Raw genomic sequence first — 135840 nt, forward strand, 5'->3', positions numbered from 1 at the left:
AGTAGTAGCCTAATGCAATGCACTGTTATCAGCTGAATGTCTTCTTGTCTAGACTGAAGCCAAGAGCCATTGCTCCTGCAAACATCTCCTCATGAATAACCAAGCTCTCATAGTCAATGTGACATAAAGAAAGCAGAGAGCAGCACTCGGCTCAGTATGGGTGTTCATCACCGAAATATTGTCACAGAGCGGCTGGTGGGAGGCATTAGGCTGATCTCTCAGCCTTATATGTTATAACACTGCTGTGCCAACCGATTTAGGGGAGCCCTGCTAACTGTTGGCTCCCCCATAAAGTCCAATCATAGGCCTATACTACTATGAAAGATCCAGCACCTCAGGGTCTATGCAGCCAGACAGTGATAAAAGAGCACAGGCAGCAGCATACACCTGCGGGCCAGAAAACCTGGCCAGCACTTTATAGACACATGAATATTTGATGCCTTCTAAAACTGGCCTTCCTGCATTACCTGCCAGTCCAAAATGTGCCTCTGTGTATATATGTACTGTATGTGTGTGCAGGAGAGAGCGATGGAGAGAGAGAGAGAGAGAGAGAGAGAGAGAGACCATCGGAAAACGCTCTGACCCAAAAACTTGTCTGCCGCCTTTCTAGGTCACAAGCTTGACAAGCTGGATGCTGACTCTGTAGATGCAATTTTAAATTGTGAATTCTTACTGGTTAACAAGGCACCCTGTTAACTACAACAAAGATAAATGAATGTACTGTATATGCATGCACAAACTCAGGTCACCGCAGATGTTTTGATGTATTCCTTTATTTCATACAGGGGTGATGTGCCTGAAGTCCTTGCCAGCTCCCTAATAAGAACAGAAGAAAACAAGAGGAGACGTGAAATGGTGGTAGGTTAGGAGGTGAGATCTTACTTCAAAGCTTCCTGGCAACCAACAGCCTTTTCAGCTTTTAGAGAGTGTGGCATGTTTATTACAAGCTATCAACATGGTTTTACCTCGCAGCATCTGAGTACTCATGATTCGGATGATTCACTCTGGTCAGAGAGACTTTCCAGTCCTTTGAGAGCATAGGCACAGGACTACATAAACATTCAATTACAGGACAGAAAAAAAACATTACTTTTTTCCTCTCTGGTTAATACCATAATGACTTATTCTTTGTTGTCGAACACTCAAGAGCTATATGAGAAGACACAACCTTTCCTTTTCATCTCTATTCTTTTATTCCCTTAACCTACCTCTTGGGTTATTTTCCTTTCTCTGCAGTGTAGACTATAAGTCACATTACCAAGGTTGTTGTTACACTGGTTAGACATATGGCGAATATATAGACATAGTGCGTTCGCCCCATGTTGGCTGAGTCCTGCAGTGGCGCGGGTTTGAATCCGACCTGCTGCCCTTTGCTGCGTGTCCTCCGCCCCCCATCTCTCTCCCCCTTTCATGTCTATGCACTGTCTCTACTACTAATACAGGGAAAAGCCCAAAAAAATCATCTTAAAAAAGAAAAAAAAGACTTATGGCAAACTCTAAAATGTGTCGTACTTCCATCTCCATCCTCCGTGGGTATGGGTACATACGTGTACTCTCCACTGTTGAGAACATTCTCTGCGACAGAGTGACTCATCATGCTACATCCATTGCTTATTGGACATCTCTCCTTATTACACTTTGGGGCTAGGTTTTATTGAAAAACATCCCTCATTCGTGGTTTATGTACGGAGTTATATCAGGATGCAGGCAGCATTTTTACACGCTGATCAACATAAGGGGGTATAAAGTTTGATACTGTTGTATAATGTTACTATGTGATAGCATACTCCTTTGCTGAACACAGATGTGTAGGCCTGTGTCAAAAAGGTGACGTGATAGAACATGGAAAATGAAATTCTAGTACTTTTTTTTTTTTTTTTTTTGGCATGAGGTGGAAAGCAACCCATTATAATTTTTATTCTTGGAGTTCTATTATCAGTCCCTAAAAATGTGAGCTAGAATTGCCAACTTTGTCAGTCGATCCAACTACTTCCAAGAGGGGAGAGAGACATATTGCACCACTCAGAAGGGTTGGCATCCTCCGTCTTCGACAGCGTGGCATTCCCCCATTAAAGGAATTAGTAAAGAATTTGTCATTCTGCACTTGGTGTTTTGTGTTGTTGGCAACTGCAGATTACTGCAAAAACTGATGATGAAATTACTTCATAGAGCAGCACAATCCAAGTGTTTTAAAAGCCAAGCAAATGCTACTGAGTTCAAGAGTCAGTCAAGTTTGCATGTTTAAACTCGTAGTAAGGGATGTAAATCCTTGAAAAAGGCTCTATGCACATAGAAAGCATAGTAAATATTGGTATGAAGGGCAACTGTTTGGCTTCACAAAATGTAAATTATGCTCCACAAACTAGTAACTAGGGCAAAGTAAGAAAAGAACGAAATTCTGCTAAACCAAGTTTACTTCTTCTACGTAACCTTTCTTTAACTTTTCTGATCTTTTTGTTGTTATACTGTATAGTTTTACCCCTTCAGGCCTCTGAAAACGATTCAAAAGAAACATTGTTTTCAAGAGAGGTAAAATCACTCCTCAGATGAACTGCTCCCAACTCATAAGTCTGTAACGAGCAGTCAAAAGTAGACATTGCTTTACATTACGGGAACACAACTTAAAAGGTTGGGAATCCCTGCTCTAAAAGAATAACGCTGAACCACTGAAGTAATTTTGAAGGAGGCTGACATTGAGCTGCGCCAGCTAATTTCAGCTCGAGTTTTATATACCATTTATTTTGGCATCTGGCTCTGTTGTAATCAATGTCTGTGAGTGGAATGTCTAAACCACCCAAAGCAAGTAATAGAGAGAGACCAATAGTCCATTTCACTGGAATTGCACTACTTCACAATGACTTAAGTTCAAGTTTTTTTCCTGTGAACTGTTGATATTAACAACAAATTCATATTCTTAGGTGAATTATTACTTAAGGATCCTGGTTGACACAATGTAAATAAAGTGTTCAGCAGTACGGTTAAGATATTGGATCAATAGTGTACAATAATTAAATCTATAATTAACACACACAGGTCAAAACTGGTTTTGATTTTGCTTACAAATACCCATAATTTCTTTTGACACATAATACTCTTTCCTTGCATTAGACGTCTGCTATCCAAATAAAAGCTGTGACATGTTCTGCTAAAATATAATGCTCCTTCCTTTTGTCTGACCAAAACTTTGATAGCCTGTAATAAGACAAGGTGGGTTCATTTAAGAAGAGAAAGAGCTTCAGTGGGCTCGACCAAACTGAGATTAAAATGTCAGCTGTCAGTGTTCAAACAGAGCTCTCGTAAATTGTGAAGCGAGCCGTGGCCACATTTTACTCTGGGTCCGACACTCAAGTTGATTGATTGGCAGCAGAAAGACAAAAAAAAAAAACTAGAGGTCTTGACATTTAAGTCATCCTGATTGGTTCCTACTCATTGTACAATGGACCATACTATTAGTTGGTTGTCAGCTGTTATTGAAAAAAGAGAATGTATCATTGAGGTGTTTTCTATATACTATTGCCAGTCATAGATGTATTTGACTTACTGTATATTTTCAAAATGTTCTGTATAATCTAAGTACATGAAACAAAAACTGTGTGTGAGGATCCAGGAAAATGTGCATCTTCATCATGGACTTCTTTTATGTGTTAAATAAAGTGTGTCAAAATGTGGATATAAAGAGATGATGCTAACATTTTAAAAATTCTGTTTATAGAATTGTGATTTTATTATTATTATTATTACTTTAGTAAAACACTAAAACTAATGTATTAATGTACCATACACTATCAGCACTTCTTTAGTACTGATCAGTTTGCTGATCTGTCCTGGTGAACAAAGCCAATTTTGTCAAAACCATAGCGGATGCTACGGTATACGGTATATGTCCCATGTTGTTTATTGCATGGACATCAACAGCTTGCCACACATTACAAAAGTGTTGCATTGCTTGGTTTCATAACAACCTACCATTTGCTGCACAACATACAGTATTAATTACCTCTAGTGGCTGAAGATAGTGACAACATGCAGAGATGTGGATTTCAGCATTCTCACTTACCTAGTTCCAGTCTAAGCTGCTAAAGCAACTATAGGAGAGTGAGATACACCTATGCTGAGTCACCAAGGACAGAAACATGAAAGTCACATTCAAAATCTTTCAATTGAATTTTGTTTTGGCGGTGCTGTTTTCCCCCGCTATAACTAAGCCCTGGTTCAGTGGTGCTGAGACTGCATTGTTGACAGTTGTTGTACATTTGTTCAAGCATGTGTGTGGTCAGTTGTACATAATAGAATAACGTGATAATTCATAATATTTCAGGGCATAGAATATCTTAGCCACTCTGAAATAAACTTTTAGATCAAATGTATTATTGTGAACACATCCACAAGCTATCCAGCTGAATATTAAGTCATTCAAATTAGCCCCACTTCTACCAATTACAAGTGATGCACACATTGATTGAATCAACAATTATTTTCCAATAATAGCCTATAATGTGCATGATTCTGAAATGGGACATTCTGCATAATGAGTACTTTTACTGTGGGTACTTTAAGTATATCTTGATACTAATACTTGTGTACTTTCACTTAAGTAAAACTTTGCACAACAGAGTAGTCCTACATTGTGGTGTTGCTACATTTACTTGTATAAAAGATGTTGAGTACGTCTTCCACCACTGCCTGTCATTGTCCCCTATGTTTGTACACTCACGATCTTGCTCTGGGTCTTAAAGCATACAGTAATACAGCTTGACTAATCCGATCATCATCATCACACTTATCAGTGCTAATGCCATCAATGAAATTAGTAATTAATGTCAGCAATTAGTTCTGCCTTTGAACATGACATACAGTGATAAAATATTAAACTCCGACAAGAATAGGAATATTCATGCTGCTCTTTTTGTCTGTTCGGGGGCCTACTGTGGGTTTATGTGATTTGTAAATCTGTCACAGTGTCATCCATTTGCTCTATTGTAATGCAAGTTCTTGGATAGCTATTGCAGGGTCGGCTTTACTTCTGGGTGGATAAATTGCTTGTCTTAGAGGGAATGAGAGAAAATGAATCAGAGCTGAAATATCTACTGTAACTTTCAGAGTGTATGCGTGTTCATCTGCATGTGTATGCAGATAAGCCTATAATGTTTATATATTCACACATATTGTGTTCCATGCAGCTATTTACAGGCTACATATAAACTGTATGCACACATACAGAGTGTGACTGTAAGCTATACTCTAACCTCTCTGCTTATACACTAGTTTTATAGTATCAAATGCTGCCACTTCATTGATCAGCCAAGAGTTGCTTGGAATGATCTTGTCATTGATCAGTCTCTTAAACACCTAAAGCAAAAAATCATTGGGATTTTAGAGTGGATCCAAAATACTTTCTTAACAAGGGAAAAAGAAAATATATTGATTTACCCCTGAGATGTACTTTCTTGTTGGGTACATTTTTATTTTATTGATTTACCCAGGATTGCACTTTGTTGTTGAGTACACAGCCTCCTATTTGCTGGTGATTACTTACAGTAACTCCCTCAGCTGCTACTTTCTATGGGACTTGGCCCAACCATCTGTCTTATATACAGTTAATAACCATGTTCAGTAAACACCGAAACCACACTATTGATGCTTTAGGACAACTAGGAAACACTTTATTGGCACATTATTTGTCCTTAAATGTTGCTCATTTTACAAATGTGACAAATGCAATGCATGACATGCACCCTGCATTAGCAAACTGCTTATCAGCTGCTTCATGCTTCACCATTATTGGCTCATTCACCAGTTGCTTTGCTACCAGCTGACTGGTAATGTCCAATAATAGTCATGCAGGTGTACAGCGGAGCCATTACAACCTGACTCTTTTTACTCTTATTCAGCTGCACATAAGTGCCTCTGGCTGAACTAATAGTGTTTTGATCCCTTTAAAGCCTCTACACAGTCATTGTCCACCCACACAGGTGTTTTCACTTATACTGTGATGTGATTGACATCTCATTGAACAACCCTCCTCTGTCTCCTAGCAACCCTGTCCCCTAGAAAGTATCTATAGACACATTGTTTTTACAATCACATTGTGATTATGTTCAAAGGCAACGATTGTTGTTTGGCTGAACAGCTACATTTATGTTCACATTACTTCTAGCAGAAAGGTTGCTCCTACAATGTACCTTTTTATACTTCAATTGTATGCAAAATGTTGACTGAATGTATCATTAAAATGTTCACTGACAATGTATTTCATTTTTTTGTCTGACAATATATGCTCTTACATTACAATATAACAATAACATATTTTTATGGTACTGTTCAGGAACTTACAGCACTTGGAAAAGTTGCCAAAATTGACTTAAAGCACTAAACACTATATGTTTACTTTATTAGCTATTAACCGAAACCACCATCATCATTATCACTACCATCTTTCCACTTCATCAAAGTGCTTTTGTTGAGTAAACCTAACCACGGCACTCAGGTCGCCAGTCCTGCGTCCTTTGCTTTGTGCACCCACCAGATGTGTGTGCGGTACATAAATGTAGCACTTCCTACACTACAGAAAAACAGCACCAGGGAACATAATCCAGCAATTACATTTTGCAATACATGTGTTTAAGAAACCAAAAATTTTAAGTATAACATAATTTATAGGATTAGGACAGGGTTGCCCCCACTCTCTTTTCTTTTTTTGTTTCATCTGCAAGGGCGATACAACTAACACCATTACCATTAGTATTAATCGGTACAGTATATGGAGTTTAGTGATGTCATGTACCGCCACCTTACATCAATCTAAGCAGAGATCTAATCAAAATGCAATCATTTAATTCAGAGACATATGTAAATAGTTGCAGAATATACTAACTACATGACATGTCCATAGGTTGTCTTGGTTTATATGATTTTCTAGTCACTTTTTTCTATCATGAATGCATAATTTCTGCCTTAAATCAGTGCAGAAACAAAATCGAAATTTCCATTAATGAGAAGAGATTGTCGTATGTCTCAGAGCCCGGAGAGAGGAAAAAAAAAAAATTAAGGGATAGGAAAGAGAAGGGCATATATTAAGAACACTAAAGTGAAGTGCTTTGAAAAATGGTTATAATTGGTACAGCTGGGCCATTGTCTCCGTTTCTTACATTTTGTTGTTCACTGCCAAATGTGTTAGTGTGAGAGCTGTTGATGGAGAGAGAGAAAAAAGATATGATTCTCTAATTAAAAGTACTAAATCCTATCTCACTTTAGTGATACTGTACAACTCTTTGTTAAAGGTCACTGATGACTATTACCTTCAGACCGTCACCAGAGCCTAGTTGCTCCTTAAAGTGGCTATAGTATATGGAACTTTCAGTTTGTGTTGACTCTAGCGGCTGCTTTGGACAAAAGCAGTAGTGTTTTTACCACACCTGCTGTCGTAAAGCTCTTTTGTGTATGGTGCTTTATTGCCCACTGTATTACCGTTGTTAGCGTATTGTTGCATTTCAAGTGTTATATACAGTAACGTAGCCTATTTTGGATGTCTTGTGAGATAAACCGGGTAACACTGTCACTGTGTCACGAGCCAAAGCAATAAGAAGTTGTTGTAGCAACCGACTTAAGAACAACTCAGATTAATATATTATATATATATGTATTTCATGAAACTCACGGACGCCCTACACAAGTAAGGTTACAGCTGGACAAGGGAAAGGAAAATAGTAAGCCAACACAAACACGGAGTAAAAGGGAAACCTCCGTGCTAAATGGAAGGGGATGTAATTATATGTGGGCTACTGACAACCACATCGCGATTTGTAAAGTCATTTTATGAATAAAATAGACATATTACATACCTGAGGGCCAATTTGGGGTGGGTTTTATGGGGTGGGGTGGGAATTATTTACAATCCGGTAATTGCCTCCATCTGTTCTTAGCCTTCCCGAAGTTGACTCACGTTATCGCCGTTGTCTTTCACTTTCCCTTTCTCTTTTCGCTTTTAGTTGTTCTTCGTTTAATTTCCTTCTTTTCTGTGATGGCTCTCCCCCAGTATCAGCCATAACTATAACAGATAACTTTTAAAATACAATTAGGCCTATATAAAGAAATCTCCTGCTTTTTTTTATCTCGCTCAAAAGGCTGGATACTAACACAGGCTTTTTTTCCCGGTGTAACTAAGAAATCTGTGACCCATCAGAATGTGTTACTGTAGCGCTGTCTACCTGCCGCAAATCATTCTGTGACTGCGCGGGAAAAATCAAACCCGGGCAGAGGCCTTGCTAAAAACTATATAAAAATGGCGTTATTTTCACTGTTAGTCTTGTTTGCTGTTACAGGTCATTTAAGACCATTGTATGAAAAACATTAAAAAGTTACATATAGTCACTTTAAGTTCTGAGAATGTGTCTGTATGCAGCAATGTCTAACACTTTCTGCACTGGAACTGAATTTATCAAGAAGACAAAGAACGCTAACACATGTTTTTACAGGAATAAATAGTGCTGTGCTTAGCTTTACAGCTTTCTACGGTCTCAAGACACGTAGACAACCCCTCTCTTATACTTCTCTCTCATTTACCATGAACTCCTCCATTAAGAATGGGATCCCTGAGTATGTGTAGTTAAAGAGAAAGAGAAGCAGGATCAGTATCAAACACAGACAGCTATCCTGCCTGTGCATCTTCTCTACTCTGAGCAAAGTACGCTCTCTCCTTTCATGCCAAACTGCTCCAAGTAATTCCATTTATACGACTCTAAGAGAAACAAGCCAGGGTCTACTGTGCTCCTTGTTATTCATGAGAACCCAACCTGCCATCTGTTATCACTACGAAGTCTGTCAAAAACCAACTTTGATATATTGCTCTCCCTGCTGCATGGTGTCAAGCACTTCTGTTTTAAAGATGCAGTCATTGCAGATAGGATTACATGCCATTTATGCCTTTTAAAGTGATGTACTGTATGTCCTACATGCTCATACAAGCCCCTTCAATTACACATATCTTTGATCTGAATTGCTTTAAAGGATGCATGACATCCGACAGTATAAGCGCAACTAACCCAAACGCAAGATGGGTTTTAATAATTTCATTATATTATAAGCGCTTTGATGTCAGAAATGACTTGCACTGATATACTGTAGATTCCTTCCTTCAAAGGTAAAAGTTTCGAAGAAGACATTTGTGCATCCACGTCATACGATCCTGTAAGTTTTCACAATTTCTCGCCAGAGAGTGGCTCATTAGAATCACGGGTACGAGCATTTGAGATATGTTCAAAATCATTAAAGCAACTGTGCTCACATGTGAGGTTATCATAGCTAAGACGGCTTTAGAATTTTGCACATTAAAGAGTGCTTTGGTTAAGTCCTTGTCCAATATCTTAACATTTTGCATAACTACATATGCAAATTGTATGGTAATAGACCTAATATAGAATAGAACACACAGAAGTTAAAATAAAGTGGCTCAATGTTGTAGCAGTTATGTATTATTCATCACTGAAAAAATAAATACTTTATGGAAATATGAAGGGCATTAGATGCAGTGATATGGTGGCATGATGATAATAGTTTAAAGTTTAGTATACCTTTGTAAAATCCCAGTTTCCCCAGCCTCAGTCATGCTACATGGCACACTTCCATTGTGTAATGTGTATCTCGGTGGTTTGCAAAGGTCATTCTCATGGTTCATTGCTGAAGCTATCTTTGAGACGACACGTTTTCCAGCCCAGTCTGCCCGGCCACTGACAGTGAAACCCAAACTTTTCTTCTTCTGACAGTCAGTAACACCATCAGCTAGTTACCCTCTCTCTTTCTCTCTCTCTACAAAAATGTACAACCATTTTAAAATCAGGTGAGAAAACATTAAGAACTAATTAGGACATTGTACCAAAAATGCAACAATGGTGTGTTGTTTTTCCGGTGAAAATAAAACAAGCCTTATTTAAATGTTCATATAGAACATACATTTCCACTGATTGCTATCCTATGTTTTTCCTTCTCAGAAACTAAATGGCCCTGATCCACACAGAGCTCTTATCTTGCCTACCTCCTAATAAGGTATGGCTGACACAGTAGGTCTTTTTAACAGCAATATTGGCATTTTCAAGCCCAGGTGTCTGGTGGCTCTGTTGTATTTTGGTGTCCCAGTAAGCCATAACAGTGAGCCAGCTTTGAGCTATTAAACTAAAGCAGCTACACACACCTGCGCTTTCCCCACTGTCATGTCAAAATGTATTTAATGAAAATGGCCTGTTACCCCGAAATCAATATTCTAACAATGCAAATGCTCTTTGAACACAGTCTGTCTTTCTTCCCTTTTTCATCAGGAAGTTGATTCCCATGCAGCAACTTGGGGTGTGTTATTGAAGAATAACACAGGACACTTCTCTCTCTCAAGTCATCCCTCCATTGTTTTTCTTCATGCTCTATATCATCGCTTGCCATCACAAATTTATCTCACCAATAACCCTTCATCCTATAGAAGTGGCCTGACAAGAGCACAGCAGAGTTTCTAATGTGCATGAGCAGCTCTGTGGAGCAGACAGAAGACACATGCCTTCCTCCGAGAAGAATAAAGGAGAGCAATAATGGAACCCTGGTGCTGCTTGGCACGGTCCTGTAGTGAATCCCTTCAAAGGTGTTAGGTAACTGTCCCTAATAGGGGTGCACATTAACCTAGGCCAGCAATTGTCTAGGAATCCACGACTGCCAAGGGAAGCTGCCGTGGCAGTGCCAGTGTAACAGGCTAAGCTTTCTTCACCCTCCTGTCCATTTTGGCACCAGCTTCTTCCAGATGACAGCTGGAAAGTCATTAGCAAACTACCACATTGCTCAAAACACAGAGGGACCTCTCTCACTTGGTGTGTAAAGATGCAACTGCTCGATGTCGGAAGGAGTTTCAGGGGACAAATACTTGCCTCTAAACAATATGTAAAATTAGCTATTTCTTCAGGTCCAGTCTAAGCCTTCTAATCTTAACCCTCTGGGATACTAATCAATTTAAATGCTGATGCAACATTTGCTAGTTATTTCAAAGGTTTGTTACAGGTGAAATACTATTTGTGGGCATGTGCAACAAAGCCAAAATCTTAAAGACATTTTAATTAGTAAGAATTGTAAGCATTATTTTTTGGTCATATAAATCTTCCAGTCAAAAAAAAAAACCTAATCAAACAGTCCCCCAGATATACACTGAGGTTTGTGTGTTTACTGCCAAGCTGTAGTCTAATCCAAGGTTTCTGGCACTGCCATTGAGTTTCATAAAAATGTATCAAGGAACAAGAAGTCAGCAATTAAGCACTCTTTATCCACAATACAAGTGTGGACATAAAACAACACATATTACAAGGGCACAAAAACTAAATGTTGCCATATACATACACGGACATCCTGTAGGCTACTTTCACACAAATATTACTGTCAATCATGCTACAAGATTTGTGGAGTTTCAAGTGAGTCAGACTCATGACCATTATGGATATTTAAATGCATTGCGTTGCTGTAGGAATATCTCTAATTAAAATGTAACAGATTTTACAAGCAGAAAAGAACAGCAGGCCTACAGAAGAACAAGTGTCACCTAGATTTGATGCATGACCAATTCACAGCAGATATGTTGACAAAAAAAAAAAAAACACGTGTAGCTAATTTATAATATAATGGCTGTATTCTGTCTGGATAGTTTCAGGTCCTCGGTACTGTGTATGTTGGCTCACAGGTATGACTACTCTTACCTGGGCACCTAAACGCACAGCCATTATTAACGTTATCAATTACACCTGCGCTTTTCCTGCAACAAGTCAAAATGGCTACCGGGAAACGGTTTAGTTATGTATGTGGCGCAGTCACATGCTCGGCAACCAACTGTAGAAATGAAGGTATGATGTTATACTTTTGGTGAAGAATGTAGAAAGTGGAAGGACGTCGCAGAAATACTGGCGTAGGAAGGAAGCAATAACGTAAGCAGTAACGTTAAGCTAACAGGACTCAGGAGTGAGGTTAGCCTTCGTAAATGAGTAGCAAGGTATAACTGACTTGTTGGCTTCAGCATTTAGCCAATATTTTTCACACAATAAAATTACGAGTACAATGTCCATCCCCGCAGTTCAGTTTATACTTTTAACTGGATAAGTTACCTACTGTTCTTTAGCTAAATAAAGATTTCCACAACCACGCAGTTGTATTGAAGTTTAACCTAACGTTAGCATGCAGTGGAAGAAAACTAGTGACTGTGAAAAGTAATCTTACAGTACCATTATGTAGGCCTATGTATGGCCTTACTGCATATTCTGTAGATCTATCAGCCACCTACCCAGCCACTCTCTATTTAAAAACGCAACAACATTCTAGCAAGGTATCCATCAATAACAATGTCCAACAAGAGATTACTTGGCCAGGGGCTTTCTGTCTTTCATAACTCCAGAGACATGGTCGTTGAACAACTGCAACCAGAAATGTGTGTGTATAGGAGGAGAAAATTAATATTGTATTTCCCGCTAGGATATAAAAATGTCAGCCAAGCCAAAGCTTGGTTAATACACCTCATGTAGTAAAAAAGAATACCACTCCTGTTAACAAAATGTCAAACATGTAAGTTTTGGTGCAAAGCGCTTTGGCAAAAGTAATTAAAAACCAGATGGCTACTAGCCTACTATATATATATATATATATATATATATATATATATATATATATATATATATATATATATATATATATATATATATATATATATATATAAAGATTCAGAGCTATGAACTCAACTTTTTCTTGTCTTTTTGTATTTGCAAATGTTCCATTGTTTTATTCTGTTACATTATTTGACTTTACCTTTGCCTAACTATGGAACCTTGCACACTTGATTATGTATCTTTTAAGGCATACTGTCAATGCCTTCCCTGCTCTACCTGTAAAGCACTTTGGGTCAACTGTTCGTTTAAATGTGCTATACAAATAAAATGACTTGACTTGTATGCCATTATTTGCCTTCACATTGAATCATTCTTGACATAATAATTAAAACTGTTTGCCTCTGTGACCCTTCTCCTGGGGCTTAAAACAAAACCGCTTCAAACTTCAATGCTATTTGAGGGGCACCTCAATGCACAACTCCCCTAAACTGTAGTTAAGTAAAATATCCACCAGAGAGCAGCAAATATCACTTTCAATCATCATCATGCCCTGTGCATCATAAATTTACAAGGAGGTTGGTAAGAGAGGAGAACTTGGGTTGGCTTTGAGTGACTTAAAGTAACCACATTTTCTGGCAATATATAATTATTGCATTACACAAAAATACAATATTCTACATTTTGCTCAATATATCATTGCTGTTACTTGAACTTAAGTATATTGGCTACAGTGGTGCAAAACCTAAGTGATGAAAAAACTGTTTCTGATCATTAAAAATGTATGCTCTCTAACGAAGAACAACAAAGATTCTGTAACAAACCAGTTAAATTTTCTGAAAACTTCTGTAGCAATGATGCATTTTTTGTTTGTGCTTTTAGCTGTACCACTTGCATCCTGGAAGAAAACGGTCATCAGAACAGCAGCATTGTGAGTATCTTTTTCTGTTATGCGACAACCCGTCTGCTCCCTCACTCCACTACAGCGCTGCGTTCACTTCCACATTAGCACATTGTCATTCTTTAATATCTCCCTTTAGTGGGTCTCTTTGTAGTGATGACATTTGTAACATACAAGAAGTGAAGCGTCTGGTCCTCAGCAAGGGATCAGTCAGAAACAGGATGTTTTCCCAAAGCTCATGAATGGTGGAGGTACATTTCAGACCGTTGGCCATTAGGAATGTCTTTCATATGTGTGAATGAACACCAAAGACAGGTGATACAGTATCAGATCGTGCGAGTTGTATCAAGGCTTGAAAGTGAATGTGGATGCAACGCCATGAAGCTGTGATTTGGATGGAAATAGCTTTTTAGCAACACATCCGCTTTGCCGCGCTGCATGCAGATGTTGGTGCTGTACACGTTCAGGCATTTCTTCCCCTTATGTATTACTAAACTGTTATTGTGGAGCACTGACATGACACCACTTGCAAATATTGAGTTAAAAAAATCTCATTGTACTAAAGCTGTGTCCTGTGGCTACTAAGTTGCTACGCTAAAACAGCTGACAATAGTTTTCTATTGTCTGGTCTCGGTCATTTCTCCCTCAAGTCTGTCCAAAAAACTTAAACTCTGTTTAAGATGCTGTATAGGCTATCGGCTTAATTCTCTCTGATAGAAATTACTGTCATAGACGAGAAGTCCAAGTTGTGGTTGTGTGGGGAAATGTTTGTTAATCTAGTATCAAATTTGACACTGAATCTGAAATCATGTATGCATACTGTTATGAAATACTGCCTGTGTTTAACTAACCTTCAAGTGGCTGTTTTATCCAGCCTGTAAACGTTTTAAGCTGGGAGCTTAGATAGAAAGGATAAAAGATTTTGGCCATATCGCCCAGCCCTAATGTGGCCATTGCCTTTGTCATTCTTATTTTATACACTAGGTGATGCTGTCACACTGGCTATTGCTCTTCAGCTCTGTGAACTCTGTGGTTAAGTAATGGATTTTTAAATTGAATTTGCGTTCATATATTAGCTCATAAGCTTATTTAGGAAGCTCATACATAGAACTCTTTAATGTCAGTGAATTCAGCCCTCTTCTGTGAAGCTTGCAAATATTTGTCAACACATCTAAGCATATCATTTTACGTTTTTCACTGACAAAAATGCAGCAGGGCCATGCCTTTTTATATTTGCTATCTGTAAAAGAGGCTATAATTTCAACCTACATCAAATGCAAAATATAAAACTCATTTTAGATTGTGTGAGTGTGTGTGAGAGAGATTGAGAAAAATAGATTCATCCAGCGACATTTAAAACCTATGGGGCTTTACCTGTGAGTGCTGGAATTGCTGGAGTGTAACCCTGGTTTAGGACGAGTTGGTATATGGGAAATTATGGAGGAGCTCCACACAAGTGAAGGTTTATGTTTTGCAGCGGTAGGCTACTGCAAACTGAAGACTGGAAAATGAAATTTGCAATGACCAGGGCGTCGGTTGTAATAGAGTAAAGCTCACGGGAGAAATATTTGAGAGAGAGAGAGAGAGAGAGAGGGGATGAGAGAGAGAGAGAGAGAGAGAAGCAGATACTTGGTAACGCATCACAGCAGGACATGCAATCGAACCTAAAGGCGCTCAGCCAGCGACGGACACGGACGAGGAAGGTAGGACAATATGATGACCTGATCATCCTGCTAGGAGTTGATGGACACGAAGCAGTGTCAGTGGGATGACTGCGGCAGACAATAGGTTTTCACACAAAGGACAATGTTTTTCATTCTGTGCTTTAACATTTCCTACCTACGATAGTTGCGGACCACGGTCGACTTTTACGCTCACTAATAGTTCTCTTTACTTTGGCATATGGTTACGCATCGTCTCCTGAATGTGCGCAACAAAGAGGACTTGTAGAAGTAGTTAATTAAGTAATTTTTCGATGAGCTATCTGTCCAGTGAGAAGATCGGCTAGGTTTTAGGGCAATTACAATATCACTCTTTTAAGTTGTCTTCTGGATAGGGTCCACTCCAGCTGTTGTTGTTGTTGTTTCATAACTGGTTATTTTATCAGCGCATTACGCGCCCAGTAAATATGACGAAGTGTGCATGCCTGCGCAGAGGTGTCAGGTGTACGCCGTTATCTCAGGTAGCCCTGGCGACTCAAGAGGTGCCTGCTGGGAAGCGCCTTGGTGCCCACTAATTTATTCATGTGTCACCTGAACGCGGCAGCGACAACGCCAGGTTAAAGGGAAACACCGCTCAATTTGAGGATCTACAACTATTAATCCTGCTGTTTGGGTCAGTGTTTTCTCTCCTCTATATATATATATGTATGTATATGTGTGTGTATCCTTCTTGTAACTGTAGATACAGCAGCAGCTACAGTTGTTACATATTACACATTTTATAGAATTGCCAGACAGAATAGCATGCAGGAATTTCTTCATAGACAGCTGGTGCAACAATGACATTGCAGATAATGCAAAGCAGTTTTATAGTATGACATTTTTCAGTTTTTTTTTTGTTTTTTTTACCTCCTGGCTCATACTTTATAGCCGGTGACAGTGTTTTTGCTTAAATGCTTTAATCACGATTTAATGCAAAAAGGTTTATTGTTTAAAGTGCTAATATCAATAGGCCTGGATGATATTATGGGGACCGTGATGTTTACCATAACGAGGCAGGTTTACTGCATTTGGACAAACTGCTGGTTGACATAGCAAAAAGCTTTTTATAGTTTATCCAAACTTTAAATGCAAATGCACATTAAATCATTATAGCAATCCTTTTTAAAATTAGAAAATGTTTTTACTATGACTTTTGTACATGTTCACCAGTAGTGCAATATATGACACTCTTGTGAGGGAACATTACAGCATTACAGTTTGAATGGTAAGCATACATAAAACACACTCCAGCAGAAATTCACAAATATTTCCCTGAATTAAATTTTTTTAAGGCTAATATTGTGTTGGTTCCAAACTATCAGATTATACAGTGCATATAATAATGGGTTAGGTGGGTTCTACAGAATCAGAATTATGACATAAAATGAGTGACCAAGCTTGTTCTGTCTCTGAGGAAATGTTGTCACTACTCCTACTGAAATATGTTGCATGGCCATTTTGGCCTCAGTAATCCCAGGTTGTCGGTTCACTGTCGTCCTCACTGTAGTCCACCAGTGTCTTAAGTAGTGATGAGCTGCTATTGTCACCTCTGCTACAAAATATACCATTACTTATTTTTAAAATTATTAATAATATATCATCTCACAATCAAATAATCTAAAATAGGACATTATGTATGTGATAAAGTGGAGAGTAACTGCTGCTGTTCTTTATGCACTAAGAGGGGAAGCATGCCCCTTTCTGAGTGTCTGTCACTCTCCCTGAATTCATTCGGAATACGAGAAGGAAGAAAAAAAAATGTGAAAAGTGAAATGGAGAGTCCATATCTGACAGACACCTTGACTGACGGGCTCAAATGAAAACCAATATGAGTGATAGAAGAATGAATTGCTGAACTGGACTATCCTATAAGGTTTCAGACAGGGAGCCAAGCAAGGTGTGAAGACGTGAAAAATGGTAAACCCCAGGAATAGGATAGGGAGAGAATGCATTGTAGGTTTTGGAAAAGTGCTAGGTATTAAAATAAAGCATCTCATTTTTTCCCATGGTATTGATATCATTTTTGTAGCTTAGCCAATCTGTGGAAATTGTGAGTGGAACCATTGGGAACGGTTTGGCATGGATTACCAGGTGTGAAAGCATCTGAATAGTCTATATACCTGCTCTTGAGTAACTATTCGGCGATGGGGCTCATGAATGGATTTTTTTCAAGTTTCTTTGCTCACTTTCACATACTCAGGGTTGCAATTGACAGAATAATGCACCATTCTGGTTTCAGCACAGTGGTCTCTATGTGACAGCTTTTGGCACAAAGCTCACAGACATTAAATGTCAGTTTTGTGCCTTTTCCTGGCTGCTTTAGGAATCTGTCTGTACAACATTCTTAGCACTTGTGATTATGATCGTTGCACGCATCTGACCTTTCTCATTTCTAAACCTACCTCTCTCCGTGTGTGTGTGTGTGTGTGTGTGTGTGTGTGTGTGTGTGTGTGTGTGTGTGTGTGTGTGTGTGTGTGTGTGTGTGTGTGTGTGTGTGTGTGTGTGTGCGTGCGCATTTTTGTGTGTGTTTTCATTAAATCAGCCAAGGCAGTTGGGCAACACTGAAGACAACAGGTTGGAGGGGAGGGCTGAGAAGATGATTTTGCTCAGCCATTTGTATTACAGGTGAGCACGCTGCTGTCCTAATGGATGTGAAGCCGTGCTTTCCTAAATTTGTCATGGTGGAGTAGACCTGATCATTTGACAATACCTTTTTAGAGAAGATGATTGCTTAAATACTGTATATAGTAGTTGGTTGTAAACCCAACCATCCACAATAATCTTTTTGTAGTCAATTGCTGCTAAGCCTCGTCTATCCTGTATTGATTCGTTATTGTGTATGTGTGAAACCATTATGAAGGAATTTGAACATTGAAATTTTTTGAAGGAAGGATGGAGGCCTTTCATATATCACTGTTAAAACATTGGGGATTCATATCTAAGCTGGTACAATTACCATTTTGTCGTATTCTCCTCTGCAAGTAAACCATGCCATGTAAAACAAACAAAACTGCAGTTTATCGGCAGCTTTGTTGTGTGACAAATCCTCGATGTTGGCATTTACACATGGCATGCTGCCCTGAAGTGGGGCTGAAACCGCACAGAGAGAGGGAGGACGGGGGGGGGAGACTAGGAGGGTGAGGTAAGACGGGAGGCAGCAGGCCTGAATGAGGAGAGAGGTGAAGTGTTGAGATGCAAAGGTCATCTGTGCTGGAGAGGAGCTCTAAATGGTGTGTTTTGATCTTTCAACCAGTCAGCTGTTGGCAGGGCAGAATGACTGCGCTCTAACAAAGAGAGAGACAAAAGGAGATGAATGGTCTCTTCAGGCTATCGGCTGCCCTCTGACACAGCTGTCTGTGTTTATGTTGTCTGATATACACACAGGCCTCTGCTGGGACAGCTTTGCCGGGCTCATTGCAGTGGATAATGGCCAAGTGAAAAGTAAGCCTGGCATTGAAATTTTGGGAAGAGGCAATCAGTTCACATTATGGAGGCTTTGAATTTGTTTACTGGCATAACGTTTGAGCGAGGAAGACAGAAAAATCGCAGACTTAGTGGAGAGTTGAGGCAAATAGACATTGAGATTAATAGTACGTGATAACCGTCTAAAAGGAGGGAAACACATTAACAATACATCTCATTGTCTCATTAAAAACTGTTAAAGGCATTGTGAAACTGAAAACATTGTGATTCATTAGAAGAAAAGTAGAGCAGAAGACAAGGGGCATGACAGCGTATTGATCTGTGCTGTTTTTATCTGTGGATGGATGAGAGGAAAAAGTCATAGTGTATCATTATGTTCTCACTACAATTTGTCCACAAAAACACTAAAAGTCTAAAATCAAAGAGCTAAGATTATGTCAGTCTGCACTCAGGCAAAAAGGAGGTGGCGGCAGCAGCAGACGTGGGTGCTTGCATCCTACACATCTTTTGTAGCATGTTTCTTTGGTGTTTGAAGTTCATATCTTATGAGACATGTTAGTTGTCTTGTTTTTCCACAGAAGTCCATTTATTTTTCTGTACTCCATTTTATATTTAGTTTTAATTTTAATATAGCTGTAATCTGTTCTCTCAATTCTCAACAACTTTTGTATAAACATTTTGTCGGAAACATTCTTTCAGTTTACTATAATAGCAAATTCTTTTTTAATAAATCCATAAATGCAGCTTAACTGCTCTGTCATAATCTTGAAATTGAGCAGAACAAAAGGCAGAATGGAGGATCCCAGTGATCAGTGTTTTCTCTACATGTATGACAACATACAACATGGATGAGACATAGCCTATATGATACAAACTGTTCTGATGTCAATGGGGAGCTTGTTCCACCATTGGAGAGCCATGACAGCAAATGGACACAACTTTTTGTTGAGCGATAGCCAGGCGATGGAGTAGCCAGTCAATTGGCAGCAGAGCATAGTGGCTGGGTTTGGGATGTATGGTTTAACCATTTCAGCACGGTAGGCAAGTAGTGTCTCTAATCGTCTTCAAGGTAGCCAGTGCAGGGTGCGGAGGAGCAGGGTGAATTTGGGAGAACTTGGGTAGCCAGGCTGCTGCATTCTGGATGAGCTGCAGAGGTTAGATGGTCCATGCAGGCACACCAGCCAGGAGCCAGTATCCTCCTGATGTTGTAGAGAATGAATCAGGAGCGGGTTGTGGCAGTGAAGGACTGCTGGTCACCCAGTGTCAAGTTTAAAAAAAAAAAAAAAATACTTTGTCTATCACATAAAGATAGAATATTGTTTTAGCTTAGAGGCTCTCAAACAACCTAAATAAAATACACCCAGGTCAGTCCGAGCCGGGGACACCACAGATTTCTCAGTTGTAACAGCAGTGGAAATGGAGCCAGGCACGGTTGAACAATAATTCATTATTATCACTCATCCATATAATTCTAAACCCTAAGATTTAAAATTGAGATTTCATGGCCCACAGTTCACGTCTCTTAAGGAATGCAGACCTAATAAAATAATAAATAAATAAGAATATAATAAAATAATAAATAAGAATTTGAACATTTATCTTTTGGATTTTTGCTTTCTAAAATACTGCAATCATTTGAACTAATAAGATGAGCATGAATTGGGGTTTTTATTATGCAATTATGCACTTCAGTGAATTTTAAAATATATTCCATTGATATTAAGACAGTTCTATAATGATTAGCACATAAATCTTGTATATATGTCTCTTTGGATGTGGAGATGGAGATCAAGTGAACATCAGCTATGGATGGTGCAAATTACTTTAGGGCCTGGTCTGATTTTGCAGTACATTATTACGTCTTTTTAAAGTATTGACTCATTTATCAGTTCCTCCAGGATTTCGTGATGTCGCGATCGCAACAATTCACGCAAATTCAACCAATCACGTGAATTTGGTGAGACTTGCAATTTTGACCAATCACCGCAACTTTTCCGCAAACTTGACCAATAACCGGAGTTTCCCGCGACTTCAACCAATCCCAGCAGTCCCGCGTAACAGACTTTGCATCAGTATGTGACTCTGAGAGCCACTGACCAAGCGGTAGTGAGAAAGGGTTGATGTAACACACGCACGTCGCCAAATTCATTATCTTGTTTCTGTTATGAAGACGAGACGTGTGTGACTCAAACAAAACGTACAGCGAAAGACCGTGCAAAACATTTCAGACCGTCCTGCCAACCTGTATACATTTTACATCAATGCACGCTGCTCTCTGCAGCGGGCGGGGCTGCTGCTCAGTTACCCCCCGCGACTGACACACACACACAAACACACAAACGCACTCGGTGGATGCAGGAAAAACCAGAGATGAGACGTACAGGATGACCTAAAGTGAGGACAGCTACGCTCGTTATTGTAAGTGCAATGATAAGTTAAAGTCCAATAAGTACTTTATCAAACCGTATGAATGTGTGGCCCAGGCCAGGTTAGGAAATTAACTAACAATGTAAAGATCAACAAGCCACTGACACATACTCTATGTTCAAATTTGATTAATTCAATAAATTAAATTTTTTTGTCTTAAATCCACCAGCCATTTTCATATCATACCAACATTTGCAGCATCCTGAGCCTTTCTGGTAAGGTTACTAGGAAAACTCAGCCCAGAGTAATTTTATTCTCCCCAAAACAAGTGTTTTTATTTTTAAAGAACTATACAAAGAAAATCGCAATTTTCACTGTCTCTCGCAACTTCATTGCAACAAAAATACAAAAGACATCACAACTTTAATCGCAAAATCAGGCATTTTGGGCCGTAACAACAACAACAAAACAAAAAAAGGCCGCGAAATCCTGGAGGGACTGATTTTATCGGTTTAATGTATGCGGTCTCTCTTTCACCATGTCACCTGAGCAGTAGTCACTGACACTGCAGTAGAGTACAGTAGCTGACTTTACAAAAATTCTGAGAAACTTTTAAAAGGGGTAGGGCCAAAGTATGAACCCCCCGATGGAGTCTAGACACTGATGGTGGTGTGAGGAGCCTTAAGACCAACGCTGAAGGCCGCCGGGAGAGGCCTGCTGGAAGAGGACCCAGGAGCCGTGAGGGGCGAAGACCGGAGGAGCAGGGGAGGAGGAGGAGGGTGGTGCTCGTATCCTGAAATGACAACTGAGCAGCAGAGAGAGAGAGACACGTTTAAAACGGGGATGTCATGCAGTGATTGGCTCGTGAATTTCATGGCCGCTTCTGATTGGTTAAGACTAAAGTGAACACCTCGACAGCTGATCCATTCAGGGGAATGAGAAGTGATTATGTTTAAGTCGTCGTCCTGAAAGAACTTTCGCTTAAGCTCCATTAGACTGTCTGACCCAGCTGTGTCTCAGTGTTTGGCACAGGAGGAGGCTTCTCCCCCACTATTTACTCAAGTAAACTCGAATCATCCCCATGTCTCACACACACACACACACACACACACACACACACACACACACACACACACACACACACACACACACACACACACACACACACACACACACACACACACACACTGGTGTTGGTCAACACAGGACAGGGTGTGTATGAGTTGTGCCTGCTCAAGCATTTTATGACAGTGTGCTGTAATGTGGTGCCTTCCAGCGCTCCTATCTGTTCTGATAATTACCATCTCCCTACGTCCTGTGTAAGCTGCCCCTGTCTCTACCACAGTGTTTAGCTTTACTCTCAGCCCATACACAATCAAAGAAGTTGCAGGCAGAGACGTTCCATGAAACGGAGCTAACACTTTGCAGCAACACAAACAAATATATTTATTCACCTCTATTCACACACACAATGAGGCATATTTTCAGTTGTGATTGAACTGTATTTTTTGAGTTACTATATAGGCCAAGCATTCTGTAGCAAATAACAATAAACCCACTATTAATTACATTATCTTAATGCAGTGTAACTACTTCAGCATGTAAATAATGTACCTAAAATACAAACGTGAGCAAGGGCGTTGAGCAATCGCTATTATATGGAATCAACAGCCACGTGCAATTTAGCTAGCAGGTGAAGAATACAAACAACGAAAATCACCAGTTAACTTCATTTAAATTTGCAAGACCAGGCTTAAATAAACTAACAACATAAGTTATACGACTTAGTTCTCAAGGACGTACACACACATCATCACATCACATCACAACTGGCTTATCATCTAGACAGCGCCTCTTTTTTCCTTTCTCCCCTTTTCTGCAGAGTGACCGCTCTATTCTCCAACATGCTCTCTAACAATGCAGCCCTATTTCTGATACTGTGGGGGGGCAGAAATGTTGCCGTGGGGGGCTGCCACGGTCAAATCAACATAGAGGAAACACTGCCAATATCACAAATCACAAACTTGTCTCAAGTGGGTTTAAGATCTGTGCAGAATATGACCCTCTATCCTTAAACCCTTGATCTGGATAAAGAACCCCTCCCCCCCTTGAATGGGGGAAAATGGTAGAAACCACGGAGGATGGATCCCTCGTGAATGGGCAGACATGCAGTAGATATTTTGTGTACTGTAACTGCTCATGTCATGTTTTATAATTGATCAACATCTGACGTATTTAATGATTTTAGGTAGATTTAGAAACGTGTTTGTAAAGATGGAGGACAACTCATATGGATCATATGGAGCCTTCTGTCTGAAAAGATTGATCCAAATAAAATGTGCTAACCACTATGGTTGCAGGACTTGTGCGTCATTGTCCAGGAGGAGATATCATTGTTTACCTGTAAGACCTTGGCTACTAATTTGTTAAGAAAGTGGAACATCAGCACCAGCAATTTCGTAGATGACCCGACCAAAGTGAACAGTTTACTCAGCATCAATGTGCTGTGTCAGTTTGATTATCATTTCTACTTAGAAAGCACTACATGCTCTGCAGTCCAAATGTCATCCCATTTAAATTGCACTTTTGTCATGTGAGTGAAGTTTGCTGAATAAGGTTTTCAGAAACTCGTGTCATGTTGGAGATGAAGAGATCAGGAGGGCAGGAAGGAAGACATTACTCAACTCATCAGAGCACTACCTTCCCTCCCTCCTCCCTGACAAAGCCAAATGTCTGCTAATCTGTGATCACTGTGCTAATGAGTGATGGCTTTTTCATGAGGACTGAGGGAGGGCAGAAATCTGCCATTGATTTGCTGCGATAATCCAGATTTGGCTGCTGGCTGAGGCCCACCACTCCTTCTGAGAAGGGTGCCTTTTGAGGTTAAGGCAAGTCAGACACAATTGCCATGTAATCAATAATATCGAGTGCTGTAAGCCATGAAATACAGCCATGTGGGCAGGCAAGCCCCTCTAAAGAGAACACAGCGGGTCCAGATATTACTCTTCACTTTTCACTGCCTTAATCACACATTACTGTCAGATAAGCTATAGGACCACAACTCATTAAATACACTTGGATCTCAGCCACCCTAAGCGTTGCCCAGTGGGAGCTGTATGTGTTCCTAATAGTCATTTCTAGGCTATTAAATAGCTTGCCTTTTAAATCTGGATTCACAGCAGGATCTTGGGCATGTCGGCAAGTATTACAAGTGTAAACATTGAACTTGATTTAATGGACTCAAAATAGTCTGAGATTTTAAAGGCCTGATGTATAACTGTGAGAAACTGATGATTCATTAATCACAGGTGAATAGTAACTTGCAAAAAAAAAAAAAAAGCCTTGAGGGCAGTCTTAGGCTATCCTACCATATTTTAAGGAATATATAGATATACTTTTTATTTCTCTTTGGTTACAGGAATAATGGTCATCTTGGAACCACACTTAACATGACAAAACAACAAATTCATGGCCCACAGAAGACATGCATTTGTTGTGTTGACATTTTACATTGGGACACAGGAGACATAATTATCTGCCAAAGCTTAGCACAAAGAGAAACCGTTTGAAATGACTACAGAATACTTATGCAAGTGGACAAGCCAAGTTGCGTAGTGAATTAATAAAAGAGACACAAGTCAATGTAGATTAGACCAAGAAGAGAGAAGTGAAAGGGAGACATGACTAAAACGAGTGAAAATAAAAGGAATACAGACAGAAAAAGGCAAGCTTGGGGAGAAAGAGAGACTGGTACAAGATGTTGTCATGGGTGAGCAGAAGATGAGCAGTGACTCTGACAGTGAGGGAGGTGGTGAAGAAAGTGAGGGATTGATAGATGGTGACAGTATAGCCAATGGAGTGGGACAGTGCCGCAGAAAGGCCCAGCTTGCATCGAGGACCACATCCCGGCTTAGCCCTGTCCTCTGCAGTTTAATTGCCCCATACGTAAGTGACTGACTGCCCCAATGCGTAACTGACTGTGCTCGATGCCATTCCTCCACCTTTTCCTAAAAGCAGTCTTTTATCTGAATGTCAGATGTTGAACCTGCCATCCCTCCAAAATTGATTTGACCGATTTTATTTGAGCTAAAACCAGTCAAAGCCTGTTTTCTGTTTATTGATGCTACCGAAGTCTGTTTACATCAGTGAAGTTTCTAGTTGGACAACCTGTATTTTCAATTATGCTCATTTGAGCAATACATAAAATGCTTGTATTAAATGTCTTCGATTGACTCCTAATTTATGTGGAGAATATTATAGGAAATTTGCTGCAGTTTTAAGTATCGTTCCTAGAAAGTCTATTATCAATGAATTTGTTTTAAGTTGTTGTTTTTTAAGTCATTGTGAGTATGGAGGCCAGGGATAAGTCCAGTGTTCATGGGGTGCTAATCAAGGTTTGATTACCACCTTCCCACTCTCCCTCCACCACATTGTTACTGAAGGGACTGCAGTGGTACATATGATATGCCCCATAAACTGCACATTTTACGGTCACACAATAGCCTGAGTCACTCATGTAAAAATATGTAAATTGTATTCCAAGTGGTTCTAAAACATAACAATAGCACAATTAGGAATATGTTCACCTGAAGAGTAACAGCATACACAGGCATTCAGAGGGTCCGATCTCCCAAGTCACAAATAACCTATTGTTCCCACTTCGCCCTCAGCGTATCTAACCATGCAGATAGTTTCAGTTTGATTTGCTGAGCTAAAGACATACAGTACAATAGGCTATCTGCAGCAGTGATTCCTGCCACCACCACGACTTGGTTAAATGGAACTTTATTTGTGGTTTAGAAAAATCTCTTTTCAAAACAATGTCCTGTTTACGCTAGATAATCCTACTTTTTAACCTTCAATGCAAAATACATTTCCAATACAAAACCGTTGATCAAGAGTTATGTCAAGTACTGGAAAGAGTTTTTCGGACGTACATTTCTGATGCATTGAGCAACACAAATTAAATTAAGTTTACCTAAATTTTATCTGCTGCGGATATCTCAAAACCTGGGCCAAACTAAATGAATCTGCGTGGTAAAATACCCAGGGGTAAGTTTGGAAAGTGTTGTTTATTTGGGTGAACTGACCCTTAAAGTTAGGTAAACACTTTATTGTTTCTCCCCCAAAAACCAACTGGTCAGCAGGTTTAAAATTAACTTTGTTATTTGCAAGTGTGCAGAATGACAGAGATCAAAAGAGAGACTACAAACAATAAATTAATCTGGTGCAACTTCAATGATATACAGTAGAGTTACTTGGTGCTGAAAACAAATAATAAAACAATATAAAATGCATAAAATATTAACATCATTAACACTTAGGTTATAATCAAAAACCTTGGTTTGTAATTTGCTCAGAGCAGGGTCATCTGCAGCTGCTTACTTTGCTTATGCCACGGCCAGGCTTTGACAGGATCCCAGAGAGCACAATCCAGGTTACACATAAAGATCAGATAAGATAAAAGAGAGGTTGGTGTGACCACCTGCCGCTCTAGTGCATCGGTAACTTTGTGGGGGTGCTTTCTTTGTGAGAATGTATAATATTGAATTCTCCTACCTCCTGGTGAGACCAGAGAGCCGGCTGCTGCTGCTGCAGGAGGACTGCGGCTGCCTCAGCTCTCTCAAACCCAACGTGTCTGTCTCAGCCTGTATCCATCACTCATTTTCACCCATTTGTCATCTCAGGAATGTCCTTTAGCATTTGGAGGAAGGATTAGGTGTGTGGGGGGAGATGTAGTAGAGAGAGAGAGAGAGAGTTGTATTGCTGACAACTACAGTAGGTAAAGACCATACATGCAGCAACCACATCCCTACATTATATACTTGAACAGGGACATGAAAAATGATAGTGTAGTATACAACAGATTTTTGGTACCACAGGCAATTTAAAGGCATCCGATTGTACCAGATCTTTCATAATGATGGATGTTTACAATGGCATCAGATATTTTCTATCACTTTGTGGACATTTGTGTTTCCCATAAGAAAATAGATAGAGCATGGTCTGATTTCTGTTTAGAAGAGCAACTACAACTTTTTTAACGATGTGTGTTTTTATTCTGCAAAGGGGACTTTTTTTTTTTTTTTTTTTTAAACGGGAGACTTAAACGGCTTGTTCACTTCTCTATGCAATTTTATAGAATTTCTTTCAGTGTGGAGAGTGGGAATGGGCTTTATTGATTGTCCTCATCCAGACTGATCAACTCTAACCGAGCATCAAAGAGGAACACAGGAAACACGGAGATTTAGCCCTTAGGTCTTGTAGCTTGCGGTGTTGTTGTTACTGGGTTTGATTAACAGCGTATTTGGCTATTCAAGGTGCTCCAGGGTGTCCAAGTCATGCTACCTCAGGTGTGTCATTGATACAAACTATAAGTAAATCATAGGATACAAAAGGAAGTGATTTTGCTTTGTCCAGGAAAAGGACATACAGTATGTTGTGGACATGTTTAATCTGTTTAGGCTGTTGTCATCAGCGTTCTATCTAGCTTCCCACTGAATCAAGATAATACCCTCAACTAGAGGACCCCAGCTGTATCGGAGAGGATAATGAGTGAGGAAAGGGTATGAGAGGGGAGAAGAGGAATGAAGGTGTATAAGCAAAGAAGGAAGGGAAAAAGTAAATGAGGAAGGAATGGGGGGGAAAAAAGGAGCAGAGAAAGCCATGCAGGTTGCATTGTGAAAGTGAAATGCAATAATGCTGAGGAAACAAGAATCCAAATGAAAACAAATGTGCTTATTCAAACTGACATACATACACCGCTAATACACACACACACAGACACACACATATATATATATATAATATACATACATATATACACACAATAAGCAATGACAGCCTATTCTTTACCTTGCGTCTTTTTCACTCACCTGTAAATTTCAGCTGCTTTCTCTAAATTGATTGAACCACATACTGTGTATCTAACAGCACCACAGTGAAAGGACAGCAAGCAGCAGCATTGTATTTTTTTTGCATATCACACTGATTTCTGTAGTTTATTTAGCTTTATTTTTGCCATCAGATTCCTGAAGGACAAGTGGCGCCGTCTCTGAACATGAGTTTTACCATGAGCTGAAACACAGTGGGCTTTGGGGAGAAGGAGAATTTAGAATGATATCCCTTCAAAATTAAATTGTCACTGAATGAGTTTGCTGAACAGTGAGGCCTTGCTGGGACAAGTGATGACAGTGTAAAGTGAGGGAACAAATGAGATGAGCAACAGAAGACCAATACACAATTTTGAACGTGTCGGCCCGGACGAGTGTTTTATCAGAATGCCTGTAGCTGCCTGTAAAAAGAACCTTTTTATCAGAATGTCTGTAAGTTTAAGATATAGACAGTCACTGATAATGCTGGGTAGTTAATAAAGACATGTCTTTACTGCTCTCTTTCCAGCAACATTGATGGGAAAAGCATCTAAACAATCAGCCTAACCATGAATAAACTAACAATCTTAATTGCGCTCGCCACATGTTGAGTTCCATTATTTATCAATTTTGCCCTTACAATTGGCTCAGTGAAGCGGCACCATACGCATCTTAAAAACAACGTGGCATCATGACTTTGTGTAAACCTACACGCTACTTTCCTAAAGCTAAATGGCGTGTTATCTGTACGCATTTTGAGCTATCCACGTGTATGTCTACGCTGTATACAGCGGCTGTAAACATACACACCACGTGGCGTCGCCAAAAAAGCGCTTAGGACAACAATAAACGGTCGGGTTTAGGAAAGAAACATTGGGGAAGGCTTAAAAAAAAAAAAAAAAAAAAAAAAGGTTTGAAAAATGCCACACGCGGGACGGAACCCATCCGCCACCCCAACTAACCTCCTTTCATACTTCTCGCTACGGCAAAAATTCACACGTAATGTAGGTCAATGGCGGCGGAATGGCGTTGATAAACACGCTAAAAAGTGATTATGTGTCTTGATAACATACGCCACTTTGAGATCAGTCTGCTTAAAATTTTTATTTACCCTTGGTTTTTGTTTTCGCCGCACAAGACTTTTGTTTGTACTGTAATTGAGCCGTTGCTGTGAATTTGCCTTCATCAACACCCCACCCCCTCAAGCAGACACACACACACACACACACACACACAGAAAGGAAACACCTGCTCGAAGCATGCCGTGCAACAGATCTTTTTTCTGTCCCCTAATTACACTGATCACATCTCCTACTCACTTACACGGTAATCACCTAACATAAAAGAGCTGAAATATCTCTGGACATTATGTTTCTAGGCTCAGAATGCAATGTGGATAATCAGCTAACCAAACAGTTGTGTGACTCTACAGTATTCTGTGTTTGTGTGTGCTCCATCAGGTGCAGGTGATGTCGTGGAGTGTGGGTTTAGGCGGCAGGATGACATTTGCCAAGCTCCTCCTTCCCTTTCTCATTTTCCACTCTTTCTGTGAAGGTGAGTCCTCCTTGATTTATGTGTTAATTCATAATGATGCTGCATCATTTATACAATGACCATAAACTTGTGGTGCAGTGCATACTGTTCAATGCACCAGTGTAGCTTCTCAGTCGCAAAAAGTAGAGAACAATTGTTTTACTCAGCAGCTATTTTTGTGAATACGTGCAACAGTGTGAATTTGAAGCTGAATAATTGAAGGAATGTGTTCAGTCAGCCAAACTTTCCTGAACAAGGGTTTAAAAATATCACTGTGGCATCAACATGTGCTAACTATAAATCTACCTTTTGTTAGTCAAATAGAGGATTATGAATAAGTATGGTTTTTCTTATGTCTTTATCAGTGACTTGGTAAAATATAAATATTTCAGGCTTCAGTAAGAGAAGCAAAGTGTTATTTTTATTTTTTTTTCATAATCTCCACTTCTTCCTCTGTTCTTCATTATTAACTGCCTGAAAGGATTTTTCCACTCATGATGTATTCCCTTACCTTTTCTTGACTTGACTTACGTACACCTTTTCCTTTCAGCCCTGTACATGGTCGATTTATTTTTTCACATTCTATCACTGTCATTTCTCACTCTTCACACACACACACACACCTTGTGTGTCTTGCTACTACTTTAAAGTATTTGCCTCCTTGCTGAGTGTGTCTCTGTGAGGGCAAGAGAGAGAGACACCGATAGATAGATAGATGGATAGATGGATACGATAGTTGGATACGATAGTTGGATACGATAGTTGGAGACGATAGTTGGAGACGATAGATACGATAGATAGATACGATAGTTGGATACGATAGATACAATAGATACGATAGTTGGATACGATAGATACGATAGTTAGATACGATAGATAGGTAGGTAGGTAGATAGATAGATAGATAGATACGATAGTTGGATACGATAGATACGATAGTTAGATACGATAGGTAAATAGATAGATAGATAGATAGATACGATAGTTGGATACGATAGATACAATAGATAGATACGATAGATAGATACGATAGTTGGATACGATAGATACAATAGATGGATACGATAGATACGATAGTTAGATACGATAGGTAGGTAGATAGATAGATAGATAGATAGATAGATACGATAGTTGGATACGATAGATACGATAGGTAGGTAGGTAGATAGATAGATAGATAGATAGATACGATAGTTGGATACGATAGATACGATAGTTAGATACGATAGGTAGGTAGGTAGATAGATAGATAGATAGGTAGATAGATAGATACGATAGTTGGATACGATAGATACGATAGTTAGATACGATAGGTAGATAGATAGATAGATACGATAGTTGGATACGATAGATACGATAGATAGATACGATAGATAGATACGATAGTTGGATACGATAGATACAATAGATAGATACGATAGTTGGATACGATAGATACGATAGTTAGATACGATAGGTAGGTAGGTAGATAGATAGATAGATAGATAGATACGATAGTTGGATACGATAGATACGATAGTTAGATACGATAGGTAGGTAGGTAGATAGATAGATAGATAGATAGATAGATAGATAGATACGATAGTTGGATACGATAGATACGATAGTTAGATACGATAGGTAGGTAGGTAGATAGATAGATAGATAGATAGATACGATAGTTGGATACGATAGATACGATAGTTAGATACGATAGGTAGGTAGGTAGGTAGGTAGGTAGGTAGATAGATAGATAGATACGATAGTTGGATACGATAGATACGATAGTTGGATACGATAGATAGATACGATAGATAGATACGATAGTTGGATACGATAGACAGATACGATAGTTAGATACGATAGGTAGGTGGGTAGATAGATAGATAGATAGATAGATAGATACGATAAATGGATACAATAGATAGATAGATAGATAGATAGATAGATAGATAGATAGATAGATAGATAGATAGATAGATAGATAGATAGATAGATAGATAGATATGATAGACAGACAGACAGACAAAGTCAGTGTTGGGAAAGTTCACTTTCTACATGAACTAGTTCAGTTCATAGTTCATACTTCAAAATGTTGAACTAAGTTCACAGTTCCTAAAATGAACTAGTTCATAGTTCTTTTTTTCCATATGTTGCTGCGAGCTATTATTTTTCAAAATTATTGCCACAGCCCATATAGAACCACAGACAGCAATTATTTTATCAGTTTTAACACTAAAACTATGCGTCAGATATCATCTTCATATCCAATCAGTTCAACGTGCCGTTTCAGGTTTGCTGTGGATGTGACTGAAGTGCGGATTTTCTTTTTGAAAGCCGGCGGGCAAAGTTTGCACAGAAATGTCAGATTTTTCCCATCCTCACCAACCTTGTCATAAAACGCGTTATGATCATACGACGTCTCCTTGCTGCTGTCGCCTCCATGCTACTTTTTGTTTTGATGACGCATGCGGCGGTGCAACACTGGTGGCTGGTGTTGCCAGCCACCAGTGTTTTTTGGGTGTTTTTTCCGCTACATATTAAGGCCTGTTTACGGTGTGTTTTAGCCGGGTTTTGGCCTGGAAGGCTCTATAGAAATCTGGCACCCTGTTGAACGAAGTAAAACTGAGAGAGCGTGCCGTTCACCAGAATGAACGAGTTCACAGTAACGTTCATCAGGCAGTAATACAGTACGTTCAGTTCACGTTCACCCAAAATATGAACGAGTTCATGAACTATCGTTCAATGAACACGTTCAGGCACAACACTAGCGATAGATAGATACGATAGATATGATAGATAGATACGATGGATGGATAGATAGATCGATACGATAGATAAGACAAGAGTCAAGACAAGCGTAAATGCGTAAGTTCCAATGTAGTTTGTCAATATCATATTTAATCGTAAGTATAATATTACAGGTGAAATGGTATTGAACCTATAATCTATTTCATTTAGGTGCAATCCTGCGCGCGAAAAAATCCTAGGCCTTCTAATCCCATTCTGAGGCTGCAGCACCATCATTAACAGAATTATAATTCATAATCTTTTATTTCAAAGGGTTTACATTATTCACCTGCAATACTGTGGAAGTCCTTTTTAATGGCTCTTACTGGTTTGTGTCCAGGGAACACTACAAAAACATTTAAAAAATGTTTCAGAGCGAGTCACACTCTTCTGACGGCGCTTTGCTATACAGTGGCTTTACTAACATGCTCCACATCACCATTGTTGTAAAGAAAACTGCCGTTTGCAAAAAAAACAAACGCAATGTGACACAAAGAATGTGCTGGGATGTAGAGAGAGAGTCACAGTCACAGAGCCTCATTTGGCCATCAGTAGAGTTCCCCCTCTCTCTCAGGTTTGATTAACCTCCCTTTCTGAAACAGAAAACCCAGAGTTTCCCTCATCTCAGGGTTAACAAACTCAGAGTTTTCACTAAACCTGCTTTCTGAAACGGACCCCTGGTAACTGTCTCCCAGTGACAGGCAGGAGACATCTCCAATCACACGCAGTGCTGAAGCAGCGGGGAAAGTTATTAAGTGAATGCCACAACCTCTTTCCATCAAGCACAAGTTAATAAAGTCTTCTCTTTTTATATATCTCTGGAGTCCTCACCTCCCACCTTGTCTTTGCTTTCGATGTTTTCCTCCTCCTTCCTCTCCCTCCCTCTCCCTTGCTTTCACTAACTAACCCATTGGCTATGGAATGCCGTTTTATTCAATATTAAATAAATGAGTAAATACATAAATAAATTAATAAATACATGAATAATGAAACCGCATTCCATGATGGGCACACTGACCATGTACTCCTCCTTGAGCATTACCTCCCTGATCCAACAAATTGGATTGTTGATCATTGCTGTGATTATTTAGAAGCTGTGATCTATCTGCATTCAGGGCTCCAGACTGCGACCAAATGGTTGCATTTTGCGACCAAAATTTCACATCCAGTCGCACATGCGCGACCAGTAAATTTGCCCCCTTTTTAAAACGTTAAACGTGGAAATTTCGGTACCTGAGAGCGTGTAAGCACAAAGCTTATCTGTCCTCTCCTAATATATCCATGGTCTTCTCTGCATAGTGACGGAGAGCGGAGCTCTGGCGCGCACACACACACGCGCAGAGGTGCGGACGGAGCAGACTCATCGGCTCTGCAGTCACAGTTAGTCACGGAAATGCCGATAAAGTGGTTGCAAGTGTGGTTAAATTTTTTCAAAACTTCAAATCAGACAGCGTTTGCTGCGATATTATATTAATATCGAGGCAAAAGAGGTCGCAGGGCTGTTGACGTTACACTTCCTCTGAGTCAAGCAGGCACAACGTTGGTTTATCTGCCCTGGGGACTGACTGACAGGCTGAAGGCAGCTTGATTTCTACAGCACCTCTCAGCAACAAGGCAATTCAAAGTGCTTAACATTAATTAAAGAGCAATTAAAAGCGGTCATGATGAAAATAAAACAGGCTAAAAAAGAATAATATAAATACAAGAATAAAAGTTACAGTGAGTAAGAAATTAATAATTATTCAATTCAAGGTTGTAGGGCAGGTTTGGGAGGAGAGAGGTATGGGTTTATTTTTATTTTAGTTTAGTAGCCTAAACAATGCATGTTTAATTTTAAGTTGAATTCATTGTAATTGTAGACTGAGCTGGCATATTTTTTAAATATTTGTACTGTCATGACAGCGATGGTGCTGTCGGTTTACCTTCTATGTTGCATCTTCAAAATGCAAAATAAAATGTGAAACTAAATTTGAAACCGCACATTGTAATTTCTGCATCTATTATCAAAGTGTTTATTAGTAATACAGTGGAAATTAGTATAAATGTGAATATTTGGTTAGCATGTTGATTTACGGTGTGTGCCCCTAAATTTTGTGGTTGCGCCCCTAAAATTTTCAGTTGGGGGCCACTGTGGTCCTAGTGAAAAAAGCTAGTCTGGAGCCCTGGCATTCCACCATCCAAGTGCAGTGCCTTGCAGTAAATAAACTGCAGGTATGGACGGGAGCTAGCCCTATCCAGTGAAACACGCTCCAATGTTCTTGGCACCCACTTGTGTACCGGCGGGCACATGACCACACGAAAGTCTCTCACTGATTCACTCTATCAAGCGCTCTCACTTCAAACGGACTGGCCTCCCCTTCTCTCGCTCCAGTGTTCCTGTGGTCTGCCACGCAGCTCAGCTGATCAAAGGCCATCAGCTTTGTTCCCTGATCTTCCCAATAGAACAGCTTGTATCACACTGCCTTTTGACGCCACAGAACCATGCCCAAACACAGCAGACTATTAACCCTTAAACAGGCCCTAAAAGTGTCCTGTTGTAATGGAAGGCTGTTCCCTCCTATACAGAGAAATCAATATGAGGTAAATGTAATTTTTGCCTGAATGTACTACGTACTAGTGCTGTACCCGACTCAGAATTTTTGTTAGTTGCACCAGATTTGGCTGTTCAATATAACTATTCATTTTGTTTCTTTTCATTTAGACTATCGAGCAACGCTTTACTGAACTACCAGACTTTTGAACGGGGTTTAGCGGAACGTTCAGGTTGACAGCGATGTTCATGTAACATAGTAACCAAGCCAATTTAGCCCTCCGAGCTAATGCGTGCTAACTACCCTAACGACTGAACGGAATAAAGAAGATCACTTTATCTCGGAGCCTGACCAGGCAAAGCCTCTCCTCCTCCGAGCAGCTGCCTGGTGGTCTGGGTCCACAGCTGCCTGTACCTGTTGCACACATCTTTACGATGCGGACGGGAGGACTTTACGTAGTGGAATGATTTCACCCCGGAGAGCAGCGTGAGAGCGAGGAGCTCTGATTCTAGGGAGTGGAATGTCCCCAGAAGTACACAGACACTGACTGACAAAAAAAAAAACCCTGCTCAACTTGAAGAATCGGTCAGCTGAGTGGTCTCCGACTGAGGATTCAAACCTTAGACTTTCAGGAGGCAGCCTTACTTCGTACATAGTTGTTATGATTGAAAATGCTAACACAAACATATGCAGGTAATGAGTGTTCAACCATTTTGTTGATTTTATCCCTTTTGATCACACAAAAATGGTTAACCTGTAAATTTTTTTTTTTTTTGAGAAATAAGAGAGTCTGTGTGAGATGTTTAGTGTTCCGTAGCTGAGTTTGACCAGAATATAACTGCACAGCGGGTTGTTGTTCACAGTCCAGTTTATGTCCCTCTGCCGAGTGACTGATGTACTGCAGAGGCATGTCTGACATACAGTAGAGTCAATACACATTCAGCAGTGAACAGATGAAAACAGCCAAACATCTAAAATGGGTAGAAGACATAATAAAGAGTTTGAACAAGAGAAACAGTCACAGAATAGAAGAACAGTAAAAGACACCTGACGACTGGCCATAAAAGGCTGCTGTACAAAAACCATAATCCTTGGCGATCCAAGGAATGGTGGAGAACTTCTTCAAAAACCTGTAACCGAGGGTAGTAAGTAAACCTTGAGGGGAGCGAGGTGATCCCCATCATCATCACCACCTGATGTGAGTAGGTGTATATTGGTCAGGCAGCTCTGCTCGATCCTATTATCTTACTACTCGTGTTGATGGTTCTTCCCATGTGTCCATTTTACATTTAGGCTTCCAAGCTAACGGATTAAAAAGAACGTAAGGATGGATTTTATAAAGGATTTGTAGAAGAGAACAGTCGGCTGCTTCTTAACCTAGTATTTAGTCAGTTTCCTAAGAAAGTCAATGACCCATTTACATTACAATACCTGTATTATATTCAGAGCTGAACCAGCTTGGACAGCTGACAGTAGTGGATTTAAAGAGTTGCCTGTGTTACCAAAAGGCCAAAACCAATAGTACCAAGCAGGGAAATGTACTAAGTATTCTAATCAAAAAATGTTTAGCTACCCAGCTTACATTAGCTACTCTGTGCAAGACTCATCTAGCCCGTATCTCCTGATCAGATCTACAGCTCTCGTTCAGTTTGATTTACTGTAGGGGCCGAGTGTGCCGGGGAGGAAGCTCTGCCGTGCATTCTGAGATGAGATTGGAGGACTAAAAGTAAGCAGGGTGATGCATTATCTGTCGTTACTTAAATGTTGACATTTTATCCTTCGAAAACTTCCAATGTTTTATTTTTTTTTTTAAACAAAATCAGCTCTCCAGATGACTATACGTACATACATACAATGAATACATTTGCTCCAGTCACTCATACAGTGTCTTACACTGAATACATTTGCTCCAGCCCTCTTGTGGAGGGGAGGGTCTCTTTTTGGGAAGCAGTGTGAAAACAGTCTGTATGAATTAAACAATGGAACAAGAGTTTGTTCACTGGCATCAGCATCAGTGCATTTGCACCTGTACTTCCTAAAGATCACTTGACAAATGTTGAGTGCTCGGCTCCACTGTATGATTTCCAATAAACTGCTGTTGTTGCTGCTGCTGGGAAGGTGAAAAAGCAAGAACAACATTTATTAAAACTTTCAGTCTAGTAGTAAGTTTTAGAAGGCTTATAGGCTTTCGGCTCTAGACTAGACTGCAGTTGTTCCTGATCTGTGGAAGAATTCTGGCATTATTCCAATACCGAAGACCAGTAGACTTAAAATGGAGATTATATATAAATGGAAATCTAACAGTTTATCACTTTAACAACATCATGAAAAGCCTAATCTCAATAGAAAGTTTCATGACATCATTTGAATTACCATTCTTTTGTCTCTCTTTCTCACAGGCTCCAACCAGCCACCACGCTTCCTGAACTACTTCTTCTCGACCTACCTTCTCATCTATGAAGATATGCCCGTCGGTGAGTCTCTGTGGAGTGTCAGCATGTTGTGTTTGATACATTGTCTGAAGAAAGTACAGTAAAGCTGTGTTTTGCGGATTGCTTTCTCAACTTTACTGCAGAGAAATGGTATGTCCTTGTATTCCTTGAATATAAACTGAGAAAGTGAGATATGTCATCAAAGACACTGACAGTAATGGCAATGGATGTCCTCCTGTCAGGACGGGTGTATGTGTTTCTATGTGTGCAGTGTGTTTGTCTGTGTGATGAGAAGGAAACCCCTGAGCCTTGTTGTCTGAGTGATTCTCCACAATATATAGCTGGAACAAAAGAAAACTGGGATTCTTTGGATATTTCACATGCTGGTGTTGATGTCTGGATGGATTTGATATCTCCATGTTGTTATTATAAGCTTGCTTATATGTTGTGTCCCACTGCTGTTGGGAGCGGTTGTGGGTTACGGTATAAACCTCAGACACGGTCGAGTCCGATTTCTCCTGGATCTATTATTCCCCTTCCTTATTTATTTTTGTCATTTCTGTTAGTTGCAGTGATTGACAGGGCAATTTGAAGATGTCTGGCTTTTCATAATCGTTGAGGGTGTCACTGGCTTGGAATTAAAATCCTTTATATTGGATTGATTTTCTAGAAGTTTTATTATTTTTTATCACATGACCTTTACACTCTGCCAGTCTGTCAGCACTACTAGTTATAGAGTGTTCACTTCCGTGGCTACACCCTCAGAGCTGCTTGTCTCAGGCCCAGACAACCTATAATGTTTCCCTTTTTGTCACATTTTTCTTGGGGTCATGGAAGTTTAAATACACCACCATACCTCCCTCATTAACACTGTCCCAGTCACTATCACCTTCAGCATCATCTCCATCGTCGTCGTCATAGTTGTGTGTTTTGTACTGCAGCCAGGGAAGGTTATAGTGTCCCACTGAGTCTACAGTAAATCATCATCATCATCATGACCCCAAACATCATTGCCCTCATAGTTGCCTGATTTGGCATCTTTGTCCAACAGTACTAAGCGGGTTCTGGCACAAGGCCAGCTCTTCATTCAGTCAGCTTGTGTTCTAACCAGTGAAGGGCATGGATATGTTGGTGGGTGGCGTTGCTAATTTCCCTAACCACTCTGTGCAGGTTGCCCTCTGGCCATGAATCATTGTGTCCTCTCCTCAGGCAGCTGGGCTTTGGTCCAGCAACGCCTTCCACTGGTCTAGAGAGCTGTCAGTCATGCCCCTGGCTCGGCCTGTGATGGCTTCTTCAGTGGTGTGATGATGAGGGCGGGCTGACTGATCGGACAGTGACAATTTGTCAAGATTATTGTTTATTAGCTCAGCAGATGTCCTCTTCTAGGAGGCCCTCCAATTCATGAACACACAGGCACACACAAGCCACAATGTTTGTGTGTGTGTTAGAGGAATAGAGGATGTGACACGTTTCCTCACAAAAACTCAAGATTACTTCATCCAGCACACTGGTGTGGACTGGCGGCACTTTCAATGCTGACATCGCTCTTACTCTTCATTTGAATAAAGGGTAGATTGAAAATACATATTTTCTAATCTCAAGGTTCAGTGCAACGATTGTGCAAAGAATAAAGAATTGTTAAGGTGTGCATTCAGAGCACAATAGCTGTGCATTCAGAGCACAATGGAGGCGGTTTAATCATATTCAAAACTTTATGCATTCCTCTGTACTTCATTAGGCTGTCATTTTACCACAAATGTGATGAACATTAATGAACACCTGCCAAACTGCATGACTTGAGCCCAGTGATCAGGTTTCCACAGCCACTCTGATTGGTCACATTCAGTTACCATGGAGGTCTTGTTGTGTGAAGTAATCCCAAGAGGCAGTCTGTGTAAGAACCAATTGAGTGACACATGCACAATAAGAGCATTTATACTGTATTATGGAGATGAGCAATGCAGACTTCCTGAAGTTAAAACTGGTCTGCATGCATGTGCACACACTCCCAACACTACCTGGCCTTGTCTAGGCAGCAGATCAGTGACTTAAGCTCAATGCCTCGGAGCCAGTAGCCTCAGCTCTGTAAGGCAGACAGGAGCATGACTATTTATCAGAGCTGAGGGAACACATCCAAACACCATGGATATTTGATCTAAGACTACTCTGCTCCTCTCCCCCTCTCGCCAGCAAGGGGGTTTGGTTCAGGAACCGGCACAAAGATGCTACTGCAGACAGATGTGTGTTGTCGGACCATGTGTAATACAATGGGAGAATGGCCCTCACTCTGCGTGAACTCACAACTCTGACATATATACTATTCTTTACCACTGAGTCTGGTACAGTTTTCATTGTCTTTCTTGCAGGCAAATGCAACGCCATCAGTTTTTTACATGGACTGAACCCAAAAGGAATATTTAGTCCCCACTCGTATGAATGTCTGTGATGCGTGATTAGGCTACATTAGTGGTCTGCTGTACACTGCAGTGATACAATGCCTAAGATAATTTATTTTATTATTGACAAGAAGAATAGTTAATTTCATTTTTAGAACAAAATTCTCACCATATTCATGTTAATTCTCTGCATGTCTGTGTATGCATATGAGTATGTCCATTTAGTGCATGTATGCATGCATGTGTTTATGTTTGACGCTTTTTTTGTCACATCCAGACAGTGGGATCATTCACTCTTAGGGGGGGCAGCTAAACAGAGGAGCTGATGTTTAAACGGAGTGGCAGATAACGGTGTGTGTTGTGTCAGGAAATGGGATGTGTAATTAGACTGAGAACACTTTGATTAAACACTCTCATCTCCTAATCCACTTTGCCCTGATTCGGCAGATTAAGCTCTCTACTGAGTAATTAACTTGTGGAAAGAACACAACACATTTGTTCAAATAGAAACTTCCACACTCTGCTGGGATGGTTTGTGTATGTCTTGTAGTTTGTGCCAGTCGAGCATAAGGCCTCGCTGTCTGATTACATGTATTTACATGAAGTTTAGCTAAGGCTAAGATGCAGTTAAAACAAAATATCCACCTTCTCTCTGAATTTCTTCGCTCTCTTTTTTTTTCACTTGTTCTCCTCCGCTCCCTCATATTCTTCTACACTACTGCCACAGTAAATACCTTGCTCTTTTAATTAGCTCCGTGGCATTCCTAATTCAATAATAATTAAGGGGCAGGAAGTAGCCCCAAGGAACGACTTATTAAAGACTTCCCCTAAACGTGTTGATAATGTCTGTGTACTCTCTCTCCAGCCAATTCCCAGCAGCTGCCTAGCACACTACATTAACTATGGCTTGTCAACACTTCCTCCGGACACACTCTTTTGCTTGTGTGCATGTGTGCGTACAAAGCAGTATTCATCACTATTGCTAGCTATTGTATTGTCTTAATGATATATTAATCAACACATTCTTAAGTCATCCCATGACTAAATATGTGACTGCTTTGTGGATTAACACATACATGTTTAAGTGTATTGACTAAGTGTGCAAATGGCTGTCTTTTGTTAAGTTTATTTGGAAGATAAGTCAGTTGCTTTATTTATAATCCTCTATCATGGCATTAAGGGCTGCCTTTGCTCTCTGCTTTCAGGTATTTTAAAATTTAGAGAACATTTCATGGTTTAGGATTTCCCATGTCTTTGCTTATTTGAACAATAACAGTAAGAACATAATATGTATGTATTGTGCCAGGAACTGTCAATATTTCTACACCAGTGAAAAACACTTTGGCAGACATGACTGTTTTTAATGTAATGTTAAAGACTACAAGATGAACATGAATGTAATAGTATAGTATATATAGTAATAGTAATTCTTGTTTCCGTTTTGCTGCTGATCAAATGATTGGCCAGACAATTACCAACGGCCTCCTTACCAGGCTGCCTCTCCCGGTGTAACTCACTGACCGACCAGCTGATTTGCACCTAACTGTGGAGAAGACCTAAGCATGTGCAGACTATTGGCTCTGTCTTTAGCTATGGTCTGCTTCATCAATGAGCTGTATACCACTTGTCAGATTAAAAGTCATCTTTCACTAATTACAAAATGTCCTTTATAGGAAAACAAACTGTAATATTGAAAATATTGCATGTGCAATGTGTACTGAGATTAGGAATGTGAAGTAAATATCTGAATTTGAAAGTCATTATGACAGTGATCAGACTAAGCATATGAAATAGATCTTTGTCATTGTGCTTAGATCAATGAAAATCTGTTTAGCAGCTCTTCAGTAGTGTGTAACAAGAAGTACGTTAAAGTAAAGTAAATAGTAAAACCTCAAAGTACAGTAAATTAAATAATAAAATTCAAATAAATAAGTAATAGTGAATTAAGGCAAAAAGAAATTAAAGCAAAATATATACAAAAACAAGGGATAAAAATGAGTGTCCTAAACGGTACAATGTTGGTTAAGTGGCATCATATATGGCAGTACTGTATGTGCAATATGATGGTAAAATGTATAGTGGGTAGTAGTAGCTCTTGGTTAGAAGCTGTTTTTCAGTCGGTTTGTGGTGCTTTTGATTTTCCTGTGTATTCTTCCAGAGGGGAGGGAGGCAAACAGACACTGTCCAGGGTGGGACAGGTCTTCTATGATACGGCTGGCTTTCTTTTGTAGTCAGCCAGTGTAATTGGCCTTCAGAGGTGGCAGCGTAGGGCTGATGACTTGCTGAGCCGCCTTCACCCACCGCTGCAGATCTCGCAGATCTTCCCCAGTACAGCTGCTGTAGCTACCACACTGTGCAGCATAGATCAGGAGGCTCTTGATGGTGGCAAGGTAAAAGTCCACCAGCAGCTCCTGTGGGAGGTGTACACTTAACAATATGTGTAACATTTATATGCAGTGGTATTTATATGGGCATGTGGTATTTTGGGGAAAGCAATAATGAACATGATTACAAACACATGTTGTAGTAACAGAAAATGAAGTGTGAACTTACACTACAGTCATTATTTTAAGTTTGTGACCATACCTGCTCTTCCCATTACATAGATGTAGTGATATACAATTAATCAGAAATACTCTTTAAAAAAAGAAAGAAACTAAATATATGTGGTTGATTATTGCTCTTGGACTCATTCTGTCTCCTAAAAATTACGTGTCCATACAACTAAACTGCATTCTCATCTACCTTTCAAGGGATATGTATTTTCTCCCAGGTTACAGTTTGTTTTTAACAAAGTATCACAAAACGTTTCTAATCAAAGTATGCGCATGGGTCAAAAAACCACAGGACTTTCCCCCAGAAGGCCACTGTTCGTGTCCAGTGTGAAACAAAAAGTCAATGTTGACTTACGTAAATAAGCTGGTGCGACGTGTTGAAACAAACATTATCTGGGAGAAAAAACATTTCTCGTGAAACATAATTGCGAATGCAGTTTAGTTTAGGAGACAGGGTTGCATTATTTGTCACCAGTTAATTTGCATTAAGAAAAATCTTCAAAGTAGTGAAGGTAGTGTTCAGAATGGGTTTGTCAACTAAAGTGAACAATATATCAAAAAAGCAAAGGCCTGGCCATCCCCTCTGACATCTAAACATAAAAAAAACGGACAGAGAAAAAGTGGGGAGGAGAATGGCTATGCTTCCAAGGGCTTAAAGCTGAAACATCTCTACCCTTCCCCTAAATGTTTGATGATTCTTCATCAGTAAACATAGTCTTAAAACATTCTGAATAAGTGTGAACCCTTAATTTCTTTTTTTTACATAACTATCTGAAATGACCTCACGACACTGGCCCATTGTTTCACAGAAGTCTAGAAGACATCCAAGAATATCTTGCCTGTCTTTTGTCTCCACAGTCCAGATAATCCAGACCAGAAACAGAAGCATAAAAAGAGAAATAAAAGAAAGATGAGCGGTGACAAAATGAAAGGGTAATCAGGGTATTGTCAGGAGAAGGAGTGTGCCTCTGAGAGTTGATTCAGTGTTTTTGGGATGTTGGCTGGTATCCAGGGCTGTGCCTTGCAGGATACGTGCTCTAGATGTTTGTTACTGTCTGACTGTGAGCAGGGCAGCACAGAGGTCTGTTTATGCTCCCGATTTCAGCTCTCATTTAGGCAAGTGTGTGTGTGTGTGTGTGTGTGTGTGTGTGTGTGTGTGTGTGTGTCCTTTCTGCATTTCTGGCAACTGCTGTTGTATCTGTCACTGTTCATGAGTTGAGTTGGCGGATGTGCTGTGTGCATTAGAGTGAGAGTGTGTGTGTGAAGTGAAGTATTCCTCCCTGTTGAGGTTTGAACCAGCTGATCTCAGCGGGAGATGAGTCCCAACATGTCCGGGAGATATTCTTAATGACTGGTAGTTTTTCTCTCCACATGAAGAGTCCTCCTCTACCTCACTCTAGGAAGGGGATACACTTGATCTTCTTACTTCCAGTGACATCTCTCTTCTGTCGTTGAGCTGTTGCATTGAATCCCACAATGGCTTCCCAATAATGCCAGAACACTGCCATTCATGGGGGACCTCTGTTTTGGTTTAGTCAATCATCCCTTATCTCTCCCCGTGGTGCCTTGCTCCCCCTTCCTCCCCCAGGAAATAATGGGGTCCACGGTTCAGTGGTGTCTGCAAACACACCATCCATCATGACGCTGTGCTGCGTTATATTGTCTGCACTTACCCAGCACGTGATGTGTTAGTGTTATTATGGCCCATGCAAACACTCAAACACTCTGGTCTCTCATTGCAACATTGCTTCTGAGCTTCCACAAATGCTAAGCATCTTGTTCATACCAAATACATCCTTTTAATGTCCTCGCTTTTCCCTAATCTTCTTTGTTTCCTAGCTATCTGACTTTCAGTCTTTCTTTTCTGCCTGCACTGCAGAAAAATGTTTATTTAATAAATAAATGTGTCGCATATGCAGTCTTGAATTGTATATAATTGTAACGTAACCTGACTCCGCCAGATGGATTGCTTCACATTTGCTTAGCATAACCATCTGGGAAATTTCCATTGGAGAACTTTTGGGAAGGGGCAAAAATACTGGTTGCTGATTGGATAAACCATCTGTCACCACCTATGTTGGTGATAGACGGGCCAAATCAACCAATCAGATCAAACTCTTGCCGAAACCAGTCGGGAGAAAAGCCTCCAGTGCCGTTTTTTGCTCTTCTTTCAATGAAGGAATACTTTCTAACTCGGATAAAACTTTCGCGATAGCTACGCTCATCTCATCCGTGGAAGCTGCCGTGTTGTTTAGACTGAACAGTCGCTTCTCGTTGCGTCACACGTAAACCCGCCTCGAAACCAACGCTGATTGGTCGGTCGTTTGGCGAACGGCTCCAAATTTTCTCTATCTCAAGATGCCAGACTGATCTGCGAGTGGAAAACTGGAGCTCGCGCGATCAGGACGGTCTCACGAGGCTAAACGGGGGTAAAAAAAAATGTCATACTCAGCTTCACGTTTCAAGACATTTCTTAAGAAAATAGGAAGAACAAGTCCGCTCACTTAACTGCAGTAAAGGAAAACATAATTTTTTTTATAAGTGACATTTAAACAACTTTGCCTTGATTTATCCCAGTGTCAAATTTCTGTAGTTTACTCGTTCAGGAAAAATAAAACATGGAAATATAAAAATGAGACTCAATGATTTGGATGGATCATTTTGCATGGTAGATGGTATGAGTGGGTTCATGAAATTTTTAGACCAAGACAATGTAACCCAACTCGTGGAAGCTTTTCATTTACTTAAAAAATAGCAATCCACAGTGGAAAATACTGTTTAAATCTTGGTACTTGGGTAGAATTACAGATGTATTAGCAACAACATGTAACTCAGTATTAGTACTAGTAAAAGTACTTACTATTGCTAATATTAAAGTAAAAATTCATATAACTTTATATTAGTGGTGTACCAAAGTTGATCCATGGTCCGTACGGATCAACACTCACGATTCGGAATGCATGTGAACCGCGGATTAATTGCAAAGTTTAATCATAATAATGGTGTGAAATACATTTTTACTGTTGCTGTTACTTAAAGTAAGCTGATAAGTCTCTATGGGAGGGTTGACGTGAAAAGATACAGGCAACGCAGTTTATTTTCTGGTTACGTGAACAGGGCATGTTAAAATCAGTTGCTAGAGACGGTCATGGCTACTGGAGCAGCGGAACATCTTGAAAAGCCGCGACGAAGACTACAGAGCTTCGTATCAGCGGCAGTTGGTAGTTTAAAAAAAAAAAAATTATTCGATCCGTGACCTAAAACCGTGATCCGAGCCGTGAGTTTTGTGATCCGTTGCACCCCTACTTTATATCGCTGGGTAGCTCAATCAATGACAATACATCGGTGTGATGCATTTGCATTATATTTAAAAATGTTTTGGATTAAAAATCTTAATTTGGAAAGTAGAAAGTAACTATAGCCAGTCCTTCCAGAAAAATGCAAAGTTTTTTTGTGATTGTTGTGGGCAAAAATCCTTGATTATGCGGCACGTTTTCTTAAAAGAATTATATTTATGCAATTTTATGCGATGAAATTGTGGGAACTTACAAAAATTGCGGGAACTTGCAAAAACTGCGGTTTGATGAAAAAGAGAAAAAAAGTGATTCCCCCAAGACCCTGCTTTTCGATGACGTCTACGTCACGTAATTATGTCACTTCACAACGTTCCTATGGCAACAGGGGAAAATGGCTGCTCTTGTGTGAAGTAAATGCAATATTTTTTAACTTTCTGCCAAGATACTTTTTTGCAACGAAAATGCGGGGATTATGAAATCATGCAAGCCCCGCATATTTAGCGCGGAAAACGGCAATTTATGCGGCGAAAGTGCGGCGTATTTGAAAAAAATGCGGCCCCCACATAAATATGCGGACTTTGGATGATTATGCATTGAATTATGCGATCGCATAATTGCGTTTTTCTGGAGGGACTGTATAGCTGTGAAATAAATGTAGTGGAGATCCATGTAACTAGGGCTGGGTACCGAACGTCGATACTTTTATGGCACTGGAAAAAATCTTTCGGTGCCTAATTTCTGTTCCAAAAGCGTCTGAGCGCGTAAGCGCAAGCAATCTGTCCTCTCTGCATACTGACACAGAGCGGAGCTCCAACCCACACACACACACACACACACACACACACACACACACACACACACACACACACACACACACGGAGAGGTGCGGACGGAGTAAACTGTCTGCAGTTTTGTTGAAGTCACAGAGAGTCACGGTTGGTTTTAAGTGTGGTTACAGTTTTTCAAAACTTCACGCAGACAGCGTTTGCTGCGATATGATATTAATGACGAGCCGAAAGCGGTCGCCGTGCTGTTGACGTTACACTTCCTCTTAGATAAGCAGGCACAACGGTGGTTTCTCTGCCCTGATGACTGACTGACTGACAGGCTGAGCTTGCAAGGCACTTGTAATAATGTTACTCTGAGTGAGCAGTTTTACCAGAATGTTTTAATTTTGATAACTGTTTTGATTAACAATTAAGGTGGAAAATAAAAGCTTTGTGTTTAATGTATTTTTGTTGATGTTGAAATGGATTTTAAAACATATGGTATCGAAAAAAAGTATCGTTGGGAACCGGCATCGAAACTGAGGTATCGAAATTGGCACCGGATCGAAAGATTTTGAACGATAGCCCTAGGCTAGATTTATCAAGCCGTTTGCGCCCGTTTCCAGGCGTTAATTGTTCGCAAAGGCTGACTTAACCGATGTGGGCTATTTACAAACGGGGCGTACTTGGGTAAAATCGCAGATGGCCTGCCACATGAGCTAGAAGAGACAAGTTGCGCTTTCAATATGTGTTCGTGGGAGGGTCATGGGGAAAGTGGGAGTTCCATCCAAAAAGGTGGGAGGATACGCGTAAAGTGCGCCTAATTATATATTCCACGCCTCTATTCTGCGGGGGGAAATTCTCCGCCTCTTAAAAGCAGGTGTAAACCAGCCGCAAGCGGGTTTCCTCGTATATGCCTCCTGGGGAAATGGCAGCAGTAATCCGAGCAAGAGGAAGATAGGCCAAGGTGAAAAGATTTTTTGCCACAAAGATCATACTTTTTCGGTGGAGTGAACACGAAATCATTAAGCGTTACAGATTAAGCAGCCATGTAATATTAGAGTTACTGGAAGAAATCAAAGATGACATTGAATCTCCGACTCAGCGTTCACATTCCATTCCAGCAGTTGTTAAACTCCGCGCTACATTACAAATATTGGCATCAGGATCATTTTAGCATCAGCAGTGGGAATATCGCAGTCTGCACTCAGCCGTATCATAGCACCAGTACCGCTTTGCTACAGCACTATTTACGGTATAGTGGGCGGAGAAAGGCGCTGATTACCCGATGAACTGGATGTTTGGTAAATACAACGTAAACTGAAGTATCACAGCGTGTGCTTTCTGCGGGTTGGCCATGGCGCTGATAATGCTACATTCGCAAATGTACGTAGATCTGGCCCAGTGTCTCTGAAGAAATCCTTAACACGTCTCACACAAGATGTTGGACCAGCTGAAGCTGAACAACTCCTCGAGATGCTGTTTTAAAGGTGGACCTACAATGACTACCAAAAATGACTGCTATAAAACCGTAAACTGACTGTTATCAGTCAGTCAAATGTGGAGATGCAAGGTCAGGGTTGGATGTGCCCTCCCCTTTTTTGGGGTTATCTGTAATTCACACCAGAAGTGACATGTCAGATGACATGTAAGCGCTACCTAAGTATCCATTCGTCCAACCCGTGCCAAATGAGATCTCTGTCACAGCCGTCACCTTTCAGATCCTGAGGTGCAAAATCTTTCGAGATTTCAGTCAGAGCGCCGCTCTGTGTCAATACACAGAGAGGACAGATTGTTTGTGCTTACGCGCTCAGACGCGTTTGGAACCGAAATTTTGCACCGAAACATAAACATACATTTTTTTCGGTGCCATAAAAGTATCGACGTTCGGTACCCAGCCCTAATCTAGCCCACTGTCTTGGACACTTTACACTGTAGTGATCTCTCCCGATCTCCTTTTAAAAAAAAAAAAAGAAACCTGTGACACTGTGTCTGCTATTCTATTCAAGTTTTTCTGTGTTATGACCAGACCGTACAGAGCGTGAGAATATGGAGAGATGGAGACAAAGACGGCTTCAGGCTGTGTGTGAGATATTTCTCTGGGTTGTAAAAGTTAATTGAAATTGTCTGTGGGAATGTGGCACGACACCAGGTTGAGCAGCGCTGCCAGGGCGCCCAGCACTGAGCTGACATGCGTCACTGTGATGGTGGCTGTGGTTAGATTACCTGACCAACTGAGGATGGGATCACACACACTGATACTCTTTCAGGCTCCAAATAAAGCTTAGGCTCAAATTAAATATGTCTTTAACTATGTCTGTGAGTGAGAGAGAGAGAGAACGAGAACCCTGCAGAATCATCAAAGAGAACCCCAACATTTTTTTGATGGTGATTCTAGTTATCCATTTTTTTTTTGTTATTACCCTGAACTATCAGCATCTTCACAGAGTTCAGTTTGTTTACGTTTGTGTGTATTTGTGTGCAAGACTCCTATCTGAAACGCCTCAGGTTTAAACCCAGTTTAATCCCAGCGAGTTGAATGATTAAAGTATCAAAAGGGTGAACCCTCTACCTGAGCAGTGCTCATGCATTGTGTATGTGTGTGTTTATGCAGGGATGTATATGTTCCCCCTCATTTGGAGAAATGAGTGATTTCACCACAGCATTTATTTACTGGAAATGTAATTTGGCCGTTTTTGTGTTGCTGTTTTTCCATTCTTTCCTCACATTTAATTCATTATTTCAGGTTTTAGTATTTGTTTACTAATGTGTATATGTGTCTGTGTGTGTGTGTGTGTGTGTGTGTGTGTGTGTGTGTGTGTGTGTGTGTGTGTGTGTGGGCGCGTGCACATCCATTCTCCAGCACTGAGAGGTGCATTGCTGGGTGGCAGCATCAGCTTCTTGCAGCTGCTTATCTGGCCCAGGTGGGTCACGGCTGATACCTGCCTGAGCCACGCAGAGCAGCTAACCTGGAAATTGATGTTTCACATCAGCGACCACCTCTCCCTGCTCTATAGCAGAGAAGCTGTAAGAATGAGAAGGGGGAATGCATATGTGTGTGTGTGTGTGTGTGTGTGTGTGTGTGTGTGTGTGTGTGTGTGTGTGTGTGTGTGTGTGTGTGTGTGTGTGTGTGTGTGTGTGTGTGTGTGTGTGTGTGTGTGTGTGTGTGTGTGTGTGTGTGTTGCTCTATGTGTGATTGTGTGAATGTATCGGTTTGCTTTTTTCTGTTTCTCTGTGCCCCTTTGAACATGCATGTGGCAGTTAGTGTCGTGACTCAAGCGCAAATATGTGGTTGCAGTTTGTATGTTCCACAGGCCATAATCAAAAATGTTATGCAAAAAAAAAAAGACCAATATTCCAATTAAAGAGAAGATGTTAGGAATTAGAACAAAATGAAATGTCAAGGCAAACTCCTAATTGTCTTTAAAAACCAGAAGGTTACAGGTCTCAGAGACCAGTAGAGATGACTTGAAAGCTAAAAGAAAATCTTACTGGGGTGGGCATAATGTTTTGAAAATGTGTTGGAAAATGAGACACAGGGCCGCTGAGAGAGAACCTGTGTTTAAAGCCTTTTAATCACTATACTTCGCACAACCCCGTTGTTGCCAGACATTGCAGCTTCACGTGCAACCCATTTTCTGATTTGTGTACATTAGCAAGTGCTGGGATGCAACTTGTGCCAGTAACGGAACAGTATTTCCAAATTTTAGTATGTTTAATTACCGCAAAGCCTGATCAGTTCTAGAACAGCAAATTTGCTTAAACCCTGAGAATTATCATTCGGCTGACATGCTGGATCAGCTTATATTAGCAACTGGAGTGTAATACTCACTTATTTACGCTCTCTCACCCTGGTTACACCCTTGATTATGTGTTCGGTATAGCACTGTGAGGTGATGTAACTATAGCCTTTTCATCACAGATACATATGTTGTCATTTTGCACTTACTATCTTTGATACTGAAGTATGTCTCTATGTTCTATATGTGCATGTTAGCTGTAGACACAGTGATAGGCCGAGATGGCATGTGTGTCTGTGTGTGCTCTGTCTGTATTCATGTGTGGTTTTGCACTAGTGGGGTGGAGAGAGTGCAGTATAATTGAACTCTTCTCTCTTATCTCCCAGCCTAGAAGGTGTTTGACATTTAACAGGCCTCCTTAAAAGCGCAGATCTTTTTATTTTTTAAGGAATAAGACAGGCTTGTCTGTCGTCTCTGCCTATTCTCTCTCTCTCTATCTTTCTCTCTATCTCTCTGCTGAGTATACATTCTTGTTTTATTTCTCTTTCTCTCTCCTATTTTTCTATTGTCTCAGTTAGAAGTTTCAGTCAGCCATTTTGCCTATGAGATGCTGTGGTTTTCCTGGCTGTTCATTTTCCACTGATTCCTGCATTCACATCCACACAAACTCAACACACTAAATACCTGGTTGCTTATATTGTACCTAGATGGTAACCTGTCATGGTTCTTTTGTGATAGTGATGAGAATGCAGTATGTCTGCTTCAAGTGCCCATATTATGAAAAAAATCACTTTGTGTTGTTTTGTGTCTCTGGTGCGTCCACACGCATACAAACTTTGGAAAAAAAACCATCCATGCTGTTTTGAGTGAGATACGGTTTCTGAATGTGCCCTGTCTTCAGTCTCCGGGTGAGCTGGTCAAAATCGGAAGGGCCGTCTACGTCATCGGCCGTATTTGGTGTGTGCTAACCACTTTAGCTAATACCACATCAGCTAGCTGTTTCTCCAACTTCGGTCAGTACAAGGCAGGATTAACCGGGAGACTTCTTTTAAACGAGGGCGCACTTCCAACTTTGCGTGGAATACCTGCAGAACAGGGACATGTAAGGAGTTCTATGGTGTTGTAGCAGTGTTTTGCCATTGAGAACGAGGTGGCTAACCGCTAGCATCGCTAGCTTCTAGCTAGTAGTCCTTACCTAGCTACTGCGCATGTGTGACTCCCAACAAAGATGGGATAGAGGTGTGATGCCTCACTCTGTAGCTAAAACAGGGACCTGAACAAACAGGGTGAAAAGAGGAGCTGTAGCAATGTACAGTACAACAAATATATGGTGTTTTTTGAAAATTAAACCATGTCTGGTACAACCTCAAAATACAATTATGAACCTGAAAATGAGCATAATATGGGCACTTTAAGGAGCTGCTTTTTGGTGGGAGGAGAAGAGTTTGTGTAGGACAGTGCAAAAGAGGGGGAGGGAGGGAGGGAGGGATGAGTCTAAAACTGATCAACCAGAGCAGCTGTCCTTACCCAGCTCTCTTACTCACCTCCCCTGTCACTCTGCCCCTCTCTCCAGATTGACCAAGGAGGTCAATTGCCAATTTGCCAGTGCCAATGTCTTTGTCAGGAAACAATATTAATTTTGGCTAATTAGGACCTGAAACTAATCAGTGCTGCAGATAATGAGTTCATTTATAATCCATAAAACAAGTGTGGCGTGTTACGGCATGAAAGAATGCTGTAATGGCGGAAGCCGGACATCAGATGTAGGCAGCAGCGTGGCAAACAATCTGGACACGTACACACACAAACACACAGCCGCTTAAACTTACTCCCCGTGTCTCTCTTTCTGACACACACACACACACACACACACACTTTGGCATGTCTGCATTGCAGTCCTCTGCTGGTCATCTTACCCCCTTCTTCATGTATCTCCTGTCCTGTCTTCTTCTCTCCCTCGCTGTCTGTACCTCTACCAGCCCATTTGACTCATGGGAAACAGTAGATCATTTTTAATAATGGCAGAAATAAAGAGTAGTGCAAATGCAAAAGAAGGGAAATGAGACTGGATAAGGATTGGGAAGAGGGAGAGATCAAGGGAGAGAGAAATGAAAGGTAGAACATATAGGAGGAAGTGGTGCAGGGACTATAGCAGGCAAAAGGGTAATGTAGAGAGGGATGGACGCAAGGAAAGAAGCAGGATGAATGGATAGGGAGCTGGCCGAAGCTGTAGATGTGGAAGTGATGCACACATGAAGAAATGGGAATAGATATTGGCAGAGGGGGAGATGAGGGTGAGAGGGACTTCACAGCAGATGGACATAAGTGAGCGAGGGAGAGAGATGAGGAAGATAGAGATGCACTAGTGACTTTGCCCATATAAAGTCCAGCTGGCCTTGGCCTAGCCTGGCCAGACAGTCCGCTATACTGAGATGAGCTGGACCCAACCAGGACCAGACATGCTAGTGTGGCATCTGGAACCCAGTGCAATTCTACAACTGTTGCACCATATGGACTGGTGAGAAAACACTATTACTGATATATTCCAAGTCTGCATGCCACCTCTAAGATATCTATGGAAAGGGAAATAAAGTAGCAGCGACGGCTTGATGCTTGTCTACATCCACTTGTCAGCGGCAAGTGGATCTTGCTGTTGAGCCTGAACCTTGCCTCTCATTTGGCCAAGGTATATGAAGTCCTGATCTTGCTATTGCTGTTGAAGCCATTTTTGTAGCAGAAAGACTTATGCTACTCAGTGTTTGTTAAATTCAGTCCACCCTATTACCACTTAATAGGGCCTGAAGTGGGCACGTTATCATTTTTGTAATGTTTTTAATTTACCAGAAAAAAAACTGACAACAAAAATGACAAATAAGTCTGCATCAAGCAACTTTTCATCAAACCTGAAGAAAGAAGAAGCCTTTCTAAAACCCAGATAACCCAAAACCAAGAGAGAGTTGAGTTTAGTTAGGTCTCAGTAGTCATTCAATATTTGAAGTCACAAGATTTCAAGTCTGTTAAACTCATTAAGTTATTTATTCTTATTTATTCTGTTTGAGTTTTTCAGCTTCTTAGGGTATGGTGACAAGCACTGCAGTAATAATACAGGGCTCCAGACTAACTTTTTTCTAGCACACTAGCACAGTGGCCCCCAACTGAAAATTTTAGGGGCACAACCAGAAAATGTAGGGGCACACACACCGTAAATCAACATTCTAACCAAATATTCACATTTCTACTAATTTCCACTGTATTACTAATACATACTTTGATAATAGATGCAGAAATTACAATGTGCTGTTTCAAATTTAGTGTCACTTTTGAAGATGTAACATAGAAGGTAAACTGTCGCTGTCATGACAGTAAAAATATATATATATTTTGTTTATTATTGTATTTGTATATTTTTATTTTTGTCATGACCGTTTTTAATTGCTCTTTAATCTTTCTAAAGTTTCATGTAAAGCACTTTGAATTGCATTGTTGATGAAAGGTGCTGTAGAAATAAAGTTGCCTTGCCTTACAGCCTGTCAGTCAGTCACCAGGGCACAGAAACCACTGTAACGTCACACAGTGTAACGTCAACAGCACCGCGACCGCTTTCAGCTCGCCGTTAATATCACATCGCAGCAAACGCTGTCTGTGTGAAGTTATGAAAAACTGTAACCACACTTGAAACCACTTTATCGGCATTTCCGTGACTCACTGTGACTTCAACAAAACTGCAGAGCCGACGTAGTTTCCATCGTCTGCAGCTCTGCGAGTGTGTGTGTGTGTTTGTGTCAAAGCTCTGCTCTCTGTCAATTTTCAGAGAGGACAGATAAGCTTGCGCTTACGCGCTCTCGGGTACCGAAATTTCAACGTTTAACGTGTGAAAAAACGGGGTCAAATTTACTGGTCGCACATGTGCGACTGGATGTAAAATTCAGTCGGACACTCTCAAATTTTGGTCGCAAAATGCGACCATTTGGTCGCAGTCTGGAGCCCTGTAATACTTCTACTACTTCTACTACTAGTACTACTACTACTGCTGCTACTGCTGCTGCTGCTACTACGTCTACCATTTAGCATGTAGTGCCTATAGGTGGTTGTAAATTATTATGACAATGTGGTTCATCTGAGGGGCTTTGTAAGACCAGACACATCACTGTCATTTCCATATTCTTGTTTTGCATTCATATTTTACAGTTCTTCAAATGCAAAATGTTCCTTTTTCGGTCATTGCTGTTTCAGTGTACACAAACTAGTCAGCACACATTTTTATAGGTATATTAAAATGTAATAGCAATGGAATGGCCCAGTAGCTATAATACTTGGCTAATAAACTGAATCGTTGTCTTCTCTCTGGTATTCGGTGAGGGTGACAAATAATCTCTGATTGGGAACTGTCGTATTATTACTGAAATTGTACTATACATACAGTATAGCCTATCCAATGCTTAACTAGTGTGGCTAACATTCATGTTATGAATTTTCAAAGAACGTGTTTAGAGACTTTTTTGGGCTTTTTTAAATTTATTTTGCAGATACAACCGTGCCCTTTTCTTCATCCTTGTCCACAACGGGGAAAAACCACTTCTGATTCTCAGAACTTTCACATATTCGTGATTTGTCAAGAGAAGGAGCCCTTGTTTTCTGAGGCAATGCTCCACGCTGTCCCTTCCAATGACAGCCAGGGCTGGAGGTCAACTCTGAGTTGCCACAGCCTCATTCTTGACCCCGGCTCCTGCCATTCCCCAACATCCCCATCTACATCCGCAGGGCTGACAGAAACAACATCAGCCCTATATTCCAGTAACACACGGGCCAAATGATAAACATGTAAACGGGAGTGAAAAAGGGGAAAGGCCAAAAGGGAGAGGTGTGTGTGTGTGTGTGTGTGTGTGTGTGTGTGTGTGTGTGTGTGTGTGTGTGTGTGTGTGTGTGTGTGTGTGTGTGTGTGTGTGTGTGTGTGTGTGTGTGTGTGTGTGTGTGTGAGTGTGAGATCCTTCACAATGAAGGTGGCATGTTCCATTACCTGACCATGATTTAGCTCACTCTCAGGTAATAGTCATCCCTGGTGAGGTCAGCAGAGGGCCAGTGCCAGAGAGAGGGAGTGTAGGGAGGGTGAAAGAGAGAGGTAAATAACAGAATAAGAACAGGATTTAAAACTGAGGTGAGCAGCCACAACTGGATGAAAAGAGCAAGACCAAAAGAAAAGGAAGGAATTGGGCAGGCGTTGCGAAGTGCCAGTGCTGATGGACATGTTGGCATGTTGGCAGGAGTGTTGCGGTCTGGGGTGGATGCATGTGTGTTTGGGGCGGGCATTTACTTTTGTGACAACGACAGGCCAGACTGGCTCAGCCGTCACTCCAGAAGCCTCAGTAGCACACAGCCAGCTGTCCACTCCTATCAGCGCTGCCTGCGTCCCTCTGTCTGGCCTCCACAAGCAGGACGGAGCGTGACGAGTGGATGACAAAAAGGAAAGAGAGAGAGCGCGAGTGGGAGAACAGCAATACTGCGATGGAATGGAAAATGGCAAGAGCAAAACTCTTTCCTGTGTGATTGGAGAGTGAGCGGAGCTGCGTGTGAATTTGCAGTGACAGGTCTGCCTCTCCTCACCAACGCGTGGGATGACTGTCCACTAATGTCCTTCACTGTCCTCTGACTTTTGCAATGCGACTGGTTAGTCACAGCCTTGTCACTCAGTGTTTTCATCATTTCACCATTTGGTGGTATTAGATAGCCAATCCTGGGCCGGACATCCAATCATACGCATCGTCCTCCTCAGTTCACTTTCTCTGAGCTGCATCGCTCTGATCCAATGCGGTCCAAATGAATGATTCATATCTGGACAGCAGAGTCAACTCCAAATATGCTTTGATAACCAAACGTACTGATGCGTTTCATGCAGGGCCAAACTAACATCTATTCTGTAATATTTGCATAATTGCCTAATGGTCTTACTTGATGTGAATTGTTTTACTTTGCCTTTAAAATATATGTTTATGGTATTCATGGTATAGTTTCTGATGACATCCATCATTGTGAAACTGAAACAGACTGCAATCTTTGCTTTTTGTTTCTTCACAAGGTTAAAGCACAGAGAGGTTTTTGATTTTCAAGCTACTGAAACATAAACTCAATGTTGCTCCTCCCATTTGGGCTTTTTAAGTCATACCATGAGCCATAGACCAGTTTCTATAAAAGACAACTACATACTGTCCTGTACTCACACTCTCACTCACATTAACAAAAGCTCACTGAATAAAATATTTGTGTGTCCCTTTAACCTAAAATCTATACCAGATGACTTTCAGAAAATGTTTGATACTTTTAGACAGCAACAGACACACATTTAGATGTAATCACATGAGCATAACGTGTTTTGCAAACTATGTAAAGAAATGTGTGTATGTTATGTTTCAGAGCATAGTCTATTAATTTAGGCGTGCGCACACACATTTAGGACGTGTGTCTGGGAGGTGTGTATTTCTCACAGGAATGGCTAAAGGAAAGGCAGAGGGTGTTCTCCTTTCATCCGTGACAGATTTAGTCATAAATCTGTTGGATTAATACACAGCCTCCCAAGGACTCTCGTGGTGTGTGTTGTTGAAACACAGGAGTCACTTAAAGCCAGACCCCAGGCACTATTTGTCTTCGGCTCTCTTCCCCATCACGGTTATTGATGTCACAAACACACATGCGAGTGTGCGCGTGCGCACGCACACACACACACACACACACACACACACACACACACACACACACACACACACACACACACACACACACACAAAGAAGAGAAGGCCAGTTAAAAATAGAGAGGGGTAAATGAGAGGAAAATGAGAGAGACAAAGGAACAAAAGAAAGAGAATTTGGTAAATGTCTTGTTTCAAAGGAGCTATTAAAATGTAAGGATTTCTGAGATAAATTAGCTTTTTCCAACAGACAAATATAACCTCCTTTGAAGAACAACAGTTCTAATGTATAAGTAAATTGTATTCATCTGCAGCAGTTGTGTCAATTTGTTGTGTGTGTTGCATTTGTTTATTCGTGAAACAAAGGCTTGCAAACTTAATCAGTGAGCTTTTTATTTTCTTTCCATCTTTTTTTTTTTTTTTTATTGCTAGCTGGCTAATTGACCTCCCTGGGGAAAAGACTTTACTGTCACTCTCCATCGCTGTCTTCATCCTACAGGGAAATAAACTATCTGCATCCATCCTCTTTTCCACTATTAAAGATGCCCCCTGAACAAATACACCTCTCTTTGTATGGAAATAGAGGTCCATGCATTCAGTTTCTGGCCACAGTTTATTTCCACATCCAACTGGCTTCCCAGACGGAGCCTGAATCTCTAGACATTAACGCGGCACACGGCACCGCTGGCGGAGAAAGCGGCGATGAGTTAATTTCAGCTCCTTTCCATCTTATTTCTGAAGACCAAGAAGAAAGTTTAATTTATCGTGTGTTTGACTGGAGGTGAGTGTGCAAGTTAATGCATGTGCCCCCAAGAGATCTCTTAAAAGGATGAACCTGAAACAATTACTTAAATCCCCTGACGGAATCTGACTCGTGAATTACCCCCAGAGTGCTTCATATGAACCAGATTGACTGAAACAGTCAAGGTCACACACTGGTATCACTGCAGGGGATTTTGGCTTAGAGGGGCGTTGTGCTTGATCAACACGAATGTGCATATATGCATATAGTTAAAGTCTTCAGTCATTAATTTGTGTGTTTGCACTGTAATGACCACAATTCATAGCTTTATTCCTGGTTCTCATTTTAACAAAAACAAAGTGGTATTTCTGCATGAATGTGCACCATTCCCTACCAGTTTATGACCGTATAGATCTTTCAGTGAAGGGATTCAAACAGTTGCAGACACACACACACACATACACACACACAAACACACACACTCACTTTCTGTAAAAGCTGGGTACAAGAAACCGACCCATTTTGTTCTAATGGCACACAGTCCATTAGCAGGACTTTCAGTGGTCCCTCTGTAGCGCTCTTCCTGTTATCCCAGACCTGATCTGATGCTTAAAAGTAGACAACATTGTAGCTTAGAGTCACAAAATCACAACTCCTCTATGTGACAGATGCGAAGGCTTCGGTCTACAGAATATACTGTTCAATTTCTCTTCACATGGACATCCATAAAGAGACAAACGCTGCACTTTAAGTAGAGAAGAAAATACAGCCACTGTACTGAATGAGCTCACTCTGCCAGTTAGTTGAAGCCAGTATTTGTCTGAATTTTTGATGGGAATGATTGACGTGAGCTAGCATGGCTTCAACTCAGGGTTGCTGATGTGTTTGAAGGCTCTCTTTGTCGGTGGATAGACAGTGTGGTAACATGAGTGGCATCATACTGACTCATCAGCCTACTGATTGGATGGCTTCAACCCTGAGGCTCACGCACCCTGCCTCAAGACAGTCCATCAAGTATTTATACAAAGCAGGTAAAGATCAAGATTCAGTCAGTCGTCTCTCTTTGTTTTGCCGCTGCGTTGGTAGATAGCGTACTGAACATTGCCCATATACCCATTAAGCCTCTGTGCGCGTAAAATTCAAAGCCATAATTCACAACATGTGTGAAATTGCAGTCTTGACAGTGCCTGTCCCAGTGAATCAGCGCTCAGATGAACGAGAGGTCTAGAGATGTCACCAACATAATAAACAGGGCTTTGGCCTATAGCCTCTTTTCTGTCTCAAGCCCGAGGCCCCGAGGGCAGGGCCGAGCCTACTCCCCGTAACACGCGCAACTCCTATTGATCCAGCAGAGATTGATGTCCTCCAGCAGCTGATTTAGCACCCCCATTGGCTCCCTTGCCTTTCCTAAAAGGTTGAGCTGAGTAAAACATGCGGCAGCTGCTGTGTATAGGTTAGAAAGTCTTCCTACTTTTCTTCTTCTCCTCCCCCTCACTTTTCAGTCTCTTGCTTCTCCAGGCTTTGTCATTTTTATGCTTTATGGCAGTGCGTTTTGAAACAACAATGTTTAGTCTTAATGCAGAAGTCTAACATTGGAGTAGATGAGTGTATTTGTTACTTTCTTTTAACAAGTCTCACCTCATCTGCACTTTCCACCTTTCTCATTTTTTCTTTAATTTTGCTTTTTTTTCTGCTATGCTTCCTTTTTTTGTGCATGTTTTACACTTTTGGCTCCCATTTTTGGCTCTTCTTCACCCATTTCCCCTGAAATAGCTTCAAACCACATATGTATTCTATATTGGTCTCTCTCATTTAAATATATAATAGATCAAATCTATATGAGCTTCATCAGCACATCTGTTGAAAAATATTTGGCGTGTTGGGGAACCAGCAGAACTTGAGTCTGGGGTTTTAAGAGGCTAAATAAAACTGCATGTATGTTGGTATCCTGCTTATCACAGAGCGAGTCTTGTAGGCTTTCTCTCACTTTTTTATTAACCCACAGGAGGACACCCATCTCTAAATCTACCAGGTCAGTATGGTGCTAGGCAAGTGTTGAGGTTCGACCCCCAGATGTCTTTAACTTACCTTGGCTTGTTGCATTTAGCTCTGTTTTGGTCGTTCTGGCTTGACCTTACTGTCAGAATGCTGAAGGAAAATTCAGTATTCAGTATTTGAGTTTGCGGGAGAGGTTCAGAGGACAATGGGAAAGAGAAAGGTGAGGTAGAGAGATGATTCCTCCAGCCCATCGCTCTTGTCGTGAGAGCAGTGTTGCAGAGTAGAGGAGAAGAGGAGGGGCAATGTTAATGTGCACTGTATCATTCATAACAGTAATACTGGCATCACTTGCTGCTAAATAGCATCATTTGTCAGGGAAAGGGCTTGGTGCCACAGTGTTACAGATAAGAACCAGAAGGATACCTACACTACGCATGCACACACACACACACACACACACACACACACACACACACACACACACACACACACACACACACACAGACACCATGTACTTTTCACAATACTTGTGAGGAATGTTTGAGATTACAGCAGTGCTTTAACCAACCTTGATGCTCAACACTTAGCGCCTTACCTTTTACGTATTATAATCCTAAATCTTTCGAATCTAACTCTAAAACTAAAATCAACCTTAAATTAATCCTAACTTCAATTGTAAAATTCAATTAAGCCTTAAAGAGATATTTTGCTGATTCAAATCCAGCTGTGTCATTGCAGTGTGAGGTCTGCCGAGATACTGTTATTTATACAAATACAGTCAAAAATCAAATAATAATCACACAAGCAATAAAATGTCAGTTCTTCCATATCTTGGACAACTCTGTCTTTGAGGACAAAGTATGTTCTCCTACCTAATCCCATCTATTTTGCTTTGTCAATATATGTTACTTAGGGCATACATCTGCTCACTGATTCAGCAGATGTAGACCTATTCCAGCCTTCAGCCTTCATGTGCCGGCTATCCATAGTAGAGAATTTAACCCATATGCTTAATGGGTTAGTCTAAGTTTGCCTCTTTTTTCCGGAGTAGAAGTTAATCTTCCACAAGACTTGCTCTCTGAATGATTTTATAATAATTAATTTGTTATCCTTCATTCAAGTGTATGTCTACCCACATGGAGCAGGCAATTCCTCCACAGTCGAGAGGGTTGGAAGGAGGAGGAAAAAAATCAGTTAGTTATTATTGATGACTATGAGGTAAAATGCTCAATTTGCACCATCTTCAACAAAATTATAACTCATATTGAAAGAAGCTGAATTTGCATAAATCTCATTAGACTCGATGAGAGGAGTTCATAAATCGTTATATTAATTAGTCATTTTTGCCACCCTTTCATAGGAAAATTGGGTGTATTAATAAAACGAGAGGGGTGTGTGATTGTGAAGCCTAATTGGTCTTTGTGTTAAGGTTTTTGGTGCGCAAGTGACAGGCTTGATTTAGTTTGGCTTCACCTCTATTGTCTGACCGAGAGCCTGTAGGGGGTGTGTGTGTGCGCACACGTGTATATGATCTGCGTATTAACTCTCCCATCCATGCAGTCATATGCAATACCCTCCTTTTTCTATGTAGGGTGAAAGGTGGAGCTGAAGCCTATCCCAGGATGCGTTGTGTGAGGTCAGCATCGCAGGGCAAACCCACAAACATTCTGTTGTTACTGAGATTTGTGTTCATGGTGAGAATGAATGGAACAAGTGAGAATGAGGGTAGGACAGAGTTACGTTGGTGTTTGGGTAACTTTTTTAGCTCACCTCTACAGAGCTACATTTCAGCACCATGGACAGTATCTAATCCCTTCTGGTGGTCCCTGTTTCCTCTTTTTTGGAAATCAATGAGTGATGTTGCTACCTGTAAAAAAATAAAAAATCTGGTGCTTCTCTACTGGATGTACATTTACATGTAAATGTGTGTCTGTTTGTGTTCTGCGAGTCGAAAGAGAACATAATACATATTCATAACCACTGGGGTCCATTGTGTGTGACTGATATTGGCATACCCTCCCCTTTAGCCCATTACGATACCCTGCCCAAGCAGGCCTGATGGCGCTCCACCTCTGGGTTTGATTAGTCAGCCTGTCTGAGCACTAGTGTCTGTGACGAATGAAGCCTGTGAACCACTGCAGCTTCAATTAAAAACCCTTTGCCCCTCTACCCTTGCACAGGGTAGTGTGGATTTGTGTCGATGCCATCTTTATCCTTAACATGAAAATGCAGCTTGCTGCACCCACATGATTTTAATTATTTTTGGACGGTGTCTAAATCAATCTTTGCCCTGAAGGTCAAGTTATTTCCTTCTTTTTTTGTGTATTTAGTGGGTAATTTTTAGAATACTTAAAGGAGAGGAGCAGCTAAAAAAAACATGCTGAACTGTGATTTTCAGGCACGTAACAATTATGTTTCATTCAATACAAATGCATCGGGGTAAGAAATACAATGGCATGTTTCTTGAAAAGCTCCAAATGTAGTTAGACATTCTGACCTTTGACTGTCTGCCTGGCAGGTTCATCAGTGGCCCAGCTGAAAGCAGAGGATCCTGAGGGGGAACCTCTCCTCTATGGTGTTTCAGGAGAAGAGGCCATGAGGTATTTTTCTGTGAACAAAGACACTGGTGTGGTCTGGCTTCGACAGCAGCTCGATCGTGAGGTATGAACACCAAACCAACGCACGCGTTTACACATTACCAAAGCAAATGCATTGTACATAAGAAAAGACACTCAGGACAATTTTGAAATGGGAGATGGAATATAAATTATCAAATGATGAAAGAGCAGTGAAAAGTGCAATGCTCTTCAGCGGGGAGGGATGAAAAAGAAAAATAAGAGAGTTCAGAGTGGCATTTCTACAGTATGTCTTTGTATTATCTGCACTGCTCTTTTGCACTAACATGTCCATGCAAAGTTTATGCTGATGCATGTCTCCGTCTTCAACAGACCAAGTCAGAGATGCAGGTTGAATTCTACGTGAGTGACATTCAAGAGGTAAGAGACAGATTTACACTGTGATCACAGCTATGACACCTCCTGTCACGCGCTGACACCTGGTTACAGCCTGACTAAATGTCACATAGATGGCTTCTCTCTCAACCTGTCTCCCTTTCAGTCTCTTGCTTTCATTCTCACCCTTATTTCACTCTTTCTCACATGTAATCATCCTGACACCTGTCTCACTCAACGCACTTTAGTTACTGAAACACAATGAGGTTTCACCCACTCTCCCCCGTGTGTAATCTATCACACACTTGTCCTGTTTCCTTCACTCTGAATCTTAGCTTGGTGTGGGTATTACACATTTTCAGTGACTACAGTTCTCTGATAAATAAGTTGTGGAACAACTTCACCAAGGTGTTTCCTCCCTCAGGTGGTCAAAGACACCGTAAACATCCAGATTGGAGATGTGAACGATAATGCGCCATCCTTCCATGGGCAGCCTTACACCGTCAACATCCCGGAGGTAAGCCTAACAGAAAGATATTTAACTTATTAACTTAATGTCCCCAAGGTAGTAGTACAATAATATGTGACGCAGAGTTTGTGAGGCACCTCTTCCTGCAGAAAACTGAAAAAGCATCACATGTAGGACAATTGTTATATGTTCACCTCAACTAAAATTTACCTCAATGTTATAACTATTTTTATAGTAGTAAATGTATAGTGGTTACGTCCAACTCCTGGTGATCGTCAACAATTCACAGTGCTTTTTTGGTCTCTGGTGCCCTGGAAAAGCTGTGTTTTGCTGCACCTGTGATCTTCTCACGATTTGAGGAGTTGTCTTCGAGCTCTTGTTTAGAGAGTGTGCTAACAGCCTCCTTTCTATATTGGAAAAAAAACACTCATTGCATTAGAGACCTCAATCTCCTTTCTCCTCTCTGTTTCTCTGGCTTCTCTGTCCTCTCTGAATCTGCTACCTCCCTCCTCAGCTCTCCCTTCCTTCCATCTTTCTCTCTCCTCTTCGCCCTCTCCCTCATCTAATCCTTAATAGAAGTAATTGCCAGAATGGAGTGGAGGACTTCAAAAAGGGGCTGAACCCCCACACACACACACACACACACACACATTTTGTTGTGTTTATATTGAGCACATAGCCCTTTCTGAGTCGTCACCAAATCTTCAAAGCCACTGGCTTTTTCTCTCCCCAATCCATGAAGTCAGACAAATAAATGGGAGAAAGGAGGACCGTTAAGACGAGGCTTTTTCGACCACCCACCAGGGAAGGTTCTCTCAGGCCAATGCAACCACTACTCAGTTGTGTGGGACTTACACTTATAGTCCACATACAGACTGCAAACAATACGCTTCAGTTTAACCTCTGGAAAGCCATTAACCAGAGCTGTGTTTGACCCTCAGTCGCTTACATATTGTTAGTTCCCTTACATCACTCAGTGAATTACTGCTTGTGTCAGTCCTGCCCTCCTAGTGCTTACAAAATTCAAGCTTTTTTATTTGAGGCAATGGGTTGTGGTAATATATCTTTAAAACACTAAGCACTGTGAACACAATGAGACAATACAGTCAAAATAAAAAGGCATGCCTTTTGTTCGCGACCACAGAGTGAGACTAATGCAGGTGCAATGTGTTTTATCACAAATCTCAATCGCTTTAGTTGTTTGTGTGCCTTTATTATAAATGAGACACAGCAAATTCATTCATATTTGTATGATTGTATGTTGCAATTACAATGCAGCACAGAGTCCAATCTGTACAAAGAGAGCTTTTCATTAAAGCCTTCTACCTCCTTCCATCTGGAAGTAGGAGTTATGGGAACAAATGTTTCTTCCTCATTGTACCCGTTTCCCCTTCCTCTACCCTTTTCTTCACCTTATCCTGTTTGCCCACAACTTTTGTTACACCGGCATTTTTATGGCCTCATTACCTCTTTGACCCTAACTGACCTCTAGCGGGCGAAGCAAACATACTGCGACATCACTCCATCATGCTGTCACACACTGTCTCACTGGACATGCCAGAGTAACTGGCTGTTAATGTACAATCAACACTACTAGATAGTGCTGCTGAACTTTAGCACACAAAGAAAAAGATGGGAAAGGGTGATGGATGTGAATGATGGCAGAGGAGGAAAAGTAAAGTCATGACAGAAAGACAAAGGATTGAAATGATGGAATTTAACACACAGATACAACAGATTGACAGAAGCCACAAAGAAAACAACTCAAAGGGCTTTAGGGTTGTTTAAACAGAAGAATCATTAGGGGAGGAAGTATATTGAGGTGGGCCTGATGCAGCTCAGTATTGAGCAGATGAAGCAATGTGAGTGGCAAGGTGAGCAGTGCAGTAGGGAGAGCGGGGAGAGTGTGTGTAAATGTCGTTTTAATTTGTAGAGCCATAAAGAGGGTGAAGGGGAGCAGGTGGGCTGCTAGCATTCCCTCTGTCAGTGCTAATGAGCTGGCCAGATTTACAGCATCCACACACTCAGGCAGCCAGCAGCAGAGACTGGAAACAAGAGGTGAAGACTATCACCAGAAATAATGTTTTGATAGAACAGCAGATGGGCCACAACCCAAATCCATTATTGGATGAGATGATGGAGTGAGCCTCCAACATACTGAGAAGTGTTTTTCACATTCAGCTGGACAGGTAGTCCTCCTATACAGCAAGCCCTATCGAAAAATTCTAAATGTTTTGAGTGTGCATCTGTGTACTACAGAGCTGCTGTCTGAGCAACTGTGAGACCATCCATGGCTTAAAGAACAACCCTCCCCAGAAACCCTCACACACACACACACCCCCGGCTGTCTGACCCTCACACTCCCCCACTAGGAGTCGGTCTCTCTGTCAGTGCCCCTGTGATAATATCAAATGCCAGCACTAACAACTTTTCAAAGTGTGCCCAGTGTGTGCCATTGTTCCATACACTGTCCCCTGACCCTCACTTGTATTCTTCTGCTTCTCTTCCTCTGCAGTCTCTTCTGCCTTAAATGCCTGTCTCTGTCCTACATACATACATCTGCACAAAACACATTACGCACATTATTGGATCATACACATTCACCTTACATGTGTTTCATCATAGTCTATATACAGTGCCTTGCGAAAGTATTCGGCCCCCTTGAACGTTTCGACCTTTTGCCACATTTCAGGCCTCAAACATAAAGATATAAAACTGTAATTTTTTGTGAAGAATCAACAACAAGTGGGTCCCAATTATGAAGTGGAACGAAATTCATTGGCTATTTCAAACTTTTTTAACAAATAAAAAACTGAAAAAGTGGGCGTGCAAAATTATTCAGCCCCTTTACTTTCAGTGCAGCAAACTCTCTCCAGAAGTTCAGTGAGGATCTCTGAATGATCCAATGTTGACCTAAATGACTAATGATGATAAATAGAATCCAGCTGTGTGTAATCAAGTCTCCGTATAAATGCACCTGCTCTGTGATAGTCTCAGAGGTCCGTGTAAAGCGCAGAGAGCATCATGAAGAACAAGGAACACACCAGGCAGGTCCGAGATACTGTTGTGGAGAAGTTTAAAGCCGGATTTGGATACAAAAAGATTTCCCAAGCTTTAAACATCCCAAGGAGCACTGTGCAAGCGATAATATTGAAATGGAAGGAGTATCAGACCACTACAAATCTACGAAGACCCGGCCGTCCCTCTAAACTTTCAGCTCATACAATGAGAAGACTGATCAGAGATGCAGCCAAGAGGCCCATGATCACTCTGGATGAACTGCAGAGATCTACAGCTGAGGCGGGAGACTCTGTCCATAGGACAACAATCAGTCGTATACTGCACAAATCTGGCCTTTATGGAAGAGTGGCAAGAAGAAAGCCATTTCTTAAAGATATCCATAAAATGTGTCGTTTAAAGTTTGCCAAAAGCCACCTGGGAGACACACCAAACATGTGGAAGAAGGTGCTGTGGTCAGATGAAACCAAAATCAAACTTTTTGGCAACAATGCAAAACGTTATGTTTGGCGTAAAAGCAACACAGCTCATCACCCTGAACACACCATCCCCACTGTCAAACATGGTGGTGGCAGCATCATGGTTTGGGCCTGCTTTTCTTCAGCAGGGACAGGGAAGATGGTTAAAATTGATGGGAAGATGGATGGAGCCAAATACAGGACCATTCTGGAAGAAAACCTGATGGAGTCTGCAAAAGACCTGAGACTGGGACGGAGATTTGTCTTCCAACAAGACAGTGATCCAAAACATAAAGCAAAATCTACAATGGAATGGTTCACAAATAAACATATCCAGGTGTTAGAATGGCCAAGTCAAAGTCCAGACCTGAATCCAATCGAGAATCTGTGGAAAGAACTGAAAACTGCTGTTCACAAACGCTCTCCATCCAACCTCACTGAGCTCGAGCTGTTTTGCAAGGAGGAATGGGCAAAAATGTCAGTCTCTCGATGTGCAAAACTGATAGAAATACCCAAGCGACTTACAGCTGTAATCGCAGCAAAAGGTGGCGCTACAAAGTATTAACTTAAGGGGGCTGAATAATTTTGCACGCCCAATATTTCAGTTTTTTATTTGTTTAAAAGGTTTGAAATATCCAATAAATTTCGTTCCACTTCATGATAGTGTCCCACTTGTTGTTGATTCTTCACAAAAAATTACAGTTTTATATCTTTATGTTTGAGGCCTGAAATGTGGCAAAAGGTCGAAAAGTTCAAGGGGGCCGAATACTTTCGCAAGGCACTGTATATATATATATATGGATATATATATATATATATATATATATATATATATTAACCATACTTGTTTTCCCATGATCTTAGCAAGGTATACATTTTTTTATTTTTTTTTTATTATTATTTTTGGTTGAGCCCCTCCAGCTACAACTTTTCACAATTTAAATACCAGCTCTTTTTCATCCTCTTGCCAACACTCCCATTCATCGCGACCTACAGTAGATTCGCAGTGCAGTGGAATCCTGCCTTTGATAACGCTGTAATGATGCACACAAGATTGTAAAGGCGACTTCAGACCAGTGTTGTAATGCAGCACATAGATTAAGTTTATTGGCAGACAGGCAAGAGGCTTCTGGTGATAGATATCCAAACTTTATCTGTTTACTGTCTCTCAGGTATGTCAGGCAGGTGAGCAAATCCCTCCTCAGCCTCTATTTTCTATCAGCCATATCTCAATGTCCCTCTCTAACCTACAGTAAGCTCTGATGAACTACGGCTGACGTTATAGAACAGGGCTGCCCAAGGTGGAAACCCCTCAGGTAAAAGTCAGACATCTAAAGAAAGAAAAGCCCGTCAGTCTGGTCTGAAGAATAACTTTCTTTATTTGGTTTGTTTTTATGAGAATTCTCCAAAAGGAGCATTGTCACAGGAATCATCAGAAACCTGAGGTTATTTTTTCCTAAAACAATTATAGTTGACTAATGTTCAATTAAAATTATCTTTTGTTTTGTGGCACACTGCCCCGAAATAGAAATCTGGCTCTTTTTTATTTTATACATACAGTATATCTATTTGATTAATCAATGACTTTTATCAGTTGGATAATTGAGTGTTTGCTGCTCAAAGGCACTATAACCAGTTGAGTAGATGAGAGGAAATAAAACCAGCATCGTTTTAGCCCCCAACTTTTGGCTATTACTTCCTCTAAAAACTTAAAACACACAAGCACACACACACAGACACACACAACACACACACACACACACACACACACACACACACACACACACACACACACACGAATGCACTCATATTTCCGATAATATTGGCAGAGGGTGTTTGAGAGCTCCTATTATGCCTGTGAATGAGCTGCTTAGTGTTTGATGTGGGCTCTGGTAGCAAAACAGAGGCACCTGCTTTTTGATGTGCCCTCTGTCGCTGTCAGGTAGAACATAGATAAATCTGTTATATTTCTTTCTTCTTTGCCTTTTTCACTTCTGAAAGCTGAAATTCATCCCTAATCTTTCATCGCCTTCTGCCCTGTATCTCAGCAGGTTACAGCTTCCAAAGGTAATTTGTTAAAAAACAGATATTAATAGCACCTTCAGTATACGGGTGACTAATATCATTGCAGTTGCAAGGTTCACTGGGAACTTAGTCTTGTTTGTATGGGAATACATTCATTTTGTATTTTGATTTAACTTCTCCTGCACATAGAATGAACGGAAGCCAACACACACACACACACACACACACACACACACACACACACACACACACACACACACACACACACACACACACACACACACACACACAGCCTCCTAGAAGATGGATTTAGGCCATAATGATTTCAGTATCATCTCTGCTGGTCTCTCTTGTAGTGTAATTGAATCTAGTGGTTACTGAGCTGAGTGGGGGCTGGTTGACAGGCACAGGCCTTAAAGAGAATTCTGCCTGACACTAAGACCCTGAGCCCCATAGGGAGGGATCGAGGGATTTAGGGAGAAAGAGAGAAAAAATGGATAAAGTGAGAAGGTTAAATGGGAAGCAGTCAATATTTTACTCACCTCAGGCTCCATTTATAACTTTCTCCTATTTGGTGCTTAGGACCCAATTCTAAGCAAAAGTTGTGGTTTCTCAAAAGAAAGTATCCTTATTGAAGAATTTGATGGCATATAAGAAGCTGTTCCTCTGCATCATGTCTTTAATAATGAATACAGTTTAAAAAAAAGTGTTTTTGGAAGTGTTTTTCTTTCTCCATCTGTCCATATGATTATGTCTGACAGCACTGCTTAGACCATAGCACATGATCATCCGCTACAAACTAATTTAAACTCCTCCATTCTTTATACAATGCAAATACTGTACATATGGCCAGTTTATCTACAGTTCAGTTTGTTCACATATTTTATTTATTTATTTTTCATTTCACTGATGTTTTTTGTGTATGTGTAGAGGGGGATTTTACATCTGAAGATATTCAAGATATAAACTTTAAGAAAGTGCTTACCAAACATGAAACCAGTATAAAGGAGTGAGTGCAGTCATTCACGTCTATGAATGATTATTCATTTGTGGATTTCAGTAAGCCTTTAAGGGCGAGATGGTCGCTAAAGTGAGTTGTCACAGAGGACGTCATGCCTGTAGAACAATTTTTCCACTCATCCTTTCCAGTCCAGGGGTTAACGCAACAAATACTGCCTGGGCATCACGTATGCTGCCACTCACGAAGGTAAATCACCTCCTCTTCCTCCTTTATCTTTCTGTCATTTACTTTATCCCACTGAGCATGAAGAGCACCTTGATTTGCGTGCTACACAGAGATGGGCGCATATTTGTCTGTCAAAAAAAAACTAAGGCTCCTGTTTATGAGTGACCATCGAAAAGTGTTTTCCTTTTTTCTAAGGGGGGAGGGGGTGGGTGGGAGTAAGGTTTTGAGCACACAAGGAAAGACTGAGTGAGAGAAGCAAGATTGAAGGGGGGAGAGAGAGAGAACGGCTTGCACTCCCAAAAGCCATTAAAGTTTGATTCACCCACTCCTCACTCTTTGAATAAATCAACCTGTCGTTCCCTCTCTCCCTTTCTTTCAAGTGTGTGGGTCCCACCCCTCCATCCCCACCCCCCACCCTGCCTTTGGCACTCTCCTTCCCTCTAACACTCACTTGTCAGAATTGTGAATTCTGACAAGGTTTTGCTAACATTGAAGACCGTTGTGCATCCTGTCAGTCCCTCCATATTTTTGCGGCAACATGGGTGATTGTGTTTATGTTTGAGATGGAAAGAAATACAGAGTGCTAGCTCTCATCGCTTTTTGCGGTGTGTATGATACCATGGTTATGGAAAAAAAACTCTTCTGAAGAAGAAGAATTGTGTTGGGGAGTTGTTTAGCTACAAGTCGTGCCTTCAACCTCACCAGGGCTCTAATTTGGCATTATGCAAATTCCTCAGCGATTCTTTCTTTCCCTCTGTCTTCGTCTGTGTCTCAATATGCATCTCCCTTCCCATTCATCTGTTTTCCCTCTCACTGTTCCTCAGACCGTGGCTAGATTTTCCTTAATAGAGCTTTATAGCCTTTCCAATTTGCTCAAATCTGTTTTGGCTGTCACTTCCACAATTGAGATAGTAGAGAGAAAGGCATTACAGAAAAAGTGATGCATCATAGAGAAGTATTGAGGAATAGGAATACTGTTGCTACCAACGTTTTTTCCTCTTTCTTGTTGTACACTGGTAAACCATACATAAACAAAAGCTTGCTAGAGTAAAATATGATTAACTTGAATCATAATTCAATTTAATTCAATTTTATTTATAGTACCAATTCATAACAAGAGTTATCTTGAGACACTTTACAGATAGAGTAGGTCTAGACCACACTCTATAATTTACAAAGCCCCAACAATTCTAATAATTCCCCCAAGAGCAAGCAGAGCGACAGTGGCGAGGAAAAACTCCCTATTAGGAAGAAACCTGGGACAGACCCAGGCTCTTGGTAGGCGGTGTCTGACGATGCCGGTTGGGGATGTGATGAACAGAGGAAATAATAATCATACCTTGTATAATACCTTGTACTCTCTTCTGTAGAAAGCATCACTAACTTGTCAGTGAAAGCAATGCTTTAGTTAAAATATGATTTTATTTTGCTGCTACTTTTACTGTTCATTTTACAGCTCAGATTCCAGGTTTTACAAAGCTATGTTGCAGCAGGCATACATGACAACCACAACAAACACCTCACAAACTAATTAAGGTGACAAACAGATGTTGAAGCTCCAACTTACAGCCCATCTTTGTCAAATCTCTGCTACGTTTTCAGGTTGTCTTTCTATTCAGGCTGATGGTGTCTAGCAGGGTCTTGTTTGGCACTTATAGAACAAACCATCCATTTTGCCTCACTAGCTGAGGGGACTGACGGTGGCTATATTGGTTGGTCTTTCTAATAATACAGTTCCCAGGAAGTTCCCTGCTTGTCTGAACTTTTCTCTAGTGTCACCTAAGCTCATACATACAAAAGAAATCGAAAACTAAATTGAATGGGTGACCATGATGTTTATTTAGGCATTCATGTCCCCCCAAGGGTTTAACACTTTGCATTTTGGACACTTCGTGGTTGTGTCATAGTTTAACGAGATGATTGCAAAGTGATTCACCACACTGAACCAGCTTGATTTTAATAGCACCACCATCACATTTTATATTTTGGCCTTACTACATCTAAGGCTAAAAAAGCAATCCATCATATATTATAAATTCACTATATGGTTCTGCACTGTAGTGGCTGCAATCAATTTTCTCTGAAGGATTTTCTCAGAGTCTTTGAATAGACAACAAAATATACAGAGGCGATGTGTGTACAGGAATCTTCTTTAATTGCAAGGACTTTGAAATTAGATTCAAAGCCTTTGTGGAAGAAGCATTGTACAACGTACATATGTCTTGACGTGTCATGTCTTGATATTGTTGTTTTCAACATAATGACATTTGATGATTTATGTATTTTTTTAGATCACATCACATTGCAGCATAATTTAGACTTTTCTGTCCTGTGACAAAATTGCTCCATAGCTTTCATCTAAATTGGTCCAGTTTCCATCACAATTCCATATCTTATCATTGCTGTGTGCAGTTTTTCTGTCCCTGTTTAGTAGGGGTGGGGGGAAAAATCGATACAGCATAGTATCGCAATATTTTCTGTGGCAATACTGTATCCATACACAGACGCCAAGTATCGATCTTTCATTATATATGTGTTGTCAGTTTGTCTGCTTGATAATCTGATTTTGCAGCAATACAATTGAAGTGAGATGAACAAAAAATGACAAAACGAAAAATGTTTAGTTGGGGAAAAAAGTAAATGAATTGCAATATATCGCAGAATATTGCAATATGTTTAAAATCGCAATAATATCGTATCGTGACATTAGTATTGTGATGATATCGTATCGTAAGGCCTCTGGTGATTCCCACCCCTACTGTTTAGTGTGCACAAGTTTCAAAATGGATTTTATTCCAACACTTACCCCTATATTCCATCTGGCACGTCTGCGCTGCGTTTCGGAGGCACTGCGGCCCATGGCAAAAGCACTGGCGGTCATTCAAGTCCATGCTTGATATTCCACCACCCGCGTCACGGTGTGTCCCAGAAGCACGCGTGAAGCGGCTCTCCGCTCTGCTAAAGATAGGCGGCAGGTCTATTTTCAGCGGCTGACTTGCGCGACGCCTCTCAAAAGCTGACAAAAATCTTTTAAACTGACCATTGTCGGTCTAAAAATGAAGACAGATTCAGCAACTGCATAGCCTATTAATCGCTTAAAATGTTTTAAAACTATTTTTGTAAAATAAGAGATTTTAATCCAAACGTGCCGCCATTATGGTCGGTTTTGAAATCCGGGAGCAGACAAACCCACGTAAGGCGTTCGTCCAAACTGACAGCTGCAATCTTGTGAAGCGGGGCGATCTCTTCCGTGAAAACAACGCATATATGGACACGTACCATAAAGGTACATGTCACCCCGCTTAGAATACGATCTCTTATTTTACAAAAATAGTTAACCGAAACGTGTTTCTGAAAACATTTTAAGCGAGAAATAGGCTATACAGTTGCCGAATCTGTCTTCATTTCAGATCAACAACGGTCAATTTAAAAGTTTTTTCGTCAGCTTAGAGAGGTGGTCTCATTTGCATAAGGTTTCCTGGAGTCAGCTTTATGCAGATGTGGAGCGGGTGACTCGGCAGCCCGCTTCTCCTAAGTCCCCACGACGCTACCAGAATGCATTGCACGTCTGCTCCCATAGAAATTAATGGGAAGCGTGGAAATGACGCTGACAATGGACACGTACCATTAGAATCCCAGCAAAGCCTGTTTCTGACTGAATGTGGGTAAGGAATGTTCTGAAACTAGGAATTTGCAGGAATTGGCATGAATAGCAGGAATTGGTATGGTTTTAATGAACAAGGAATAACGTACAAAAGTATTATGTGGCCTCTCCTTTCGTCAGGGAGTACAGCAGAACATACAGAGTTTGTAATTATATATTCAACTGCAGGTGTTTGGTAGGTTTTTACCTTTGGTCAATTACCAGTTCTATCGAGTGAAAGATATGATGTTCTATGGTGAGATAAGATTCTTTGGTGTGTTATAGTCTTTCATTTTATTGGACATAAGTCAGAAAGAAACAGAAAAGTCAGTATTTCTTTTAAGTAAGCACGGTCTGTTTTCCCTGAAGTCACCTACTAACACTGATACCAGCGACTATCACCAAGGTCTCCCCTCATCCAAGTGAAAGCCCTTTCCTCCTCAACTGTCTTCCTCTCCACCTCCTCGGCTCCCTCTTCCGTGGTGTCCCCAACGTAAGTGCTTTGATGTATAATTGAGTTGTGTGCACGACCGCTCCTCTCCCCCTTTCTTACATTCTTTCCTCTGTGCCCCCAAAAAAAAAAATAGGATGCTAGAAAGGAAATTGAGACACTACTCATTAGAGAGATTTTGGCAGGAGAGAGGCTGTTGGATTGGACAGCTACATTATAAGACAAGTGTAAAGCAGCTAAGAGCTACTACTAATGCAGTACAAACCGTAGGCGAAATTGCAACAGTTGCTACAAATGAATCAATAAAATGCTATTATGAAATTTGGATGAGCTAAGGAGATTGAGAAAGTCGAAGGCGCAGACAATTGACACTCCTCTCACTGAGCACTCCATAACTGGTGTCATGTCTCATCAACAAGATATAATTTAATTTGACAACATCACATTCTACTAATTGAGATAAAGAGAGATGAAAGGGGAATGAAACAATGTAAATAACAGGTTGGGATATGGGTTTTGTTGTAGGAAGTACCAATTACCATGTAATGATCACTTTATACAGGAGATAATTGTACACACGTTGCCATTCTGCATTAGTGTCATTGGTGCTGCCAGTGTTTGTTTTTTTCTTTCTTTTAGAGCTCTATCATCCTACAATATGCACACAGATTAAGCCTTGTAAACCTTAGGTACATTTAGCTGTAATAGCTCTTGACCGCGTCCATCTTCTTCCTACATGCAGGGCTTTGCTTGCTTATCTCTCTGTCCCCACTCTTCTCTGCTGCAGAGCTACATGAAGTGATTGCAAACGGACCCCAGTAGTGCTGCGGTTTCTCTGTACAGGCTCTGTCTGTTCAGATCTGTGTCTTTCTGTTTGTGGCTTTTACATTTAGTTCAGTTCTATTAATTGCGATCAACGGGATGGGGAGCGTGCAAGTTTGGTGCTGTGTTTACTTTGCAGCATACTACCAGTGTATGACAATACTTCTCTTTATTCACATTCACAATAACTACACCAGAAAACCTACTGTAGCTCCAGTGATACATTTATGTAATACAACTTTGCCATAGAAATTGCACTGAGCAGCTACACCACATACATCTCAATTCACACATACCATGTAGAAAGAGAAAAATTACAAACACAGACTTAAAAGAGTTATACTGTTTACCTTTTACATAGATTAAATAGTCCACAGTAGCAGCTGGAATCAATTATTTGGACATAATTGATTTTAAATGAAATTGCCATTACATGAAAAATATTCTTTTCTTTGTAGTCCAGTTCAGTACAGAGGAGGCAAATGTGTTGGACAAATGTGCTTTACTGGCATGTGCATCATAGTGTGTCAGCTGAGGTATAAATGACTCTCTGACCAGAACAGATGGCTAGTAAAGACTTAAATGTTGTAAAATAATATATCCTGAAGTGTAGATTCAAAAACTTTTGGCAGATTGTTATTTGAGGATTGAAATAAATATTTTTTTAACCAAATTGCTTATAATTTCTACCAGGCTGAAATGTCTGCCTATATCCTCTCCCTCTCCTTATTTCTCTCACACTTAAGATGTTAAATAAAAAGCCTGCATACTAATGCATATTTCAGTGATCTGTGTTAATTTGCCCATCAAACACCCCAGTCCTATTAGAGTTCCCTAGCTGGCAAGCAGATGGAGGCATTTTAATGCTCTGGTTGTATGTTCCCTGTTGGAAGTCAGAGATGGGAGTGATGAGTTTAAGCACACACACACTCGCATATGCTATCCTTTGGGGAGTAACCACTGGCATCCTTGAAGCTCTGGAGTAATGCATGGGAAATTAAAGGCACCTGGGGTCATAGTGCAGGAGAAAGGCAGCCTAGATATTTGTACTCCGATGTGTCTGCAATTGTTTGAAGTCTGAATTATGCATTAGATGGGATGATTTGTATGTGTTAGTGTGTTTTTGTTTCTGTGGCGAGACAGCTGAGACATTAAAGGCCCTATTTCAACGATGTAAGTGCACGGCGTGGTGCGTGTCCAAATCCACTTTTGCTAGTTTGACGGCGGAAAAAAGGGTCAGTGCGCCGGGCGCATGGTTCAAAAGTGTTGTACTTAGTGTCTTCATGAATTCATAGGTTTTGGGCGTAACATGCAATAAACCAATCAGTGTCATCTCCCATTCCCTTTAAAAGCCAGACTCGTTTGTACCTTGGCGCATTGCTATTATGAAGGCGGATTTGCACCGTAATATTTTTATTTGTAATCTTTTGCATGTTTGTCTGCTGCTGCGCTTCCGTGTGTGTGTGTGTGTGTGTGTGTGTGTGTGTGTGTGTGTGTGTGTAACAAGCATAGTGTGTGCACGCTGTGCATGAGCCTAGGCGCATTTTACTAATTTGCTGTTAAAATAACAATGAAATGCTGCGCTATTGACTTTAGACCAGATTTTTGTTGGGCAATGGATCACTTCCCGCTACCTCAACATAGCAATATGCGGGAGATCATGTGACCAGCAGCCGCAATGGTCGCAGGAGACTAGGGTTCTCGTACCCACCTCCGCATTTTCATAGAATAACCAGGTCTATTACTTTTTCTTCGACACCAAATTGTTTTGTCTGCTACCACAGTGACTCAGTGAATTGACCACAGTGACTCAGTGGAATGCCTGCAGGAGCAAAAATGCAGGGCTCGTTGCCGTTTACCTGGACACAGAAATCTACCATCATGGCTACTGATGCTAGCGCGGACTTGAACGTGGAAAATGTTATAACCAAGGTCTTAGAAAAGCAACAAAATGTGCTTGAATAAGTGGTCCGCAACGCAGTGAAGGAAGCGTTAGCAGAAGTTGATACCTTGCTGCAACACATCAGGACAGAGCTTGAGAGGCAGGGAGCTACAGTACGTGATCTGGTACAACGACTGGACAGACACAAGGGGATAACCGGTAGATGAGTTGGAACATGGTGACCGCCTGTGTTGACGACCAGAAGAAATTTGAGTATAAGCTAGCCGAAATGGAAGACAGATCTCGACGCAACAATGTACGCATCATTAGACTGAAAGAGGGCAGCGAAAAAGATGATCCAGTTGGATTCCTGCAACAGTTACCGGTGTGGATCCCCGCCTTACAGAACAGGGATATCATTGAAATTGACAGAACACACAGAATCTACGGCAGGGGTACAACGACACATACGCTGATTTTCAGGTGTCTGAGATATCAGGACTGCCAAGCAATCCTTCAGGGGGTGAGACAAGTACAGCAGAAAAGCCTGATACATGATGTGACATCAGCCATTAGTGTTACAATACCAACCCAAAGCAAAATTACATATTTGGGCATCACCATACACGCAATGCTACAGCGAGTTATTCAGGGCAACTATGAAGCGATATTAAGTAGTGTTCAAAGGGATCTGGCCAATTGGTCTGCGCTGCCGGCATCACTACAGTCCAGGATTGCTGTTGTTAAAATGAACATAGTTCCTTGTGTGAATTTCTTAAGTACAATGATCCCTTTACCCCCATCAATGAATTTCTGGAAGAAACTTGATAACTTAATGCGGTAGTATATTTGGAACAATAAACAACCTAGGCTAAAATACTCTACCCTGCAACGTACCTCAAACACGTGTTGGATTCCCATAGGGTACAGATTTGATCATTGGCAAATTATCAAATATGTTTTATCAATATTAATAAAGTTATGAATATGGTTATTAATAACTTTATCAAATCGACAAACAATCAAAACGGGGCACCACCCTGCAAGTCAGGGACCAATAATCAAACTGTGGAACAGTCTCATTTCTGTAAAAATCCTTTAAAAGGAATTAAAGGAAGGGGTGATTTCGAGCACGGACCCGTTCAGCCAGCAATTATTACAACAAGTACACAAATAATCACAAGCAACTGCTAATTAAGTATAATAAGATTTATTAACATCACAGTTATCAGTAGCTAATCAATAATCCTTCAATAATAAACTTATATACCTTTTTACAATATCACAACCAAAAACAAAGCAAAAACAAAGCAGCATGGACACGTCTGTGTGCGTGTGTGAGAGAGTGAGTGAAAAAGGAGGGGCGGTGTCGAAATGTAGTTCTAACACAAAAACAACTCCAAAAATGGCTACTCCTGTGAGCTGCACAAAACTATTTAGCCTCAAGAGGGCGGTAGTGGGGGAACTTCCGGCGCATGAAAGGATGTAGACGTGTTTAGTCAGCGCTCCTCTCCGCTACTCACAAAATCTTCTTCGTACCGCGTCTCTTTTTGTTCACAAACCCGCAACTGTGTGTGTATATACCTTCCTAAGAACTCGTTCAAATTGGAAGTCCAAAATGCCGAAGCCAAATCCGCCTGTGGTCAGGCTACTGGAGCTAGCACCAGTGATAGCTGCGATCCTGCTAACCATTCTCCCACCAGGCCGGACAGGCCTCCAGATAAAACTTATGATATGTGTAAGGAGCTGTGCAAGGAGGTGTCCGTGTCAGTCCTGCGTTGCATTAATGAACGTTTTGATGCCTTCGAGGCTAAGTTTCAGTCACTCGCAACTTCGCAGGCCGAACTGCAAGCCCGTGTGGCTAACCAGGAACAAGCTACTGGCGACCTTGACGTCCGCATATTAGCGCTTGAAGCTAAATACACTGAGCTGGTGGGGCGCAACACCCAACTCCAGACCAAGGTGCTTGACCTGGAGGCCCGCTCCCGGAGGCACAACATCAAAATTGTCGGGATACAAGAGGGTGAGGAGGAAGGTAAACCCACTGAATTCGTCTCCAGGCTAATCCCTAAGCTGCTCGGTGACACGCACTTTCCGCATCCAGTTAAAATTGACCGGGCTCACCGCTCCCTCCAGCCGAAGCCGGCCACCGGCGCCAGACCGCGTACCATCCTGGTGCGCATCCATCACTTTCAGGAGAAGGAGTTGATTCTTCGCCTGTGCAGGCAACAGTCCATGGAATATAAGGGAGGTCAGGTCCTTATCTTCCCGGACTACACCAGCGAGGTCATGGCTCAGCGCCGTGACTTCAGAGAAGTGCAACAGGCCCTGCGCGATGAAGGAATAAAACACACACTGCGATACCCGGCCAAGCTCTATGTTTATCCCCGAGACGGTGGGGCGCCCAAGATCTTCGCGGACCCGAAGGAGGCTGCGAAGTCCCTGGAAAGGAATAATGGATGATCCACACACTGACTTTTTTGCTATTTAATTCACGGTTGCGCCCAGGTGAGGCAACTATATTTGTTCACAGCAGCTATAGCTGCCCGTTTTGTTTTATATACACTATATTACAACGAACCACTTTGAACTGCTGTCATGTTCATACAGCCTGAGGTGCTGAGACTGCTCATATTTTCACTACTTTGGCTGCTCTGTATCGCGGTATCATATAGTTTGTTACTACAACGTCGCGGAGGGGGAGTGCTAGTGGTAATATTCTAGTTATCAGCCCAGTAGCTCCTTACGAGATGAATACGGGATGCTATGTGCCAGGTTCGGGGAGGCACAAGGCGGGGTGGGAGGGGAGGGATGATGTTATTGTTCTCTTTTTTCTTTTTCTTGTTTTTCGCTATTTTTCATATGGTCAGTAGGCTACTTACACTACTTGGTAGTAAGGGACGCACTTGTCAAGTGGAAAGGGCAATATTTCTGTGAAATTATTTGCTGTTGATGGACAGGGTGGTGAAATTTGTGAGCTTTAATGTGAATGGGTTAAATGGACCTGTTAAACGAAAAAGAGTCTTAACATATCTGAAAAAACTAAAAATAGATATTGCCTTTATACAGGAAACCCACCTGACACCCCTGGAACATAGAAAATTGAAAAGGGATTGGATAGGACATGTAATATCATCATCCTTTAACTCTAAAGCCAGGGGAGTAGCCATTCTGATAAATAAGAACATCCCTGTAACACTTGGAGAAACTGTTGTCGATGCATTTGGAAGGTACGTTTTGGTGAGTTGTCAGATTTACTCGGAACCCTGGACTCTCTTAAATTTTTACGCACCCAATTATGACGATGAATCGTTTGTCCAAGATATATTTTTGAAGGTGTCGGAAGGGCGGCAAAATATTCTTATAGGGGGCGACTTTAATTTCTGCCTCAATCCTATTCTGGATAAATCATCTTCATCAGTATCCAAATCTAGAGCAGCCAAAACTACCATAGAATTCATGAAGGAACTAAATTTAGCGGATGTCTGGAGACAAATGCACCCTCAAACTCAAGATTATTCTTTCTACTCTGGGCGCCACAACTCTTTCACTCGGATTGATCTTTTCTTGATGTCGACGCAGCTGATTCACAGAGCAGTAGAATCTGAGTACTTATCTAGAACATTATCGGACCACTCACCTCTGACCCTGTCCATTTATATGCCTGAAAAGACTACTAATATGTATAGGTGGCGTCTAAATCCTACTCTCCTTCAAAAGCCAGATTTCTGTAAATTTATAAGAGATCAGATTGGCCTGTTTTGTGAGACAAATTGTGCTTCTTCTCCCAATAGTTTTATATTATGGGACACACTAAAAGCCTTTTTAAGGGGACAAATAATATCTTATACCAAAGGTATCAAAAAGAAATACATGGCAGAAATAGAGGAATTGGAAGCAGACATTTTGAAATTGGAGAAAGAGTTTCAACAATCAGGGTCTAAAAAAATACGGCAGTTGTTGGTATGTAGAAAGCTTAGATACAATACTTTGCATACTTATAGAATTGAAAAAAATTACGAATTGGGGGAAAAGGCGCACAAAATTCTGTCTTGGCAACTCAGAAGAGAAGAAAGCTCCAGGACGATTAATTCAATTCAAACTGAATCAGGTTCTGTAACATATAATCCAACAGAAATTAATGATGCATTCAAACAATTTTACACACATTTGTACAAATCAGAACCACCAGACAATTTGAGCAACATTGATGAATTTTTGTCCACGATTGAACTGCCCAAACTAGGCCAGGTAGACCAAAATAGTCTTGACCTGCCATTTACACAAAAAGAAATTGAAAAAGCTCTGGGCTCACTACAGGCCAAGAAATCCCCAGGAGAAGATGGGTTTCCTCCAGAATTTTATAGGGAATTTAAGGATTTACTCCTCCCACTTCTCATGGATGTCATCAATATGGCCTCTAAGACTCGAATACTCCCTGAATCATTCTCTACAGCCATAATTACTGTAATCCACAAAAAAAATAGAGATCCATTCAAATGTTCTTCATATCGGCCAATTTCATTGTTAAACACTGATTATAAATTAATATCTAAGGCCCTGGCTAACAGACTTGGCCAGTATCTGCCACAGCTAATAAATTCAGACCAGTGTGGTTTTATTCCAAAACGCTCCTCAGCTAACAACCTATGTAGGCTCTTTAATATTATTCATTTGACGAAATCTGAAACGGAACCCAGTATAGCTGTGGCTTTAGACGCTGAAAAAGCCTTTGACAGGCTAGAGTGGCCGTATTTATTTAAAACGTTGGCCAAGTTCGGGTTTGGCCCATTATTTATTGGCTGGGTTCAGACTCTGTACCACAAACCCCAGGCAAAAATCAGCTCCAATGGACAGGTTTCATCTACGTTCCCTTTAAGCAGATCGAGTCGACAGGGGTGCCCTCTGTCTCCAGCACTTTTTGTTTTGGCAATTGAGCCTTTAGCTGAGGCAATTAGGCAAGATCAGGATATAAAGGGCTTCCGGGTGGGTCAGGCAGTTCATAAAATTAATCTTCTGGCAGACAATGTTATTCTGTACTTAAAGGACCCTGGTAACTCTCTTTCCAAATTACAAACCGTACTAAGCACCTATGGTAATATTTCAGGCTATAAGGTGAATTTGGAAAAAAGTGAAATTATTCCTTTGACAAATTTTGATCACTCCAAACTCCAGCGTACAAGTCCATTTAGATGGCCTATGGATGGTATAAAATACCTCGGGATATTTGTAGACAACAACCTCAAAAACCTGTACAAACTGAATTATCTCCCGCTGCTCAGCAAGATCGAGGATGATTTACGAAGATGGGTGGGCTTGCCTCTCACCTTGTTAGGCAGAGTTAATTGCATTAAAATGAATGTACAACCGAGATTGCAGTATTTGTTTCAATCTCTGCCCATTCCACTACCACAATCTTTCTTCAAAGCTCTCAATAGATGTGTAAGACAATTTTTATGGAATTGTAAAGTACCCCGGATATCCATGGGAAAGTTAACATGGGACTATGGCTCAGGGGGACTTCGATTACCAAACTTTAAAAACTACTACTTGGCAGCTCAAATGAGGTTCATCTCATCCCTCTTTGAGTGCCCCCTCTTGGACACAAATCGGACTGCACCCCCTGAAAGAAAAGGTCAGCGGTGACTTCATTTATAAGCATAATTCTGGAACTGTACACAACAGGACAGATAACCCTATATTGAGGCATCTGATTAAAATCTGGTATGAGGTTCACAAAAGTCTTGGATTGACGGTGGAATTGTCACCTAAAACACCTTTAAAGCAAAATGAACTTATACCCATGACTCTTGATAATAAGATCTTGGACATATGGCATCATAGGGGAATCCAACACATGGAGAACTGCTTCGACAAGGGACTTCTCATGTCATTTGAGCAGCTGAAGAGGAAATACAACTTGTCCAGTCAAACCTTTTACTGTTATCTCCAATTAAGATCCTTTCTGAGAGCTAATCTGGGTCCTGAAATGACTCTGCCTGTCATGAATGTGGTTGAAAGACTTCTCTATGATGGGAACACACATAGATTTATTTCCAAAATGTATCGCCTGTTGTTGAACGAGTGCCCAAAACCAGGGGTGCATAAGTCTAGAATGAAATGGGAGTCAGATCTCGGTGTCACAATTGAGGAACAGTCTTGGACAGAATTATGTCAAAACAGCTTGTCAACTATTATCAATGCCCGGTATAGATTGATTAACTATAATATCTTACATCAGTTATACCTTACTCCAGAAAAATTACATTCATTCAAACCTAACCTGTCAGAAATGTGTTTCAGGTGTGATAGTGAAGTTGGGTCCTTTTTGCACTGTACCTGGCTGTGTATGAAAGTTAAGCCCTTTTGGCAGGATATCAGCTCCACTTTAACCAGGATCATAGGAGTTGATGTTCCTGTGGACCCTGAATTTTGTCTATTGGGGGACTTTACAAGTATTCGCCGCTCTCTAAACAATACACAACTCAAATTCATTGAAATTGCTCTATGTGTGGCTAAGAAGTGCACGAGGAGGGGCTGAAGAAGCCGAGGGGGTTGCTAGGCAACGCACACGCTTAGCCTAGTATGCTAGGTCATGTGTTAGCTCTGTACACTGTGATGCCGACTCCACGTGTGAAGCTAGCACCGTTAGCTCGGGAGCTACAAGCTAGCTTGTGTCCGTGTAGGTATATGTATGTATGTATGTGTGTGTGTGTGTGTGTGTGTGTGTGTGTGTGTATAATTAGTAAAAGGAGACAGGGTAAAGAAGGGAAAACACTCTGATTTTAGTTATCGATAATGACCCGCCCCCCTCAGCTACTCAGGTCTGGACCACACGTGTAGTTAGGACAGACTGAGACTTTTGACTTACTGAGGGAAACTTTGGTCATTATAACCACTCCAGTGGCTAACAGCTGATTTCGCGATTCTATCGCAGACAGTAACTAAACCTCCATGAAAGGAGTGACTTAGCAGGTAGCGATTACATTTATACCCAGCTACTTAACACAACCTAATCAACCGTATAATGATCACTGATACATTCACAGAAAAAGATTAATAATCACGTATAGACCAGTACATAATTAAAATCATAGATCACATTAATGGCAACAAGTGGTAGCGAACCCTTTGCTCATTAATAAAACACACTATCTCTGCCCAGACGTAAGCCTTCTTACGGGTGTGTTCAGTCCGTTTATTCCTGTCCATAGATTTCCACAGAAATTAAACAGAGCGGGTCACTGGCGCTCGTCAGCGGCCACGGAGAAACTTCCCCCCAAAAGGCAGCAAGGGGGCAAGTTTAGTCGACTTTGAGAAGAAAAACGTTGCTTCCTTCTCACTGCAGATATGAAAACACTGGTGCGTTTTCAAGGATCCACCAAAATAAAATCCACTTTCTCCAGAAAATGGAAGTTCAGCACAAGCGCTTGCGCGCCTCCTGTTAGCAACGTGAGTTGCAAGTGAAGACAACAGGATTTTGGGTGATCAGGCTTATTTATAGGTCAAGACTGCATGCTGTGTTTATGGTCCCGCTGAACCAATAGGAAGACTCGAAACTCTTGAAAGGGTGAAGACTACAATCTTGTAGTCCTTTGACTTCCTGCCAGTTGTGAGGCGTTTCCCTTCTGGCTGGCACTTTCGCATAGAGGTGTGAATTAACCAGGCTTTGGGGTTTACATACAGGCCAAGATTCCTTTGTCTTGGCCACATGTTCCTTTGTCTCTGAGCACATGTGTGTCTTGTATCCAGAGGTCAGTTTAATCTGAGGCCTTTTGGTTAAAATCATGTCAAAAGCATGTCACCCCCCCCTTCCCCATTTTTGGGAGGTGATGGCGCAGTGGATCCATAGGAGAACTCCCAATAGTAAAGAAATGGGAGCGAGAACTGAGTCCTGAGGGGAACGCAATTAATTGGGAGACAGTTTGGGACAATATTTTCCACTGTTCCAAGAACCCAAATCACCAGTATATCCACTTCAACATATGTCATAGGACATATTGGACTCCCCAGAAAAGATGCATCTATAAAGTCATTCCCACTCCCTATTGCACGTTTTGTCAACCTGAACAAACTGGAACTTTCCTGCATATGGTCTGGGAGTGTGAACAGGTGCATGAGTTCTGGAATAAAACATCAATAATATCTGATGTGATAGGATGTCGAATTCCTACTGACCCGATCGTTTTGTTACTTAATGACGACTCTAAATTACACCTGCTTGGGAGACAGAGGAGAATTTGACTAACCAGCTCAACTGCAACCAAGAAAATGAAAGCTCAATGCTGGCTCCCCCTCACCCCCCCATTCGCTTTGTATAAAACAGTGGTTAGCGTATTTTCTAGACATAGTTATGCTTGAGCTCTCTACAGCAAGGATTATCAAAGCCAAATCGACTATCAACCTATGGAAAAGCACAGCCAGGGCCGGCGATTGCTATAGGCGACCTAGGCGATTGCCTAGGGCGTCAAAAGTGTTGGGGGCAGTGTTGTGTCGCCCTTAGGTCTACTTCCCATTAATAATAGAATTAGAACGACAAGCGAAATAAAACGTGTTTATTAAACATGATCATCCCAGGGCGCCCCCTCAGCCACACGTTTACTTGTCAACCTTTCATTACGTGACTTTTCCAGTCTACGGGTCAAACTCAAACACACGGACCTCTGAAGCAGACCTGTGCGTCGCTTTGTGTCCACTCTCGCTGTAAAAATAGAGACGAGCAGCGGCACAGACACGGAGCTGCTGCAAGCGCAGCTTCCGTGGTCTGTGCAGCTTCAGGTTTATAATGGGCGCGCTCTGTTGTGGGCATGCTGCGGCAGATGTGTCCCTATTTCTGCGTAGTATTGTGTTTCCGCCTCCGATGTAGAGCAGCGTAGCCTACAGCCACTTCCCTAACCTGTCTCATTCAGAGACCAGCGTCTCAAACGGGGCTCTGTGTCTGTCAGGAGGTCTGACATCTACCGTATCAACAGAGCAATCACATAATGCACAGCAGACTATGGTGTAGGTGGATTATTTTCTGAAATATAGTGACTTTATTCTTGTAATAGCCTATTGTATTATCACTTTATTTTTCTCACAATATCACAACTCCTCTAAACCTCAGAGAACACAGATGAGATATGCTGTATTTTGAATGTGCATAAAGTTTTGAACATGAGCAGAAATCTTGCTCAAACACATCTGAAATATTACAGTCGAGGGGTTTATTAGTTAATTAAAATGAATTAATGTATCATTCAGGTGAATAATTTTAATATGAACATTTAAGGTGGTTACTTCCTCAACAAAAGAAGCAAAAGTGGGAAGAGTAAATGATGCCTAGGCTACTTGTGCTGACTCAGATATAATTAGAAACATCGATCCAAAGGAGAATAAATAGATGAAAGCAATACAGAATGCCTGAGAGCCTTACTGCAAAATATTCCATTAGGTTTTTATATTTGGATTGTAATCTCTGTTTCTCTTTAGATAAAGATATTTCCAGCATAAATTGATTCAGAAAAAGGTTAAAAAAAAAAAAAAAAAGTGCATAAAAATTCACCAGAATGCAGGAAATGAAGTATTTAATGCTAAAAATTTTCAGGGGGTGGACCCCCAGACCCCCCCCCCCCATCATATGTCACCATGCACACAAATCTGGAAACACTGGCCTTTGGGTTGCCAGACCAGTTATGATTAGACCAAATGTTGGTGCCATCTAACTTACATGGAAGCTAGAAACTAAAATGAACATACATTGCTACTCTATTGCTGACACAGCGCTGTGGAGATCTGGCAATGTGAGACGGGGGGGGGGGGCACAAAACTCAATCACGCCTAGGGCAACCAAAGGGCTAGAACTGGACCTGAGCACAGCAGCACAAACTGCAGAGGGTGGGAGAGGGGTTTTATTCTTGTTCAATTTGTGTTTCTCTGTTCTGTATGTTTGAAATATAAAAATCAATAAAAAATGTATTTAAAAAAAAAAAAAAAAAGATAGCAATACGCCAAGAATTCACCTGAACACACCTCCCTGTAAGACCAGTACGCCCATGGGCGCAAAGATGGGCACAGGTGCATTTCCTATTTAAACGACGTGGGCGCTGGACGGGAAATTGACAGCTGCGTTGGTCTTAAACTAGCAAAGACATTTGCGTTGGGCTTTGCTCTGCGCCGGGTGCAAGAAAGGGCCCTAAGTCTCATGGATGGTGGAGCTCCATCTGCCCTCATGATACCCCACGCCTGAGACTACAGATAGAAAGAGATGTTGATATTGAGCGCTGTGTACCTATAGGACCAGACTGCATAACTGAATGATTCAGGAGTACTGAATTGACAATGAAGTGAAAACGCACAAAAGGCTTGAAAACGAGCACACGTGGGGATACAAGTAGGGAGGAGAGAAAGGCAGTGTATCTATTGCAGTGGTTCTCAACCTTTTTTGTGCCAGCACCCCCCTATCCATTATCCAGGTCCCTAACGCCCCCCATCAAATATTATGTAGGCTAATTGCCCTGGATATTAATGATTACGCCCTAATATAGGCCTATTATTATCGTTACTATTGTTATTAAAAATAATCAATAAATCAAATCATTGAATGACAAACGGCACATGTATTAGTTTCCCAGGTATCAAAAACGCCATGTGAATAGAAATATTTACAGTTTTTTTTTTTAAATGCAACCATTTGACATTCAAATTAAATAACAGCAGCCAATTTGGTTGTGAAGTGACCTTGGGTGTCATGAAAGGCGCTTTAAATAAAATGTATTATTATTATTATTATTATTACAAACACTAACAGTAGCCAATCAGAAACAGCTAGCAATTTAACATTCAAATCTATTTTTCATTCAAATTGTTCCAACGGAAAACAAGCTTGCACTTATCATGGGGTAAAAGCAGGATTACACGCACGCACGCACGCACACACACACACACACACACACACACACACACACACACACACACACACACAGAAACAAGGTTTTCATTTTGGTGATGACAAACGACTTGAAGAACGACACCTACTGCCGAATGGAAATAAGTTTACAACCTTTGAAAGTTAGTGAGAGCCCTTTGTTGATGCTTAGAAGAGTATAAGTTAGAAGAGTCTAGGTTAGAAGAGTCTAGGATTGAAGAGTCTAGGATTGAAGAGTCTAGGTTTGAAGAGTCTAGGTTTGAAAGTCTAGGTTTGAAATTCTAGGTTTGCTATCGCCTGTCTTGCGAGTAAATAGCAGAAAAAAACGTTTGGAGAAGCGCAACCCCACATCGCGCTGCGTTTTGAGGAGGTGGAGTCCCGTACAGTAAACAGCGACATCTCTTCCTCTATCGCTTCAACAAGAAAGTTTTAAAACAGCAAACACAAGCCCTGAATTGCCCGGGAGTTTGGGGGACAGCTAAATGTTTGCCAAACAACAAAGCACAGTCGATATCTCTCGCTCGTAAAAAAAAATAAAAAAATCTCTCGCTCGTCTCTTTTCTCTTTTTCTTCGTGAAATTAAGCTGCCTTCAGGTACAGTAGGAAACGTTGGGTTCTATAAAAGATCTGACGAAAAACTGTTACTGTGAAATATAAAGTCTACTTGTGCTACATTGGGGGGATTAAAGAATACATCAGGACGTCGCACCACCCGGCGGCGATTGCTATTTTTTCTGAACGCAGCTTCACGCTGAAATACGGAGCTCATTTAAGACGATGCTCTGACTTCCCGTTTCCTTGAAGGTAGCACGGAGCTGCGCCGAACAATGATCCACCGTCTCGTCCAGTTGCAGTGCCGTGAACTGGCAGGTTTTTAATGTTGCAGAAAACTGTTTTTTGCAAGTAGTTTAAGTGTAAACATGTATTGTTATTGTGAATCTTTGGTTCAAACTAGCTTTCAAACAAACGCCCCCCAAGGGCACCTCAACGCCCCCCTTTCCAAAATATTGCTTCCAACGCCCCCCATCATCTTCTGAACGCCCCCTGGGGGGCGGTACCGCCCCCGTTGAGAAACACTGATCTATTGGAAAACAGCAGAGACTGCATTGAATCCCATGTGATGTTGCTGAGATAAAACGGCTTCAACAGCAACTTGGGCAGCATACAGTAGTTTGTCTGAGAAAGTGCTGTGTAAGGTGCAGCTTCTCCCAGTCCTCGGCCCCAAACACTTGCAGTTACATAAGAAGGTACCATAGTTAGCACAGTCAAGCACAATCACACTCAGTCAGCCCTATGGTTCCCTGATGCATCTAACCTGTTCCAGACCTCAGAATTGCTGCCTACATCTTCCGTTTCGTTTCAACAGTTCAAATAGATCTAATGTTGAGCCAACCAGAGGTGTCGTCAAGAAAGGAAATGTCATCTTTCTGTGCAAATGGCAGTAAAATGGTGATAGATCCTTCACCATACCTAGAGATTGGCATGGGGTACTTTCCATAAAATCATCTCTCAGTGCAAATCAAACCAGCTATTAGGCTAACTGACATAAAACCATGCCAATCTCTAGGTATGGTGAAGGGCATGTGATGATGAGGGGCTATTTTAATGCCAAAGGCCAAGGGAACTTTATCAGGATGCATAGTATCCTGGATCCATGAAATAACTGGCCTTTAAAAATAATAAATCTGCCTGCCCCTATGGGAATATAACATAGGGGTGTACTCACTTTTGTTGCCAGCGGTTTAGACATTAATAGCTGTGTGTTGAGTTATTTTGAGGGGACTGCACATTTACACTGTTATACAAGCTGTACACTTAATACTTTACATTGCAGCAAAGTGTAATTTCTTCAGTGTCCCATTAAAAGATGTAATGAAATATTTACTAAAATGTGAGGGGTGTACTCACTTTTGTGAGATACTGTATATATATCTATGGTTGACGGTAGCCAAAGAAAAGCCCACTGCTCCGAAAACACATGCTTTGGCCCTACTACTATATAGACCCCGTTAACAATACAAATTATATAAACCTATACCCTTTCTTCCATAAAGATGGTAACTTTGTCTAAGTTTATGTGTAGATGTAGATGAATACAAATATTTGTTGTTGCATTGTATCTACAAAATAATTTACTAAAAGCAGCTTGTCTGTACAATGTACATTACACATTATGGTGGCATGCCAGCTTGTAACAAAGTAGGAATCATCTTACTGTCCCAACATGTCATACCCTTGAAGCTGGCAATGGTAGCCACAAGAATATTCCATAACATACATTGCAGAGCGACCTGTGTAGAACATTAATTAGGCTACATGGATTTTTTGCCAAAGTTAAATTGCATGTTTCCATTATGAGGAAGCCAAACTTGCGGTTTCTGTCACCTGTAACGGTGGTTGTTCCCGAGATAGTAAACAGCCGTGGCCCGCCCGATCTCTCCCCACTACTTCTCTTCATATCTCCCCTCTGTGTTAGTTCCGGGTAATTGTCTGAACAGTGTTTCCCTCACTCCCAGTTAATTCAAATCAGACCACTTGTACTGGTGAGTGTCATAAAAAGCCTCTCCACTACTACCTAAAGTTACCACTCAGTATTGGATTATAGAGCTTCCAGATGTGTACCTTCACAGGTGATTGCCCTCAATGTGAATAGTAAAAGATTATGAGCATAGAGCAGCCAAAACAAGCAGCGCCCGGCTAATTGAACAATGTAAAGCACCAGTTTGAAGCAGTACAGGTCTATACGTAGATGCTGCAGGTCGATTTCTCTGCCTGCTCTGCTCTTGGTCACATACCTTTCATATGCACACGCACAAACAAATACAAGCAGCCCACATACTCAAACGCACGCATCGCTTCAACTGGTCTCTAATTCCCCTATGTCTTTAAAAGGAAGTGTGGACTGATTAAAGTCAGAGTTTTATGGGGAACTGTGAGAAATGACTAAATAAATAAATAAAGCCAGAGTGTCTTGCCCCTCTAGGCAACCACCGTTTATATGATAATCAGCTCTACTCTAATTTGCATTTAATTCTATTTTAAAAAATGACTTCTTAAAAAAGAGATGAAGTGGAGAAGAACGGGAAAAATTATGTATAGGAATAAGATATTATGTAGGAGGAAAAACGGGCTTTGTTATCATTTACCTCACTGCCTTTCATCAGGTAGTTAATTTTCTTTGGTTTATGTCAATATGACTCAAGGGCCGGAACATACATGTCAAGTCAATGTGCTTTACATACAAATGGCATGCAAGTGAAAAAACAATGAATGCAGAGTATACAAATGCCAAGATATACAAGACACACACGTTAGTTACACAAGATAAACATGTTCACATACACACACACCAAGAGGTTAGCCATTGACTGTTTTAAAGATAAATGTTTTTAAGCCTGCTTTTTAAAGTGTTCAGTGTGAGGGCCTTCAGGCAGGGTGTTCCATCTCCTTGGGGCATAAAACAGAAGGCAGCCTCTCCTGCTTTACTGTTAGTACGAGGGATGCCTGTGGAGCTGAGGGTTCTTGCCGGTTTGTGTGATATTGGCATGTTTTATATTGTTACTAAGCTAACCGGGCTCGTTAAACAACACGGCTGCTAAAGGTTAACACAGCCGGTAACACTAATCCCCCTGTCTCCTTGTCCCTACATGTTGCGTTTAACGTGAGGATGAGACTAACTTGCCTGAGTGAGTGTAGATCTTCTCAACTCTTATGGCCCTGACACACCAACCCGATAATCGGCCGTCGTACAGTCTGGCGAGGTCAGTGACTTGAGTCTGTTCGGTGTGTTCCATGCCGTCGTCAGCCGGAGGAGCCTCCGTTTTGGTCGGAGGGCGGGCAGTCGGACTCACTCCACCAATCTGATTGGTGGAGTAGCCTATTTGACCTTTTTCTCGCTTAAAATGTTTTCAGAAACACGTTTCAGTGAACTATTTTCGTAAAATACTAGATCGTATTCCGAATGAGCCGGCATTACTATCGGCTGGAGAAGCCAGACCCACGTGGCGCGTTGTCATTTCCGGTTTTCATTTTTTGTATTACGTCTCGCGCACGTGCATAACGTACGCTCACGGTACTTTTTGGACCTCGGGGGATACTGACCGTCGGGTTGGTGTGTCACGGGCTTAAAGGGGGTTGTGCGGTGTCAAGCTCGACTCACCCAGAGCTACATGGGGTCACGGTCGGAAAATGGCTTCGGTACCCTCTGGCAGTCGACAGCTTCCGTTTGAGCTGCTTCAGCATCGTCTCTCTTTGGGCATGCACAGACCCAGCATTACCTGGTTGCTTTGTTTTAAAAAGGTGTATTTCCTAAAGACTGGTTGTCTTTCTCCTAGTGTTGGGCCCTCTGTTTCCTCAAACATCTTAAAGGCTCTCCGTCATCATCTCATTGAATCTCATGACCCTTTTACACACATGCGCATCTGACTCACACACACTCCCATGTCAGTATTTCCCTAACAACTCACTACTTAAAAGGAGTCGTAACAATACATACTGAGTTGCAAGGCCATTTAGAGCAGAGTTTTAAATTCACTTCTAGTTTTGATGGGGAGCCAATGCAGAGATCTAAGAACAGGTGTAATATGCTCATATGTTTTAGCTCCTGTTAGAACAATTCATTTTGAATTAACTATAGTCACTTCACAGTTGATTTTGGGAGGCCGGTGAATAGTCCATTACAGGTTATTCAACCAGTGTCAAAGTGGGCCGGATAAGCCGACCCATTTTCTAACCTCTTTAGTAGAATATCATGGTCAACGGTGTCGAAAGTGGCACTGAGGTCCAGGAACAGAAGAAGACCATTTTTTAGAGTCTGTATTTACATGCAGATCGTTCACATCTTTGATGGGTGCTGTTTCGATCAGTAGTGTGTAATCTAGGTTGTGGGTAACTATGAGTTGTCTGTAAAGGACCTCAGTCATCCAGATCATAGTTATTTAGGGAAAGGTTAAACTCATGGGCAACTAGACTTGGTGAAAGGTGCTCCGAAAACAATTCTGCTCTCTTCCAACAGACTTCTTTAGTTCTAACAGTAAGGAAACCCAGTTATTTAGCCTCTGTGAGGTTGTTGTCAAGATAAGACTTCCTTCGTTAGTGTTCCTGACTATTGTAACGACAATTATGGTCGATTTAGACATAACGACCCAAGGCCAAGTCTAAACAACGTCAAAACAGTTTTGAGTGCCAACCTAATTGAAAAATTTTTTTCACAACTTACAGCTACAACTGGAGATAAATAAGAACCTCCTAGTTGTGAACATACAGTATAACATGCCCTCATCAGTGCAGGTTTTCCCCCCAAGTGCTACGTTTACCATTTTAACCTTAAGCACTCAAACAGTTTGGAGACATATAATGTATTAGTCTGGCTATCACCAGACCAAGCTCAATCTTTTAAGATTGAACATTAGTCTGGGGAGTCTGCTCTGTATTTTCTACCGCACAAGGGGCATGATCAATGGGCATAGTTCAAATGACTCTGTACGCAATTGGATAGTCCTTCAACCAATCAGACCAACGATCCGGGTGACGTAGCAGCAACAGCTGCATCAACGTGTTGCTGCGCTTCGGTGGCCGGCTTGTTGAATGTAAACAAGAAGCTGCTTGGTCGCTTCTCTATCGTCATCGTGTGATAACTTTCCACAACAGAAACAGAGGTGCAGGACTTGCCATTGGTGGCCCGTCCTTGTACCCTTCCCCTGGGATCAACCCATCTGCCTCTCTCTGGCTCCATGGATCCCTGCGGCATGCCAGACCTGATTACCTTTACATTTAAACAAACAGTCCTGGCTCTTTAGGAGCAGTCAGCCATGAGCTCTGACATGGGTTAGGCAGTTGGGGGAGAAGACTGATCAGGAGATAAAGACGTTATTTGTTTCTTTTCTCTACTGATGAAAGGCCCTGTCCATACATGCGCGCGCGCGCGCGCGAGCACACCACACACACACACACACACACACACACACATCCTTATCCATTGGCTACATTGAATTGCTTGTTCTGGGTACACACCACACTAGAATCCAACATCAGCCCTGTACACGTCCATTTTTAACCATAAATAGTCAATGCAAAGCACCTCATGAATGTTGATAAGTATGTTAATGACCCTGGCAGTTGTTCTTTCTTTATGCCGAATCATGATCACTGGCGGAGAAAAAGCAAAAAACTTCTCAGATGTTCAGGAATTGCTGCAAATTGAATTATAATTTCGGCCTGTTCTTGCACAGTGTAGGGAAACCTGATCTATAGACTACCTATTAATAATACCTTCCAAAACAGCAGGCATTACAGCTCTCAGGAGAGCTTTGATATACCAGACCTAGATTTAACAGAACTATATATTATATCCAAACAAGCCTTAATGATAAAGTTGAAGATTATATATAATATTTATTAAAAAAAACACCACCACAGCTGTCTGCCATTTCCTTCTTTTGTCCACTGAAGCCTGCAATAACTTCTCCATGTTCTTTAGTGAAAAAATTCTGAAAATTTGACTTACAGCCACTCTTAAAGAAAAAAAGAACCTAGATACATCACTAAAGGACAACTACAGACCTATATCAAACCTCCCATTTTTAAGTAAAATTATTGAAAAAGCGGTTTTTCAACAAATAAACCTTTTATTGTCCCAAAACAATATTTTGGACCCCTTACAGTCAGGTTTCCGACCACATCACAGCACTGAGACAGCTCTTCTGAAAATTTTTAATGACATCCACTTAAGCACAGATAGTGGTAGAACTACAGTCTTAGTATTACTAGATCTCAGTGCTGCATTTGACACGGTTGACCACGACATATTATTAAACAGACTGTAAAACTGGGTAGGCCTTTCTGGAACAGTACTAAAGTGGTTTGAATCCTATTTAAAGAATAGAAATTACTATGTGTCAATAGGTAACTATGCATCTGAGCGTACAAGTTTGACATGTGGAGTTCCCCAAGGCTCCATCCTTGGGCCTCTAATGTTTAATATCTACATGCTGCCCCTAGCTAAAATCATGGAAAACAACAAACATAAACTATCACAGTTATGCGGACTACACACAGATTTATATAACCTTGTCACCCGGAGACTACAGTCCAATACAACACCTGGCCAGGTGCATTGAACAAACCAACGATTGGATGTGCCAGAATTTCCTAAAATTAAACGAAGATAAAACGGAGGTGATCATTTTTGGACCAAAAAATGAACAATTAAAAGTCAACGCTCATCTTCAATCAACAATGTTAAAAATAACAGACAAAACAAGAAATCTTGGCATAATTATGGACTCTGACCTGAATTTTAACAGCCACATTAGGTCAGTAACTAAATCTGCCTATTATCCCCTCAAAAATATAGCAAGGGTAAAAGGACTTATGTGCCAACAGGATTGGGAAAACCTTGTCTTTACAGGTATTCCTAAAAAGTCTATTAAACAGCTGCAGCTGATTCAGAACGCTGCTGCACGAGTCCTTACCAACGCCAAGAAAATGGATCACTCCAGTTCTGAAGTCCTTACACTGGCTTCCTGTGCACCAAAGAATAGATTTCATTAGTTTATAAGTCACTAAACGGTTTAGGACCAATTTACTTTTCGAATCTGCTACTACACTATGAGCCGCAGAGATCTTTGAGATCATCATGGACAGGTCTGCTTGCCATCCCCAGAGTCAGAACAAAAAAGGGGGAAGCTGCGTTCAGCTTCTATGGTCCGTACATCTGGAACAAACTACCGCTAAACTGTAGGTCGGCACCTAATCTCAGCTCTTTTAAATCAAGGCTGAAGACCTTTCTTCTTAACACTGCCTTTTCTTAATTCATTTTGTTATTTTCTTATTTTTTCTGTATTAACTGCTTTCTATCTGTTACTAATTTGTATGAATTTTGGACTGTGTCTTTATGTCTTGTGTAAAGCACTTTGAATTGTATTGCTGCTGAACTGTGCTATACAAATAAAATTGCCTTGCCTTGCCTTCTGGAAACCTGTTGCCCACAGAGTGGCGAGGACCTGTATTTGGACCGGGATGGCACGTTTCCGGTGCATTGCCCTCTCTACTGGACTCAATTCAGTACATAGATCCAGGAGCACTGCTTTAGGGAATTTAAATTGGCATATTGGCCAGTCAACGTCATGGTCCCTGAAGTCTCTTTCTCTCGAGAGCTTAACGGCTGTATTTCCAGACTTTGACATTTGATAATATATGCACAGTATTAAAGACATATATTTAGTATTTTAGGCTACACCATGCGCTGCCGTTATCTAATGGTAGGTTATTTGATGCTATCCTGTATTCCATGCAGTTGGGCCATCTCCTCCTTCATGGAACAATTATCACTCAGTACAAGCGCAAATAACACTGCTGGATTTAATCTTCATGATAACGTGGATGATATGGAGTGAAAAAATGTGCGTGAGGCATCAATACTTGAAAATATTACAAGTAATCGTTATTCCCACACTTACTTTCTGCAGTCTGACTTCAGTTTACCACCTCACCATCTGCGTCACCAATTCCCATTGTCTCCAAAATGTGCCTACGCATGGGTCAGAGTTTGCATGGAGGATCGCACATTCTCCCGTCAAGTTATTTTTTTTATAAATCACAACCATTGCATGGGAAGCGGCGTATGCACATTTTCAGCCCCGTTTTGTGCGTACGCCACGTTTATAAATGAGACCCCTGAGCATTACTTAGCTCCTCGGTTAGCTAACACTCGCTGGGTGACTTGTGCTGGATCTTACTTATTCGATAGCTCCTCGGTCCTCAGCTGAACCTGAAGTTGTTCTGACCCTCCTTCGTGAAAGCTGTCTCAAAGCCCTTATTCCTGGCCCGAGGAGCGAGCATCGATGAGGGATCTCCGAGGAGCTCGTATACACGAGCACAGCCTTTCCGGAAGCCGTGCAGCTGAAAGCCGTTGCAAACTTTGCCCATACAGCAGACCAATTCACCTGATGCTTCAAAGGACAGGATGTCTCGTTCCTCTAAAAACGATCTTTAAAAGATTTTCGTCAGATTTTGAGAGACTCTAGTCAGGCTCATTCCCCTGCCAGTTCTGGGTGAGTCCCGATTGCCCTGCCGCCGACTGAACATGTCAGGTCGGCCAAAATGAACGCCGACAGCCCCCCAGACTGACGACGGCACGGGACACAACGAACAGATTTGAGTCACTGACCTCGCCAGACTGTCCAACGGCCGATTTTCGGCCCTGTGTGTCCCGGGCTTAAGATGCGAGGAAGGGAGGCAAGTGGAGATGCCGGGGCTGCAATTTAAGAACCTGGGAGGCAGCCATGGTTCCCGCAGGAGAGCAGTGCTCAACAATATCTGTCCCAACTGGGACACAGGTGTTATCAACAGGTAACCTCCTTATTAGCACCGCTCTGCCACAGAAGCCCGGCAGCATGGTTCTTCCAGCCCGTCGTCCGCCATGTCTGTATACTCTAAAGTCATGTTTGATCGCACAAGATTTCTAGTTTTAAGTATCGGGACTCTGGTTGTTTTTGAATGGAATCAGTTGTGTGCGGTGTGCTGTTTTGGCTAAAGCATTGCTCTTCACACACTATAGAAATAAAACTGTATTTCACATTTATCATTACATGTCATTATGTGTAGGGACACTCCCATTTTCAACCTCTGTTAAGATTTAAAAAGGAGCTAAAGCTGAAAGGAACACACAACATACATACAATGATCGCACGTAATGATCGCACGCACGCACACATACACGCGCACACAAATTCATAGGCTGTCCTTGCCTTTCAAAAGTGGCTCCTCTCACTGTCTGTTGGTGTGGAATCATTTTGTTCGGCTGAGTGCTTCTCCAGAAAATCGGCCATCGCTCAGCCAGGCCACAAAGTGGTAGACAGAGAGGAAAGCAGTGCACGAGCGAGATGGAATGAAAGGTTATAATGTTAGAAATTTTTTTGCAATCAGTTTCTGTACAATACTCAAAGACTTGCTCCATATTATGTGTTGTATTACATCTTTCTGACCAGATTAACAGAAATTTATTGGGTGCAGGAGGTCAAGTGAATTGCCAGGAAAAGGCTAACTGCTGTTAGAAAAGGAAAGAAGAAATGATGGCAGCTATGTGTGGGAAGTGCATATAAACAATATTGCCAATCTTGTCAGTGGAGCAATTGATTTTCTGGCAGACCAATCATAATCCAAAGAGCTACAGTTCTTCGGAAGAAACACACACCATACACACATCAGACTCGAAATAAGGATGGTTCTAAGTTGCTCTTACTTGCGGTCATTTGTACTGTTGGGGTATTTCTATTAGTCTCTTTAAACAATGGGTGTTACTTTTTTTTTTTTTTTTTTTTTACTTCATTTGGGATCATCTCTTCTCATTCTTTCCCTGCTTTGGTACCATCCCCACAGGAATCCTCAGTTGGTGGAAGAATGAGAATAGCAAAATTGGGGTTTGGAGAACTGGGTGGTTTCTTGTGACTGATGCCCCCGCTGCAGCACCATTGAATTTGCTTTTACCAAGGTGGTCTCTGACAGAGCTATAAACAGAAAAATCACAGCAAAAGAATCCTTGTCAACTAGTAAAGTCAAAAAGATATTATGAGAATAAACGGAAACAATGACAAATTTGCTGCATGGTGTAAATGGGAGAAGCTGCATATGATAGTGGGCATGTGAATGTGGATTCATTTTGTGTACACTGGTACGTGTCCATTGTTTGCTTGTTTCAAACGTTTAAGAAGGAAATGTGAATGTATCAGAACTATTTTATTGACAATGTGGAATTATTTATTATATAGTATTTATGTATCGTATTGACAATGTGGACGTATTAATGTAATGTTGAATGTCTAGTGTTTTATCTTTTGTGTGGACCCCAGGAAGAATAGTTGTTACTACGGAACAATGGGGATCCTTAATAAAATTAAAATATAAAAGACATTCGAACCTTTCTGAAGAAGAAACTTTGTCACATACAATCGTACAGTACAATGTAGTGGAATTATATTACTATCTGGCCTGAAGGTTCTTCAACTGACCTCAATTCGAAACAAGTATATAGAAATGTTCTTACAGCACCAGGTTTACCAGAAATGTTATTTTGTGCAGTTTCTTTTCCACCTCAACTAGAGAAGTCACGCTTACAGTGAAAACACACCGGGCGCAAGAGCATCGCGTATAGCCGCTTAGCGCAGCTATTCCATCCGTTGGCCCGCACGGTGCAGCGATCGTTTCGGCGTCACCTCTATTTCTTGCGCTAGACGCGAGCGAATGTGTCAAACCTGGCAGGTAATCACATACAGGAAGACCACAGTGCAGCCGGATACTTGACAAAAATAAAACACCTAGGTTCATCACACACAGCCACATATAGGCTACAATTACCACAGATTTCCTTACTCATCCTGTCTGAGAGAGAGAGAGAGAGACTCATCATTCCTGGAATTGGAGTTAAACTTGTAAAAGGCACACCTATCGGAAGATTGCATGTTGTTACTCAGGTTACTCAGTCAGTCTCTTAGCTTACACTGAGGTCAAGATCCAATTCAATACTCAGGCTGCAATGATGGCATCAGCCACATAGGCTTTACCACTGGGGCTGCTAAGATTAAAGGGCTTTATGAGGTGGGTTTCATACCTCCACCGCAGCCCCAAGCCCATTGTCTATTGCGATATCCCAGGTACATACAAGAGGACTGCAGCTCAGTACCATTGGGGAAAGCATGTGCTTTAAAAAAAAAAAACGTTGTCACAACTGTTGCCATGAGTGGAATTATAATGACAGACATCCTTTTTATGAGTAGTCTCATAAGGCTGTCTCATTGGTTTGTGGATGTTATTGCCATGACATCAAATTTTAAGTTGTTACTACCCCTCTTGGGCCTGAGGGTTCATTTTACCAGCGACATGGCTGCATCAGGGACACAAGTCCATGAGGTGTATGCAAACAAATACTACATGGTAAGCCACAAGCTAGGCTTCTCCACTGTCTACTGAGATTGTGATGGCACACAGTTCTGGAGATGAGGTCTTTGTAAAACTCATTCTTTTGGGGAAATTTCCTGGCTCCTCTCTAATCTGTTTGACACCATTGGAGAGAATAACTGAACAGCTCAATAATTTGACAAAGCATCTTTAATTTCTGGCATGTCTTAAAGCATTTGTACTGCAAGCATGATACAAACAAATTCTACACATACTAGATGCATGTTTATTTAGGCGTTCAAACACACATTGAAACACACTCTGGCTTTTCAGCAGAGTATAAATCATTTTTGTATAATTTTCCCCATTTACTGTTGGAGCCTTGCAGATGAAAGACACTTAGTCTTGTTTCAATACCAGTGAATTATTGATAAGCTAATTTCAAATGTGAAATATGGCTTTGTGTGTCACCTCTATGATTAATATAAGTGACTACGTTTACATGCACATAATATTCCAGTCTTTGCCCTTATCCCGAAAAAAAGATATTACACTCCACTAATATTCCTGTTTGCATGTAGCCGTGCAAAATAGGATTTTTCTAAGTTTTCCAGCGGTGACGGACTTGTTGGACCATTCTTTCAATCAGCTTCTTGAAAAGGTTGTCGTAGCGATGTTCGCACATATCCAAAAACCTGTTAATATCCAAGTCTTTGATAATGTTTAAAAGTAGCTGTGTTTCTCCTTCTTATCAAGTCTGCAACCTTGCAGACTGTTGGCTGGTTGGTTTGTGTACAGCAACCATAGCAACACACAGAGCTGACCATAAGCCGTGAACTGCGGTTAAAAACCCTGATTGAAGGGCATATTCTGAATGCCCTGTATACATGTCCAAAGAATGCCTTAATGTCTTAATCGGAAAATGCTATATCCGGAAAAAGGCCTTATTCGGAATATCCAACCCTAATATGCTGTTTACATGACCTGTATCAAATTCTCGTGATTCACCTGCTTCAGCATCTCTGTCAAAGCTGCGCTGTGAATTAATTATTGCCCTCAACCTCACCTTTATACTATAGTTTGTGTTCTATGTCCATCAGGTAGTTGTGTAATTCATATATTGTATAAATACATGCAGTATATTGATAGATTCAGTTTATCCTGGGATATATTTGTAATTCATGTCTTTTCAAAAGTGTTTCAGTAGTGTGCAGGACCCTCAAAGAGGGGTCACAGTTGTGGTGTTTGGTTATGTTAGATTTATAATAATATTAGTTTATTTTGCCCTACCTTCACATCAGAATGCCTAGACACTTAGTAGTGCCACTTTGACCAACAAGAGGGGCATCTGGGGGCAGTCATTTTCAGCAAAAATTGAAAATGACCCATTAGGGCACATAACTGATTACATAATGGTTTTAAAAGAGGGGGTGTAGTGGCACTCTATGTAAAATCTTTGGATTGTCCATTGGCTCATCTATATGGCATGTTGTTTTCCTCTCTTTAGACTTTGGTACTTAATGCTACACATTCAGGGTTGAATCAGAATGTTGAATTTTATCTAAAAGAAAGGACTGTATGGAGTGTGATTTCAGAAATATAATAGTAAGGATTGGTGCATTTTACTGGGAACAAGTAATCTATGTCCACTTTTGACATCTTTGCACTTATTGTAGTTGAGTGTTACCATCCCCAGATGACTTTGAAACAGCATGTCTGCATTCAGTCAGTCATCAGTGTGTATTGTTGTAATTGGGATCTGAGAAGCTTTTTATACAGACAGGCCTTTCATTGATATTCTGTGTGTTTTGTGTTTTCTGAAATTCGGTTTATGGTCTCACGCTGTTTTATTAACTTTAGACTTGCTTAAAGAGGAAAACTTTACTTACTTAAAATATTTACTGTAAGTTCATTCTAAATTTAGATTTCCAAAAAAGCAACAACTTTTAGTTTTCAATAATGCAGTTTATTCCAGATCTCTCTATAGTTTCAACTTCATGATATGGTCATCATGGTGAGGTCTGGTTAAAACATACCTTAGCTATTAATAAGGACTATTGCCAGCTCTTTACATTCTTTTTGTCCTTCACTGAGACATGTAAGCGATAAAACACAAGAAGGTGGAGTATGAAAATGAGGTGGAAATAAAAAATGCCACAGGGCAAAAGTGGAAGGCCATTTCTTCACTGAGTTTGTGTTTTGTTTTACTGTATATCTGGACAACGTAGAAATGTATTGGCACTCTCACAGTATGCCATGGCAACTTGTCACAGCCAAAAAGATAAGCTGTGTTCAAATCTTTGAAACAAATCAAAGTTTGTTTCATCAGTTTGACCCATGTTTCGGAGTCACCAAGGACCGGTACCTGGTAACATTATCTGTAGACCTTACAGACTGGACTCTTGCTTTAGGTGTCCTATGATGTTAACAGACACCAGCTAATCAAAAACCAGGAACATTTTGCACACATGTATAAAGCTTTTTTAGTTAACATATTTTTCTTCTCTTACCTCTGACTTAATTATATAGCTTTTAAATATATAGCTTTTTTTCTCCTCATTTCCTCACATTGTCAGAATAATGCCAGCGGCAGTGTGACAAGGCGCCACATGTGGGAGGCAATGACGGATGGACAGAGGTTGTGAGAGGCAGGCAGTGAAAGGGTGAGCGGAGCTGGTACAATCACATGCCTGCTGGGTTGGAAGCGGAGAGCAGACAGCCAGGGAGGAACTGAGAACCTTGCGAGCAGCGTAGGTGTAATCATGGCCCCTATTGTAGTGAACAGTTAGGCTTCTAGAGCTGTGAGCAGCAGGGGGCCTAAACCCAGGCGCTGCCCCTGCAAATCACCATGTCTTTAACATTTCTGAAAAAAAATAAGAGCAGAGCATTGTACTCAAAAGTGTGTGGGTTTGCCATGGCCTTTACCAGGTAGATCAAAAAGTCTTGACTTCAAATAGAACTGGACTCTGAAGCGAGCTGGAAAGATTGTGGCTGACCCCTACCACCCCAGCCACAAACTCTTTGAGTCACTCCCCTCTGGCAGGAGACTGAGGTCCATCAGGACCAAAACCACACGCCACATGAACAGTTTTTTCCCCTCCGCCACTAGTCTTATCAACAAGGCCTGGAACCCACCCTGACTCTCTCCACACTACACCTCTGGCTCTACATGCCAGTGTATTTACTCTGCTGTAGTATTCCTTTTTACTTAACTTATTTTATTTTATTTATCTTATTCTTAGTTTTATTTTTTTTGTTGTTACATACTGTGTGTATATATGTATACTTACAGTACAGGCCAAAAGTTTGGACACACCTTCTCATTCAATGCGTTTCCTTTTTATTTTCATGACTATTTACATTGTAGATTCTCACTGAAGGCATCAAAACTTTACTTTACTTATTTATTATGTACTTAACAAAAAAGTGTGAAATAACTGAAAACATGTCTTATATTTTAGATTCTTCAAAGTAGCCATCCTTTGCTTTTTTATTAATAAGGGAAAAAATTCCACTAATTAACCCGGACAAAGCACACCTGTGAAGTGAAAACCATTTCAGGTGACTACCTCATGAAGCTCATTGAGAGAACACCAAGGGTTTGCAGAGTTATCAAAAAAAGCAAAGGGTGGCTACTTTGAAGAATCTAAAATATAAGACATGTTTTCAGTTATTTCACACTTTTTTGTTAAGTACATAATTCCATATGTGTTCATTCATAGTTTTGATGCCTTCAGTGAGAATCAACAATGTAAATAGTCATGAAAATAAAGAAACGCATTGAATGAGAAGGTGTGTCCAAACTTTTGGCCTGTACTGTATATTGTTTATATTCTTCTGATCCTTCTTACATTTAGAGAATGTGTGACATGCACCAACAACACCAAGACAAATTCCTTGTATGCGTAAAAAGACGTACTTGGCAATAAAACCTTTTCTGATTCTGATAGAAGAAAATGCATGCATGACTTGTGACTGCCATTTCTTACTAAATGAACAGAAGGCAGCGCAGAATGTACTTGGATTTTTGGCCAACTAGTAACACAGCCTAAGAATAGCATTTACAGTCAGTGGGTCAGAGGGTCAATCCATCTGTACTATTTTGTTCTTTTGAGAGGTGGTGAGTCACAGCATCATCTAAACCACTGCCCAAAGTTTGCCAATTGTTCAATTCTCAGTGAATATTTTTCATGCCAAAATGTAGTGGTGAATATCTGTGATAATTAGAAAACTGTGCAAGATCCCCTTTCATGAAAATTGTAATCGCTAATATGGAGCAGGCTTTGACATCCTCAGACATTTCAAATCACTTATAGAAATGTGGTGGGCTACTTGAATACACTCATAAAGCACTCCCTCAGTCACATAAACATTCAATAAAGATTGTTCTCGAGTCCCAAATCTCAAGTCCTAGTCGAGTCTCAAGTCTTATTTTATAAGTCTGTGTGTGCAACTGTAGTCCAAGTCCCCATCTCTGACACTGAAAGAGCAGTTTTACGTAAATTGTAAACTCAGTCTGTCACAGACACAATCAATACAACATTACAGTATTTAGCAGAGCAGCATCTTTGGTTATCATCCACGATCTGCAGAGCATTTGGTTAGAAAAATCTTGAATATGTGACATTTCCCCGAGCACAAAATCACTACAGTGTCTATGTTGTTATAATTATCATAGATAAGCAAACTGAGCAAATTAAGTACTGAAGCATGGAGGGGGTTGCCATGGATCTGAAATGGTACTAAGGGCAGTTTTAAGTCATTTTTTGTTTGATTGTCAAAAATGGTAATGAATGTATCCAATATGCACTTAGCAGAGGAATAGAAGAATACTAACCAGTTTTGATGTGACCGTGTTTATCCTCCACGCAAAAAATACAGGCATTATGGCATACATTCCAAAGCTGATGGAGACCAATCTACATTTCCTTAGAGAGAAGGGGAAGTGCAGAGTAGAGGTATTATTTTTGCGGTCTGTTTTGTTAATGATTAACAGTGACATGGTACCAATGCAATATGTATATAATATAATATATATTTCCTCATAAACCCTTGATCTTTCACATTCATGCTGATGACACATTTTTAAGATTAATGTGATGTAGAATGCTAAGAAGTATTTATTTTATATATATTTTGCGGTCTCCTCTTGCTATGCTTTCAATAGCACAGTACTTAACTTCTCAATTGCAAGATTTGTGTTTGGGTGATTTGCATAATTTCTTTTGAACAAATCATACTCTAATTTGGAGCTTTTAGCTTGTGCACCTAAAGAGCATAATTTGCCTTCCACATAATTTGACTTGAGTGGATTTGGTTTCATTTCTTCCATTGCTAGAGTGACGTATAAATGAATTAAACAGTGTGCAGTTGTTGTTGGACAGAGTATCATCACACACTGTTGTGACTACTCCCTCAAGTACTCCCTAGAGGAGAGAGCTGATGTTTGGAATCTGGAATCCATTACACCAGCCCTCAGTGGACTTCAGCCCCTGTCATCCCACAAGGTCCCAGAGAGAAGCTGGGCCGTGTACTTTAGTCTTTAAGTCTGGCCAACCTCGACTCTTCTGGCCAGCCTCGACTCTCCAGGGCCCCAGAAGTCATGTTGAACCTGAAATCTGGCCCACAGGAGACCAGCACTCCACTGCGGCCTTCAGCCGAGGCAGTAGAGACTGCAGTGCAAACACCAGCATATTATACAGCACAGGTGCAGTTAAAAGAGAATAGGGACTCCCTTCTTTATTAGAGATTTATCATGGCTGTTAGTGGCAGGCTTTCATTTTCATATGCTTATATCTGTGCTCTCGCTTTCTTTCCTCTCACTGTCTGTCTTCCTCTCAGTCTATGTTTTTCTCAATCTCCTTACAACTTGTCTTTCTGTCTGGGTTTGGAAAGTAGTCAGGCAAATCCATCAAGATCTGTCAATTAGAACTGAGTACATCAGTGTTTTTAGGTTACCTCCTACTGTTTTCATTGGGTTTCACTGTGTGGGCCCCTGAAGGACATTCCAATTCAGCCAATCCAGAAGCATCTTCATTAGATCTGTCTCCGCCCCCGAGAAGAATCCATCTCCATTGCAAGTAGTAAAGCCCCATGCTTAATTGGAATATTTCTGATGGTGGCATGACCTGGAATGTGGCATTCAGGCCAAAAAGTTACATATTTTGTCTCATCACACCAATAAGAATCTTCAACGAGAATCTTTTCTTACATTTTGTCAGTCTTGGATTTCAAGGCTTTCAGCTTTTTCTTTCTATGTACTGTGAATTATTGGACCTTGTTTACAAAGGTGTGTGTCTGTAATTCATGTCCAATCTACGGAATTGTTTTACAGTTAATGAGTAGCTCCTCATTTACATTTATAACAAATGTAAATCTGTCTGAATAGTCTCCAATAAACACAGTATGCTCTTCCTTGAAAATCTCTCTCTCTCTCTCTCTCTCTCTCTCTCTCTCTCTCTCTCTCTCTCTCTCTCTGTACTCTACAGTATGTCTCTCCTCCTCTCCTTCCATAAGTAGTAGCTCTCAGAGGGAGACCAGGGCGATTCCTGCAGTGCACTTCAGATAAGACACAGCAGGAAACTCTCTTCATCCCTCTTCAACTGTCTCCTCACTTAACATTCTCCTTCCCATAGGAAATAGCCCCCATGTATTCAAAAGCTACAAAGCACTGTCAAGGCATATATGCAGGAATATAAGCCATGGCTAACCAAGTGGCTTTTGCACTTGTGAAGGAGGCGGTAGCGACACATACAACGCTTCTCAACTAACATTCAGTGGAACGGTCTCGCCAAGCCTTGCTGTGCGTTGTTTATCGTGTGACTCGTTTATGGAGAAGTAATTGGACAGTCTTATAGGATAATAAAAACAGAAGGATTCACTGCCTTGCATTTTGCGCCTGGTCACCCACATTGACTTGTAATCGGCATCACATGGGTCCAATCAATGGCCTGATAGCGAGGCTATTAAGACCCGGTGAAAGGTACAAAAGGCCAAGCAGACGACTATGACTATGTTTGATGGCTCTTTGTGTTCTGGTTACCAGACGCGCTTTAGTATGCTCTCTGCAGTAGTGGACTGCGGGAATGCAGAGAAATCTATCATGAGTAGGTGATGATCTAAGGCAACTGTTTAAATAGGTTGCTTTTATTGTTGTTTCTCTTTGTATTGAAATGCACCACTTATCCAAATAGAGCATTTTGACCTTCAAAGTTTTTTAGGGGGATAAAGGGAAAACGAGATAAGAATGAGTAAGGTGAATGGGTAATGGCTTTGTTGTGATTCTGTTAGCAGGCATTAGAGCCTCCAGAGTCTAATAGCAGAGCAGCACCTGCACACAGCCAAGCATGCTCACCTCTGAAGTACCACGCTGGCACACTGACACATAGTGTTGAGAGTTGGTCATCTGTGCTTCTCAGCAAAGCTTTGAACTGCTTTGAACACCGTGGCAGTGTCGAATCTGGTAGATCAAAAATGGTGTGTGTGTTTACTTATTGAAGTGTGGTACGTTATTTGCTGAGCCTTGTGGCATTTGACACTGGGAGGTGTTAATGTGTCATTGTTTAATAGGCTGCTGTGTAGAGAGAGATAGAAACTGGCATGCTTTAGGGGAGGAAAAAAGATACGTCATATCACACACTTTCTCCATACACAGCCAGATCTCATGCTCTTTCCAAAAGAGGTACACACACACACACACCCTTAATGCTCAACTATCAAACTGCTTCCTTGACATCAAAGCAACGTTGATAAAGCAGACACCCATGCCACACACACGTACAGGTATACAAGTGCGCACTCACAAATAAGCACAGGCAGGAATATTTAATTCATTCACCAAGAGTTTGTTTTTGCCTATTTTTATCCATTTAATTTGTGGCTGTGCTCCAGTGTCATGCTGCAGGCTGTAGGGTACAGGTGTTTTGCGTTCTCTCGTAAGCAGACAAATTGACAAGCGTAATAATTGTATCAGAGAAATGGAGATTAGATGTGTTTATTCAAATGCTGTTATTGTTGTGGAGGAGTGGATTAGTAACTACTCTCCTTCACTCCACAACTATCATTGAGGTTTGCTTCAGTTTTACTTGTGCTGCACTGGAGCCTCTCAGTGACCAGAGGAGAGCGGAATATGGCAAACTGACCGACCTACCAAAGACTGTTTAGTTTTTGTTTTGATTATTTTTCTTCTTTTCCTGCAAGAGATGGTTTACTTCAACAATACAATAAGAGGGGCTTCCTACTTACTTTTATTCTTCTGTCACCGCTATAGCCAGAGCCACTGCTTTTCTTTATAGTCGCTACAACGAAATCACCTTTAAAAATCAACTCACCAATGGGTGTATGAGGTTTACCCACCTAAGATCTTAACAGGCAGGAAAAATCCTGATGTAGCAATCCTGACTTTCAAATCAGGTTTTTTTTTAATCTAAAATACATGTACTTTGAATACAACAGTCTCAAAAATTACCTTCAACATAGTCTGCACAATGGGGGATTCCAACTTCTTAACAAAGTTAAGAAACTGAGCCCTGTGATGTCGGTTGCTCTCTCTGGCATATGTTGCTCTCCTCCTCTTCCCCTGCAGCTACACTACTTGGATCCCTCTCCTCTTTCTGTCCCTCAATTCCCAATGGCAGAAGCAGGGAGACTGAGGAGAAGTGTAATGTGAAGCCATGTAGACAGAGGCACTTGGCCTTAGTTTGCGTTTATGTTGTTTGGTTACCTCGGGGATGGCTCCCTGTCCTTGAGAGTACAGTGGGTCAACAGGTCTAAGGCACACATGCATTTTGCTACACAGATAACAAATACATACGCATACTGTATGTCCACAGACACCGTCTCATCCCACATATTTATACTATCCAAGCAAACATTCATACACATGTTCTTAACCAAGCATACACACAGTGTTATAGACTCTGACACACCAAGGCAATAGCGCAGGGTAGCATACATACAACATACACCTCCACACTCCCCTGCCACCTGTGCAGACAGACTGTGGGGTCAACTGCTCTCTTACTGTGTCACTTTAACTTTGGCTCAGGGCCCAGCTCAGTTCAACACCATGACCTCCCCATGTGGTCACGCTCTCCCCCTGCAGTTAACAAGTCCACACTCTGAGCTGAGGTAGAGAATAGGGACCTAATATAAGCATTTATTTCCAGTAATATAGCTGGAATACCTCCTGTCCTCCAGTACTTGTTTTCTTGTATCTGTAGGTATTCTCATTTCTCATTAATTGTGTGTGTGTGGCTGTTTGGAGATAAAATTCCAATTAATGAGGATGTTCCTTAAACTTACAGACAAGCTGCTCTGCAATACCTGGGGACTCTGTTTTTTTATATGGCCTCCTCTTTTTTCCACTTGCCAGGTTTCCACACTGACCATGACCAAGACAAACAGTACTCTGTTATGGCATTGGGCAGCCTTTCTGCCCAGTTGATATTTCTTAACTCTTAGCTTTTAGATACCCAAGGCAATTTTGGGAGGCAACACCGATAGGCAAGGCTTATCTTTTATATATATTTACAGACAACAAGGTGCAACAAATATCTTCGGACAATAGGATGTCCCGATGCCATTCAAGGTGCACTATTGTGAGAGTAAAATCTGTTTTATCAGCGGAAGTCACAAAGTGAAGCTGCAACAGGCATTCTGTCTAACTGAGATGCCATAAATGTGCGTGCCCAGATTAAACTCTGCTGCCAGCTGGGTATGGTCACTTCTGAAACCGTCTCCATGCACAGGAAGCAATGAGATAAATTCAGCTCAAAATTAAAATGTAGTCATTATCTGTACACACCCATATCATTTGAGGTTCAAGTGAAGTTTGTAGGATCACCACACAGCGAGATAGCACTATGGTTTCATCTCAGCCTTCTTTCAAACTTTTGAATGAAAATGTTAATGTCTCTTTTTAGAGCTGCTTTCCAAAGCTACCTGGAACACACAAATGTTACTAGAGTGTGAGCTGAGAAACCTCAGTGGGGAAAAAAGGCTCTTTATATGCTATTGCCTACATTGTAAATGGATGTCTGCCGATAGGCCTAAAACATCACACATATGATTATTGTGACAGAGACTGGGACTCCAGGTTAATAAGATTCTGACTGAGTAGCAAGATATGAATTCAATTGTGATTCTGTGAGAATTCACAGATCCAGTTTATCTTTTTTTAATTTTCCCCTTAACATTTAAAGGAATCTACATGTACGTGTCTGTGCTCAAATATGGCTTCTGGAAAGAAAATAAAGGATAAAATATGAATTACTAAACCGACATTATTTAAGACGTTCCCCATACTTTAGAGTTACGCAGCACATTCGCCAGGAGTCATTCTTGATGCCTAAACATCTCTCTCAGATAGCCTAAGGCCAGGGATGATTGGGAATGTCTTGCTGCGTGTCTGCCTAATCTCTGGGATCTCTGTTTTCTTCATTTTCAATCATGTCGCCATCCATACTACTAGTGTTAACGTTACCACCATCAAGCCGCAATGATTTGCCGCCAATGAATGCCGCCGAATCCGTCGAGTCGTTTTGTAGTGGTGTGTCGAGTGCAACGTACAGTATATTCCCATCCAATTAGATTGAATTCGGTATTGATGACACGAAAAATACTAACGGTAACTCCAGTGAAATTATTTGAAACTTATTAATGAGGACTAGATTAGGACTGTATTTAAAGCTGATTCTGGTTTCCAACTTCGCCCCAGGTGTGTCTGTTAAAACACGGACGGAGACAACTTCTCTCTTTTGATGCTTTATTAAGATCCAGCAACGTGCAACCTAGCTAACCGGTTAACACAAACAACAAAATCACTAGCTAACTTACTTTAAATTTGCAAGATCTATAGACCAATACAACAACAGGCTTAAGTTAACTGACAACATAAGTTATACGACTTACAGTTCTCAAGGACGCACTTTCTTTTCTCTCACTTTTTATATCCATGTGGCGCGCGCCCGCTCGCGGTGTGAGGCGCGTTTCTGACATGCACTCACCCTTTTGTACAAAACGAAAGTAACGAGCAGATTTTCTAAAATGTAAGGAGTAGAAAGTACTGATATTCGTGTTAAAATGTAAGGAGTAAAAGTAAAAAGTCGCCACAAAAATAAATAGTAAAACTAAAGTAAAAATATCTGAAAAATGTACTTGAGTACAGTAACGAAGTATTTGTACTTCATTACTTCCCATCTCTGATTCTAGTATTGGGAGAAAAAAAACAATCGCAACCATCCTGGGCAGCGCTAAGCCCCGATAGCGTAGATAGTGAGAGGGGAGGGACTTAGCGCGCCTGATGTCAGTCATCCAGCAATGTACAGACGTACAGACTAGCCAGTAACCAATCACGGGTGTGATCGAAGTAGCTATGTAAATCAGTGCTTTCATTTATCCAAATTGACTAAGAATACATTGTTCTTTGCAGTCATGATTTGAGGAAGTCGCTGCAGGGGAAGAATAGGCACATTCACAGTCACAAGGACTAAATCAAATTGTAATCTGTGGTGGTTGGTAGTTAAGGCTTTTGTGTAAATCACTTACAATTAAGTCATAAGTTAAATCTTTACTTCATAAGTAGTATGTGAATACTCACCCTGAGCCTTTTTAAAAAAATATTTGACTACAGTGTAAATCAGGACATGTATTCGGATCGTGTCTACCTTGCTGTTTTCCTGTACTCAGTGTGTGTGTGTGTGTGTGTGTGTGTGTGTGTGTGTGTGTGTGTGTGTGTGTGTGTGCGCGCGCGCGCACGCGCTTGACTGTCTTTCAGAACACACCGGTGGGCAGATCAGTTTTCATGGTGAACGCCACAGATCCAGACCAGGGCACTGGAGGCAGCGTTCTTTTCTCCTTCCAGCCTTCCTCTCCCTTCTTTTCCATCGACGGGGCCCGAGGCACCGTCACCGTCATCAAACCCCTGGACTACGAGACAACCTCGTCGTACCAGCTCACTGTCAACGCCACGGTCAGCACACACACATCGCAGTAAATTTCTGTCTACATTAGCGCAGAGCCAACACACCGAGTCAAATGAATGCACATGCATATACTGATCTGAACTTTTTGTTTCTATCAGGATCAAGACAAAGTGAGACCTCTGTCCCGGCTTGCCAATTTAGCTATCACCATCACTGATGTCCAGGACATGGACCCCATTTTCACCAATCTGCCCTACAGTACCAACATAGAGGAAGACATTCCCCTGGTCAGTAATACAATCCCACACATCACACTGCCACAGCTTATATCCTATTCATGCAGCTTTTATGTGAAACCCCCGAATCTGTCCATTTCTTTCTCTCCCATCCTTCTCTGTTGCCAACTTATTTTATATACCTCATTGCTCATCCCCAGCTCTTTGTGTCCCATGTTCATACTCCTCTTTGATTATTCAGGGTGTGTTTGGAGCAGTTGCAAGAGAAATATGGTTAAAAGTCGAGGCCTGAGTTATTATCAGAGCAGGATCTCACCTCTCATCCTGCCTCCTGAGCCCCCAGGAAACACACACACACACACACACACACACACACACACACACACACACAAACTCTACCCTGGGCCCCTACATACAAGTGTTGGAGGCTGTAATTATTGTGGGAGATTTACAGTCTTGCTTTAGGGATGTGAGGCCTCTAGCAAAGGTCACTGGGGCTGTAGGATTTACTGTATCTCACCATGCTACCTCATGTGCTCATACTGCTGCATGTGTGTGTGAAGTATGAAGTCTTTGTATTGTATGAAGTACTAAGCAGTGAGTCTAACTATGACCTTACCTTTTGTCTTTATTGCAAGTAGGTTTGTAATGGCTATTTAATACACTGAGTGTCTCTTTCCCTGTACACTATTATGTTCACTCCCCTGACTCTGCCCTCTAAACTTGGTTCCCAGGTGGCTAATGGTCCAGCTATTTATGTTTACACTCGGGGATGGGGGGGGGGAATTACACACAGGGGCATAATACTGTCCGTCCTTATTTCTGTTCTGTCTCTCTCTCTCACCATCAGTTTTATTCTGCCTCTCTCGAAGTCTCTCCCCTGACTCACCCAACCTACCCCACTCAAACACCCGCCCGCACACATCCCTCGTCCCCGGCCTGCACACGCTGTAGTAGAAATGTCAAGTGCTACATTTGCATGCATATTAAAGGGCCATGACAGAGTCGACGCCCGGTGTCTCCCCGACTCTCTGATTCATCAACTGTCACCAGGAAGGTCGCAAGGGGAGGGGGACTAAGAGAGAGGGAGACGTTGGGGTGGAATGGGAAAAGGTGGAAGGAGTTGGGTGAAAGAAGTTAGATGATGAAATAAAGGAGGAGAAAGTTAAAAAGAGGGGCATTACGTTGGATCACAAAGTTGACATTGGTGAATGGATTCCAGATTTCTCACAGCAGTTGAGCAGCGTTAAGCCTCAGTAATACTGCCTTGGAGTGTTGAAGCTCTTGCCTCTAACAGTAGGGGACAGTGTGTAATCCTGTTACTGCAACGTTGTAGGAGGAGGTCACGGCAGGCGTGCAACCAAAATCTGTTACTGAGGCCATTTGACCCCACAACAGATACAGACAGGATAAGTGCTTAAAGTAAGACAGAAAGACACAAAAATGCAGGTCAACAGTGCCACTGCTCTTGAAAACGCACACACACACAGACACACATTTCCGATGCCCTCATGTGCTATTCTAACAGGCATGTGTCATTTCCATTAGACAGTGTTGGGCAGTGATAAGCCGAGGGCGTGCAGTGACAGAACGAGTGTCAACTGTTCTCAAGGCCCATGACATTTACACGTAAAGGGATATCAAACTTGGATCCCTGTCATAGGTCATTTCTCAAAGGTGTGAGTGCGCACACACACACACACACACACATACAGCCCCCGCCCCCCACCCCCTCTGTTTCTGCATCTGTCTTCCTCAGTTCCTGTTTGTTTCTCTGTGTCTTTCTTTTTCTCTAGCCAATCAACCCGTCATGTGTAGGAAACGTTGACAACAGAGTAGAAGAAAATAATTTTTTTTTTCAGATGAAATCACAGGGCAGGGTTTTCGGCTGTTATAGATGTGAATCCATGCTGCTTGGACTGACGTTTAAGCTCCTTCTAGGACAAACACAATTTGGCTGTCAAATCGATGAGGAGAGAGAGAGAGAGAAAGGGAGAATAGGTTGGGGGGTAATGCACTGTAATGCTAGAAAATGAAAGGATGAAGAGGGGGGTTGGCTTCAGTATGGGGAGGTGTGTGTGTGTGTGTGTGTGTGTGTGTGTGTGTGTGTGTGTGTGTGTGTGTGTGTGTGTGTGTGTTTGCAGGAGAGGGAATGTATATTTGATGGTTGATTGAACATATTCCACTTGTGTGGACAGCTCGAGAATATTGCTCATATTACTTCAGCATCGCCTCTTCTCCTCACTTTTTCTCTGTCCCTAAATCTTCTGTGTGTTTGGGTGTGTGTGTTTCCCTCTCAGCTAGTGATTGGTGTGAATCAGTCTCTCTGAAAGGCTTGTAATTGATTCTGCTGTAATTGGTCAATGACAGAAGATGCTTTGGCAGAAATGGAGCATTGGTTGTGAGTTTGAGAGCTAAGGGGGGGATGTGAGGGAGCAAAGGCGGGTAGGAGGAGGAGAGAAGGAAGGACATTGGGAAGTAGGGAGGGTCTCTCCATCTCTCGCTGCAGCACAGGGGTTTTTAAGTATCACCACCGTGTCTGATTGAGGCACGAAGGCTGGGAAAGCTCAGCAGATCAAAGACTTTTCAAACAGCTTTCTCTCTCTTTCTTTTTCTGTTTTTTTTTTTAAACATCATACTGTGGTTTTGTCGAGTTGTAGACTGGAGAGTTTTTAAACAATGAAAGGAGAAATAAACCCCAATGAAATGCTGATTAAACTGATAAAATAATGCAAAATATGATAAGGCCACTATCAAGGGCAAAAACCATATAATAGGAGTCTGATTATTTCATGTGCCGATAGCTGTTTACTGTGATACTAGGTTTCTTGTTATTGGTAACAGGTCAGGTTAAAGTGGAATCTACTGTAGAAATCCTTACAAAAAAAAAATGTGACTGTGAAGATAACATGCAGCTTATACTGTGTGTGTGTGTGTGTGTGTGTGTGTGTGTGTGTGTGTGTGTGTGTGTGTGTGTGTGTGTGTGTGTGTGTGTGTGTGTGTGTGTGTGTGTGTGTTGAAGGAATAGGCATGGACCGGAGGATTCCCAAAAAAAAAAAACCCCCCCAGGTCTGAGTCACATAATCAATCTGACATCCACAGCACAGAGAGGGGAATCGAGCACTTCTTATCATAATCCCACAGCAATAATAGACAAGTCTCATCAAGCAACAACAGTCAATAACCACAGAGAGCAGCCTCAGAATTGGAGAATAGGCTTGCCCGTAAGCAGTTATTAATCACTGTTTGGTGCAGTTGTGCAGAAGTCAGCCTTCATTTAGTGTTATCGTTCACACGTTGGCCCCTACCATCAAAACAGGATTACGGTTTTTCAGAGTGACACATTTAACCTTGGGCAGAAGAGTGTGATGCCAGGATTTTCTGTTGTTTCCTACTTGTGTTGTTTGATTGTTTTATTAGATATGTCACACAAGCAGTTTGGGCAAAAGGCACTGAGATAAAGTGTCCGTGCTAATGACCACCTTATTCGGCCGCCTCCTCATACAATCCATAGCTTGTGCTGGTGTTACTATATCTGAGAGTTTTACTTTAAAGGAGACGAGAGGAAGCTGCAGTTTGCACAGTGCTGATAAGGTTATAATAGTGATCCTGCTTTAATATTCCTGAAGTGTTTTCTTACTGTACCTCTGCCAAGGATATGATGTTTGTGCCTGCCAGTTACTTTGTCTGTCTGCCTGCAAGGAAAATATCTCAAACTCATGAACAGTTTCCCATAAAACTTGGTGGACAGATTTACCTTGTTGCAAGGAGCTTAAAGTTAGATTTTTGGTGTTGATCCATATCTAAGACTGTCAGTCTGTCAAGACTGTTATATTTGTGCACACAAAGATCAGAAGGTGACATGTATAATGTTATGATATGGCTACTAAGAACACATACTTCTCTATTAAAGGGGTGATAGAATGATTATATAGGGTATTTCACACTGTTCCTTATGGTCTCCTAATGGGGTATGTAACATTGGTTGGGCTGAAAATGGCCTGGTTGATATTTTACTGGCCCTTATGCATCCCTGTGTTTTGGCCCTATTTGTAACAAGAGCTTTTCTTCCAAATATGGTATGGTCATGAATATTTAGATGGAGCGCTTGCGTGATTGATTGGTTAGCGACTTGCCATACGCAGACATTAGAGACGCGCTGATTGGTTGGACGAATCCCCAATACACATACATTAGAGAAGCGACAGAATCTCATATTCCAGACACTGCAATGTTTCATTACCAAATTCACTTCTGAGACTTTTTTAGCGGAAATCAACCATATAAAGCTGAAATATGGGCCGTTTTACAAAAATTGATGGCTAATTGCAAATTTGGTAAAACGTGTCGGACTTTAGGAGCTCCACACAGTCTGACGAGAAAGCGACAGCCTGCTGGGCTCCATACCCAGGGCAAAGTCACCCTTTGTGGATACTGCATACGGGGCTCCGCGGCCAGCTGCCGGCATAACTATATCTATAAATAATACATTTACGGTTTGAATGTCCCAATGTCTTATAAAGCTAACCGTTGTGTCCGATTTGATTTTAAGGCATTTTTATGAACGCGAGGCGTCTTTGTAGGACAAGCAGCTGCTTGCTATATGTCCCATTCATTACAATGGGGAAATACCGCAGCTAGCTAGCTACACTTTCGCCATAACTAAATTATATTTACTGTTTGAATTTCTTCACGCCACTTATACAACACATTCCCCAATGTCTTATAAAGCTAACCGTTGGTTCCGATTTGATTTTAAGGCATTTTTATGAACGGAGTCTTTGTAGGGCGAGCAGCTGCTTGCTATATGTCCCATTCATTACAATGGGGAAATACCGCAGCTAGCTAGCTACATTGTCGTCATAACTAAATTATATTTACAGTTTGAATTTCGTCACGCCACTTATACAACATCATTCCCCAATGTTTTATAAAGCTAACCGTTGTGTCCGATTTGATTTTAAGGCATTTTTATGAACGCGAGGCGTCTTTGTAGGACAAGCAGCTGCTTGTTATACGTCCCATTCATTACAATGGGGAAATACCGCAGCTAGCTAGCTACACTTTCGCCATAACTAAATTATATTTACTGTTTGAATTTCGTCACGCCACTTATACAACTCATTCCCCAATGTCTTATAAAGCTAACCGTTGTGTCCGATTTGATTTTAAGGCATTTTTATGAACGCGAGGCGTCTTTGTAGGACGAGCAGCTGCTTGCTATATGTCCCATTCATTACAATGGGGAAATACTGCAGCTAGCTAGCTACATTGTCACCATAACTAAATTATATTTACAGTTTGAATTTCGTCACGCCACTTATACAACATCATTCCCCAATGTCTTATAAAGCTAACCGTTGTGTCCGATTTGATTTTAAGGGATTTTTATGAACGGGTGGGCGTCTTTGTAGGACCACGGTAAAACACGCTTCTATTCATTTACAATGGGGAAATACTGCAGCTAGCTAGCTACATTGTCACCATAACTAAATTATATTTACAGTTTGAATTTCCCTCCGCCACTTATACAACATCATTCCCCAATGTCTTATAAAGCTAACCGTTGTGTCCGATTTGATTTTAAGGCGGTTTTATGAACGCTTATAAACGCGTCTTTGTAGGACGAACAGCTGCTTGCTATATGTCCCATTCATTACAATGGGGAAATACCGCAGCTTGCTCACTTCCGCATAACTAAAAGTATATTTACAGTTTGAATTTCGTCACGGCATGAATATTACAGGTTCCTCAAGGTCTTACAAAGCTTAGCTAACACTTGTCCGATTTCGGTTTCAATTGAATGTATTTTTGTGAATGTCAGAGTTAGGAGGAGGCTAGCTAGCTCTCATTGATGGACTCCATCTCACCCGCGGCTCTATCAATGAGACTTCGCGGACAAGAGGCGTTTATTTCCCCAATTGTTTGTTTAAATAACTCAACACACATACCCATTATAAGATTAACTGGAACCTGCGGGCTGCGGTAAAAGATTGCGGGTAACAAAGGCGACCTCGCGGTCATGGCGGCGGTAGTAGACCCAGGCAGCACCAACACCGGCACTAAACTCCGACACACAGTCTGAGAAAATTTGCAATTAGCCATCCATTTTCGTAAAGCGGCCCATATTTGAGCTTTATATGGTTGATTTCTCGCATAAAAAAGTTTCAGAAGTGAATTTTGTAATGGAATAGCAGAGATCTGCGTGACCTTGCTAGATTCAGAAAACTACCTGATCTCAGGTCAGTTGTGTAGCCTAGCTATGTAAATGTTGGGGCGTGACTGTTCTCTTAAGGTTCCGGATTTTGAGATGCTTGCGCAAGCAACTCAGCTTTGTTGGGATTCGCCCGTTTTCAGAGGCAGTTTCAAATTGTGAGATTTGCAGAGGAAAGATGTGTCAATGGGATTTTACCTTGTCATAGTTGAAAAATGACAGTTTGGTGGGTAAATAGGACATACATAGAACCTCAAAATCCCATTGACACATCTTTCCTCTGCAAATCTCACAATTTGAAACTGCTGCTGAAAACGGGTAAATCTCAACGAACCAACTCGGTGGCTCCTCCTCATTTGGCTCTAGTCTCTCTCTTTGTCACGCCCCAACATTTACATAGGCTACACAACTGACCTGAGATCAGGTAGTCTTCTGAATCTAGATCCATTACAAAATTCGCTTCTGAAACTTTTTTATGCGAGAAATCAACTACGTAAAGCTCACATATGGGCCGTTTTACAAAAATTGATGGCTAATTGCAATGTGTGTCGGAGTTCAGCGGCCGGTGCTGCCTGGGTTGCTACATCGGACTACCAAACGCCGCGGCCTTGACAGAGCTCCGGGGCCTGCAGCTCGATGTTCTCCCTCCCCTCTTCCTGCTAAATGGCCGGTGTGTGTGAGTGAGAGCGCGGTCAGCGAGCTTGTTACGCCCGGAATCTCTTACCGCAGGTTCCAGTTAATCTTATAATGGATATGTGTTGAGTTATTTAAACAAACGATCGGGGAAATAAACGCCTCTTGTCCGCGAGTCTCATTGATAGAGCCCGTGGTGAGCTGGAGTCCATCAATGAGAGCTAGCTAGCCTCCTCCTAACGAGACCTCTGAAATTCACAAAAATGCATTAAATTGAAATAGGACAAGTGTTAGCTAAGCTTTGTAAGACCTTTTGGTAGCTGTGATATACATGCCGTGACGAAATTCCAAGTGTAAATATACTATAGTTATGCCGAAAGTGTATCTAGCTAGCCGCGATCTTTTCCCATTGTATTGAATGGGACACATAGCTAGTTAGCTGCTCCTCCTAACAAGACCCCTCGCGTTCACAAAAATGCCTTAAATTGAAATCGGACACAACTGTTAGCTTTGTAAGACCTTGGGGTAGCTGTGATATAAGTGCTGTGACGAAATTCAAACTGTAAATATATTATAGTTATGCCGGCAGCCGCCCAGCTCCGCGGAGCCCCGTAGTGCAGTAATCCACAAAGGGTGACTTTGCCCTGGGTATGGAGCCCAGCAGGCTTCCGCGTTCTCGTCAGACTGTGTGGAGCTCCTAAAGTCCTACACGTCTTACCAAATTTGCAATTAGCCATACATTTTCTCTTAAAACGGCCCATATTTCAGCTTTATATAGTTGATTTAAAAAAAGTCTCAGAAGTGAATTTGGTAATGAAACATTGTGGTGTCTGAAATATGAGACCTACTGTCTCGGCTCCAATGTGTTTGTATGGGGATTTGCTCAACCAATCAGCGCGCATCTAAATATTCATGAGCATACCATATTTGGAAGAAAAGCTCTTGTTAGAAATAGGGCCAAAACACAGGGATGCATAAGGGCCAATAATATACAGTGCCTTGCGAAAGTATTCGGCCCCCTTGAACTTTTCGACCTTTTGCCACATTTCAGGCCTCAAACATAAAGATATAAAACTGTAATTTTTTGTGAAGAATCAATAACAAGTGGGACACAATCATGAAGTGGAACGGAATTTATTGGATATTTCAAACCTTTTAAACAAATAAAAAACTGAAATATTGGGCGTGCAAAATTATTCAGCCCCCTTAAGTTAATACTTTGTAGCGCCACCTTTTGCTGCGATTACAGCTGTAAGTCGCTTGGGGTATGTCTCTATCAGTTTTGCACATCGAGAGACTGACATTTTTGCCCATTCCTCCTTGCAAAACAGCTCGAGCTCAGTGAGGTTGGATGGAGAGCGTTTGTGAACAGCAGTTTTCAGTTCTTTCCACAGATTCTCGATTGGATTCAGGTCTGGACTTTGACTTGGCCATTCTAACACCTGGATATGTTTATTTGTGAACCATTCCATTGTAGATTTTGCTTTATGTTTTGGATCATTGTCTTGTTGGAAGACAAATCTCCGTCCCAGTCTCAGGTCTTTTGCAGACTCCATCAGGTTTTCTTCCAGAATGGTCCTGTATTTGGCTCCATCCATCTTCCCATCAATTTTAACCATCTTCCCTGTCCCTGCTGAAGAAAAGCAGACCCAAACCATGATGCTGCCACCACCATGTTTGACAGTGGGGATGGTGTGTTCAGGGTGATGAGCTGTGTTGCTTTTCACGATAACAACGTTTTGCATTGTTGCCAAAAAGTTTGATTTTGGTTTGGTGTGTCTCCCAGGTGGCTTTTGGCAAACTTTAAACGACACTTTTTATGGATATCTTTAAGAAATGGCTTTCTTCTTGCCACTCTTCCATAAAGGCCAGATTTGTGCAGTATACGACTGATTGTTGTCCTATGGACAGAGTCTCCCACCTCAGCTGTAGATCTCTGCAGTTCATCCAGAGTGATCATGGGCCTCTTGGCTGCATCTCTGATCAGTCTTCTCATTGTATGAGCTGAAAGTTTAGAGGGACGGCCGGGTCTTCGTAGATTTGTAGTGGTCTGATACTCCTTCCATTTCAATATTATCGCTTGCACAGTGCTCCTTGGGATGTTTAAAGCTTGCGAAATCTTTTTGTATCCAAATCCGGCTTTAAACTTCTCCACAACAGTATCTCGGACCTGCCTGGTGTGTTCCTTGTTCTTTATGATGCTCTCTGCGCTTTACACGGACCTCTGAGACTATCACAGAGCAGGTGCATTTATACGGAGACTTGATTACACACAGCTGGATTCTATTTATCATCATTAGTCATTTAGGTCAACATTGGATCATTCAGAGATCCTCACTGAACTTCTGGAGAGAGTTTGCTGCACTGAAAGTAAAGGGGCTGAATAATTTTGCACGCCCACTTTTTCAGTTTTTTATTTGTTAAAAAAGTTTGAAATAGCCAATGAATTTCGTTCCACTTCATAATTGGGACCCACTTGTTGTTGATTCTTCACAAAAAATTACAGTTTTATATCTTTGTTTGAGGCCTGAAATGTGGCAAAAGGTCGAAACGTTCAAGGGGGCCGAATACTTTCGCAAGGCACTGTATATTTTTGTTATCGCTTAAAATTGCAGACAGGCTACTTAGTAGGCCAAACCTCCGGGACCTCTTACCCTGGGACCTTTGCTGTCATCAGGTCAGCTGGTAGCTGCTATCATCCTCGTTTTTCCTGCCGCCACGGCATCACTATTTTATGAATGAAACATGGTGGAGAAACGTAAAAGTGCTGATAACTCCTCTGTATCAAAACAGAAAGGCTCTAGCTGGAGAGTTACCTCAACTTCGGTTTCGGGGGGGACTCAGCTTTTCTTAGACATAAGTAGGGGGGGCGCCAAGGAAAAAATGTTGGGAACCACTGCCCTATATAATCATTCTATCACCCCTTTAACTTGATTATCAAATATCTCATGTAAACTTCAATGATTGGGAAATTATTTTACTTGAATTATTGTGACCTATTTGTGTGCATTAAAGCCACTGAATGTATATTTGTCATAGATCTTGTTCACCTTATATTTACTTATTTAATCCATATGTCCTCTGTGCGTTCTTGTCAAAAATGATCAGCAGACGGCAGGTTTAACAAGTTATTGTAAGATGCAGCAGTTTTTTTTGCTTACCTCCCTAGTAAACTCCATATGCCTATTAAGATTAAACACAACATTTTTGACTCAGCGGTCCATGCACTGATGTAATACCGCTTTAATACCCCTGTAGGGTGTTCATTTTAATCACAATCAACGTTTTGGTCCTAAAGGTCTAACAATCCCTCGAAGATGTTTCAGGTATGAAACACTGATGTGGGCTGAAAATAAACACCAGTTTGGAGGATTGCAGCGTGTCGACTGTATCCTTTAAACTCTGCATGCCCCCTGTCGAGCCCAATAAGGCCAGGATGGAAGGACGTTGGTGCCTCCAGTATTGCCAGCTGGCTGATAAGGGCTGGCGCTGCTTGATAAGCCTGCTGCACCATGGGAATTTTGCGTGATGAAGATATGCATTGTTCTGCCATCTGCTGAGTCACTGCCTGACCTCACCGCTGAACGAAGGAATTTGACCCCGTGTGTGTATGTGTTTGTGAGTGTTTGCATGCATGTGCACAGTCATGTATTATTTGTGAGTGTCTGTGCTTCATTGCATGTGAGCACAGTCCACAGTCCAACCCACTTATTCATGGAGCTCACCGTAAACACTTTGCTCCCATTCAGTGCACACACCTACTCAGTCTTACTTACCATCTGCTGCCACATGTTGTATTGTTGTGTGTGTGTGTTTGTGTGTTGTGTTTGCTGCAAAGTTCAAGGGCTGAGTTAAGCTCTAGAGGAGAAGAGCATTAAAAAGACATTAATTAGGTGTTGCGATGTATTCCCAGTCGTTGCAAAATCAAGAGTTATAGCACCGCACTAAGCCCTTATGGAGATGGAGCCTGTAGGCTTGATAAAATCATTATAAGTGTGATAGATAATGGAAGTTGAAGGGTGATGTGGTGCCAGTAGATAAAGGTGGGAGGGTAAGGTTGTCAGATGATTTTGTGTGTGTGTGTGTGTGTGTGTGTGTGTGTGTGTGTGTGTGTGTGTGTGTGTGTGTGTGTGTGTGTGTGTGTGTGTGTGTGTGTGTGTGTGTGTGTGTGTGTGTGTGTGTGTGTGCGCACACTTGTACATGTGTACGTTTGCGTATGTCTCTGTCTTTTAAGGCTCATGTGCTCTGCTGCAGTCAGATTAGTGTGAGGGCGTGCTTGTTTGCAGACTCAAGTGTGACTGTGCCTTAAATGCCTTCCTGCTCCTCGCCCCGAGTGTCCTCAGAGAGTGTGGCTCACTCCTGCGGGACTCGTCTCATTACTTCGGTAATTAAGATAAACGAGGTTTTAATTGCAGCTGTGATTTATGCTAATGATTGTAGGACTCAAGATGAGGATTTCCTCTCCCTCCTCCAATCAGAGGGCGGATCTGGGATTTGATGTGTACAAGAGATAGAATCACAGCAGCGCTCTGCCTCCAATGTTGCAGTTGTTATTGTTTGTTATGATGGTGGAGATTATGGAGGGCAGTTCTGATGTTAAATCCCTGGTCCACGGGGTATGATGTATCCCTTATTGGACCTCCAACCTACTGGTCTCATTATATCTCTAAGCTCAGTACTGATCAGAGCTATCTATAGGCTTTTTGCTACTAAGATTTTATTTTCAGACTGCTCTGACAATTCTTGGTTGCCCTAAACAAACATACTTTGTATCATTGTTGATGCTGCTATAATTGCTTCTTATATTTCCTTTTTTCTTGCATAAAACAGTGACATCCAAATGTGCATCTAATACTTATAAAGTAAACCCCGGCACGTCTCAATTGTGATTCACATTATAATTATTATTATTAATTATCAAGGCCTAAAGACCAGCTTAAAAGCTGTATTAACCATGTGATGTTTGCTTGCAAAACTATTGAAACAAACAAAAAATAATAGTTTATTAATTTCTAATCCACCAGTAATCATGTTAGTATGTCTTAGATTGCTGAGAGGCATGCTGGACTGAAATTAAATAAAGGCTGTGAGAGATTTTTGTGATGAATGAATTTGTAATACCATAATAATAATAATATACAATAAAAAGAATACAATACTGTAGCCTATCAGACAAGGTATTCACAGCTAGTAACATCTCAAAACCAATTATGATAATTGGGGTTGTGTTTATTAATGAAGCCTTCAAATAAAAACAAAACCTGTACAATGCCATTACATCTGCATTGAAAATAAAATACAAATAATGAAATGTCACTGGCTACAGAAACCCCAAATTACACAAACAAACAAATTATAAAACATATAATCTAAAAACAGGTTTTTAGGTTTTTGCTGAGGGTGGTAAGCAAAAAATTGTTCCAGGCTATGACTATCTGACTTGGGCCATTTGAAATATTGTGATGTAGAAGATCCTGGGACATCCTGGCACTTCCCTGCACTCTCCCTGTCATCTTTTGTGCTGCAACTATCTTCAACCTGAATAAACAAATGATTTTAAAGATAGGTTAATGACATTAGCTATTATTGATGATATACGTGTTGCTTTGTGTTAAAGAATTAGCACTGAATAAGCTATTTCATATTTTGTCAATGTCATATTACACTTTTGATTCATATTAAGGCTGTGAAATGATGAAAATGCCCAGGCCCTATCAATTTTGTCTGTGAAGCTTTCACAAACTTTGCCAGTTCCACAATAGCAGGGTTTCCGCGGGTCATTAAAAAGCATGAAAAGTAATTAAATAGATTTTGTGAAAATTCAGGCATGAACTGGCATGAAAAAGCGTGAACTTCGACGTTCAAAGCCATTAAAAATTATGTAAACTAGATGGAATAAAAACATTGTTTTTCACGATTTATTTTGATTATATAAACATTTAAATCTAATTTTGATCGGAAGTATAGCGTAATGATTGACAGGCGGAACCTTTTAATTGGCTGTTTTTTACGGCTGGTGTAATGCAACGTGCGGTGAGTGAGAATCTACTGTCTATGGTGTGAGTGTACGCTGTGGCGAAAGAACGGAGGAAATATCAAATGACGGAAAAATGCAAGTTTTGGGACTGGTTGACATGATTTTGGCGAATTTGGCTACTGCCGTAAGCAGTATAGGTTCATTACTTTTAATTATCGGTGCATGTTGTTTTGAGATCCGCGGGGCAGAGACGCGAGCTGCTCAGTGAACAGTGTTTTAAATATTTGTATTTCTGTTGTGTTCTTATTTTGTGAAGCACTTTGTGTTGCGTTTAATGACTGTAAACCGTCTTGTGAGCCATCTGACAGTTAAATTTGGATTTTCAAATATTAAAAATTGGCATTGTCAAATGCTTATAATTTGTGTGTGAAAGTATCTGCAGTTGGACATGGGCATGAAATTAGTTTAAAGTGGCATGAAAAAGCATGAAATGAGATTTGCTGATACCTGCAGAAACCCTGAATAGGCAATGCAAATATGAAAGATAAGGAAAAACTGCACTCTGATGGAAGACAGACAGAAAGTGCAAGCTAGGATTTTTTGGTTAAATTTGGTGAATTATTTAGTTTGTTAGCACATTTAGAGTGGTACCAATGCATGCCTGATGTTTTCCCGTTTAATTCAATACCATAGTCTTCATCCTAGCAGCAACTGTGAGCTCACTACAACCTCTCATATAATACAACCAAGTGAAATCGTGGTTAATCCGCGATTCATTTGTAACACGTTTAATGTTTCAAATTAACCTAACAGAAATTATTAAACACGTTAAGTTTGACAGCACTAAATGGCACGATAATTTTCATAATCATGATGCACACCCATGTTGATAGCGGACTATGCAATTCGCTAAGATAGGGATAAAGGCAGCCAGCTATTAAAATGTGTCCTGCTCCTGGCACTTACCAGTAGCCTACCTCTTGCTGATGTGAAATTAACTCTACTGTCTGTCCCTCATCATGACCAGCCACGACTAATGATGTAGGCCTACACGTAGCATATAAGTGATCGTATTAGCACCCCCTGCTGTTGGCTGTTAATATCGCTTTATTAGACTTTTTTTCTGGATTTTTTCCGAACTCGCAGATTGTCAGTCCGTCCTGTGTTTGGCCAAATATTTCATATGTGATTAAAAAAAATAAATTAAATATATATATATTTTTTAAAACACTTCCCTTGATCTAAAAATCTCACCTAAAAGGACTTAACATCTTCTGTGTAATGAAATGGGATGCGCCCTTCATTACATTTTCTTATTTAGTCACTCATTTGGCCACTGGCAATATTATGTCATGTGATGCTTTTTACAGTTGCTCTAAATGTGCACTAAAGACCTGTTTAAAGGTTCTGGTCTAGGCTCATGCTGGTAATAAAGTCATTAGGAAATGCAGGGAGGATAGCAGAATAATTTAACAGGTGTGCAGGTGTCTCTGTGTTGAGTATCAACCACTTGTTCAGGGAATCAATATCTACTTGCTCAGTCTTGTTTCACTGGTTGCTATGACTCCAGTCACTGTCGATGTAAATGACCTTTTCCCAAAACAGTTCTAGTCTTACACCAGCATGATCTCCATTTTGACCCAAGATTTTACATGTTTTAGAACAATAACTATCGGAAATAAACTTACTAACTCAACTGAGGGTTAAAAAACTGTAAAGAATCATTTTTAGGAAATGGTCAGACATTCATATATATCAACTTTGTTTATCTTGATTTGACTGGCATAAAGGTTAGAGAAGGTGTGTGGTTGTACATTTGGTACATTTTTACAAAAGGTAAAGACCAAATATGTATAGTGTGTATAGACCAGGGGTATTTAATTAAAATGTAAAGAGGTCTGGTTACTAAAATTTCCTCCTAGCACAGGTCCGAACCTCCATAACGTCTAAATTGCGACCTATAGTCTACCCCTATGTCTATCAGATAAAAATTTCTAAAAACATTTCAACAATATTCATTGTCAATTTTCAAAGGATACTTTTAACATACAGACACATTGAACTTGTATGTAAAACAAATGGCTATCCTTACAATAAATAAAATGAGTCCTAACACAATGAATGTAAGGTTTACATTTCAAGTAAAAGACAGCATGACAAAATCTTCTGAATAAAAAAGTACCCTCTTTTAGAAAAAGAGCAAACGGAGCTTTGAGCTGCCTCTTTTATCATTATTTTTTTTTTTTTTTTTTTACTTTCTTTCCTAGAGAGAGAAATGGTCTGGCTGCCAGTAGTCTGAAGCTTGGCTTGAATAGAGTTAGTTCCGTTCTCATGCACATGTGTAGGTGGTCAATGGTGAGCCTGGAGCGGTACTTGGTGTTAATACTGGGGAATGCTGACTCACAGCTGTAAGATGATCCAAACATAGTGAAGGTGTGTCGTGCTCCTTTGGTTATACCAAGGTAAACAGTCACAGACACAGCCTGTAGCCAGAAAGTAGCAGGTCAGCTGCTCTCCATGCTGTCATCTCTCACATCTCTCTTAAGCTGCTGTTCTTCCAGCAAACTGTCCAATCATTTGGATTTGATTGGCTCAGTTGAGTGAAGCTAGTGTCTTATTAACTAGATTAGTTGGGCCTGCTATCTATAGCCGTGACTGGAAAAAAAAACAACGCTCAGTGAAGATTATTATTTATTCTTATTATTTTTTTCAGGAATTGGTCACGGGTCTGAATAGAACTGTCACTTGGTCCGGGTCCACCTGCAGCCCTCCATTTAGTGATGCCCAGGATAGTGGTTTTAGTGGGCTTTTGCAATGAGTTTGTATTTACTGTACATGTACAGTGTATTACACCTCAGCTTTTGGCCAACAATGACCAAATCAGACATTATCCACTCAAACCCACACCTGAGGATGACCAAGGCAGGAGCACAGCCTCGGTCAGTCTTATTGACACCAAGGACCTGAGGGACTGACATTCCAAAGCCTAGATGGACTCTCTCTGGCACAATGTCCACACAATATATATATATATATATATATATATATATATATATATATATATATATATATACATACATACCACGCACAGATAAGAAAGAGGGACAGAGGAATCAATTCAGAGTTGATTCTTAAGAAATATATTAATATTAATACCCCATATTTGGCCCAATGGACATAAACTTTACCTTTCTAAAAAGAGCTTGGCTATCTCTGATTCTTATTACAGAGAGTTAGAGGGCAACAAGTCTTGTCCAAGAGTATTGCTGTCCGTTAGGATAAGAGTTAAGCCCTCGTGTAAACTTTGTGTAGCTTCTCCACTGTGCTATGTGATGATAGTGTAAGAACAAGCTGAATAAAAGTCAGCCTTGCGTCTCACAGAATGAAAGGACATCCCCCCAAGCCTTTCATATCAGCCTCTTGTTTATCTGTGTGTGCTTGTTTCTATCTCTTTTGTCGCATACAAGCACAACTAATCCCATCTTAAGCCCTTTTCCATCGTTACCCTTTTCTTTCCTTTTAGATGATTCTTTCTGTCTCATTGCATCGTCTCCGTGTTGGGAAACTGCAGCAAAGAAATTGTCCCAAAGCCAGCTAACTCCTAGTTCTCACATTCTCTTGCCTGACCACATTGGATTTTAATTTGCAGCAACCCAAGCAGTATAATTGTCTAAATTGATAAATGACGATTACTCAATTTTTCTAGTTACTAAAAAAAAGAAGATCCTACACTATTCTGAAGTTTGTCAGAGGCAGGGAGTGAGACCATATATTGCACTGACCCAGTGTAGCCACAGGTATCCTCTGACTTTAATGGCCTTTGTCTGGGACAGCATGAGCACGCCCTCTCTCTGCCCCTGCAACAGGAGTAAGACCCTGTCCAGTGCAATGATCTGAGGGAGATGACTGGGCTCCTAGTATACAGGTCAGGCAGCTATGGCCACGCCATTTCCCGCCTGGACAAACTGATTAAGTACTAAAGGCGATTATTTTCCTTCGTCTGCGTTCTCACACATATCTCTATCCTTCAGGGCTGCTACACCCTGATGCTCTGATTTCATACTACCTAACTCGTATCAGCAGGCATGCTGTAATATGGACAAGGCTAATGCCTGTTATTCTATGGGGAGCTTATTGTGACTGCTGCATCGCTGGGATTTCTCCCGGTTTTCAATTAGACGCTCCGAGGCTCTCCGCAGACTGTTGCTATGTAATCTCTTCGAGAAGGCAGATAGTCTGCGGGAACCTGATCACAACACAATTCAAAGTCTAGTCGCCTCTAGTGGAGCCTAGCAGTTGTGTTCACAATCAAGTCCAGACCTCACTGGGCTATGATATACTGTAGGTCTCATACAGCAGGTTTCCTCATTTGATCATTTTCTCGTCATTCCCTTGATTTATTCCAATCGTTTCTTCAGTCAGCCCATGTCCCACAGTTGCATGCACTTCACAATTCATGCTAGAAATTCTGATTAATATCAGACATTAAGCTGTGTGTGTATGTATATGCTAAAGTAAACAAGCAACAATGAAAAGGTTCAGTCAGAAGCATCCGTTCTGCCCTTAATCTCATAAATTCTTTGTTGTCCTCTCAAAGCAGAAAATGATATCCTTAACATATATATTCCAGCTTTATCTATTGGTGTTGGAGGTGCTTCTTTTTTCATTTATCTATGGGATAAAGGGAATACTGCTGGCTTTGAGAAACGTTATCCTAAGCTATCTGCTTCTAAACAAGCACATTTCCAGATGCCAAACCCAATTTCCTCTGTCTCTGTCTTCCAGCCAGCTGTTGTTTTGTACAGAGCATGCAGAAACAGATTTTGTATCGTCTAGCAAGCTGCACAAAAAACAAATCAGAAAGGAGGGTAAATCCCAAGTACTGTAGTCTGCACTTACAGACACAAATTCGAACACACACACGTGCACACACAAAGTGAAGAGATAAGGCCACACTGCCAACTCAAAGTTCTGTTGAAAGGAGAAAATGTAACATCTTGAGCTGGCAGATCAAAGCTAGCAATCAATAGTTTGATTATTTTCCATGAGAGGGGAAGATTGTGGGTCGATACTTTTGTCTGTGACTAGGTTGAGAATCAGTTGAGCTTTTACTGCAGACTCTGGAAATGACGTCAACGTGGGAAGCACTCAGGAATCTGTAGCACAGTGTGTTCTAAGTAAGTGCGAATGTAAATGAGAGGACCATTACTCAGAGAGGAGGGATGAGATGTAGCTGATGCAGAGACCCATGTCCAGCGGGGCTACGGATGAAGAGCGTTAATTGTTACCCACCCTACAGGAATGTTAACAGAATTTGAAAAAAAAAAAAAATGATTACAACATATGTTGTAACTGTAAACTCTATCCCTATCCTCTCTGACATTTTCTGTCAGGCTTGAGTTTGAGTTTCTGTTTTTTTGAAGTCACAGCGAAGAGTTTTATAATTCAAATCTCTTGACACACTAGTGTCAAAGTTGAATTCAGTTTAACTTTGATCTGCAGTGCCATTGTGGAATGGCACTTACAGTTAGGCTCCTTTACAAAAAACAGACACCATTTTGTCACAAGGTGGAGGTAGCCATGAAAGTAACAAATCTCCATTCCAAAGTCAAGAGAAATGTAGCAATGGAGAAGTGTTCCTTTCATGGCTACCTCCACTATGGAATGCCTTTTTATTCAATCTCAAATAAATGAATAAATACATAAATGAATAAAGATGCCTATGGAATACATCCTGAAATGAATATATACATGTAAATATAAATCTATTAATTAGTCAATACATTTCAATAAATAATTAGGTTTTACTTTTATTTCATAATGTCACATTTATTCGTTTTAGGGGCTTTTATTTCATAATGTTAGATTTGATCATGTATAAACGTTCCGTACGCACGAAAAGCTTGCGTACGCTGGTTTTCACGGACACTTTGTGATGTATAAAAAATTAACTTGACGTGAGAATGTGCGGCCCGTCACGCAAACCGTTGAGCAGTCGTGAGAATGTGCGGGCCTTCCACAAAGTCTTGTCTGGCTCTGTGACGTGGCGAATTCTAAGTGAAAAGTGCCGAAACTCACCAGCGTTACAAAATAACGTTTCCACTTCACTTACTGGCATACATCTGTGACATTGTCTATGAAAAAAACCTAATTATATGCGCTGATAGGCCTACTCCATAAAAGTTTGATCATTTGTATGGATAATGTTTCACATCTTTCAAACTATTAACTGTTTAATTCGCAGGCTACTTAACCTCTGTTAAACATGAGGACAGGAAATGAATGATAAATCCACTTTCAGTCATCCTCTGTATTTCCGATAGATGAAATATCGTACTCACTGTGCAACAAAAAGATTGGCATGGAAAAATGCAATAGTGTGAGTCTGTAGTTGCTGAGGCTCAGACATCCATGGCGCACAGGAGGCGGGACGCACGGATCCGTCTCCCCAGGAACAAACGCTGTGTCGGGTGGGCAAACTCATGTGATGCGTTGGTAATCCCGTGGATGATTTGTAAGCTATTAAGTGAACAAGGTGTACCCGGTCCACCAAACACTGGGCCGTCTGGACTGTCTTAATTCTGCACATATTTCTGTTACTGTAGTCCTATTTACTATTTCATTATTTCATCCATGCGTGGCACAGCGGATCTGTACGCACCTGCCGTGGAGACGCTGGCCTCACAAACCTCTTCTCCTCTGAGTCGGGTCTCCCTCGCGCTGGACTCAGTTTCACTGAGCCTACGAACACTTAATAAATAAAATAAATGGCATTACATCAGTTAGTTCAAACTGCTTATTATGTGTAATTTGGACTGACACTGAGATGCATGTTGTTCTGTAACTGGTGTGGCGCTGCCACTATTCTCTTGATTTCCACTTCGACATTAGACTTTTTTATTTATTTTTTATTTCTGCCATGGTGCATTCACCGCCCGGTCACCATTTGCCACTCTTGGCATTTTATTGCTTATCCAAGATGACAAACCTCCAAACAGAAAAAAATTTTCTCGCCTCCACCTCCGCGATCAGCACCTCAACCTCAGTCGGTGAAGTTTTGTCGACAAAGAATGACGTCGGGGGCGCATTTATAATAATTTCCATATTCATTTATGGGAGGAGGCAAGGCGGGGTCGGTCACTCATTCATCTGCGCTCAGTTTCACGTTGATTGGATCTGGCGTACGCCCGGTTTTATACATGTGAATATTTCTGTGCGTAGGTACTTTTCAAGTTTGGGCCGTACGTAATCTTCTGGTATGAAAGCTGCGCAGTCTTTTATACATGAGGACCCTGGATGCAGTAGGAGGAGCTGCTAGTCATAGCTGAGTCACCTGCATTTTGTGCAAACTTTCTGTAAGCCTGCATTTCTGCAGACTTTGCCTGAGAGACTAACCCACAGTTTAAAGCGTTGTTTGACGTTAAAACACAGGATTACCAGGGGAAGCCCGGAAGCGTTAAAACAAACGTTAAACAATGTCACATGGGTGTTCAGCCAGGCTTATTGGGTGTAAGATAACTTCAAAAACACATTCATTTAGAGAACTGCAAGCTTAGGTTATATTACCCACCTAGTTTATTCATCAACACTTCTTTTAATTTTGCTTAATGATGCTGGTTCGACAAAAACAAATCATTTGACAATTACCTCTCTTCCACTCTGTAAAGGGCCATCCACACCAAGAACAATAAATATTACCATAACTATAACGCTGCTGAACAATAACGTACTGTAAACATTGGCGTCAAGCACGCACTGCATGCTCCAGCTGATAATAATACAGTACATAATACACTAATACGGCAAAAGTATAATAAAATGATCCCAACGATATTGTTCACCACATTGTCGTTATAGTTGTGGTGCGGACTCAACCATCCGCTTGAGTTAGAATGATTTTCAAAAGAATGTTTATAGTTACCGTTATAGTTATTGTTTTTGTGATACCTAGGCAGAAAAGAAAGTTGCTTTCATCCGCCATGTATTGTTTTAGATTTTAGAATATTTGTCCTTGAACCTTTTTTGAAGAAAAACTTTTGATGAAACTAGTTCATTGAGTATTCATGAAATGCAGTTTGTCTGCCAATGGCAAGACACCCACAGGGCCATTATGACTGCATCATACACACAAAAACGTGTGTGTGTGTGTGTGTGTGTGTGTGTGTGTGTGTGTGTGTGTGTGTGTGTGTGTGTGTGTGTGTGTGTGTGTGTGTGTGTGTGTGTGTGTGTGTGTGTGTGTGTGTGTGTGTGTGTGTGTGTGTGTGTAAGCAAGTCAGTGTACGTGAGAAGCTGTTCGTTTTAAATTTAGAAGTGAGTGTAGTTTAAAGACAATAACTAAAACCTCATCAACATGATTTGCCTGTAGGCGTAATCCTTAAAAGTGACACTAATTTGTGTACATTTAGCAAAATACACAAAATCTTAGCCTCAAGACAGCACTGGCTGCATGCCACATCACATACTAAAATACTAAAATGTTCCAGCGCCCCCATGGTGTTGTCACAAACTAGAGAAAACAGTTGTCACTGGCTTAGTCATGGCGATTACACTTGGAGAACTCCTGCTTCGGCTGTCCTCATTGCTCGGAGAAAGTCATTGTCCTCCACTTGTTGCACGCCCGATTGAACTCATCAGATGAAATGCCTTATTTCTTCTGTTCTCTTGGGCAATCCCCACATAATAACTACACATGTATGTTTTTCACTTGTGCGACTCAATTCACTCTGTCTCTCCCATTTCTAGCCTCTATTTTTTCCCTCTTGGTCTCTGCTCTCACTCTTTTGTGGAGGAGAGAATGTCAGTGAGTGAACTGTTATGAAAATGAGCCTTCATTTCATTGTTCATGACACAAGAATTTAAATGTGTTTGTCAATAGATAATATGAAATCCACACCCGTGCTTTTCTTTATGCTTTGGTAATACTCAGATTATTCAAAGTGGCAAATTATTTGGATTACTTTTATCTCGTAATTTTAGTGCTAGCTATTGAAGCTATTGCACACATACTACATATGCACCACAAGGAAGTGTGTGTGTGTGTGTGTGTGTGTGTGTGTGTGTGTGTGTGTGTGTGTGTGTGTGTGTGTGTGTGTGTGCATGCACGCGCGCGCCTTTAAGTGTGTACTTCACACTAGACAAAATCATGGCATGGTTTCTCATTTTCCAGTCCAGTACTGTCGGTAATGTGAGAGCATGGCTTATCCCCCGGAGTCTCACATCATAGAATCAAACATTGCCAGTTAGCACCACCTACACTCTGACCCACACACACACACACACTTTCAAACGCTATCTACATAATAATTCAGAATAGAAATATCTTAACACACATGGAACACATAAGCACCTCCACTAAATATAAATATCTAATGCAGCAATTTCCGCTCCCCTGGGGTTCTAATCACAAGGTCCTAGCAGATCACTGGAGAACAGTTTCTATCAGCAATTAGAATATGATTATATTTTCCTCTCAGTGGGACCCGTGAGTCACTGTGTAATTTCAGTCTGTCTCTCTGGTCAAGCTCGACCCAGCGGAGCTGAGGAGGCAGGCCTTTCTGTGGCTCCTGATGCAGTGAGTCAAAGCCTCTTTACCGGACGCATACAGAGAGTAGAACAAACAGTCTGCGGTTACTGTGCACATGTACATTACAGCAGGTGTGTGTGATTGTGTATAAACACCACTCCTCACTTGTCCAGGTGAGTTCCCAGTCGTCCGGGTAAGGAGCGGCTGTTGGAGTGGCTTGGCACTAGAGTCAGGCCACTGAAGCTGACAAACCAATTTAGAGGCATGATGCCCACACTGAGTGGGTCTGAGTCCCTGAAGATCGTTACCCCCCCGCTACCACCAATCATTAGAAACATCAACTCCAGTCCAGGCAAAACCAGAAATGTTGTAATGATTGTTGTGTCAGCTTATTTTCACTGGTGCATGGTGTCAAATGACTTGTCTTGTCATTGTCTTTTTTTTTTATTTTTTTTTTTATACAGACAAACTGATACACGTAATAAGCTACTTGGACAAACAATTACTGTAGGTTTATTACATTGATTACATGGGGTCATCTGTTTGCAAGGGAACATTCAATTATATTACGTTATTACATTATATTATTATATCATTACAGTATCTTCCTTTTTCCTCATTTTCTGTGGAACCCAAATTGTGAGACTGTCCCACCCAGGAAAAATGCAAGGATCAGCGGTTTCAGTAAATGGTCTCACAAAAACAACATACATGTTCATGTTCAAGTAGTCTCGCATTGCCAGACCTTCCTCCACAGCGCTGCAGAGGAAGGTCTGGCTGGTCCACATAACATTCCTGGTTGGGAGAAAAACGTGCTATAGTTTGGCATTTCGTTAAACCAATCACAGTCTTCTTGGGTGGCGCTAAGTGCCGGATGCAGCACCGGTGCCTCTGCAAAATAGTCTCGGGAAGGAACTTGTTTTGGTGGAACATGTGCACATAGGGAGGCGAGCTCTGGAATTGAAATGACTGTCGAGTGTGTGATGAGAATTTTACTCCAAAAAAATATAAACATAATTTGATTGTCGGTTCTAGCTCGGAGGATGTTTCCCAAATGGACCGGAGTTTAGAATGTCAACACAAAGAAAGCGGAAGGTGAGGGCAGCACCAGAACTATCGCGTAAATTAAACGTTGTAACATTATCAGTTGTTTTCTTTTAACCATGATTGTGGTTGTTTTCCAACCTTGGCCAAGGTCCCCTAAATTTACGAAAGTAGTAATTTTAACCCAAACCATGATCTTTCCCTAACCAAGTTATTTTGTGCATACACCTAACCAAAACATACCCATACAGTAGATGTTTAATCAGAAAATAAATATGATTAGAAATTGAAACGGTGACTTGTAACCGCTTTGGAAGGCACAGTCAAACCTTTAGGGAATGCCCTTTCATTCACAATGATTTTAATGTCAGCATGTGTGTATTTTAAGTTGGCATTAAGTTATCATGTTGAGAACTTGAGTAATGCAGGAGTCGCACTGCATTCCTTTTAACACTTTCTCCAGTTCCACAATTACATAGATTATGTAAGCTGGACATAATCAGCAGTAGTTTTTGTCCCTTTTACCTCCCTCCCTTCTCCACCTTTTGGCCTCAATCCAGGCTAATTACCCAAGGGCTCTGCTCTCTCTGCTGGCCTGCCTCCCATCTCTACGCCCTCTCTGTGCGCTTTGTTCTGTTGCTTCCCTCCTCTTCATTCCCAGCTAGATACAGGGCAATAATAGAGCAGCGAGTGGGGTGTGGGGAACACAGGCATGGGTTAATCTGTTGACCCCTGCCGTTGTGCACTGTAGACTTACCATCTGACCATGTTTCTCTGGAGTATAGACCTCAGCTATTACTATAAACTATCTGAAAGAGAGTCATGCTTAATCCCTCAAAGTGCAGCTCAAGGTTCATAGTGTGTCCTACTTACAAAAAGTACTGTGAAAATATGTGAATTCTGAGAACATGCTTTTTTCTATCATGCGGGAAAGAAGACTTTCCACACACAAATTTGGAAATTTGATGTGCAGCCAGAGGTTAAAACACCATATTAAAATTTACAAAGAAAATAATCGCAGTACAGGAAACTGCACAAAACCAATGAACAAATAACGTAAATTAATTTATTCTCTCACATATTTATATTAACATTATACTTTTTTTAAAGTCAAGGCTGAAAAGGTGCAGTTGTTGTAGATTGTACATTTCCCATGAAGTAGCCTTTCTTTTAAAAAGAGAAGCAAAATAATGATTTGGTCAGCAACAAAAATAGTTTAATGCTATTGAGGCCAAGCCAGTAATAAACTAAAAAGAGCAGTTTTCAG

At 41.1% G+C, this 135840-nt stretch overlaps 1 protein-coding gene across 1 annotated transcript; it reads left to right on the forward strand.

Annotated features, from left to right (window-relative positions):
- Positions 1–14980: 14980 nt before the first annotated feature.
- Positions 14981–112802, forward strand: LOC120548496 (cadherin-23-like). Its single transcript, XM_039784773.1, has 9 exons — positions 14981–15215; positions 29338–29431; positions 37110–37184; positions 61835–61977; positions 62265–62312; positions 62692–62784; positions 110799–110993; positions 111105–111233; positions 112731–112802. The coding sequence occupies exons 1-9, from the start codon at positions 15165–15167 to the stop codon at positions 112800–112802; spliced, it is 900 nt and encodes a 299-aa protein (XP_039640707.1). The 5' UTR covers positions 14981–15164.
- Positions 112803–135840: the final 23038 nt, after the last annotated feature.

Source organism: Perca fluviatilis, chromosome 19 (assembly GCF_010015445.1).
Source record: "Perca fluviatilis chromosome 19, GENO_Pfluv_1.0, whole genome shotgun sequence".
Lineage (NCBI taxonomy): Eukaryota > Metazoa > Chordata > Actinopteri > Perciformes > Percidae > Perca > Perca fluviatilis.

Excerpts from the sequence above, each read along its gene's own strand:
- LOC120548496 (XM_039784773.1), top strand. The coding sequence starts at position 15,165 with ATGCAATCGAACCTAAAGGCGCTCAGCCAGCGACGGACACGGACGAGG. Across the intron at positions 110,994-111,104 it reads AGCTCACTGTCAACGCCACG|GATCAAGACAAAGTGAGACC; the intron begins GTCAGCACACAC and ends TGTTTCTATCAG. Across the intron at positions 111,234-112,730 it reads TAGAGGAAGACATTCCCCTG|ACAGTGTTGGGCAGTGATAA; the intron begins GTCAGTAATACA and ends CATTTCCATTAG.